Source organism: Panicum virgatum, chromosome 9K (genome assembly GCF_016808335.1).
Source record: "Panicum virgatum strain AP13 chromosome 9K, P.virgatum_v5, whole genome shotgun sequence".
Classification (NCBI taxonomy): Eukaryota; Viridiplantae; Streptophyta; class Magnoliopsida; order Poales; family Poaceae; genus Panicum; species Panicum virgatum.
In genome coordinates this window covers 4,683,379-4,819,255 of record NC_053144.1, presented here as the reverse complement: position 1 = coordinate 4,819,255, position 135,877 = coordinate 4,683,379, and the positions used below count along the sequence as shown (strand labels likewise).

Genomic DNA, 135,877 nt, shown 5'->3' with positions numbered 1-135,877 from the left:
AATCATTACAATCAGTTAAGTTAAGAGAATTGGGTAGAGGCAAGCATACCACAGCAAGCATCAATGCAGTTGAAGGCAAGACTGCAGTGCCACCTGGGACATACAGCCCAACAGAACTAATGCATCTTGTTATTCTTTTACATCTTACCCCCTTCATAAATTCATGAAATGGGCATATATAATTAACAAAGAGCATAAAGGAAAGGTGAAAAATTGTAAACAGAAACATTGATGCAACTCTTACTCTCATATTCTCAACTGTCTTCTCGGGTAATTTTTGTGAAACATGGAAGGCATATATATTGTCATATGCAACGTCGAAGGCTTCTTTAACAGCTGGATCAAGCTACAGTACTTATGTAGGTAAGACAAGCAAGCTCGTATAGCAAATAGGAGAAATAACATAAGCAGTTACGCATATTTCTAAGGATTCAAAAGTTCTTAGTGCAAGACACTAAAGCCTAGACTTGCAGCTATTGAAGAAAATGTAACTAATAAAATCATATATCACGTCATCCTAGAAATACATGTTTAACTAGACAGATTGGTATCACATCTGACCAGAAGTTCAAAGAGAGGAAAAAACATGATCCATGGAGCATAACATTGAATATTTTATATAGCACATACTTGTACTGATGAAATTGCAGAACTAAGTTGCAGATAACAGGATAACTACGATAATTACCTCTGCATCTGGAAGATCGCTAACACGTACAACAACATCATCGAGAGTGACCTTGTCAAACTTTTCTGTATAACTGGACAAACCAAACCCAGAAAATTAAGCATAATCTTTCATTCATCATTCATCAAAGAAAAAGCAAATTGTAACAGCAACACTTACTCCTTAACCGCAGCATCGCCTCTGATACGGACGTCCTCAACAATTGGATTCACCTGATTGCACAAGACAGAACCCCATGGGTCTCAGGCTATGACATAATACTGGACTTCAATACCAATTACCATGACTAATCCCCATCTCGTGCTTACCGTGCCGAATATGGACGAGAAGTCAATGCGGGGACGAGCCTTGAGGCCGCTAACCTCGGCGTCGCTGAGCTCAGACAATCTATACGACTTCATCGCGCTACTGGTAGTCAACCCTGAACATCAGGAAGCAACGCGCCGTTCAACGGAAGTTAGCCAGCAGCATTGGGAACCAGTTGCTGGTAGTAACAGCAAAAAGATGTAAGCCAGCACGCGCGCACCTCTGGGTTTGAGGACTCTAGCGGAGGCACAACGGAGCCCAGAACCAAATAAAACCCTAGCGCTCCCAACGAGCGGAGCCGGCGCCGGCGGAGCGCGCAAGCTGCCCATCAACAGAGCGCGATTCAATTCTGGAGCGTTCGCGAGTGTCAGAGGCGAGGGGAGGGAGCGCGAAAATTGAACAGGAATCGAGCTCGGCGAGGAGGAGGGATGAACCGTATCTATGCGGCGGCGCGGGCGGCAGGCTTCCTCCGGCGGCGACGGCTGAGGCGATGGGAGGGGGGAGGCGGTCGCCCCCGTCCGTGTCCCCTGGTCTGTCTGTCAGTCCCACGAACGCACGCACTCCCTCGGATATTACTGGGCCTTCAAGAAATAGGCCGAGCCGGGAACCATAGGCGGCTCCGGCCCGGATTCTATTGATCCTCTGCAATATTTTTTTTGGAAAAAATCATTTCTGTCTCACTCAATTTTGGATCAAATCCGTTTTTTCTCCCTGGACCACAAAACCAGTTATTTAGACTCTTCGAAATTCCAAAATCATTCGTGCGACCTCCTTTGAGCGGTTTTAGGGTGACGTAGCAGCGGTTTTCTCTTTTTCTTTTATATTTATTTTGACTGAATCTTTGAAAAATCATATTAAATCACAAAAAAATCATAAAATAGAAAATTCAATTTTGTTAGACTCTACATGAGTAGATCTATGCAGTGAACATATTATATAATATATTTTAGTATAATTTTTTTGTTGTAATTATATATATATATACTTTTCTATAATTAATTTATAGATACAATTTCTGTAGTCTAATTATAGTAAAAATTTTATGGTGGGCTAATCATTATATGGTGGAGCTGTAGTAAAAATGTTATAATTATGGGATCAGGTATGACTGAGATATAGATTTATCTATAAATTTAGACGAATATATAGATATATATAGATAAATTTAGATAAATCTATATCTCAGTCATACATGATCCTATAATCATAATTTTTTTACAACAGCTCCACCATATAATGATTAGCCCACCATAAAAAATTCACCATAATTAGACAAAGGAAACTGTATCTATAAATTAATTACAGAAAAGTATATATATAAAATTACAGCAAAAAATTTATACTAAATTATACTATATAATATGTTCACTGCATAGATCTGCTCATGTGGAGTCTAACAAAATTGGATTTTCTATTTTATGATTTTTTATAATTTAATATGATTTTTCAAAGATTCAATAAAAATAAATATAAAAGAAAAAGAGAAAACCGCTGCCACGTCACCCTGAAACCGCTCAAAGGAGGTCGCGCGAACGGTTTTAAAAGTTCGAGGAGTCTAAATAACCGGTTTTGTGGTCTAGGCAGGAAAAACAAATTCGGTCCAAAGTTGAGGAAGGAGGAAAGGACTTTTTCCATATTTTTTTCTTCGGAAAAAGTCCTTTCTGCCTCCCTCAACTTTGGACCGAATCCGCTTTTCCTCCCTAGACCACAAAACTGGTTATTTAGACTCCTCAAACTTCCGAAACCGTTCGTGCTACCTCCTTTCAGCGGTTTCAGGGTGACGTGGCAGCGGTTTTCTCTTTTTCATTTATATTTATTTTGACTGAATCTTTGAAAAATCATATTAAATCACAAAAAAATCATAAAATAGAAAATCTAATTTTGTTAGACTCCACATGAGTAGATCTACATAGTGAACATATTATATGGTATACTTTAGTATAAATTTTTTGCTGTAATTTTATATATATACTTTTTATGTAATAAATTTATAGATACAGTTTCCATTGTCTAATTATAGTAAAAATTTTATAGTGGACTAATCATTATATGGTGGAGCTGTAGTAAAAATGTTATAATTATGAGATCATGTATGACTGAGATATAGATTTATCTATATAAACTTAGATAAATTTAGACGAATCAATAGATAAACTTAGATAAATTTATATCTTAGTCATACATGATCCTATAATCATAAAATTTTTACTACAGCTCTACCATATAATGATTAGCCCACCATAAAATTTCACCATAATTAGACAACGAAAACTGTATCTATAAATTAATTACAGAAAATTATATATATATATAAAATTACAGCAAAAAAATATACTAAAGTATACTATATAATATGTTCACTGCATAGATCTACTCATGTGGAGTCCAACAAAATTGAGTTTTCTATTTTATGATTTTTTTATAATTTAGTATGATTTTTCAAAGATTCATTCAAAATAAATATAAAAGAAAAAGAGAAAACCGCTGCCACGTCACCTGAAACCGCTCAAAGGAGGTCGCGCGATTGGTTTTGGAAGTTCGAGGAGTCTAAATAACCGATTTTGTTGTCTAGGGAGGAAAAATAAATTCGGTCCAAAGTTAAGGGAGGCGGAAAGGACTTTTCCCTTTTTCTTCCTCACGTCCCAGAGTCCAAACATCTTACTCGCCAAAGTCAAAGTTACTAAAAAAAGTCCAGGAGTTTATTTGCAAATAAATCGGATCACGATTCAAATTAAAGGTCTACTTGCAAATGTTACGGGCTAGTTGAAAATAGTTAGGGTGTGTTTAGTTGGTGTAAAAGTTTGGATTTTGGTACTATATCATATTTTGTTGTTACTTGACAAATAATGTCTAATTATGGACTAATTAGGCTTAAAAGATTCGTCTTGTTCTAATCAGTTAGACTGTGTAATTAGTTATTTTTTTAACTCGATTTAATGCACCATGCATATATCAAAAAATTCGATGTAACAGATACTATATTAAATTTTTTGGGAACTAAGCCTTAGATTGCGACCGACATCACGTATATTCACGTTGCCGCCGGTGACCTCTGCACGTCGCACGGCATCTGTGCCGCGCGTGATCCTCCGGAGTCCGGAGAATCTACCATCGCTTTTGGTGCCTCCGATCGGATACCATCAGGCGCCGCCACCGCCGCTCACGGCCCTAGCATCCTGGTCTCCTGGAGATGCTGCAAGCAGCAGCGCCGCCGCGGGTTTCTCAGAGCGTGCGGTGCCCAGTGACACGGGGATCGCCCGGAGCAGCCACAACACTGATGATTTCTTTGGCTGGCGCTCCTGCTGGATGCTCATGAGCTGAAGCCACCAAGCGCGCAGGCTCGTCGCCTTTGCAGGTCCCGCTCGTGCTGCTCCAACGTTTCCGTCCTCTTCGATCGCCTCGGCATCGCCTTCAAGTGCGCCGAACTGCAGTGCTTCGTCAAGGCACCTCCTCCCTCTCGCTTCGTCTTCTCTTCCCCCCTCTAGATTCTACAGTATAGTCCCTGCTTCCCCCTTACATTTTTCTTGAAATTGCAATGCAATGTGTTGTAAGTGTGACTATCAGTTGAACTTATATGTCTAAGATTATAGGTGGTGTCTGGTGAGGACGAAATAGCCTCAAGCAGATCAAGCGAACCATTCTGTATTTTTCCTGTTTCTTATTGTTTTGATGAATATATATACATGAGATATGACAATCCTATCCGCTGTATTCACTCATTAGTGTTGTTTGGCAGACATCTCCGGTTATGGCTTGCTATGCCATAGCTGCAGGCAGACTTGGTGTGCAGCTATTTTACTTTGGGCTCATGATAATGGTGTTGAGTTGCTTTAGTTTCTAGGTTTTCTTTAGAATGCATTAGTTTCTGGTTCGGTGTGCCTTTTTTGGCTTGTAAAATGTGCTCTGCTAGCTGCTTACCTGTAATTGAGTGTCAATTGACGTGACCACTAGAAATTAGTGTCGTCCAAGGCTGGGAGATTATGCTGAAATGATCTTGAACAAGTTGATTCCGAGGTTGTGTTCTGTAGTTTGAAATTTAAAATTAAAATTCAACTTGTGTATGAAGAAACAAAAAAAAGATAAATTGTATTAATAGAGTAAAGTGAACTAAATGGTATATTTTAAGAGGTAAATTGAACCAAATTATAATTTAGGTGGTTATTCAGACTTTAGCTATACTTGGAGATAATAAATTAATTTTTTTCTTTTTTTTCTTCGATGGATACTTAAAGAGCCCGTTTGACAAGGCTTCTTGAGCTGCTCCAAAACCGGCTTCTTAAGGAGCCGTGCCAAACATGCTAGAAACCCGGCTCTAGCTCCGGCTCCGGCGCAGAAGCCCCGGGAAATCCGCTGACTGGAGCGGGAGGGACGGCGAGGAGCCACAAATCGTAGTTCCACGCGGCTCCGGCGGCTCCTCCGTCTCACCTGCCACATTTGGCCCCCGCGCGCGCTGAGCCCCCTCGCGGCCTCTTCGCCCGCTGTGTCTCCGCGCGACGGCCGGCCGCTGCTCCTCGGCCAGCCTCGCCGGCTGCAGGAGGCTGGGCGACGGCGGCGGGGTGGGAATCAGTGGTGCGGAGGCCACCGGCGGCGAGGAACGCGAGGTCGGGGTGGAGGCAGATGACTGCGGGAGGGAGCGGAGGCGAAGGCAGCCAACAGTGCGAGCGGGTAGCCCGAGCCTCAACTAGCTGTAGAGATACGTCTCGCAGCTGGAGGCGGCGCCGACGGCCTCACGGACAACTTGTGACAGAACCGCCAAATTAAAACTCTAATTAAGCGTAATGGCCGTCACTTGAACACATCAGGCTCATTAGCTTAACGACTTAATTTGGCGATCCTTTCGCAACCCACGTCCCGATCGAAACATCACCGAAAGACCCACACGAAGGTGGGCGCAGATGGTACAAGCACGACACATATTTGAAAATACAACAAATATGCAAGAGACTTTACCTTAAGTTTTACAAACCAAGTTCGAATCCTACATAATTTACAAACTATGCATTACTGAAATCCAGGTTCATCTAGAGGAAAGGACCTACAACTACCAAAAGCGTGCCCTAGGGAGATCCCCAACTAATCATCTGGCTCCACAACCTCCCAACACTCAGCGTCCCGGCGGATGAACTTGGCGCAGCAAGGGCATAAGTCTATGTCTGCGTGTCCTGAAATAATGTTGGCAACAAACCTTGAGTATTCTAATACTCAGCAAGGCTTACCCGACCAGTGGGTATAACTTAGCCCACATAGCTAGACATGCGAGGCTTTTGGCTGGTGGTTAATTTTTGCAGAAAAAACATCTAGGGATGAATCCTTACTTTCAATATTTTAGCCACAAGTTTTATATGGAAAGACCCTCATCTAATGTTGGCATATCTACTCAATCATGTTGGAGCAATACAATAATGGTTCAAAATAGTTCCATCATTTATCACTAACACTCCTAAATCATTTCTACAAGGTGACAAAGAGATCAAGGCCCTCATAACCGCGAGACACGGCGGATCGATCCGATTTAACCTTGCAAGCTGGACCTAACCAACACGGCACGTATAAGCCCCGTCGGACCACACACACCAACCCTTCCCCTCCCCGCCTCGAACTACAGGACCACCCCACCATCATATGGTCAGCCGAGCTCAACATGAGACCACCAAAAGTAATACATGCATCCCCATTTCTCTGCGACTACTCGACTACCCCAGGAGGTGAGATGGAGTCATGTACTTTCGAAACAAGGCAGTATTAGGCTTACCGGTTTCGACTACCTCCTACTCCCAGCATGCGGTTAGTACAATTCAATCCCCGATCAACACTGCCACAACGACCGGTCCTTAAACGACACAGACGGGGCTAAGGCACCCAGAAACCCTGTCCTGCTACCATCCCTAAACATTCTCATCATTCCCCGTCCGGTCTAAATTTTCCATATCAACATCAATAACTCATGTACTGGAATATGAATATATATATATATATATATATATATATATATATATATATATATATATATATATCTCGCGAGTAACCGGAAATTACTCGACTCCTAACATCCTACATCTCGCGAGCGCAGGAGACCACTCGTCTTCTACCGGAATCATTAAGCATAGCACTTCTATCGTCCTATACATACTAGTACAACTCAAGGAATCCTATGGATCATGCAACTAGGGTTCCAAACAATTCCTGAACTTAATGCACAAGTAGTAGAAACATACATAGGTGTCATAATTTAAAATACTAGGATGTGCACCGGGGCTTGCCTTGCGCCTGCTGCTCAACACGGGGGTCAGACGGGCCTTGGGCCGGGTGCTCACACCTCTCTTCTTGGGCTTGCGTCGTCTGCTCTTGTGGTGCCGCGATCACCTCAAAGATGGCGCCCTCAGAAGCGGATGCTACACGTATGCATATGAAATAAATGAGTGCAGCCCAAAAATGTAACTAGTTTACTTTAACTGAAATACCCTGCGGACTGTCCGCGCCCAAGTGGCGGACTGTCCGCCGTACTATCCTACCAACCCGTCAGAGGCAACAACGTCTCTGGAACTCTTTCCCATTCTACCTGCGGACTGTCCGGCCACCCCTGGCGGACCGTCCGCAGTTCAAGTACTCAACCCACCAGAGAAGAAAACGTCTCTGGACAATTTCCTAGACTCTACTGCGGACAGTCCGCGCCCAAGTGGCGGACCGTCCGCAGTTCACCCCTGCGAACCTCCAGAGACGATATCGTCTCTGGAACAAATTCAAGCCTCAACGGCGGACCGTCCGCTCCCCTATAGCGGACTGTCCGCAGTAAACCCTGCAGAAATAACCAGTGGCAACATCGTCTCTGGACAAAAACTAACCTGACCGGCGGACCATCCGCGCCTCCCAGGCGGACCGTCCGCGATACCTAACCTCTGACCCTCGCCCCAGGCGGCAGCAAGGGCGGCGTCGACGGCGGCGGCCGTGCTCCGGCGCCGGCGACACGCCATGAAGGGGGAAATAGACTGGGAAGCACAAGGAACTCACCACGAATTCATTCCCACGGTCGGTTCGAGCGGAGGACGACCGGGGAGGCGGATCGGCGGTGGAACTAAGCTTCAACACCTCCAATGGCGTCCGGCGGTGGTGGGAAGGATTCCGGCCGTGAGGAGCCGGTCTGGAGGTTTGGGAAAGTGGAGGAGGGCTAGGGAATGTACTCACGCAAGGAATCGAGTTAGGATGGCCGGAGGAGGGAGATCGAGGGGAGGGGGCGACGTCGAGGCAAGCGGTCGAGCTTCGCTCGGCTCTGGACGAAATGAGAAAGAAGAGAGAACTGACCAGCGGGTCCCACATCCGTCCAGATAAATATCTGGCGATGCCTCGCGGACTGTCCGCCAGCCTCGAGCGGACTGTCCGCGAGTCAGGTGTTACAATCCTACCCCCTAAAAGAAATCTCGCCCCGAGATTTAATGAATGGCAAAAAGGAAGGTTTAAAAACTTGCGTGTACCTCGATAGGCTTGTAGCAATTCCGGGCACTTGGATTGAACAAACTCGTCCGTTTCCCAAGTGGCTTCTCGCTCGGAGTGATTGCTCCACTGAACCTTGTAAAAATTGCTGGTTTGATTCCGAGTAACCCGGGTCTTGTGATAAAAATTTTCACCGGGTGCTCCGGATAAACAAGATCGGGTTCCAGTTGCAATTTCTCTACGCCAATCACCTTTTCTGGAACCCGGAGACATTTCCAGAGCTGGGAGACATGGAAAATATTATGAACCGCGGATAATTGAGCAGGAAGTTCCAGGCGATACGCTACCGGCCCACATTGCTCAACGATAAGAAAAGGCCCAACGTAGCGAGGTGCAAGTTTTCTCTTTACGCCGAATCGCTGAACCCCTTTCATTGGAGAGACCCGTAAGTAAACATGATCTCCCACTTGAATTAGGACAGATCGACGTTTCTTATCCGCGTAACTCTTCTGTCGGGATTTCGCAACCTTTAAATTTTCTTGGATGACCCGAACCTGTTCTTCTGCTTCATTTACCATGTCCGGTCCAAAGAAAGTCCTTTCCCCAGCTTCTGACCAATTTAATGGCATTCTACACTTCCGTCCATATAATGCCTCAAATGGAGCCATTCTGATACTCTCTTGGTAGCTATTGTTATAAGCGAACTCGGCTAAAGGTAGGCATTCATCCCATTTCTGACTGTAGGTGAGTGTACATGCTCTGAGCATATCCTCCAGAATCTGATTGATTCTCTCTGTCTGGCCATCTGTCTGGGGATGATAGGCTGAACTGCGGATCAGTTGTGTACCAAGAGCGGCATGGAAATGTTCCCAAAACCGGGCTATGAATTGAGTACCCCGGTCCGAAAGGATTGTCTTTGTAATTCCATGGAGACTCACAATACGGTCTATATACAATTGTGCATATTGTTTGGTCGTATGTGTTGTCTTTACCGGCAGAAAATGAGCCAACTTGGTAAGGCGATCCACAATAACCCATATGGAATCATATCCCTTGGAAGTTTTGGGTAAGCCTACAATGAAATCCATACTAATGTCCTCCCATTTCCAGGATGGAATACTCAGGGGCTGCAAAGGGCCGGCTGATCTCAAATGGCTCGCTTTAACCCTCTGACAAGTGTCACATTCTGACACATATCTGGCAATTTCCCGCTTCATTCTGGTCCACCAGAAACGCTGCTTCAAATCTTGGTACATTTTATTACTGCCTGGATGGATGGAATACCTAGAGAGATGGACTTCATCAAGAATCTGCTTCCGTAACTCCAAGTCTTTTGGTACCACCAGGCGACTATTAAACCATAACACACCCTCACCATCCTGATGAAAACATGCAGCCTTAGGATCATTTTCCATAAGCCTCTGCCTAATCTTCTCCATGCCAGCATTATTTTTCTGAGCCTCCACAATTCGATCCCGGAGTGTAGGTGTGAGAGTGATATTAGCAAGTGTGCCTTCAGATACAATGGCCAGATTTAATTTCTCCATTTCTTGACATAAGGTTGCATGCACCGCTGTGGCTGAGATACAACGGCAACTGGCTTTGCGACTCAACGCATCGGCCACAACATTAGCCTTGCCCGGATGATAATGAATCTCCAGGTCATAATCCTTGATGAGTTCTAACCACCGTCTCTGGCGCAAATTCAGCTCGCTCTGGGTGAAAATATACTTAAGACTCTTGTGGTCTGAGTATATGTGAACCGGATTACCCAGAAGATAGTGGCGCCAGATCTTTAATGCATGCACGACCGCTGCTAGCTCCAGATCATGTGTCGCATAATTCTCTTCGTGCCGTCTGAGGGCTCTGGACGCATAAGCAATCACTCGCTGATCCTGCATAAGGACGCAGCCTAGGCCCGTACCTAATGCATTACAACAAGTATTAATGGCCGAATAATATCCGGCGAAAACAAACAAGGATGAATACGGAGCCAAGAGTCGTACCTGATGCATCACAGTACACATCAAACGGCCGGGTAATATCTGGTTGAGCGAGGACAGGGGCAGACGTCAGAAGTCTTCTCAAAGTCTGAAAAGCCTGCTCACAATTGTTGTCCCAACTAAATCTCACTCCTTTCTTGAGTAATTCAGTCATGGGCCTAGCAATTTTTGAGAACTCCGGTACAAACCGACGATAATATCCTGCTAGCCCAAGAAAACTTCAAATCTCAGGAACAGAGGTTGGAGCCTGTCAATCCAGGACATCCTGAATCTTGCTAGGATCAACAGAAATCCCTTTGTCCGAGATGATGTGGCCCAAGAACTAGACTTCCTTGAGCCAAAAATCGCATTTGCTAAATTTGGCATACAACTTGTGCTCCCGCAGGCGCTGAAGTACAATGCGGAGATGCTCTGCGTGCTCTTCTTCATTTTTAGAAAATATAAGAATGTCGTCGATGAAAACCACGACAAATTTATCGAGCTCAGGCATAAACACTGAGTTCATGAGATACATGAAGTGAGCAGGTGCATTGGTTAGCCCGAAAGACATGACCAGATATTCAAAAAGTCCGTATCTGGTGGAAAAAGCCGTCTTGGGAATATCCTCAGCTCTAATCTTTATCTGATAATAGCCAGAGCGGAGATCAATCTTGGAAAATACTTTGGCCCCGAATAGCTGATCAAACAGAATATCAATCCGGGGAAGATGATATTTATTCTTGATTGTGACGGCATTTAGAAGTCTATAGTCCACACACAACCTGAGGCTTTCATCCTTCTTTTTCACAAAAAGTGCAGGACAGCCCCAGGGTGACTTGCTAGGACGGATGTAGCCCTTATCAAGCAATTGCTGCAATTGTTTCTTTAGCTCTGCTAGCTCATTGGGTGGAATCCGGTAAGGTCTCCTAGATATCGGTGCCGTACCCGGTTGCAATTCAATGGCAAATTCCACATCACGGTCCGGTGGCATCCCGGGTAGATCCTCTGGAAAAACATCCGGGTACTCACGCACCACTGGTATGTCAGCCAAAACCTTGCCCTCAGTGTGATTCACAGTGGAAGTCGTTGACTCAATGTTCTTTAAAGACAAGGTCATAGACTCTTGGTCAGATAATTTTATGTGCACCGAATGTGCATTAGTGTCCAAAAGAACTCCTTGTTCCTTCATCCAGTTCATGCCAAGTATAATATCCACTCTTTGAGTTGGGAGTACTATAAGATGTGCTATAAATCCTTTTCCTTGTAACTGGAGAGGTACTCTCCTGACAACTTGGTTAGTAATTAATTGACCCCCGGGCGAATGAATATTGTATGGATTTGGCATGTTCTCTATTTTCAATCCCAGCCTAATGGCGCACTCCTTGCTAATGAACGTATGAGATGCCCCAGAGTCAAACAATATAGTGACGGAATGATCGTTTACAGAAAAAGTACCCGCCATCACCGGAGCTCCCTCAGGAATACCCTCGAGGGTGGTGTAGTGCACTTGCCCAGGCTTGAAGTGGGCCACACTCTGCTTCTGACCCTGTTGACTTGATTGCTGGCCTTGCTTGGTTGGCATTGGACAGTTCTGTGCAAAATGACCCAGTTGTCCGCAGTTGTAACACAGAAACAGGTTGGGGCGCAACCCCGGCTGCTGCACCCAGACCTTCTGCTCATTCTGCTGAGGAGCAGGAGGCCTGACCGTCCCCTGTGGCTGAGTGTACTGAGGGGGCATGTATCCCCACTGTTGCTGTGGCTGGTGCTGAAAAGGGGCTCGCTGTGGGCCCGACTGCACCAAGCGAAACCTCTGAGGGGCACTGCTAGAAGATCCCGCTGCCGGCGCCTTTCTCTTTTTTTCTGCCTTGTGAGCTAGGTGGGCGTCCTCCTGTATGATAGCCCCATTGACTAGCTCACTTAAACTGTCGAACCTGACCATCGCCAAGCGATCCTGGAGCTTGGTACTGAGCCCCTGCCTGAAACAGGCCTGCTTCTTCTCATCAGTGTCCACATGGTACCCAGCATACTATGAGAGAGTGTTGAATGCTTGGGAGTACTGTAGTACACTGTTATTGCCCTGCTTCAGGGCCAAGAACTCGGTGAGCTTCCTGCGAATAACCCCTGCAGGAATATGATGCGCTCTGAAGGCTTCCTTGAACTGTACCCAAGTGAAACGGGTGTCCGCGGGGAACATTGCCACATGATTGTCCCACCATGTGCGTGCTGGGCCCTTAAGCTACTGAGCGGCAAATCCTGCCTTGTCCCCATCATTGTACTGGTGCAGGGTGAATTTGGACTCGAGAGTCTGAAGCTAGCTGTCTGGCTCCAGCGGTTCATCCGCCTTATGGAAGAGCGGTGGTTGAGTAGCCAGAAACTCTGGATATCCAGGAGCAGGCGGCTGGTGGTGATGTCCAGGCTGCAGCGCTCTGCCCTGCGCCACAAGCTCACGGAGGAGTGCTGTCTACTCATCGCGCCCAGTGAGCATGGCCGCAATGGCCTGGGCCAACTCAGGAGGGTTCAGTGGTTCTCCCATTCTGCATTCAACCATGACGAGGTTAGTTCCATCATCCAGATAAATTAAGACAAAATCGATAGCAACTAATCCTTGCTAGTCATGGCACAATGCAGAATGTAGGGCTTCAAAACAATTCTGAATGATGCTTGTAGGCGGGGCCAGGCGATCGATCGGCGCCACCAATTGGTCTGACCGAGCTGCCCTGGTCCAGCCGAAAATGGTACGGCGGACCGTCCGCAGCACATGGGCGGACCGTCCGCTTTACCAAAATCCTAGCTGACCGGACTGTCCGCGGAGAGTCTGCGGACCGTCCGCCGTGCGCACTGTCAACCAGATTCAGTTCCACCCGGCTCTGGTAAATTTTTCTCAATGTCCGGCGGACCGTCCGCGGGTCCCAACCAGACTGTCCGCTGAACATGACTTCAACTACGCGACAGTGCCTCCGGTCCGGCCGACGACACTCTCGCAGCCTTTCACGCCCCCCTACCAACCCTCTCGATCCGTACGTCATCTACGAAGGTCCTTAGGATCGTAGACTCACACCCCCATCAACTCCTACGGAAATACCCAAAAACACTACAAAAATGAGACGCATGCTCGCCCTACGCTCAAAATCCATTTTATATTTTCAGAAAAACTTGAATTTAGTCGTGCCTGTACCACCCTCGGTGCGTTTCGGCTCTGATACCAGCTGTGACAGAACCGCCAAATTAAAACTCTAATCAAGCGTAATGACCGTCACTTGAACACATCAGGCTCATTAGCTTAACGGCTTAATTTGGCGATCCTTTCGCAACCCACGTCCCGATCGAAACATCACCGAAAGACCCACACGAAGGTGGGCGCCGATGGTACAAGCACGACACATATTTGAAAATGCAACAAATATACATGAGACTTTACCTTAAGTTTTACAAACCAAGTTCGAATCCTACATAATTTATAAACTATGCATTACTGAAATCCGGGTTCATCTAGAGGAAAGAGCCTACAACTACCAAAAGTGTGCCCTAGGGAGATCCCCAACTAATCATCTGGCTCCACAACCTCCCAACCCTCAGCGTCCCGGCGGATGAACTTGGCGCAGCAAGGGCAGAAGTCTATGTCCGCGTGTCCTGAAATAATGTTGGCAACAAACCCTGAGTATTCTAATACTCAACAAGGCTTACCCGACCGGTGGGTATAACTTAGCCCACATAGCTAGACATGCAAGGCTTTTGGCTGGGGGTTAATTTTTGCAGAAAAAGCATCTAGGGATGAATCCTTACTTTCAATATTTTAGCCACAAGTTTTATATGGAAAGACCCTCATCTAATGTTGGCATATCTACTCAATCATGTTGGAGCAATACAATAATGGTTCAAAATAGTTCCATCATTTATCACTAACACTCCTAAATCATTTCTACGAGGTGACAAAGAGATCAAGGCGCTCATAACCGCGAGACACGGCGGATCGATCCGATTTAACCTTGCAAGGTGGACCTAACCAACACGACACGTATAAGCCCCGTCGGACCACACACACCAACCCTTCCCCTCCCCGCCTCGAACTACAGGACCGCCCCACCATCATATGGTCAGCCGAGCTCAACATGAGACCACCAAAAGTAATACATGCATCCTCATTTCTCTGCGACTACTCGACTACCCCAGGAGGTGAGATGGAGTCCTGTACTTTCGAAACAAGGCAATACTAGGCTTACCGGTTTCGACTACCTCCTACTCCTGGCATGCGGTTAGTACAATTCAATCCCCGATCAACACTGCCACAACGACCGGTCCTTAAACGACACAGACGGGGCTAAGGCACCCAGAAACCCTGTCCTGCTGCCATCCCTAAACATTCTCATCATTCTCCGTCCGGTCTAAATTTTCCATATCAACATCAATAACTCATGTACTGGAATATGAATATACATATATTCTACCGGAATCATTAAGCATAGAACTTATATCGTCCTATACATACTAGTACAACTCAGGGAATCCTATGGATCATGCAACTAGGGTTCCAAACAATTCCTGAACTTAATGCACAAGTAGTAGAAACATACATAGGTGTCATAATTTAAAATACTAGGATGTGCACCGGGGCTTGCCTTGCGCCTGCTGCTCAACACGGGGGTCAGACGGGCCTTGGGCCGAGTGCTCACACCTTTCTTCTTGGGCTTGCGTCGTCTGCTCTTGTGGTGTCGCGATCACCTCAAAGATGGCGCCCTCAGAAGCGGATGCTACACGTATGCATATGAAATAAATGAGTGCAACCCAAAAATATAACTAGTTTACTTTAACTGAAATACCCTGCGGACTGTCCGCGCCCAAGTGGCGGACTGTCCGCCGTACTATCCTACCAACCCGTCAGAGGCAACAACGTCTCTGGAACTCTTTCCCATTCTACCTGCGGACTGTCCGGCCACCCCTGGCGGACCGTCCGCAGTTCAAGTACTCAATCCACCAGAGACGAAAACGTCTCTGGACAATTTCCTAGACTCTACTGCGGACTGTCCGCGCCCAAGTGGCGGACCATCCGCAGTTCACCCCTGCGAACCTCCAGAGACGACATCGTCTCTGGAACAAATTCAAGCCTCAACGGCGGACCGTCCGCTCCCCTATAGCGGACTGTCCGCAGTAAACCCTGCTGAAACAACCAGAGGCAACATTGTCTCTGGACAAAAACTAACCTGACCGGCGGACCGTCCGCGCCTCCCAGGCGGACCGTCCGCGATACCTAACCTCTGACCCTCGCCCCAGGCGGCAGCAAGGGCGGCGGCGACGGCGGCGGCCGTGCTCCGGCGCCGGCGACACGCCATGAAGGGGGAAATAGACTGGGAAGCACAAGGAACTCACCACGAATTCATTCCCACGGTCGGTTCGAGCGGAGGACGACCGGGGAGGCGGATCGGCGGTGGAACTAAGCTTCAACACCTCCAATGGCGTCCGGCGGTGGTGGGAAGGATTCCGGCCGTGAGGAGCCGGTCTGGAGGTTTGGGAAAGTGGAGGAGGGCTAGGGAATATACTCACGCAAGGAATCGAGTTAGGATGGCCGGAGAAGGGAGATCGAGGGGAGGGGGCGACGTCGAGGCGAGCGGGCGAGCTTCGCTCGGCTCTGGACGAAATGAGAAAGAAGAGAGAACTGACCAGCGGGTCCCACATCCGTCCAGATAAATATCTGGCGATGCCTCGCGGACTGTCCGTCAGTCTCGGGCGGACTGTCCGCGAGTCAGGTGTTACACAACTGCAGCAGCGCTTGGCCAGCGGCAGAGGCGCGAGAGCCGCCAGCAGGAGCAGCAACGCACCTGGGTCAGCAGCGGAGGGCAGCGAAGCAGCACATGGCAGAGCAGCAGGGCAACAATGGTGCGTAACAAGGAAGAGGCTTGACCGGACAAGGAATAGGTGAAGATAAGGAAGTGAGAAGGAAATAAAAAAAGAGAAAAAAAGAAGGGGAAAGAGAAATAAAATGAAGAGAAAAAACTGAGAGAAGGGAAGAAAATTAAGAACGAAAGGGAAAAAAAGAAACTAAGGGTAGTATAGTCATTTGACCATTTCTATGTATATTAAATAACTAGGCGGAGCCGTTTTTTCAAACGATTTTCAAAACAACTTCAGCTCCACCAAAAAAGCCGCTCCACCAGAAAAAACAGAGCCGGAGCCGTTTTTGGAGGAGCCAGAGCCCTGCCAAACAGACTCGAAGTGTTAGAATCCACTCCTCTGCCCGTGTTTGTGGTTTTTACTGTAGTTTGCAGATCTCTACAATTATGAATTGACACTATTGGTCAACACCATCAAGCTAGATGGAGGGAAGATACTCATCATAGAAAGGGAATAAACTGTCTGCTTACAATTGGTTTACATCTGATCTACCTAGTGCCCTGGTTTAACAGTGAGAGCACCCTTCAATCAGGGTTTACCTAACCGTCGGTAACCGGTCCGGTTTGACCGGTTACCGGTCAAACCGGACCGGACCGGTTCCGGTTTGGTCCGGTATGAAACCGGTCCAAATTCAAAATTTAAATTTAAATTAAAAAAATGAAAAATTCTCAAAAAATTCCTAAAAATACTTCAAGGTGCGATGAATCTAATGGTGTCAAATTTTCTCAAAAATTCGTTCATTTAGTATAGTTTGCGGGGATTTGAAGTTAAACAAAAAAACATGCATACAAAAGTATACAAATATAATGTAAAAATAGTACAAAAGAGGATTGGAGGGTTCATTTAGACTAAAATATGTTATACAAACATTTATTTAGTATACTTTGCGGGCATTTGAATTTAAATAAAAAAAGAAAAAAATTTGAATTTGACTGGTTACCAGTCAACCCGACCGGTTACCGGTCAAACCGGCCGGTAAACCGGTCTAACCGGCCGGTATACCGGTCCGAACCGTTTCAACGGGGGAATTTGAATTCAAATTTCCGTTTGATCGGTTCCGACCGGTAACCGGACTAACCGGTCCGGTTAGCCGGAACCGGAGGCCGGCGGTTAGGGGCGACCGGTCGGATATTTTAACCCTGCCTTCAATACGTTCTGTGGCCTAGGCTGCTAGTGCTAACTAAACAAGTAACGCTATTCTCTACCCAACAAGAAAGCAAGCAAATGTCATCTGTACATTAGCAGGCGAGTAACCATCATTGACATTTCTTCTCGACAAGATGTGGTTTCAGATTTCTAGCAATCGATCATCTGCAGATAAAAGAAAATACTACACGCTCATGATGCCATGATGATCCTCATGAAGATTGTTTTCTGGGGTTTCTGTCCACATGTATATACTTGCACTTCACAACTTCAGCATGGTAACTGCTCAGTCAATTGCGGGTTAGATATATAGCCAGATCAGGATCTGAAAGTCTGAAACATCATATAAGGATCCTTCACTTGATCTGCAAGTGCAGGGGTGTCGCATGTCTAAGCACACGAGGAACCAGTGGGTGACCAGTGGTCGTCCATACATTCCAGTGCCCTATAAAACAATATGTTCCTGATGGCACATAAAACACTAGCCACCCAGGGACATCTCACCAAGCTGCCCTCAATCCTCATTTATATCGCGTCGGCTTCGTTCTGTTTACTTCTCAAATCTGCAACAAGTTTGCATGTCTTCAAGAAAGCATCTAGCAGCTGCATGCAAGGCAACCATGTTAAATGTGTGTGATGTTCTGTATATTAAACTGGTTATTGCAAAATATATGGAATTTCCAACTTTAATATGGATAACTCCTAGCAAGACTGGCAACAAAATTCTTACATATCATCTTGGGTTGAGAACTCAGTAAATAATTAGGTGAACAGAAGAGACAGATATTTAAGAAAAATTAGCATTTTATATGGGATTGGCACATGGTACTTACACCAGGATGATGCTGCAGCGTAGGAGAGTAGCGATCAAGAGTTAAATATATCTTTTGAAGAAGACTTAAATGTGCATTTATCTTGTCGCCCAATATGACAACCTGAAAAACAGAATGATATCAGAGATGTTGCCCAATGAACTTATAATATTATGCATCACATATTTTTTGCAAGCAAACAGAAATTTAATTCAATTACCTTGGCTTCAGCCTTTTGGAGCTCAGAACGTCTTGTTTCAAGCATTTGTTTATACCAGAGCCCTATTTTTGTTAGTACCACGGTTTGTCTGACCATGTGGCTGCAATGATCACTCAAATCCTCTGACCTGAATTGACCAATAAAATGAAAAACTTATATTGGATTCTTGTTTTTGAAAAGGAAATAAAACTACCTGGGAAGAAAGTGTAAGGAAGATTAGCAGACCTGTTTTCAGTTCTTTCTACTGACAATTTTTTCTCAATCTCCACAAATTCTTGTGATAACTTCATAATAGATACTAAAATGCACTCCAGCTGCTTTTCCTGCTCTTTCTTAGTGAGACTACTACTATGATTCACATTTTTCTTGTCAATTTCCTTGAGGACACCTGATTCAATCTCTAAGCTTGAGTTCAGTTTCACAAGTTCATCATACTTCAAATCGTGCCCATTTGATCTTCTTGGTGATGAGCGAGGCTCCACTTCAATATCACGAAGAACAATTTCTGTACTCTCTTGCTTGATGACTTCAGGATCTTCCTGGTGATTCTGGATCAAACGCCCCTTTTCTAGCTCTGCTAACTTCTCCTTTAACCTGTGATTTTCTTCATTGTATAAACACAATGCCTTATCCTTTTCAGAGATTACACATTCAAGTGAAGACACTTTTGCACTAAAATTCATTGCAGCACTATCCATGTTGTCCTTAGAATCATCAAGCAATTGTTTTGTAACAGCTTGGTACAGCCCATCTCTAACATCGCCTACAATTCGGAGGTCCTCGTACTCTTCCCTAATTTTGTCAATTTGTTTCAGGAGCTCTTCTTCTGATGACAACTGAAGAGACAGTTCTGTACTGGCTTCAGACAGATGGGATGATAATGCCTTAACATCCTTCATCTTATCTGCAAGCAATCCTCGTAGATGCTGGTTTTCATAGTACAAAGCATCTATTCTGCTTGTCAGTCTGCATCTTTCACCGAGCTCATCATGGGTCATGCAGATCGCAGGTACCTTTATATTCTTGTAAATGATCTGGTCCATTCTTGAAATGATCTCCGGAATTTTCTTTCTCAGAGGCTCAAATTCCACGTCATTCTTAAGAGAATGCGACCCCTTCTCCCTTTTGAACCTGAACAGTTCTTCTGTCTTCTCTTGCAATGCTGATTCGTGCATCCTTTTCAGTTTGCTGATCTCAGACTTAAAATAGCTTATCACTTCATCTCTAGACATACCATTGAGATGGCGAAAGTCAGATTTTTCTGAGATGACATCCTTTGCACCAAATGATTTTTGCTTTCTGAAACTCTTACTGTCCTCGGCACGTGGAGAACGATCCTCTTTTGTTTTCTTTCCAAAGAAAGTGTACTTCCACCTGTTGCTCCTACTGCCTGAACTTTCATGCTTGCTGTTAGAAATATGTGCTTCTGGTACTGAAGGCAGTAACAGCTTACAAAGAGCACCAAGGTCTTCGCGCATCGCGGCAAATTGAGAAATCGCCTCCTTCCAGTTCCTGCTCATGGTGTTTGTGATGTTAATTTGCTCATACAGCCTCCTCTCTAGCTCCTCCTGCAGGCCACTGACACACTCCCCGATCGTGGCACCAAAGACTTCCAATTGCAGCTCATGCTCCCACTGGAGATCAGACGCCGACGCGTTGACCGATCCATGCATCTCTCTCGCCTGTCGGAACACGGCACCCATGAGCTGCTTCAGGGCTTTGAACCTCTCATCTAACTCAATCAGCATGACATCAAGCGACATGCCCAGGTGCGCGCCACCGATCACACGGCCGTTGTCCGGCAAGGCATAGTTCTCGAGGCCGGTGACACCCCCCTTGAGCTTGCCGAGCTGCGCATCGATCTCCATCCTCATCAGGTCCAGGCACTCGGCGGACCTGGCCTGCGCATTCGCGTCGAAGAGGTACCGGTTGGAGCGCGCCGCCGCCGCCGCTCGGTCGAGCCATTCTGACGAAGAGTAGTTATCGGGGCTGGAGCTGGAATGGATGGAGAGCAGCCTGGGCGTCAGCGCCGGCGAGTCCTCGGATGTCACTGAGCCGCTGCTGAATCTCGTCGAGCAGGGCCCTGTGGTGTCGAGGAAGGAGTAGGCGCCGTTGTCGGCGTGGGGTTGAAGCAGCGTGACGCCGGATGGACTGGATGATCTTCTGAGCAGCGGGTTCGTTCTCTCGCTCAGGACCTGCAGCAAGTTTGGTTTCAGAATTCAGAGTTTCAGTTCAGTGCTGGAGATTCCATGGAACAAATATGCACATGCACAATCACAAGTCGGCGCAAGTGACGGGATCAGCGCAGGTATGAAAAAATATGATCGAAATGGAACCACGGGCTCGAAGGTCAAAACAAGATGGCATGCTTAAAAATCCACTGGAAATGAAACCCAGAAACAGACGTGTGCAGTTCCTGTCCTTTTGAACCGAAGTTTTTGATGGATCAAACAGGTACGACGGTTCTGATGAAACGTCGTTCTAATGAACACCAGGATTAGCGGTTGTTTGACAAATGTTTCAGAAAACAGCAGATGGTTAAATCTTCGAATCGAACAGCCAATTCGAACCAAACAACACTTACCACCAACAGCGGACCATCATGTTCAAACGCATACCAACACAGACTGAACTAATCAATCGAGTCAGGATTAACAGGCAGGAACACGCAGTAACGAGAATTGCGCGTGCGTGGTGGGAGAGAGGAGAGGCGGGATCGGGTCGGGACGGGTCGCTTACCGGCCGGGGCGCCTCCATGGCTGCTCCGTCCCCGCTCGCCGCCAGCACGGGTCTCCACTACAGCCACGGCAAGTCGGCAACAGGTAGTAACCGCCAACGAGTCGCGAGAGACAAGGCTGCAGAGGATAAGAGGCGGAGGACGAGGCACGAGTGGGAGACCGGGGCGGCGACAGCGACGGCGACGGGGACGGAAAGGAAAGGAGTGAAGCGGGGTCAGAGCAGTAGTGCGCGCGACAGGGACGCGCCAGGGGGTGTACCCCGCCCCGCGTGCGATCAGCAGCAGGACGGCAGCCGAGAGGGACGAGGCGGGCAGGGAGGGAGCAGTTGAGGGAGGCGGCGGGCCGCGGGCGGGCGTGGCGGCAGCGGAGAGGGCCGCGGCCGCTGGCCTCCGGCGTGGAGTCGCGAGCGGCCAGAGGCAGCGAGACAGCGCGCGCCGTTGCTGACGTCGGCGGCGCGGGGCCCCGGCTAGGCAGGCTGGGATCGTACGCCACCAGGGCCGTGGCGGGCGGGCGGGTGGCGGCAGCGGCAGGCGGGCCGTGCGCCGTCGGGGACCGTTGGATCGAGGGGGCTCCCAGGTTAGGCGGGGGAGATGGTGACCGGCACCGGAGCCCAGAGGGGGAGCCGTTACGGGTTGGAGAGGTGATCATCTCATACTGCGTGACATGGCTTTTGGTTTTTGTGCTGGAACTTCAGATGCAATGCAATGCAACGGGACATTATCGATGTTATTTTAGTAGGAGGTGATGGAGTTACGTGAAGACGTGTTTAACTGATTCCAGATGAGAACAAGCAATAAAAAATGAAAATTAAAAGGAATGTGACACAGGGGGATGCCATGATCTGTATAGCCGTATAGGTCGCCGCTTGTCAGTTGACGCATGGACAATACAAAAGTGGCCAGTGAATGGGCAGGGGCAAGCATTTTAAGACAATAGCAATGCAAGTATTTTGTTTTCCATAATTGAAGCTGTACTAGTTTTACAATTTGGACCCGTTCTTGGATTGGATAATCACACTTTTGCAAACCCCCCTCCCAACTCTCTGCGCCCCTCCCCTTGGATGTTGATCTAATGACCCAAATTGAAATTTCCATAGTTTGCACGGAGAGGTTGATTTGCACCTGATATATGTTCCCTTTTTTTAAATTCGGCAATGCAAGCGACTGTACGTAGATCAGACGCCGTCAGGAGAAACGCTGCCTCGCTGCCTGCTCAAACAGCCATGTTTTAAACATTTAAAGTCACCAGGATTCATATACGTACGACCTCGACAGAGACACTTCTGAAATGGAAATGTAGAAAAGCACTGCACTGCGAATCTAAACGGCTGTAGGTTACATGCTCCACGCATCATGTGATAGTGGAAGCTATAAGTTGCTTGCGTGATCTTATGATTCTCACCAAGAACACTTTTATTGCAATTTTACACCACCACAACAATCATTCATCATTCAATCCCAATAATGTATCTGTGCCTCCTCTTGGCATTAACTCGCAGCAAAACAATCATAACGCCTGCTAAATAATCAGACCCTAGTAAATTAGTAAACCTCGACATGCCATTGCTTGTTCTTCTTGAGCTGCGACAGCTTCTGCTCCCAGCTCTCCCCTCTCTGCTCCGCCACCTTCTTGAGGGTGTCCTGAATCCCAGGCATCATTCCCTTCAAACCACAGAAGTAGATGTGAGCACCACCATCCAGAAGCTTGAAAATCTCATCGCTGTACTCCTCGATCTTGTCCTGGACGTACATCTTGCCGCCGCTCCTGTTCTTCTGCTCCCTGCTGAGGGCTTTGTCATACCTACAGAATTAAAGCAAAGACTCGGTTATATTATACGAATATGTTGGGCATGAGTACTTCAGTGATGCTGCACTCTCAAATCGTAAACAGATTGTATACAATTATGCAAACTGACAAGTGCCTAAGTCAACCACAAAATAGCATCAGCAAATGAAATCAGGTGTTTAGATGGAAGAGGTTATACCTGAAATTGTCTGGGTACTGCTTAAGATAGCTTGTGAACTCTTCGTCATAGAGAAGGCTGTCTGAGTTAGCAACACCAAGGAAAAGCCAAGCCAGGCCACCGAATCTGTAGTTCGGAACATCTTCCATGAACATGCGGCGCAGATACCCACGGAACGGGGCAACACCGGTACCAGTGGCAATCATGATATGTGTTGCGTTTGGATCCTCCTCAGGTAGAAGCATTATTTTGCCAGAGGGACCTAAACACATGATGAAATCACATGAGATGCTTTGAGGCTAAAACATCCATCACCTTCCATAAATTAATATGATAGAACACAAGAATAGAAGTAGTGCCATATCTGAGAGCTAATTAGGAAAGAAAGCATTTCTTTTCTGAAAGGAAAAAAATACTCTAGTTGTTGCATACTATATGAGTAATCAGAAGTCTTTAAAAGATGCCATATAAGTCTAACGATACGTGGGACAAAACAAGACAGATATAAAGTGCAGGGTCATAGTCATTTTTACAGAGACACGTCAAAGCTTGTTGTGATGACTAGTGTTTCAGTGGCATGTTCTGCACATAGTTGTATCACAACGTTGCAAAGCGCAAAACTGTGACACCGAAAACGACCTCCTGTTTCTTATGCTTCAGAAGCAGGTTTTTTTTCCTGCTATGTACCCTTCTAAAGAATCTAAGAACTAAGAAATGGATGATCTACCATGTGAATTTCATGGAGTACAATAAGTAAAAGAACTAAATGACTACCATTGTGATTAGGGGGCTCTCATAGAACACCGTAACCACAGAACCTTTACATCCATCAGGAAGTTACCTGTCAACTGAATCTTGTCCCCAGGTTTTGCGTTGCATAGGAAGTTACTGCAGACACCATTCTTTGAGGGGTCTTCCTTGCCAGTTTCAGGATCATAATAAACTGCACGGCGGACACACAAACTTCCGGTTCGTCCATCAAAGTTATCTCCATACCTAGTCGATGCAATTGAATAAAGCCGGACATTATGTGGGGCTCCAGGCTTTTTCGGGTTTTCTCCCTACAGATAAAAGTGCAATCAAGGTTCAGAGAGTTGTGAATGTGAAGAGAAAATATGATGTAAAAGAGATGAATAAAGTATTGATACTTTACGATTAATTGAAAGCAATTTTGCTGCATGCTAAGTGATTCACAGCCTTTTTTTCCCCTAGCCTAGCCCTGCAGTGTGTTCAATGGCAGACTGAAAATAATGTCTACAGAACTAAAACGAACATCAGCATGGCTGTCTTTATGTATAGAGTATAGTATATTTTACACCATCCACAAGTAAATTTGGTTGTTTGTTAACTAATAATATGAGGGGAAACCAAGTATGAGCAAAACTAATGCATGTGTCCTCAGGCAAAGGAAATGATTTAGAGGGAGGAAAACTTACAGGAGGAATCACACCGAAACTCTGGCCCTCCCAGTAAGGCACATTGCCACCATGGTCAATGACGATATGGCAAGTCTCCCCTGGAGCCTTGGGACCTACAATCCTCTCCACCGAGAGAATGGTGGCCGTGTAGGGCTCCTTCGGCTTGTATGTGTTGAGGGGCGGCTCCTTTGTGCCCTCCAAGTTGAGTGGCGTGACAGAGACCTTGCTCTTGCTCGCCTGCTGGACCGACATGCAAAGCACCTTGTTCGCGTGCCTGGGCCGCATTGCCTTGCTCTCCCAGGCCAATGTGCCATCCACCCATGATTTGTTGCTGAAGCTAACATTGCTGTTGCCCTAGAGCACAATAAAAAGGCCAAATTTAACACACCATTATCGGCTCATCGCCTGGATGCTGTGAGTTCAGGATCATCAGCATAAATGGAGTACAAGATCGCTATCAAGTTCAGTAGCAAGTGCTCTGAATTTGTGAAGGTGCCCATGGACATGCATGGCTGATAAGCCATGAACTAATCTGCGCACTAAAACAGCACCTGCCGAGATCTTGCAGCACTACCTGGCATTTTTTTAGGAAAATACCTGGCATTTTTTAACTGCTCCCTTTTGGAATCAATCTGCCAATTTCTCTAGTCAACTAGCCCACCGAATCGCGAGGGTTCCCCCAAAAGAGCCGCGCATTAACGAATTTCAGCACAGACGGGCACTGAGGCACGCACCTTGATCCCGGAGCTCCCGACGCCGCGATCCGAGCCGAAGACCGGCGCCGAGACAGCCACCTGCAGGCCAGCAAGAGAAAGAAAGACCGAATCAGCACGACGCGCAAGCAGGAAGCGGCGGGATCGCACGGATGGGAGGGTGGCGCGCGTACCCGGGACGCAGCAGCAGCGGTCGCCATGATCGGTCGCGAGGAAGGGCTCCGGGTTTTGATCTGAGGACGGACGGGGAGGAGAGGAGGGACTAGGGAGGCGGGTTTATAGAGGGGGAAGGGGGAGCACAAGTGAGCTCTTGAGGTGACGGAAGGGGCGACTTGTCTTGCTTGCCCTGCTGGCTGCTGCTGCTCGCGATTAGACCATTTGCTCTCTGCTCCTTGGGGAGGGCTGCAGGGTTGATTAGCAGCTAATACTCCATCAGCCGCTAAACTTTATTTTATTGGATCCAGTTAGCAGCTAAACTTTTGTGCTCTTGATGGGGATGGTATCACTAATCTAATCCGGATTCGATCAGCCAGCCTTACGCAGGCGCCGAGAGTTTGCCCCGGCTTTGGGATTGGCCGCTGGAGTCGGCTAAGCGGCTGCTCGCGTGCTCCCGTTGGCTGCTGAAACTGAAACGGCCCTTTGTGGGGTGTCAAGGGACGGGGGACACCTTGGCTCGGATCACACGGGTCAAAAGACGCTCGCCACCTAGCCCAGATGATCTGCACTGCAGCGTACATGTCTAGGTGCATCATCTTTGCTTATTGGCACAACAGGAGGATCAAGAAGGCGCTCAACTCAAGCAGATTGCTGTTTACCTGTGAAGACCACAAGCTAGAAGCAGGAGTGCTGCACCTCTAGATAAAAAGCAGCTGTTGCAGGAACATTGCTGTCCATGCACCCTGTAAACGAAGCACGCGGTCTTTGCAGCGCCATAGCACACCAGTATTATTGCCAATTTCCAGCAACCTATATAAGATTAGAGTTCTCGCCAGAACATGCACCACTTGCAGGAGAGGGAGTCTCAGTCTCATGTTTGACCCTTCTCCAACTTCGAGACGCTAATCTGAGGCTGACAGATAGTTGCCTGTTTTTTTTACAACGCTAAACAGCTGCTAATCCCTAAAACTACCGAAGTGCTGTTTTTCTCCAAAGGCCAAACTACTACAGCTTCCCCTACTACTACTACAGCATGCTCTTGGCAGATGATGAGTTGACGCATCCAGGTCCATTCACCTCCCCATGATGCGATTCAGGTCAGCGTGAGGGCCGCCGTGTCCACTGCTTGCCATCGCGATGTTATGCAGCATCTGGTGGAGCCATAGCCTGGTTGACAGATCTTTCTGAGTCTGCAGCAAGATTTCAGAGTCAGTGAACAGTTGGAATATGCAGCATAGGCTACAGTGTAAAGCTTCTTCCGTGAAGCGCAAAGTGCAGAAATCACCTCAAGGAGGTCATTGAATGTCCCGTTTGTCAGCACGGTGGGGAGGCAAGTGCGTAGCGCATCGCAGGCGCTGCATGAGCATAGAAAGGTTTAGGGACGGGATAAGAACAATGTCACAGAATGGAAATTTGCACATAGCACAGCATAAACCTTGGGTGGTCTGTCAGCCTTAGGTAGCAGCGGATTATGTGCTTCAGCAACCTCCGGGAAGGCTGCTCGACAAGTGCATCAAGCATCTGAGCTAGCACATTGGATACAGAAAGGAAACGTTCACGAGTGCTACATATGTACATAAGTCCTGTGTCATCCAGCATGATCTTTTGAACAATAAAAGTGGCCACCTGCATGTATAACTTGACTGAGTTAACGAGACTGAAGCAATATATCCATACCCCAAAGATAGAATTGAATAAATTCCTGGCAGGGTAACTGTATGCGTAGTAACTGTATGCGTAATTATTAATTATCATTCAAGAGATGATTTTTTTCCTGAAAATGCACAGCCGTGAGCTTCCACAAGGCAATCTATACAGTAGACAGCCTTGTGTCGAAGAATAAAATCAAGTCTTACATTCAAAGCAAACAAAAACGAAGGTCCACAAGTATCACATTACGAAAGTAATTTGTCTGCTAAAATAATAAAATAGGTTGCAATATGATCCTAGTCACTAAAGATAGAAATAGTTTGATCTCTGAAAGAGTTAACAAGACAAACGGGTGCTAGAGTTTTATTTATTTTATTTCAGACAGAATAGTAAAACAAAGGAGCATGACAATTGTGTAGTCTACAAGGAAGCAAACCTGAAGATTATTATGTTTTGATGAGTAACGGTTAAGCTAGATAGGTAAATATCGTTTTCAAAATGTCACAGCCCATATCCATAGTATGCAGATACAGATAGGTAAATATCGTTTTCGAGATCTCACTGCCCATATCCATAGCACGCAGATACAGGGGAAATATTTGAGTACTCAACAGATACTGTTTTGAGTAATGGTTAAGATAGACAGGATACCGTTTTCGAAATCTCACTCCCAATATCCATTGTAAGCAGACACAGAGGAATTATTTGACTAGTCAGAAGATACGCAATGACTTCATCATCATCAACCTGCATACATTGCCCAAAAAAAAAGGTTGAGTTCTTTCCCCCAAATTATATTTGGAAAAAAGCAAAAAGAGTGGATTTACGCTTTTACAGTGGTATTCAGCTCTTTAAGCATTAGGTTTATATAGATCCCAAGCAAATCATTTAATCAGAATGATTGGAATATGTAAACAAAAATCCAAATTGATCACTTGCCCACCATCTTCCCTTCCCTCCCACCACTCTAAAGTCCAAACAATAATTCATAGCCATTCTTAGTTTTCTTAAATTTCTTACCTTCACAAGAGCACCAATCACACCCAAGCTGGTAAGCCTCAAGAACTCATATTCTTGTGTTTTGTAGGCAGTGTTCAGGAAAGGGTAGAGGTACAGTGGAATATGTGCTGCAAGATGAGACTGTTACTGACAAGGACAGAAGACAGATCGAAAATTTATACCAGTACAGAGGCAATGTTTTACAGGCAAAACTACTAGATGTGATAAACACTATCTGTTATTTATAGGGACAGATTCATTGAAGATACACAATCATAAGGATATTCATGCTTTGTAATAAACATTAAACACAGTAGAAGTCATTACCATTTATGAATGGCATCTTAGTGTCAGGGTGTGAAGCGACACACTGCAATGAAACAAGTAATAGGAAAAGGAAGCTCAGGGAACAGAATGGTGTACACTGTACAAAACCAACTTGAGGAGCATTAACTGATAAATAATACTTTAAAACAACTCCACACATTGCAGTATACTATAACATTGGAAGATTTTTCAATTTATCATGGCTAAGATAATGCATTCATGACATACTGAATTACTGACAGATTTTTAATTTTCATCAAATTGAACTGATATATAACACTTTAAAGCATCCCCCAGTGACATTAGTAGTTTCTTGCAACTTGCTTTCTCATGTCAAAGCATACCTGAAGGAGTGCCAGTGCATTGCAGACACGGCTTGATTGGTGCTGCGTTAATTTTGCTTGTGCAACAGGTCTGTAAATTGACAGAATTTCCTGCATATGTTTCAATTAGCTATATAAACTGAACCATAAAGATCCATGGAAGACCCAATTGATTTCTTATCAAAATGATACGATATACATGCACAACATTACTAATGTAAACAGCATTCACTATAGAGGTTCATAGGTACTATGATGCCACAAGTTTCCATGGGCTAAATCCAGACGCTGCAATTATTTAACCCACCTGGAGTAGTACAGCCATCGTGCCAAAAGAGTGCCATAGAAGTGGAGCAATATCTTGTTGAAATTTATCTCGATTCTGAAAGAAATAACAAGGACCATCATTTTAAATGGAAACTTCAGCCGCAACTTCCAATATCAATATTGAGGGATGCACGCTCAAATGTTTGAACAACAGTCTAACTAAACTTGCCACGTGACGTATGAGGTATCACAATGTAATTTTTATGGAACAAATAATCATCTACCAAAAAGGAAAGCTTGAGGAATTTATTCTCCCTAGAGCTAGTAGCATCACAAACATTAGATCATAACAAGCCTCGATTTACATGCAAACTGAACACCAAGGCAAAGCACATCATTGAACAGTCGAATTAGACCAACTGCAGTGTTTTCTATATTAAAGTGCACATAGTGCAGGTCAACTATGGGTGCGTTTGGATCACCTATCCACCTTGCTTAGCTAGGTCAAGTCAAAGGTAGCTCATATATGCATAACCTCGAAAAGTGACGTGGCTGGTTTGGTCGCAGGGAGCTGCAACAGAAGAAGCCCACAATCCTGTTCGTAACTGTTCACTTGCTGCTGAAGGAGAGCCGATTTGGCTCTCCCAGCTGAGCAAGGTGTTCCTTGCCCCTGCAGGCTAGGTAGCCTTTAAAAACAAGCTTTTTCTACCTCTACCAACTCCCGATCTTTGCTTAACAAGGCTAGGATAGCTATTGCTCAAGATCCAAACGCGCCCTACGTGTTTACTATGTACTGAAAACACTGATTTTTTTTTACCGCACATGGCCAATCACAACAATAGCTGGACCGTATTCTAAAAGGCTTACACAGAAGAACAGATACTAATAAACGAAAAACAAACTAGCATACACCAAAAACCAATTGCTTTCTTCACAAAACTAAAGCATAGGGACTAAAACAGAACCTCGCAAAATTCTCGTTGTTTTCCACATATCAACAAGCATAACTGTCCACCGCTGGCGCGTCAGCCGAGATCGAGTAACACAGAGCCAGCCAAAAGTAATATTTTACACTAGACAGGAAATCTATCAACAGAGCTGCACTCAACCTACGGTAGACCATTGCGCCCCAAGCAGGCTTTACTCTAGGCGCAGCGTTACACCATCAACACGTTCGCGACCTCCAAATCCACCATATGGCACCGACAATCAGAGAGAGGACTAAACAGGGGAAGATTTTTAATTTTTTGCCCCCGCAGCGAGGCGACAGAGGGAGGGCGAGGAGCTATTCACCCGGGCGAGGAACTCGAGGGTTTTCTCGCGGCGCTCCAGTACGCAGAGATCGAGCAGGAGCCGCTCCACGATCGTCGTGTTCTTATCCTTCGCCGGTGGCTCTGGAGCCGAGGGATCCCCGGAGGACGAACCGCCGGAGTTGGGCCGCGGCGGATTCGCCATTGTGAAGGATGTGGCGGCGGGTTCGTGCCGGGAATCTGGGAGGGAGATTGGTAATTGGCGTTGGCCGAGCCGGAGAGATTATCGAGAGCGCCACACGCGACTCGGGGGGTGCGTTGCGAGAAAGGGGAGACGTTTCCGGCAAGGCTAAAGTCTATTTTACCTCCTCCAACTATCACCAAAGTTTGGTTTTCCTCCTACAATTATAAAACCAAGTATTTCATCTCCCTCAACTTTTCAAACCGTGCATTTTACCTCCCTCGAGCGGTTTTGAATACTGTTCGCTATAGTAACCGTAGTTTTGTCTTTTTCTTTTTTTTAAAAAAAAAAATTCAGTTGAATCTTTGAAAAATCATAGTAAATCACAAAAAAATCATAAAATAGAAAATCTAATTTTGTTGGACTTAACACGAGTAGATATATGCAGTGAATATATTATATGGTATACTTTAGTATAACTTTTTTACTGTAACTTTAGATATATACTTTTCTAGAATTAATTTATAGCTACAGTTTTCGTCGTCCCATTATGGTGAAATTTTTATGGTGGGCTAATCATTATATGATTGAGCTATAGTAAAAATTTTATGATTATTAGATCATGTATGACTGAGTTATAGATTTATGTGGACGAAGACATCATAAATCATAAATCTATAGATCAGTCAAACATGATCTAATAATCATAAAATTTTTACTACAGCTTAATCATATAATGATTAGCTCACCATAAAAATTTCACCATAATGGGACGACGAAAACTGTAGCTATAAATTAATTATAGAAAAGTATATATCTAAAGTTACAGTAAAAAAGTTATACTAAAGTATACCATATAATATATTCACTGCGTATATCTACTCGTGTGGAGTCCAACAAAATTAGATTTTCTATTTTATGATTTTTTTATGATTTACTATGATTTTTCAAAGATTCAACTGAAATTTTTTTAAAAAAAGAAAAAGACAAAACTATGGTTACTGTAGCGAACAGTCTTCAAAACCGCTCGAGGGAGGTAAAATGCACGGTTTGAAAAGTTGAGGAAGGTGAAATACCCGGTTTTATAGTTGTAGGAGGAAAACCAAACTTTGGTGATAGTTGGAGGAGGTAAAATAGACTTTAGCCTTCCGGCAAATATGTTACGGACCCAAAGTTGACCCATCTTTTCGGCCCATGGAAGCAGAAGGCCGCGTCGGGCGTGGGCCCCATCAGCCGAGGGAAGGCCCATCTAGCACATCTGCGGCCCGTTTGGTTTCCTAGCACATCTGCAGCCCGTGCTAGGTGTGCTAGGGCCCTAACCAAACATGGCCTTAATTAGACATTTTTTTATAGGTTATGTATGTGTGCACATATATAGCAAAATTCTTTGGATTGTGCTAATGTCTAGCACAAATGGTACAAATTCATGTGCTAGCAGTAGTAGCATGCTAGCAAATTCTATCAATGCTAGGTGTGCTATTGTGCTAGCCCCAAACCAAACAGGACCTAATTATTACACAAGCACAACAAATTATAATATTTCAACAACACAACTTAATGATTACAACACAGAGTTATGCACACACATCCTTATTGTGGTAATAAAATAAATGTCCACATATGAACAACCATCGTTATTGCGGTATTAAAAGAAATGGCCACACACGACATACTAAACTAAACTGTGCTCACAAACATGATGTCAAGTGGCACACTGTTGCTATTTCATCACGCAGTGCATTCATGTTCACATCTTTGACTGTTGCAGTACCAGCCTCCTCTGCTTCATCATCATCTTCATCCGATACTGCCAATGTCACATCTGGCCCGTCTATTTGAAGTCTTCATATCACTATCATCATCTAAAATGAAGTTATGAAGCCCACAACAAGCCAAAATGATTTGTGTCTGTTTGCGCTCAGAATAGTGAGAGAGACCCAACAATATGCGCCACTTCATCTTTAACACACCGAAAGATTGCTCTATCACCTACCTAATGGAGAAATGAGCTTGGTTAAAAATTTCTCTTTTACCTCGTGCTCGTGGCCCCTCTCTCTAGTCATCTTGATGGTACCTCACTCCCTTGTACGGTGCCAGATACCCCGTGCGGTTCGGGTAACCCGAGTCCACCAGGTAAAACTTGCATACATAAGTTTTTCATCCGTCACCAAACATATGTAACAGTTCATTACTGGAGTGTGAACACAAGCAAAATCGTGGCCACATACCAAGGGGAGGATGAGGAAAGTTGTCATTGTACCTCTGCATCGCCTCTTGTAGGACAGTCCAATCATATGCCGATCCAGGAATCCCAGCTGTGACAAACGTGAACCTCTTGTCGAAGTCACATATTGCCAGCACATTCTGACTCTTCTCCTTGCTCCTATTGAAATATGGTCCAACCTTCTTGCCAGGCACAATCACTTTGACGTGTGTGCCATCGATTGCTCCAATTGCATTGTTGAAGAAAGGAGCATACTTGTGGTTTGCTATCTTGAGATGTACTGTACTGAAAGTAGGGTCCATTGGTCGGATGATATCTTTAGCTAGGTTGCTAACACACTCTAACACATGTTCGAATTTTTGGCTTATCGTCTCCATTGACCTGGTAAATTTGTCCTCAGCTTGCCTAACAGTTTCAGGTGGCCCAATCATCCACAGGAACATTACTAAAGCCTCTCGAGATTACATCCTAGATGTTGACTTCAACCCATAAGATTGCACCAATAAATCATGAAGCATCTCAAAGACAAGAGGATTCATCCTAAACATTTTGTACCAAGACGTTTCATTGCGCAGTGTCTTCTCTACCCACTCAATTCCACTTTCTTTTGGCTACCCGAGGTGGTTTTTTAATCCAAATACATGTAATAGTATATACACAGTAGTAACGTCCGCTTCATGATTTCCCTCTTCCTTTTCCTTTCCTCCAAGACGGCTTTCATGACCGGAATTACTACATGGTCACTTCCAAACAAGTCAGCAAGGGCCTCCTCAACTGGATCAGGAGCCCCTGATTCAGCTGCATCTGCACAAAATAAAAAATAAAGGAAAAAAAGAAAGACATAGACATGTAAAGCGCTGCTGCCATTATCAAAAATTCAAAGATTACATCTCTCATGAACAACACAAACATGGAAAGCATTGCTATACTTGACTGCCACTTATGACATTATAGCGAAAATTGTTGAATAAAAGATAAGACTAGAAACGAAGATGGAGGGTTTTATAAATAAAGTAGGGCTGACATTGGAGACTAATTTCTGGTTAACCTGAAAGGACCTTAATCGCGTGATGTCGCCTAGAGGGGGGTGAATAGGCATTTAAAAAAATTAATACTGCAGATTAAAGCACTTAACACATTTGTCAGCAACCAACCGGTCTGGCATACCGGTCAAACCGGTACTAGGCTTAGAAACAGGAATCAAACGCTCAGACCGGTCAGACCGGTACTACGCAGAACCTGCACAAAAGTGTTAATCCTCCCCTTTACGAGCTCTAGCACAAATGCAGCTTGGTGTGGTGCTTCTTTAGGTGCTTACAAATGTATTTCTTAACCCTGCACACACAGAAACAACAAAACCAAGTAGATCGAAGCGGAAGCACAAATAAAGCTAGAGTACAAAGTGTGAGGCAAACTAAATGAAGATAATGCAAGAAGACACAGAGATTTGTTTCACCGAAGTTCGGATTCACCACGTTCACCACGTGTGAATCCTAGTCTCCGTTGAGGAAGCTTATCGCGACCACAAGGTCAAGCTATCTCCTCCTTTCCACTATATGACCATGTGTACTCGTGACACACGATCGCTGCTGCAACAAACTTGCCGCTGCTCACCACAAGCTTGGGAGCTAGCCGGCGACGTCTAGCCGTCTAGGAGGCTTCACCTCCAAGAGTAACAAATGCTTCAATCAAGTTGGCGACGCAACCGCAAGTGCTCAAGCTAGGGCTTATGCTCTCACTGCTCAAATGCTCTCTTAGCAAATGTTTCACTCAACCCAACTCAAAGGATTCAACTCTAATCACTCAAATCTCACAAAGAGAGGTTGGGGAGGACTTCTCAAGTGCTCTCACGGCTCAGAGATGGCTCTCGAATGTAATGGCATCAGCACCCACGAATGGGTGATGGTGTGGGGTATAAATACCCCTCTCTCAAAAACTAGCCGTTGCTCTGTCAGACTCAGACCGGTCAGACCGGTCCCCCAGACCGGTCAGACCGGTCAGTTCAAATTAACTAGCCGTTGGACCCCGACCGGTCAGACCGGTCGGCTGGACCGGTCAGACCGGTCCAAGTAGGTTTTCTGCTTCCAAGTGTTTCTCTCTGATTTTTCTCACATGGGATAGCTATGAGCACTTTTGGTAATGTCAAACCACTGATGTTGCATCCCTCTTGATAGTACGGCATCCTATACTCAAGTTCACATATAATGACATACACAACACTTGAGCTTTTATGTCTTGATCAAGCCGAACTTCTTCAATAAATATCTTGAGGTTGTCAACATCCTTAATTTCAGTGAGCATGCCTGCTTGAGCTAGTGACTTTGAATCTTCCTTCATATAAGAATGGAATCCATCTTTGATTCACAAGTCACTCCCATTTTCCAAATAATGACACTTTTCAACATAGAGCTCTCCATGACTCTAGGATCTCCGGTATTTTGACCCGTATCGGTTTCCTTGCTCCCCCCAAGCCAACGCTTGCGTAGCCTCTAGAAACACGCCTCTCGGTCCTCTACCTTTATCCTAGCCGTCCATCTTGAACTCATATTGATTTGTGGCATGCATGAAATCTTCGTTGTCAATTTGAATTCTCAATTCAATCTTTTATACAAGTCTTCTAATTTGAGATAACATATACATATCAACTCATGTCTCATTCACTTTTCTCTTGCTTGCTTCCCTTGTACAATAATATTCATCTCATACGACAAGTCTTTCCAATTTGAGACTATGCAACAACATATTGTGTCTCATTCTCATAACCTTTACTTGTCATACGAATTCTATCATAAGTCGAATAAGTCTTTAATAGATATTTGAGCCTTCATGTCAATCATGAACACTTGCTCACATTTTCCTTTTTCTTGTTTTGCTTGTCATATACATCCGAAACAAGCCTTCGCATATTAGAGCCTTCATGTCAATCATGAATACCTTGCTCTATTTTTTTTACAACTTTTGCTTGCCACTTTGAGTCCCACATAAACTAACAAGCTTCAGCACAATATTAGAGCCTTCATACTTACACATGAATACTTTGCTCTTCCATTTTTCTTTCTCATTCTAGCTTGTCACATATAATGATTGTCAATGGAACATACACATTTGCTTGTAATACATGAGCTATATCATTCCACAAATTAAATACCTGCTCATAATCTCATGCAAACAAGTTAGTCCTTTAATCGTATTGTCAATCAATACACCAAAACCCACTAGGGGCCTAGATGCTCTTTCATAACCAATCCATTTAACTCCATTAAATCTACGAATCATGTAGCATAACTATAAATCATGATGCATATAGTAAAAAGAGTGAGTATCAATATTTGACAATATTGATTATCATTTCTGGTTGACCAATCCATTTAACTCCATTCAGTCTATGTATCTACATTATAGACAATGCAGTAACTGAAATTATCAATCTATTTGAAGATTCTCATAATGTCATCAATTCGACAATCCTTCAGAAATTCATGAAACAGACTGAGTGTAAAGAATTCAAAATACTTACTGCTTTCCGGTGCGGGCTCGTTCCACATCTCTGCTGCTGCCGCACCTTCATCCGATGCACCCACTCCGTTGAACCCTCCATTGTCCGCTGTACTTGATGCCTGCACAGTCAACAAAAAAAACTTAAGCTAGGAACAGAGCGCAATACACCAAGCACAAGGTCCAGTTCAATGGAAAAACCATCATGAAAGCAATCCACGTTCAAATAAGTGTCATACATGACAATGACTCGGTTCAATTACATCTACAAGCTTCATAACGCAGTTGACACAACCAACGTTACGCAAAAGGACATACGAATGCAGCAGGTTCATAGGCATACATGCTACCACATCAACTGTCGACATGAAACAACATAAATATTATTTACGACACCTAGGGATTCCTCTCTACGAAGGAACACATATGGAACGACAAAGTTAAATAGGATTTGCAAAACAATTTGTCAAACTACATGTTTCATAACGCACGATGACACTACCACTATGGAGAGGGAAAGCAACTGTCCCATGTTCAAAGTGAACTAAGACTATATGCTACTGTCAGACTCTATCTGGAAACTTAGTATATGAATACACATGTCTCCACAATTAGTAAACAAATTGAACACACTAACTAAGCTATAGCTTTGCTGCATATAGCAAAATTTTTATGTAATTTAGGTATTCGAAGCCACGTAGCAGCTGAGATTATGTGTTGCAACATGGAATAGGGAAACTGCGTACTACTGCAGTGTACACAAATTGAAACAAGGAAGTAGTAACATGTGGAGGATGCAAAGGTAATTACCAAGGAATCATTGTCGGACTCGTAGTCACTGTCATCGTCGTCGTCCTCGTTGTACCCATCGTCGCCATGGCCGGCGTTGGAGGAGGTCGCAATGTTGAGCGCGTTCTGAGTTTGGGAGCGCGTGCGGTATGGGCCGACACTTGGTGACGGCAGTGCAGTGCCGCTGGGAGGCACACGGCCGCGGCCGACAGGCAGGGCGCCCTCGCCGTGTCCACCGTGAACTGGCGGAATAGGAGGGGTGTACTGCTGCCACGAACTGCCCCACCCAGCTTGTGGCAGCCACGGGTACGGGTACTGCCCGTACCCCATGGCATGAGGAGGGAGCGCGTACGAAAGTGCGCCATCACCGTATCCACCGCGAACTGGCGGAAGAGGAGGGGGTTACTGCTGCCACGAACTGCCCCACCCAGCCTGTGGCGGCCACGGGTACGGGTACTGCCCGTACCCCACGTCATGAGCAGGGAGCGCATACGCCGGCGGCTGCGGAAGGTGGCCTTCGAAGCCAGGCGTCGGCGGACGGAATCCACCGAAGTGAGGCGCCGGCGCCGGCAGCCCGGTGAAGGGAGGAGGCGTAGGAGTTTGGGGTGCCCCTTCCGCGCTGGTGGCCGAGGAGGAAGCGAAGGCCCCGCCGGCGGTATGGCGGGTGTCCTCCATGGACAAGAAACCCCCCATGCCGCCCTCTTCAGATCCGGCCATGAACTCGCGCGGAAGTCGATGGAGGCACTGCTTGTGCAGATCGGGGACCAGCATCGGTAGGGAATGAAGAGCCGGCGCGCCACCTTGGCCTGACGAAGCAGGATTCGGCTGAGCGACGACGTGACGCGGCGGCTTCGTGGGGGTGCGTCGGCGTCGGCGGAACTGGACGGGGCACCCGGTAGGCGGCAGAGCTACGGCGGGGGAGGGGGTGGGGGGGGGGGCTCGATGCGGCGCAGGTCCGCGGAGCTACGCGCGGGGGAATGGGCGGCCGGGTTTTTTTTTGAACTCAATTGGCGGCCGGGTTGGCGGCGCTAGTGCGGAGGCCCTTTTTTTCATGGGAAGCGATGCGCTGTGCGGGTGCCCCCGGCTGGGCTTTGGGATCTGTCACCGAACGACGAAGCCTCCTCAGTGGCCCACCGTCAGCCTCCACCGGCACCTAAACCCACCCCAACGAGTCAGCGAGACAGCGACGCGTCTATCTCTGGGTTATATTGCGAGATTATCTTTTAACACTCTGTTCGCTGTGTTGTGGCTGGTGGATGGTGCTGATTTATTATGAGAGAAAAGTACTGCTGGTTGGCTGGTGGCTGCTGGCTGGTGTTGGTTTGGTATGAGAAAAAAATACTGTTGGCTGGATGCAGCGAACAGAGTGTAAGAGTTTGTTTATGATCCTGGGACGAAGCCGTATGTCCTGTGCAGCTGTGCTTGATGCCTTGGACATTTTCTAAGCTTCTATCCTCTATTTTTCAGGTGTACAGGCTGCTTATTACATTACACCAAAGCTGGGAGCCCTTCCTGAAGGTCTAAACATGGATTGCTTGATGGTGTAGGGAGATATGATGCTAGTGGAAGAGATGATGTCCATCTTTGACATGTTGGTTCACTTCACACTAAGCAGCACTTTGATCATTTCAATTCGATTCTGGGGGCTTCCTCGCCGCGGTCGATGGCCCTTAACTTCGACGTGCTTCAGCTGCCTTCACTCCAGCTCGATGGTATCGACCAGTGCTTCACCGAGGAGGAAATCTGGAAGGCCATCCTGGACACACCTGCAGATAAGGCGCCGGGACCGAACGGGTTCACTGGACTTTTTTACAGGACTGCTTGGCCAATAATTAAAGCTGATATAATGGCTGCCTTCAATGCTTTATGGTCGCTCGATGGCCGGAGCTTCTACCTAGTAAATCAAGCATACATGATCCTACTTAAGAAGAAAAGCATTGCGCAAGAAGTTTCTGACTATCGGCCTATTAGCTTGTTCCATAGTTTCGCAAAATTGGCGGCAAAGGTTCTTGCAACACGGCTAGCTCCTTTCCTGCAATCATTGGTCAAGCCCAATCAGAGCGCATTCATCAGGGGAAGGTTTCTTCATGACAACTTCCGTGCTGTGCAGTTAACCGCCAGGCTTTTACACAAGCAGAAACAAGCCGCTGCGCTGCTGAAGATTGACATCACAAAAGCGTTCGACACGGTCAATTGGACCTTTCTCCTAGCAGTGCTAAAACACATGGGTTTCCCAAGTCGATGACTGAATTGGTTGTGCATCATGTTTTCTACTGCTAGCACAAAAATCCTCGTCAATGGTTCGCCTGGGACAAGGATCTATCACGCCCACGGCTTGCGACAGGGGGATCCCCTTTCTCCCATGCTCTTCGTACTTGTCATGGAAACGCTGAACGCGTTGATCTCGGCTGCAGAGAGTTATAACTTGTTAAAGACCATTGATCCAAAGGTGAAATGCCGGGCTTTTCTTTATGCCGATTATGTGGTAATTTTTGTCCAGCCCGAGGAGCGGCAGCTGGTTGCATTGCGTGCCATCCTGGAGGTCTTTGCTGCGGCATCGGGTCTGCTCTCGAACGTACAAAAGTGCCAGGCAAGTCCTATCCAATGCGATTTGAACGACACCTGCACTATCCTCCAATTCTTCCCTTGTCGTCTCTCCCCGTTCCCTTGCAAATACTTGGGAATTCCTTTGTCCATTTACAAGTTATCAAGGGCTGATTTACAACCCCTGGTCGATTCCGTTGCTGCAAGACTACCTTCTTGGAAGGCTGCCCTCATGTCACGTGCTGGTCGCAAGGTGCTCACTTGCGTCACCCTCTCAGCAATTCCTGTGCACACGGCGATCGCGGTGGAGCTTTGTCCGTGGGCCATTCAGGCTATTGACAAGCTGCGGCGTGCGTTTCTCTGGAAGGGAACGGCCTCGGTGCATGGGGGGCATTGCATGGTTGCTTGGCCAAAATGCTGTCGCCCCGCCGAGCTGGGAGGCCTGGGTATTCCTGATCTCAAGTTGATGGGCCTTTCTCTACGTCTGCGCTGGGAATGGTTGCGCCGTACGGACGAAACCAGATCCTGGGCTTCCCTTCCCGCGAAGTCTGATGCCCTTTGCACTGCCCTGTTCCGGGTATCAACCACCGTCCAGGTCGGGGATGGAAAGAAGACCTTGTTTTGGACAGATAACTGGTTGAATGGATCCTCCATTGAGTTTCTGGCGCCCTGCCTCTTTGCTGCTGTCCCAGCCAAGGCCAAGCGGTCTACGACCGTTGCACAGGGGCTCCTGAATTCATCCTGGACACAAGACATCAAAGGAGCACTAACCGTTCAGGTCATCCTTGACTACCTCAACATCTGGGAGCTGGTTCGGCCTTACCAGCTCTTGGACGGTGTTAATGATGTGTTGTTGTGGCGATGGACGCCTGACCATCAGTACTCGGCTTCCTCAGCCTATGCTACATTGTTCTTCGGGCAGACCATCGTGCCAGGGGCAAAGTTGCTCCTCAAGACCAGGGCTCCTCCCAAATGCAAGTTCTTCTGCTAGCTGGTGCTACATGAACGCTGCTGGACGGGTAGCCGGCGCTTCAGACATAACTTGCAGGACCATGACAAGTGTGCTCTTTGTGATCAAGACTCGGAGACGATTGACCATCTACTGGTCTCTTGCTCTTACAGCAGGGACGTTTGGTTCCGCTTGCTACGACGAGGTGATTTACAACGGTTGGCCCCGGGCTCTAGTGCGACATCTTTTGTCAGCTGGTGGTCTACGTCTCGTAAGCGCTTGCCCAAAGACAGAAGGAAACCGTTCGACACTTTTGTCCTGCTCGTCATCTGGACAATTTGGAAGGAGCGCAATGCCCGCGTGTTTGATCGGAAGGCCTCCATGCCTTGGGTACTTTCGGATATCATTTTGGATGAAGGTGTTGTCTGGGCCACAGCCGGTTTCTTCGCTAAGGGTTTCTTATTTCCTAGTTCTCAGTCCAGGTCGCAAAACGGTGTAAATGTAATTAGTGCTGTGTGATGTGGGGTAGACGGTCTCCTTGCTGGGACCGTAGATGTAACACTTTCCTCTTCCTCTTAATGAAATACGTGCCAAGGCACGTTCTCAAAAAAAAAAACACGGCAAGCAGAGGCGAGCTCAGCGTGGAGGAACTCTGAAAGAGAGACAGATAAACTGATTCTTCATCTGAAAAGCTTTGGTTCGGTCATTGTGGAGCATGTCAGCTGCTCCATCCACTACTACTGCGAGAACACGATGGTTAACGGTCCCCCCTTTTCTTTCTTAATGCACAACAAAGCTATGCGACCAGCGACTTGCATGAAATCCAGAACATCCTGACTGATCCGATCATGCGGCAGGTAACAACAAACATATAGGTTTGATTTGAAATGTAACCTGTAGGCTGTAGGTAAATAAGTCTGAGGATCTGATTATGTGGTGCTCGTTCTGCAGGCGATTTGCAGGAGTACCCACGGGCTGCCCAGGCGCACCTCAAGAACCCCCGGACTGGGTGATGCAAAAGATCCAGAAGCTCGCTAGCGCTGGCATAGTTCAGATGAATGAAGTAGTCTGTGGCTGCAAGGTCCGGATTCGAGTTGAGACCTTTGCTGAAAATGCCATGATCGCATTTTGGCTCTGGATCGGGTTGTGTAAGCATAGCCTGGTCATGGCGGTGTTAACGTTCCATGTGATTTTCCACTAGACATGTTCCAGATTTGTGTCCCCTTTCTTTTCTTTTTTTTATGGAATGCCTGTGAAAGTGGGAAAGAGTGTTCCATCTCTCGCATTCGATGTAGCGTCCTGCTGGACTGCCGCAGCGGCAGTTCTTCAGCATCAGGAGCGTTCAAGATGCTGTTGGTCATCCCTTTCTGTTAGGCTCGGAACTTTATAGGGTACAAAACTTTCGCATACGAGGTTATCAGTTCATTATGTTTATAGGCTTTGACATCATGGACGAATCAGAGATGAAGATTTACACACTTTCTGTTCTCGCTAAAATCTGAATAATTGTGCCAAGGTCAATTATGTGTGATTCTTTCATATACAAGTTCTCCATATAATAGTATAATGCTAGCTGAAAGCTCACAAATTCGATTTGAAATCAACATGATGCTGTGAGATATTGAGACTAAGGTCTTCGAATTCCGGAAAGGTCATTCATTCAGCAAATGAAATTGGGTCAAGCACTCAAGCTCACTGTGCTATCATTCTATGTTTCCTAAGGCATATCATCTTAGGAGAGCACGCATAAGCAAGATGCAAAGATATCTAGAAAATTTTACAAAAGCAGGCCGATATGTTTCCTCATCATCGACGATCATCACATACATGAAACTTGAGTTCAAACTTGCAAAGTGTTTACTCAACTATCCATCACAAACAACTCCAGAGCAGGATTGCTTAGTAGTAGATAACCAGGATAAAGTTTGTTGAGCCCAGCTGTCACACCCTGAAATTTTTGAATTTCAGGATGTGATTAAAATTTAAAATAAAACCACAATTTCCTCAAAATTTTAAAATTTTCTCAACATTTATTTTTCTTTACAGGGAATTTAAAAAAAACAAAATAATTGGTTGTCTTCTAAAATAATTGAGGTTGTTTTGTTTGTGTTGCATTCATGCTGAACTGCATTGTTTTATTGCTTGTTGTTCAATTTGAATTTGAATTCTCAGAATTTGAATTTGAATTGAATTGTTTGAATCAATTTCAAAAAAAAATGCAAAGCCTTTCTTTTCTCTCTCTCTTTTTCTCCCTTGATTCCAGACCAGCCCAACCTCTTCTTCTTCTTTTTTTCCTTTCTCCCTCGCGGGCCAAACCTCCCCCGCCGGCCCACCTTCTCACTCCGGCCCAGCCCGTCCCGGCCTCCCCCTCCTGCAGCCCACCGACAGGCGGGGCCCGCCTGTCGGGGTCATCCCCTAGCTCGGGACGGATCAGGCCTCTCCCCGAGTCTGGCCGCGCCCCGATTCCACGCCGCGCCGTGCGCGCCTTGGCGCGCACGCCAAGGTGGCCCCGTCCCGCCCTATAAAGCGTCTCCCCGCGCCCCTTTGATCCCCTAGTCGCAGCCGTCGCCGCCTCGCGTGAAAACCCTAGCACGCCACCGCCTTTGGAGCCCGAGAGCTCTGTGCCGCCGCCAATCCGCCTCTTCGCTGCCGCTCTTCGCCGGCCAAGCCTTCCCAGACCTCTGCGTTGAGGTGAGGGAGCTCGCAGACCCGTTTCCCCCTTTCCTCTCACCTTCGCGCGTGCGCTATAGCTCGCCGGCGCCGCCCCTCCGCCTTACGTCGCCGCAAGCCTGCTCTGCTCGCCCCTACCCCGCGCAAGCTCCGCCTTCGAGTCTGTCGTGCTGCGCGCTCGCTTCCCAACCTAGCCACGCTCGAAATCGAGCCCCGGACGGCCGATTCCGATCTGCTCCGGTGACCCGCCGCCGCGCCCCTCACCGCCGGCGACCGTGCGCCGCCACCGGCTCCGCCCGGACCCGCCGAGCCGTCCAGCTCGCCTAAGTCGCGCGCTCTGAGCCGCCAGCCGTCCAAGCCGAGCCGCCGACCCAGCTGAGCCAAGTTCGAGCCGCTCTGACCTATTCCACACCGTCAGATCTAGATCCAACGGTGCAGATTAGATCTTACCCGAGTCAAACTAGCCAGGTACCGGTCAACTTTGGTATTTTTGCAAAAGAGCCCTCTACGTTTTTCGAAATCAACCCGCGGTCTCGCCCTATACAAAACTAATTAGGTTTTGGCCCAAATCTTTACAGAAAACCCCTTGATCTTTAGGAAAATCATGCCCGCAGTCCAGAGCTCGAGTTTTTGCATGTTAGCCCCTGAAGATTAGGTTTAATTATGTTTAGGTCCCTGGTTTCTTCAAATCTAGCCCCTAGAAGTTCTGTTTCTTCGCAAATAAGCCCCTAGAGCCTTGTTTTAGCCATATCTTCCACGTTTTAACTCCGTTTTCATCGATTCTCGCGCTCACGTGATCCTTGTGACGTGTGCGATAGCTTTATAACCTTTTTATCCTCTGTGAGCACACTTTGTTGTGTCTTACAAATCTTTTCCGCTAGCTCTTAACTCTATAGTTAATCGCGACTAGATCCCTGAAGCATCGTTTATCCCATAGAATCACCGTTTTAGTTCCGTTTTCTGTGTTTCTTGCGCTCTCGTAACCGTAGCAGCGGGCCCTATCCTTTAGTGCGTTCTTTTAAAGCTTTTTATCTTGTTTGGTGTATTGTTCTTAGTTGTACTTGTTGTTTGCTTGTATGTTTGCTCGATGTTTGCTCCGAGTAGAAGGATCGTTGTTCGAAGATTGAAGATCAAGAGTTTCAAGTGAGCAAAAGCTGAAGAGCAGTAAGAGTAGCTTTTCGTTGGAGAAAGGCAAGTGACCCTAACCATACTTCTATCTATGCTTTATTTACAAGAGTACTATGATGATTTAATTGGAACATGGAGAACCACCCAAGAAAACAGTACAACCACAATACTATATGGCTCTGGTCTTGGCTGATTAATTAGAGACTCTAGCTTGTGACAGTCTTACCGAAAGGGCAAGAGGGGATGCATCGACGGGGCATAGCTCGGTCCTTTTGGGGCAATTGGTATTGTTTAATGGTCCTTTGGCAAGGTACCACCTCATTAGGACAGTGTTATGACCGCTTTGACTTGAAACCTTAGCGGATTGTCATAGATTAGGGAATCTTTGTAAAGGCCTCGTAGCGTCCCTATGCAATCACACCTCGGAAGTGTGGTATTGTGCCTAGCTAGCACATTGCGTGGTTGGGTTCAAAGTTCTTCGGAACTTTTACGCGAATTGTGGTGAAAGTGTACAACCTCTGCAGAGTTAAAACTAACCGGTTAGCCGTGCTCACGGTCAAGAGCGGCTTGGACCCTCACATGATTAATAAACTTAAAGATGGATTTAAATCATTTTCTGGTTATTTCTTGTGGCCTTGCTGAGTACCAACCATAAGTGTACTCACCCTTGCTTACTGCTGCTCAGAAGAAGAAGGTGTGAGAAGTATTTTGAAGATGATGCTGAGTTCTAGGCGTACGCAACCCCCAGTCGATTGCATGTGAAGTTTGGAGCCTTCGTTTCCAGGATAAGCTGTATAACTCTGATAGTCTTTTATTTGTTTTAGTTTTCTTTTCGTGATACTGTTACTGATTATTCACTTATGACGTCTCTATATGTATGAAACTTGATCCTGGCATACATATAGCTATGCATTCGGTTTTGTCCTTGAAACCGGGTGTGACACCAGCTCGCAGATCATCTGACTAGATAAGTACATCAAAGGTATCTGCAAGTTCTCTTCACCAATCTATGCCCAAATTCCTTGAGGTGAACAGGTCTTCGACGTAGCGGATTACTGGTGCTGATGACCTGACGAAGTTTTGCACTTGAGCCTTTGCCGACTCCTCTACAAGTGAAAAGGAAATACTGTCAACATTGCCACAGGTCAAAAATAAGCTATTTCACTGTGAGAAACCTAACATATTAAAAATCTTTTCCATGCACTCATCTTCTTTTTATGATTCATGCACATCAGACAATAGGCAATACATGAATATTAGTTAGCTCTCAACTATCTTCATGCTTTCTAAGGACCTGAATAGCATTGTGTTGTAATGATTCCAGCGTAAAATTGGTTGGTTGCCACTTTGCTATGGGCTGCAGCTTCTAGAGATTTAAATTGCAAAACAAGTAAAAGCATATCAGTGTTACCCACCATCTTCATTCAGTTTCTTCAAAAGTTGGGACTTTGAGGGAAGAGCGTACATTCCAGCAGCAACTGCTTTCCTTATGGCCCATCCATGATGAGGAGCAAACACCTGAGCATAAGCTACTGATGCTGCATCCCTAAGCGAGTTGCCCCTGAAATAATAATATCAACAATGGATCAGTCAGTCGCTAAATGCACATGCAAGAAAAACAAACATGATAGTTTGCTAGATGAAGTTCTATGTAGTTCGGTGAAATGACTTTGGTCTTGTGCAACTGGTACTTACTCTGTAACCAGCATTTTCTCAAACAGAACCTTAACCATATCAATACCACGCTTCACTCTAAGCAGATTCCTTGTATGGCTCCCTACTGCCCTGACAGTGTCCTTCTGAATGTCTAACTCAACCATCGAGGGCAATGTTGAAATTGAATTGGATGCTTCCAGCAAATCATCAACCTGTAAATAGTTCATCGGAAGGGATCAGAGAGGAGCGCCAAAGAAAAGCTCAGACACATAAGATAGCTAACAAGTCAAAAATGGGCACAAATTCAGGAACCAAAAGCAGCAGAGCAAATATGAACCACCAACTTAGGTAAACTAGTTACGCACTATATCAATTGGGGTAGTGAATTGTCCACATATAAGTGCCTTATTCTGAACTGTAAGTTATCCAAGTGTATAGTCTTAACTGAAGAGATCTGTCAAATTAAACTAGAGTTAAAATAACAAGTACATCAGATCAGATTTTAGCACTTATCCACCATAATAAACACTAGCCTATGTATTAAATAATCTGATTCAGTTGCAAAAACTCAAGTTTAGTTGAACTTTTCGATTTTGCATCCTAATTTCCAAGTCAGCAGTAATTTCAAGGAATTGCCTCAGTTGCCACATTCGAGGACAAGTAAGCAGAGGATCACATAGTTCAACAATCCAAAAGGGGCGCAACTGAATTGACAAGTAACTCATCACCATTACCAAGGGCCCAAAGTAAAGTAGTAGCAACTAAGTTTGCTATGGCAGTGAGTTATCCAAGTTCCTAGTAACAATTTGGGAGATCTGCTAAATAATAGTAACTAGCAGCCAAAGTGCAGCAGATAGGATTCTAGCACCCCAAGTATTCACAAACAAACAAACAAGCACAGAACAGTGAACACGGCCTCAGAATTCCAGAATTCATAGTTTGATTCTGGTGCATCTACTTCATCTGTGAGTCCATTTCGTCCGTCCTACATCCTAGTCTTAGACGACTCTATGAGTCAATTGATCACCTTCACCTCAGTGAAACAAGTACAAGTAAGCAGCAGATCAACCTGAAATTTCGATCAAACCCCGCCAAACAACTTAATCAGGACAGCGATTCCGAGCCGAAAGCTGCTAGTGCAGTCGAAGAGCAGAAACGAGAGGGAAGGGAAGGGGAGTAGTTGGAGGTGCCTTGGCGACGTAGTCCCTCTCGGCGAACTTGAAGGCGATGCCGAGGCAGCCGAAGAGGACGGAGACGTTGGAGCAGGCGCGAGAGAACGCCGCGGCGTCCATGGCCCCTGGGGGCTGCTGCTTGGCGACGGCGGCGAGCTCCTCGAACGACGCCGCGATCCGCCGCAGCGGCTTGTCCGCCTCGCTCGACCCCATCCTCGCGCCCGGCCGCTCTCGCTCGCCGACTACCGGGTGCTGGCAAGCTGCGGGGAAGGAGACGAGCTTTTTTTTTTCCTTCCTCTTTTTTGGGATGCTATTTGGAGAGAATTTTTCTGCGCTGCCTTTCGGGTTTCCTACGCTTCCTTTTTGAGGTGGCACCTGCAGCTGGCCGGCGACGACGCCGAGGTTCATCGATGCCGTGCTGGGCCTCGATGGGCCGGACTTTGGGCTACACCTCGGCCCACGGCAAGATATACACTTAGCTGCCACACAGCTGTATAACGATGATCACTGGCTACATAGATCTCTCGAATCCTCTTTCCCTTTCTCTACAGTAGAGACCGGCGACTTCAGCGGCGATTCTGCTTCTGCCGCCGATTCAGCCGGCACCTCGCCTCCGGCGCCCTTGCTGGCGTTCGAGGGAGAGGGGCTAGGCGGGTTGGCGGTGGATCTGTAGCTATTTAGTACTGAAATAAGGTAGTTCAGTAGTTTTAGTCCTAGGTGGCTAGGGTTTGTGGCTTTCCTGGTCTTTTGTCCCTCCAGCTTATCCTCGGTGGCGGGCTTGTCTCCGGCGACCGTACCGGTGATGGCAAGTGCACTGGAGGATCAGCTGTGAGGTATGTTTCTTCCCTGCTCGAGAAATCGGGTTGGTGTTTCATCCCTGTTTGGGTCTCTTCATCGTCGGTGGCTTCGAGGTTACTAGCGCTGCTTGAGGCGTCAGATCTCGAGTCTCTTGACGATGTTATGGCCATCGGCCATTATGGTTTGCTCGAGCGTTCAGCGGTCCAAGTGTATACCGATGAATTCGGTGTGCCAGCTGTTGCAGCATCAAAAATATTTGTAGCTTTCTTGGAAGCTTCTTCGTCAAGGTTGGAATCGGCTTCAAGCTGTAAACTCGGCGTTTCTCTTTTCTTGAAGAGCGATGGCGAGCGGTGGCTCCGACTTCCGACAACGAAGATGACCAGGGTGCTTCTTGCAAGGACATGGATGTATTTTTTCTTTTATCAGGGTTGTTCTTGTAAGGAAGTTTATGTAATCTTTCATACAAATATATGATGTGACCCGGTTTCTCAAAAAAAAAAAAAAGCTGTATAACGATGATCGAAGAATTTTTAGCACAGTTGTTTGAAACACTATTATGTCCTGCCTGAGTTTTAAGGGTTTCAAAACTTACAAATAAAATTAATGGATATTTGATTTGTAAAATTTTTAAACAGGTTTTTGAATTTAGCATAGTCGAGCAGATGCAGATAGCCAAGCGGGCACACTTCAGCGACCGCCATTCAGGTGATTGTGCATCAAATATACTTTAATCGGTTCACTGTGGAATCGTTCACAAATTTACTGTTATTATGGGCAGGCCGCGAGGGTACAGGTGAAGATTGCAAACAAAGAATTAAGCTACTGACAGAAAATAACGTCCCCAAACAAACATTGACGGAAGAAAAATCAAAACTGTAAAAACGGGCACCAACAGAGAGTCGATCCCATATGCAAAGAGTCAGATTCAAAAGTGTCAATCAGCAAAGGCCCGCGATTAGCGCGGGTCCTAAGACTGGGGCGACAATTTCACATCATCATCCTCCAACGCATCTACCGAGGTCGTCAGATCAAAATAAAAGCTGGGTCAAGAGCAAAGAGGCGAGCGCGACGAGCGGAGCAGTAAGAAGAGGCGGATGAACCGGGCATGGAGTCAGAATTCGATAACAAGTCAATCAGCACAGGTCCGGAGGCCGGATCCTAAGACTGGGGCGACAAAACCATATCATCATCCTCCAAGGCATCCAACGAGGTCGCCAAATCACCAAAATTAACAGAAGGGGAAAACAACACGACGCGTTTCGAAGATTCAGTAAAACCAGAGTGAATGAACGCGCAAACGACCGAGCGCGGGTGAGGGAAGGGCGGCAACAGGGAGGAGAAAACATGGGAGCCGAGGACGATCGACAGGCGGGAGAGGAAGAACTCGACGGCTCGCCGCTCCGCTCCGCCAAGGGCGCGAGGCGGAGGGGGTAAAGGCGTAAAGCAACCGCCGGAGGGGCGGCGCGCTGCGGCAGTATTTATCGCGGGCCAGCTAGAGAATTAGGGTTTCTGGTGGGCCTCCGGATATAGCATTGTTCTGGGCCGTATTGTTGGGCCAACAAAAATGAAACCGTCGGCAATTTCTGAGTTTCTCTTTACACACAGACGTCCTCAGACAGTCAGACCTGCCTGAACTTCATGTCTTCCACTTTTAAACATTTTTTCTTCAAAAAACACGGCTATGTCTTCTGTTAAACATACCTACCCATATGTATGAACAATCTCAAAAAAAAAACATATGTATGAACGCAACGTACTATCTTTGTGAATACCTCTGAAAGATTAGCTGAGACATCTTGCTATTAACTGGCATGTCTTCTGTTAGTGAAAAAAAATGTGAACATCAATGTCGAGTCGGAAGATCGAACACACCTAACCAAAACAGTTCTGATATAATTAAAACTCGTATGCCTTTGCCTATATTACAGTTACCTTTTTCAATAAAAAAACTGTGGTAGTTTATTAAGCTCGGAATCAACCTCATGGCTCGTGAGTGAGCTTCTTCGCAAAAAAAAAAAGAAAGAAAGAAAAAAGAAGTGAGCTGCACCTGAATTCAGACATGTGACACACTGTGTTTTTAACCGTAGTTTTTGACATCACTTTGCAGCACGCGTGTTATGAGTAGAACTATACATACGATCTTACATCTGATGAACTTGAATACTTGATACATAGCATATGTACATAAGACACGACCTGCTGCTCAGTACTTACAAATTGCAGAAAGGAATGCCATCTCTCTCATAGCTACGTGCCGTGACCACCAAATAATATCAATGCATATGTACAGGCTGCTAGTTCTTCAAATCAAATGGCTACTTGGCTACCGGCATGGCCAGGACACTCGCCATGGAAACGGCGGCTGAATTCCTAGGATCATGCGCGAACCGCCGCGCCAGTAAAAGCACACGAAGCGTACCCCGTCGTGCAGGGTATGGCGGCGCGCTCAGTCTGTCGCTGCGGCCTGCTCCTGCAGCCTCCGCTCCTTCTCGAGCATCTCCGTGAACTCCTCGTCGGTGGCCTTGAGCATGTCCGGCAGCGGCATCGTGACGCCGGCCTCTTCCACTGCGCGGTGGCGCGGCGCGATCCGCTTCTCGAGGCTGAAGGCGAAGAACTGCGGGAACGCCTTGATGTCCTCCACGCCGCCGCCCATGGCCTCCACCAGGTACTCGAACTTGGGCCTGTAGTTGCGCTCGATGCTGAAGGTGAAGAGCGCCGGGCACCGCAGCACCATGGCGACGGCGTCGTCCCGGGACATGCCGAGCCCGGCCAGGAACTGGAGCTTGGGCGCCAGGGTGCGCTCCACGCTGGAGACGAGGAGGATGGGGTCCTGCAGCGCCAGCGCGCGGGTGTCCCGGAAGCCCAGGCGGCAGAGGTAGATGAGCGCGGGGCGGAGCTGGTCGCGGACGCTGCAGGCGAGCACGCGCGGGCACTTGACGACGACGCGGCGGTGCGCGGACTCCGGGACGCCGAGGTCCTCGGAGAGGAAGGCGAAGACGGGGCGGAGGTCGGCGCGGACGCTGGCGGTGAGCACGGACGGGCACATGCCGAAGACGCGGCCGAGGTCCTTGAAGTGGAGCCCGCGGGACTGGAGGAAGGACACCACCGCGTGGATGGACTCCGGCGCCGCGTCGCGGAGCGCAGGGTTCAGCTCCAGCGCGCGCCCGTAGTCCACGCCCATCAGCTCCAGGCTCAGGATCTTGTCCTTCACCTGCGACGGCAGCTCGGGGAGGTGCAGCGACAGCGCCGCCGTGGCCGTGGACACAGTCGCCGTCGCGCTGCGCGTCGGCGCGGTGGTCGCCACGGAGGCCGCGGCGGTGGAGTGAGGCTTATTAGAGGACGCGACGGACTGCTGCGGCTTGGCGACGGGGAGGGAGGTGGAGGCGTAGAAGCTGCAGAGCGGCATCGCTCCTGTGATGTGAATCGCTCCCCTTCAAGATTGATTTGGAGAAGCTCCGTCCGACGTGCAGGGCAGGGGGAAGACGAGGATGCAGCGGGAGTGAAGTGGCATCTCATCCACTTCTTTATCTGGTCGTTGCTGATGACCTGGCACTCTGGGAGGTGCTCATTGGCCGCTGGGATTTGACGAGGGTGATCGCCCCTCCAGGTAGCACCCCGCACAAACGAAAAGGCCGTCAGAAACAAGGAACCGGAAAAGATATTATCTATCTATCTATATATCTATACTATAAAAATTCATAACAATTGAAATATTCATCACCAAATTTAACTTTCATACTCACTCACAAATCATACTTTGAGACCCACGTGTAAACACAAATTGTTCGACCGGAAACATGGCAGACTGAAAACAACCCCCTCGCCAGTGCAATCGGCGCCGCGCGCCCGTCCCCCCTCCGATTTTTTTCACCGCGAGATTGTACCCACGCCACGGTTTTACCCACCCCTTCACACCGGTTTTTTCACCCGCCTCGCGGAGCCGCCGCGCTGGTCACGTGGTTTTTCCAACGGAGATCGCGGACCCCTTCGTGTACCCGCCGCCAGCGTTTGCCTGGCCCTCGTCGCCCCTCATCCATCGGCGCCCGCCGTGCCCAAATCCGCCCGTGAATTCCGCGCGAGGATCGCGGCCGGCGTGATCCCATCCCAATCCCGTCAAACTTCCCGTCTGCAGCAGCAGCGCCGCCCTCCTCCCCGTGTGCAGGCCGCAGCGCCGCCCCTCGATCCCCTCCATCGCCTTCCTCCCCGTCCGCAGGCCACAGCGCCGCCCCCATCCCCATCCATGGCGGCCGGCGGCTTGGAGAGCAGGGGCGGACGGCGGGCGGAGGCATCTCCGGAGGGGGGGGGGGGGGTGTGCACGCCGCGCTGCGCCGCGTGCTGGACGCGCTCCGGCGGGCCGGCGGACCGAGGAGATCCAGATGGAGGCGGACTCCGTCGTCGAGGAAGCCCGTGCCAAGGCCGTCTCGGCTGTCAATGACCTCTCGCGGGGCCGCCGGCCCGAGGAGATTCGGATAGAGGCGGACTCCATCGCCGAGGAGGTTCGTGCTTCGCCGTGCGCCTCGGCGACATCGCGGCGGCCGAAATGCTCGTGGCGGCCCAGCCATGGCAGCAGCAACAGTAGGCGGCGGCGATTGTGGAGGGGCCCTCGCCGCGCTGCTGGAGCGGTGCGGCGGCGCCTTGCCGTTTCTCCAGGCGACCGTCGGCGTCTCGCTTGCCGGCCAGGCCTATTCCGTGACCCGTCCGCGGTGAGCAAGGTCTGGGCGATGGCGACGACCGCTAGGGCTGATGTGGAGGCCAAGGAGAGGGCGGCCAGGGAGGCGAAGACGAAGGCGGAGGTGGAAGGCAGCGGCTGGCGCGGAGAAGGCGGCCAAGGCTGTGGCGGCGGCGGACAAGCCAGAGAGCTCGGCAGAGAAGGACAGCAGAGGTGCATAAGGAGGGCAACATGAGACGTGAGTGCTCTGTTCTAGTGCCGTCCTCTTTTCAAATTGCTATTGCTGCCGATCGAGTCCTAGAGCGTTTGATGCTAAATCTGAATGTGGTTACAGTAATCCCAATCTCGCATGTTCTGAATCCGAGGATCAGAGTTAGGAGTTAGGAGTAGGCTCAATTTCTTATTAGAATAGTTATTGGTAATAACTATTCTGGTTAGCATTGATGCTCTGATGAGCATAAGCTACTCATGGGATCTGTTACTTGCAACGGGGATGTTATCTAGAGTGAGCAGACGTACCTTGTTTCAATGATGAGTTGACCGATGGATTCCAAGTTTCAAGCTGCATGGTTTTATTTTTGTATAATTAACCAGTTTCAAGCTAGCAGTACTTTTGTCTTTAACTCATGTGCTGAGTTAACCAAGTATTGTTATTCCGTAGAGCTACTGTCTTCTTTTACTAAAATATTTGAATGTATGCATATCCTAGAGGTCTCGCTGATATAAATAGATCCAATTAAGTCTTGGACATTGAGATAAATTAGAATTCAATAGTACATCAGATTAAATTGTGAACTTCCATTTTGATCATAAAATATTTAAATAGATCCAATTATGTCTTCTGATTAGTGTTCATGTTTGATGCACAGAAGGCATTACTGAAGAAATAAGTATTTGTCTTTTTTTGACATTCAAAATGGGATCCACTATTATGTTATATTTGAAATCTTGGTTCCTGCCTTTAGGTTATAGAGGAGAAAGCTCATGACCTGATTGCAGATGCCATTACAAAACTGGTACAGTATTGTTCTTTTATATCAAAATTTAAATTAGTATCATATCAAAATATCGAATTAAATGAGTGGCTTTTTTTTGCATATTGGTGGTACCTAATTGCTCAGGAGATGGAGTACGGCGTTGCCTCTCACGCCGCCCTCCTCGCCGCTGTTCTGCAAGCAGGTCAGCGGTCCCGTCTACTCCTCGTGCCGCCATCACTGCCGTCTATTCAGGTTGGTTTAGTATCAAAATTACTATTGTGCATGACATTGCTGAAGGTAGGTCATGTACACCATTCATCACACAAACTGTTGCTGTGTTGTCTATTCAATGCGGTTATATCATCTCATGAAACTGCACTTAATCTGCCAATACCTTATTAGCCTAAATGCCTAATTCATCCACAGTAGTGGATCTTCAGCTAAGTACAACTCAGATATTCTAAAAACTCAAATCTTCAGTTAGTGACATTACCCCATCTGATGGTATAACTAAGGCTGAAAAAAGCCGCGGGAACAAGCAGCTCTAGATGAAATGTGTGAAGTTCTTGGTGGTGGTCCAATAGGTTTATGTTGTTTTTTTTGTGTTAATTGTTCATGTAGAAATTTCCAACTCAAAAAAATGATAATATTGTTGTTTTGCAGCTGATGAGATTAAGGGGCTAGCTGTGGGAAGAATATGAAAACAATTCTTCTATTGAAACCAATCTTGTAAAAGATTTCGATAAAGTAAGCAAACAATTATTTTTCTTATATTGTAGTGTCTACCTGTATACAAACTTTCAGAATTCAGATTATATGTGTTTTTATTCCTTGTGTATGATAATGTCGTTGTACTTTATTACACTATAGAGTTGATCATGTTAGTTTTGCAGTTTACTTTCACCCAGCAGAATCTCTCAGCTTGGAAGCTAGCAATGACACCTGGATGTGTAAGCTGCCTCTGATCCTGTTGAAAGATTTGGTATAGATAGTTTTATTCATGGCAACAATTGACGTCAGGATCCCTACGACGCCTCTGCCTGGTCTATGAGGTGTAGCCTGCTGATCAACGTAGCGCCGCCGCTGTCAAGAACGTCCGTGTGGCTGGGGCGACGACACCTCCGAGGGCGTCACACCTGTGCCCAACGAGTCATCATTCTGTGGTCGTGGGATCGCAAGTGAGTTCTTCGTCATCCTCTCCTTCCGTTTTGCCTGTTGGTGTCCAACTCTATAAACCGTTTCTTGGTTTTGCATACCTCCAGTGAACTAGAACCGTCGCCCTTGCATGTTGATGCCAGATGCCTTGGTCGGCCTGGTCAAGGAAACCAGCAACTGGCTGTGAGCCCGTTGATCAGGAACAAATGACTAGGGTTAGATAAAAAAATACCATCTAAAGCTGCCATTTGTCCTTTCATTGCCAAATTCAGCCGGCACACATGCATATAACTAGGGGACAGACTTGTTAGCACGTGGATGCATAATTTATGGCTTCTCAATCAAATATATTAGTCCTCGTGATCTTGTTTTTATGCTCAGTGGTATGAGTATGAGCATGATCGAGCATACCCTAAATTTGTCCTTATCATTAGTGTGGACGAAACCAAGCAGGAGATATAAGTACCAGCATGTTAGGAATATATTGTTGTTTCAAGATAACAAGTAGTGTGTTCTAACTGCTCTGTTCTAACTGCTTGGCAACGCCAGCGGCAGGAGGTGTTGGACCTTTTTTTTTCCATATTCAGTTTACAGAAGTCCAATAGCGGTTGCGGCAGCGGCTCTGGGACCTGCTTTCAGGTTATGTACCATTATGATTGCATCAACAGCTTGGCTTTCTCTCTCTGATTTTAATTCTCATATAACAATATTTCTGGTTTAATACCTTATATTACATTTGTACTCGTGAATTGATTTACTACGGAAAAAACCAGAGATAAATCTCATAGATAATTCAATCTCACTTCATTATGAGATCTCTTAGGGCTAGGCAAAGAAATGCTTTTCTGGTTCTGCCACTGAAAATTTTACCATTTATTATTGGATGGATATATCATTCGTATCTGGTATTAACAATGAAAATCTTGTCTGAATTTGAGCTATATGAATTTGATGCTTGGTGCATCAGTGGGATTTGGCCATCAGATGTAGATAACTCTTTTTGAAACAATCCATGCATCTGTAAGGAGGGAAACAGTTTTGAATGAGAAGGGAAAGGTATGTTGGGACTGCATAGATTTGCACTGACCGGTCTATTGTGATCACAAATGTTTTCTTGTAATATAGCATTGATTTGATTCTTATTCCAAGCATGAATAATTGGTGGCTTAATGTGAAGCATTTATGATAGGAATTCACTGTTTATTTCCCCTCTAGATCCTGATTCGTAGCTACAAAATGTAGCTCTGTGTCGTGCCGTGTTTGAAGTGCAATAGTGTCACCTTAGGATGGTTGAATATGCTAAAAATATTACCCTCAGTTTTGCAATCATTGTGGAACTGCTACTGTCGTTATGTGGTTGAGAATAATTTGCACTGTAACCAAATAAGCTGTAACATGTACGGCAGAGAGCTCCTAGGTGTCCATTTAAAAATGGTTTTTTTTCATTTCCAATAACAATTTTTATACATGTATGGTTTTTTTATTCTGGAACAATTCTCATGTGAAGGTAACACTGCACAGATAATTTCAGAGATATATTTTGGAACAATATAATGTATTACAATTCAGTAAGCTTTCCAGTGCAAGCTGTTCCTTTTCTATTCCATTCTTTTGAATTTGAAGGTCATCACTATATGTAGCTCCTACTTAAAAATGCTTCTCACACGCTACCTTTTTTGTTAGCTCATCTGAAATCTGAAATGTATGCTTCCTCCTTACAAATACCTCCTAATACCAGCATGATAAAAAGTCAATTTGTTTGGAATATGTCATGATATCATGCAACTTTTCTGAAAAATGGAAGTTTAATGTCTCTACAAATTGAAACTCCAGGCATTGTTGTAAGATCCAGATTTCATTTTTTTTATGTGGCTACATAATCTTTATTTTATTTTATTTTAGGACTTGTTCTTGGCTGTAAAATATTTATTTGGTTTTATGATTTATTCTTGTTTAAGAATTGATACTCTCTTTTGAGGCCCTCTATTGTAGTTTTTTCTCTTTTGCAGCACGTGTAAGATGTAAAAATATCAGTATATCTTAGTGTCGTAATTTTTCTCAGTTCCATATAAGTGGAAGATATTTTTCTTACTATCAGCTTTACTTGAAATATATGGATATGGATGAGCTCAACCACGTGCCTGGGCTTGTGATAAAGAGATGGGGTGAACCATTACTTTTAAGTCCACTTATTGTAAGACCATAAGTTAAGATGTGGTACTGAAAACCTTCTGGTCTGATCAGTTAACTGATATGTACCTAATGGTCAAATGTGTTTGAGAGGTTTGGTGTACCTTGTGCATTTCTCTCTATATGTGCATGTCGGAATGTAACAAGGACATGGTATTGATGGTTTTTTTAAAACATGTGCGTGCCGCACATACACTCTACTAGTTGGAACAAAAAAACGGGCATAAATATAGCACCAGGTAAGGACGGGGTCACGGGGATGCAATCAGAACAGTGAGAAGATGTGAATATGAAATTCGAGTTTGCCATAAAATATATAGATTGCTTGAACTTCCTGTCATGTGAATACTATATATGTTGAATCAACTATTTTGTAATAAATACATATATCGATGCGACAGCACAAGGTACTATAAGGTCACACCACGACACCAATCTTCAGAGACTATCTTAAATGGACTATTATTTGGTTTCTCCTGTTGCACCAATCTGGAACTTCTGGAATGTTATTTGTGTCTACGTAACACTTAAGGTACATGAGTTTGTGTCAGCATTTTCCATAGCTTCTGCTCACAGAAGGCCTTCTCCCTAGCCTGCGGTTATTGGTTATCTGGTCACCCTGCAACACACCATGTAGAGTTATATAAGATAATCCATTACTTGTGGCCACCCGACAATACAAATGGCAGATTCAGTGAGGATAAGCATTGCTACTGATTTTTAGACACAACTAAAAAAACTAGATGAGCCAGTTTTACCATATATAATGAAGCTGCAGAGTCAGATTGCATAATTTGATTTTGAGCTTGACCGAGTGAATGGAACGTATCAAGTGCATCTATAGTTAACTGCCAACCGGAGAGTGCTGAACTACTTGAGCTGGAGCCAAAGTTGTTACAGCAAGCAGCTGCAACAATTCCGTTCACCCAAGGACAGTAACTATTGTGATGCTTAACAGGATCAAATTCCAGCAGACCCGCTTCATAGTCATTTTCTCCATTAGTAGCTCCTGAGATGAACATAACAAATTATTCATACAAGCAGAAGGCATATAACTGAGCATAAACAGAATCAAACAAAGGTATATTAACAACAGTAACAAACCATTTCTGTCCCAAGCCAGCTGGGGTAGGCTACATATGAAACCAAACATGACCCACCAAGGAAAAAGGAAAAAAAAATAACTTCTATAAAAAAATGAAGGCCTAACGATAAAAAAACATATGGGTAGGGATGCTTATAGTATTGGATCATGTTCAATTCATTGGCAAAACACCTGTACAAAGGATTTTACTGCAAAAGATGCTTGAAAATATAGCTAAAAGCATGATCAACGAGTATCCCAAACAAATCAATGTTAACGATAAAATGCCAGCATGGAACCATGGAAAATGATGCAGTTAAGGTTGTATCTAGCAAAAGAATGTACCTAATCCATTCCCAGGATCATAATCTAGCCCCATTAATGCATCATCAGTAGTAAGTATTTTGCGGCCAGACTGTGTCACATCGTCTTTAGCTGGATCAAAACCAGCACACATCCCTGCATTGCAAGAAAGGGAAGGGCGCATGCTGCTCTCAATACCAGTTGCATGACCTATCTTTTCTCTACTTTCAACAGAATCAGCTTTGGTAGAGCCATATATTTTTGAACCACTGTCAGCTTGGCCCACTGACCGAGACACCATATCTTGGCTGTCTCCATGAGGTTCTTCTCGATTTACTTCTTCAGGTACAAATTCATCCATTAATCCAGGTCCTGGACCTGATTCACCTGTCTGCCCCATTGTCTCAGTAAGTTCAGCAATAGGTTCAGCATCACCAACAACACTCTCAACTCTATGCAGAGATGCAGCATTTCCATGAATTTCAGCCTCATGGCTAGCTCCCATGCCAACGCTTCCACCACTAATTCCGATACTAAGTTGATCCCTTCCAAAAGCAGGTGCAGTTTCAGCATTGATCACTTCCTCCCCTTCATTTATACTGCTCCCTCCTATTTCTCTTGCATCACTTCCAGCAGCAGCATGTGCATTAGCACTTTGCTGTGCATGATTGCTATAGTTAAGATCCAAGACATCATTCATTTCAATGTTCCTATGTGCACTAGAAGAAGGCATATCGGTATCATTACCATCACCTGGATAATACTCGACACTCTCCATAGAATCTTCCTCAGAAGTACGAACAGTATCCATTGCAATAACAGAAGATGCCCTCAAAGAATCTCTAGCAGCCGGACGCTCAACTGCTAGGTCAATAGTCCTAGAGGGACTGAGCATACCAGCCCCCACATCAGGGTCAAAGGACAAGTTTCTACTGGGGCCAGCTCCCGAAGATGGACGATAGGCATCAAACAAATCAAGCCCACGGGACTTCTTATTCGGGACATCTGAATCTTGTGCGGCATCATCAACTTCCTCACCATCATGATCAATGAAATTTCCTTCTATGCTGTCCGCATGCTGTAGCCTGTCTTGTGGATTGTCAGCTGTGCTCCCACCTTCCTCAAGGTTACGCTTCCTTGAACTCGGACCACAGGACTCATATGAGATCTCACAATCACCAACTTCACTGCCTGTAGGTTGTCCGATCATAAGATCCCTTCCCATTCCTCCATTATTGAACCGCTCGGATGCAGCAGGCGTGGCAGATCGAGGTGATGGTAATCCTCCAGCCATTGTTAGGTTGAGGTCTACTCCAATAATTGATGGTGATTTCCCCTCATTGGTTGCTGCTTCATCACGCCCTTCATCTTGACCTCTTTCCACCCCATCAGCAACCCACTCATTGATCCCACTAGCAGCACTAATCCCGCGTGTCAGTGTTAGCTTTCTGCCTGTTTCAGGCACATCAATGTTATTTGGACTCAAACGAGAAGGACGAAGCACAGGTTTGAAGTCCCACATCCGGACTGTAGCTCCACACAGGCTACAATCTAACAGTGGTGACCTCATGCTGCATCCAGAATCTCTAAGGGGCAATTTGCCTTTCCCCTTATCTCTCTTGGCTGATGCAGAAAACGAATTTTTGATATGGTCAACAAAATGGGGATAGAATGGTTCATCAGGTCCAACTGAGGGTGCATTTTTAGCCGAATGGGTTGAATTTTCTTCACAGTCTTGAACATTTGGAAGCCACCTAGGCTCCCATCCACACAGGCCTATAAGCTTCTGTGCCTACAAATTCATTAATAACAGGCGCCTAAATTAAAGAAGGATACACATACTGGATGCAGTGCAAAATAATAGCATGGTAGCGCTACAAATTAAAATATAGTGTGTGTACATGAAAAGAGAGAAACATACTTGAGAATAGTCACAAGAGGCATCTTGATGTATTTCAACTCCTGCTGTGCACTCTGCTTTGCAACCCAGCACACCAGATAGAAAGGTAATCGACTGGGATAATAGACGGTCAATTTGTGCGCTCCTGGCCATCCTCATATTCTCAATTGCAGATGATGCAATCACAGGAAGAGAGGTAAACTGTAAAAGCCCGTCACAGCGATCTTTAAAACCTCCAATAAGAGCTGATTGGGTAAGGGGGAGCTGAACCAAGCTGTCAGCACAGCTATTGCCTCTCCAGGGACAACTATTCTGGTGTGCTGCATCAAGCTGCTCAGCAAAGGCTTCTCCAGCACTTGCAACTAATAGAACATACAAAGAAAGGTTTCAAAGCTGAACAAAATTCAGTTTGCAAAGAGATGTACTGATCTATTTCCAGCCTAGCACAACAATAAGACAAAAGTAATAACAGTCAGACTAGTGAAAGTAGTTATGAAATTGCTGACGGTTTTTCAATTTTGGTTATATCAGATGTTACTAAACCAATAATTCAAAATTGTATATCCACACATCGTTACGTGAGAACCAAAATCTCTGCGCAAGGTTTCGATGACAAAGGTGCATGTCGATGCTACAATCAGAATCCTGATTATCTGATGCAACATGCTTGTGAAAATGGAGGGGCCAGGATCAGAGTAGTTTATGGACTTGTTTAGTTTTCTAACTTGGAATCATCTTGTTTATAGCCGCATGAGATGATTGAAATCACTGTAACATGCCTTGTATATAAACTCTACTCTCTCCCCAGATATTCACCCCTGTTCATAATTATTTTGCGCAAGCATTTTTTTCCTCATTAAATGTGTACATCAAATTCATGATTACCTTTTCTCTAGTGGTTTGCGCTTACGACAGTGAATACATATATGATCTGACTCAACTTCTAAACTATTTTAGCTGTCAAACTGAACTCATCAACGTACATTACAGGGTGAAATATTAACATTGGCAAATGCACCGATAAAAAAGCTAGCTGTCATAGTTAATTCATTGCATAATTGAATGCACAATATCATGGTTTGAAAAAAAAAATGCACAAGACATTCAAACAAACATTTTTCCCTAGCCAAACATGTAGATAGCTTATTATCGTAAAGGGAATTAAGTTGATGCTCTAGATTATAGATGGTCACTCAAAACAAAATGAACTCTCCTCTCTTACAGTTAGTAACAGTGCAAACAAACATAAAACGGGTACACATAACGACCAGCTACTTTGCATGGTAGTAAATCCATCAAAAAGTGAACCAAGAAAGAACATACCTTCAACCGGAGACCAGGACATCAATGCATTGAATATAAGATGTGCACCACATGATTCACATTCAATTTTGTCCAGATCAATGTTCACCCAACCTCTTTGAGCACAGGCCAATGAACTAGCAGCCTGGGAAAAGTAATTTTGCATGACATAACTAATATTAAGAAAATCAGGAATTGAAGGATCTCTATAAACGTTAAGCAAGCATCCAGCAATCCCTGGCCAGACTAACATGGCAACCAGACATCACATTAGAGAAAAACAAGGTTAGTAGGTTACTGAGTTGGATAGTCTAACTAGGACAGTCGCATTGCGCCACATAGTAAAACTTATCATGTTGACAATCATATTCCGAAGTGCAAATGTTTCGGGTTCTATTTCATTGAAGCGCATGTTAGAAGTCCTATTTTAGCGAAGCCACTTGTTTGGAGTCCTATAATAGCAATTTTCTCACCAAAATGTGTTAGCAAGAGTAGTAATTATGTGATCTGATTGACAGCTGCTGAAAGCAACATTCGATTGCAAGCTTAGTAAAGTATTCAAATGCCACTCGCAATGAGCAGAATGGTGAAAAAGTAACTTCATCTGAATTTCAATATATCGAAGCAAGAACTTTTATGCTATAGGCTTATAGCCGATACCAAAGAGGGGAGGTTCTGTAAGTGCATAATGATATGGATTATGATTGCTACATTTAAGAGTTATGATATGATTTTTATTATTGTCACCAGCAAATGATATAGGTGTCAAGAAATGCACGACCAAAATTATCACTGTGTTATGGGTTAGTTACAGTGGTAACTTGAGTGAAGGAGAGGAATGAACGAGTCTATTAGTTGTATACCACAGCCCATAGAAGCAATATATGGTACATGAGACACGACACAAGAGAGACCCTAAAGCATGTGAAATGACACAAGTACTTTACACTGCAACAGCTACAGCAATGGAAGATACCTTTGGCTTGGAAGCCCAAGTTGAAGGTTTAAATGTTGCCAGTCGACGAAGTAAGTCTCCACGTTCCCATGGTCTACATGATGGCGCAGAATCCATAGCAGTTCCAGCAGCATCAAAACTGTGGGAAGGATGATAGACATGTGCAGCAACTTGTGATGATGAGTCAACTCTGGAAGCTTGTCTGCCAATGTTAGCTTGCATAGCAGGTGATGAGGCACCAGCAGAACTGAAAAACAATGGGGGGCTTCAGTTCAAGCTTTAAAATAATGACAAAAATCTGTATTCTAAGGGGAAGAATTCACATTGACATTAGCTTGTCATCCAAATGAAATTACCATTTTATGGGTTTCAGCACTCCAACATAGAAAATATAGCACTTTCTTACATTTCTAACATCACATAAATGAATTGAGATTGAGCTACCTGGAGCTAAATTTCAACAAGGCTGTCGGGTACCATGATTATGGGGCACCCTAACCTTGGGCTAAAAGCGCCCTCAACACACGCAAATGGGATTTGGCACTCGGGCCGGACCTCTCCCCAAACTCGGACACAAGAAAGCTTTTTCCGGTACGGAAGGCCCAAAACACCATCGGCCCACGGCCCATTATCACGGCACGGCCCTCTCGAGGCCTCGCTGGCTGTGGAGCCTCCTCCGCCTCGCTCGAGGGCCCTCCGCCGGGAGCTCTCGAAGCGCAGGCAGTCTCCGCCTCGCTCGAGGCCCCCTCTACCGAGCCCCCCGCAGGGCCTCGGCGCGGGGGGATCTCCGCCTCGCTCGAGACCACCCTCAACGGGCGGGGACTGCGGCCCAACCACCCGATGGGACGGGGCGCATTTACTCGTCAATCACTCCACGGCATAGGGCAGGTGTCAGACGGCGTCAGCTGGCGTCGGCTATCACACCGCACAGTGGACGTGATCGGCGTCCCCTCAGCCTGCGCCGACCACTATACCGCTATTCCCGGCGCGGGGCAGGGCTACGAAGCTCTGTGCGGACTTGCCTGACACCTCCGACCACTGTGCCATCTACTCCTTGTGCTTTTCTCTCTTGCAAGACCCTCAGTGGGCAAGGACGACGACCCTCGAACAACAGTACGACCCTTGACCTAGGAAAGGCCGGTGCCTTCGGCACCATCGAACACCACCTCATTCAGCGTAGAGCGCTGCGCCCCCAGCAGTCACCGCCACGCCGTCTACTTGGGCTACAGCACGCGGACACGCCTTGGGCACGGACAGAGGACGGCGCCCACGCCCGGCGACGCTCGGCGACAAGGAAGACCAACTGTTCTCCCCCGGACCGGGGGGAGAAAGGACGACCTATAGATATCCTACACGTGTAATTCTCCCCTCCTTGATCTATAAAAGGAGGCGGCGAACACCCTACATGGGGGGACCCCGGACAGTTCTGCGCACACTCACACACCACCCGATATTGGCACTTGCCTCAATCAAACCCCAGCGCATCAAGGGACTTGGAAGCTTCCCTCCCTCTCTCGCCACAGCTTGTACCCCCTACTACGAGCACCTAGGTGCAAGTAATATAGTGCATACCCCTCTGCTGGACGTACGGCCTCGTCGGCCGGAACCAGGATAAACCCGGTGACATTGTATTTCTCTTGCATCAGGAACACGCAGCACATTCACTAGTTGGTGCTAGACCGCGAGGTCCGGACACCGACAGTTGGCGCGCTAGGTAGGGGGCTGCGTGATAACTTTCTTCTGTCTCCCAGTCGATCTCCAGATGGCGGGTAGGCCAAACCCGTTTCCGATGGGCGTGTCGGATCCGTTCCCAGCTGGGTACGTGATCTGGTTCGGGAGCCTCGAGTTTCGGGCGACTGGCAACGGTTACCTCATGGAGCGCCTCCCACCAAGAGTCAACTCCGACGTCCCTACGCAACCACCACGACGCCAGAGCCGCACGGGTCGGCGTGCACGGCAGGCGCGCATCGAGCGGCGCAGAGTGGCACCCCCTCCCCCCGCGTGGGTCGAGGCGAGCGTACCACGAACTGGCGCCACTAGGGGAAACGCCGCCCCTTCGCTGCCAACACCAGCGACGACGCTGACAGGAGGCGCGGCAAGGCCACCGCCGCTCCCTTACGGGATGCGGTCCTCTACCATGACCTACGCGACATCTGTCAGCACCAGCATGAGCACGTATGAGGATTTGACTGGGCATCATCTGCTCTTGATCCTCAACCTCATCGCGTCTACGCCTGACAGCTCATACCCTGGCTCCTCGGACGAGGAGTCAATCACCGCGCGAGGTCGCATGAACCCGGAGTGGGACTACTCCGGGGTCCGTGATCTCAATGCTTTGTCATTTCAGGCTGCGGCGGACTATTGCCTCGCCTGTTCCGACGACTCCAGCGAGGGGGACTACGATCCAACTCGGGAGTGCTTCGTCGCTCTGACAGGGGAGCCTGGCGATGACGACGACGTCGCAGCTGACGCAACCCGTGCCGCGATGACCGCGGCGGATCCAGTTGCGGCGACCGGGCCATCCACCCCGGCAAACGCAGCAGAGCAGCAAGCTCAGCTGGCGCAACTCCGAGAGCTTGAAGCCAAGTTCGAGGAAGAGCGTCAACATACGCAGAAACTGCGTCGCACCCTCGAGCAAGAACGTGCCGGTCGCGGCACGAAAGCTCGAGAGGCGGGACGTGTCGCCCAGCAGCAGATCCTGGCGGACGGCCGCGAAGGAAGTCCCCTGGCTCTGCCCAGGGCCAGCCAGAAGATCACCGCGGCGGCACTTCTAATCCGGGCGATGCCCGAGCCGTCTACGCCCGAGGGCCGCAACCTGCGCAAAGAGGCACAGGTGCTCCTCGAGGAAGCTGCAGTACAGCAGGCCGAGATTTCCGCATCTCGGCAGCGCTCAGTGGCCTCGACAAGGGCTGATGAGGCGGCGCGGCAAGACCATGAAGCCTCGGTGCATACCCCACCGGCGAACAAGGCGAAGGCACTGTCAGTACACGACCGTGTCAAGACGACTCCCGTGAAGGACCGGCTTCGGGACACACGCGGCAACGCCCACGACGGCGACGCCCGCAACGTCCTGAACCAGGACGGTGCCGCTCACGGCTACCACCCTTGACGTGGTGGGCGCTACGATCGCAAGGAGGATAGGAGTCTATCACTGGAGCCTCCGGACACCCGTGTGTTCAGCCGGGAAATCCGCGCTGCTCCATTCCCCCCACGCTTCCGGCAGCCCACCACACTCACCAAGTATTCGGGAGAGACGGATCCCAGGCTCTGGCTCAACGACTACCGCCTGGCGTGCCAACTGGGTGGCGCGGCTGATGACGCGGTCATCATCCGCAACCTTCCTCTGCACCTCGCAGACTCCGCGCGAACATGGCTTGAGCATCTTCCGACCAACCAGATCCACGACTGGTCCGACCTGGTCAAGACTTTCGTGGGAAACTTCCAGGGCACGTACGTGCGCCCTGGGAACTCCTAGGATCTCCGAGAGTGTCGTCAGCAACCTGACGAGCCTCTGCGGGATTACATCCGGCGTTTCTCCAAGTAGTGCACTGAGCTCCCCAGCGTCAAGGACTCCGAAGTCATTAGTGCCTTTCATCTGGACACCACGTGCAGGGATCTCGTGCGCGAGCTGGGACGGAACCCTCCCTCCAGCGCAAACGAGCTGTTCGACATAGCGACCAACTTCGCCTCTGGCGAAGAGGCAGTTGACGGTATCTTCGACAACGAAAGGGGCAAACGCAAGGTGGACGCGCCCGCGGAGGGCAGCAAAGCCAAGGAAACCCCGAAGAAGCCCATGCGCGGCAAGAAAGGCAAGAAGAAGGGCCCGCTTAACCAGCGCGGTCAGGGGCAAGAGGAGGACTCTGACGAAGCCCTCATCGTCACCCCCGATGGCAAAGGTGCTCGAGGCCCCCTCGAGGTGGCGGACTATTCGATGACATGCTCAAGAAATCCTACCCTTACCACAAGGGCAAGGTCAATCACACCCTCGAGGAGTGTGACATGCTCCGCAAGTACTTCGACCGTCTCGGCCGTAAGGACGAGGCCAAGAAGGAAAGGGACGAGGACGACAAGGGCGGCGACGGCTACCCTCGGTGGAGAGCGTTTTCTTCATCTTCGGCGAGCCTACGGCAAACATGACCGCTCGGCAGTGCAAGCGGGAGCGCCGAGAAGTCTTCTCCGTCACTAAAGCTACACCATCCTACCTCGACTGGTCGGAGGATACCATCTCCTTCAGCCGCGACGACCACCCCGACTACATCCCAAACCCGGGTCTATACCCACTCGTTGTCGACCCCATCATTGGCAACACCCGATTCTCCAAAGTGCTCATGGACGGAGGCAGCAGCCTCAACATTCTGTATGCCCACACCCTCGAGCTCATGGGGATCGGTCTAGACAAGCTGCGTCCCAGCGCGTCGCCATTTCATGGCGTCGCCCCGGGAAAGCGAGTTCAGCCACTCGGGCAAATCGACTTGCCAGTCTGCTTCGGCGCGCCTCAAACGAGTAGAGAAAAAACAACACGCGAATATACACGAATGCCTCAAACGGCCATGTTGTTAAGATGATGTTCTTTACATCAGAGGACAAGATCTGGACAAAATCCTAACTAATCTATTTTGGCCCCGTGGCCCAGGCTATCTATGAACCGCCTCCTTCCTCGCCGTGCTCGCCCTCATCTCCATCATCCGCGGCGTCGGGGAAGAGGTCGCCCTTGAAGAGCCCGGCCAAGGTAGTAGCAGCACCCTCAGCACCTGCGTCGGCCTGCTCCATAGCCTCTATCTTGGCGTCATCGTCGCCGTCGGGGACGATGTAGCCTGTGGCCAGGTGCTCAAAGTCGACGATGTAGTGCGTCGAGACTACGGCGAGGGCCTTCTGGACGCCGAGGCGCAGGGCGCCTTTGAGTCGCTCGGTCACCTAAAGATCTCAGGCGACTGACCAGCGAACTGCCAGACTGGCCGCCCTCACCCTCGGCACCCTGGCACGCGGCTATGGCGGCTTCCTCCAAGTCGTCGTGGTCCCTCTGCAAGGACGCGTATACGGCCTGGAGGGCCTCCTTCGCCGCGGTCTCCTCCGACACCTTCTTCCGCAGCTCTGAGCAGAAGCAAAAGATAAGCCTCGGCAAAGTCAAGCGCACTAAATTTAAGCATGGTACTTACCCGCAATGCATATTTTCCCCTCTTCTATTTCCGCGCTCGCAGCAGTGAGGGCAATCTCGGCGGTGAGGATGGCATTTTCCTGCCTCTCGATGAGGGCCTCCTTCTCCGTGAGGGAGACGGCCTGCGCGTCTCGAGCCTCCTCTAGCCGCGCGCACTGGGCCGCCTTTGCCTCGAGAGCCTCGTCTTTCTGCCGCAACGCGGCGTTGAGCAGCTCGACCTCCTGGGCCCTCTGCTCCGCTGCGGCTCTCTGGGCGTCACGCTCCTCGACGGCCCGGGCCAGCTCCTCCTGCCGCGTGCGGTCCTGCGCCCCCAAGTTGGCCACCAGGGTGTTGGCCTCACCCAGTCGCTCCATCAGAGTGGCATTCTGCCGCTCGAGCCACTGCACCTCGGAGTATTGCTGAGCCCACTTGGCGCACTTGTCGCGCGAGATTTGCCTCAGGCGCTGCGGGTGAAGGGTGGAAGCGGAAGATACGTAAACGAGATCAAAGGTGGACGAGTCCTGGAGAAGGGCACTTACACTGCTGATCACGAAATCCGTCGTTTTATGGAGCTGAAGGGCGCGTTCGAGGGCGGCCTGGATCTGGGATCCGACCTCGTACTGTGCTTTCCAGACCTCCTCCTCCTCCCGCTCGTGGCGACTAAAGCCCGAGGCGCCCCCGTGCTGGACCATCACCCGCTCGGCTCCCACGGGGGGCCCTTGCCCGGCATCAACGCCGGCAGCCCCAGGGGCGGAGCTCGGGGCGACCTGCCCTGGGGCCTCGGATTGCCCCAGCACCGGCTCATTCTCTGGCCCCAACGGCCCCGTTGCCGGTGTCTCCTCCGACACCGACGTGGCCCTCTCGTCCCCGGCCTCCTCGGGCCCCGGGACGAGGCTCTCTCCTCCCGACGGGCTGCTCCGCCGCAGCCCCGTCCCTTCCACCGGCATTCGGCTGGGCGGCCTCCTCCGTGCCACCTCGGCCGACTTCCCCTTCGGCGTCTGGCCAGGCGGAATCCTCCGTGCCGCCTCGGCCAGCCTCTCCCCCAGCATTTGGCTGGTCGCTCTCCTCCGGGGCGCGCCCACCAGCGACACCCGTGCCGGTCTGTGTCCCCCAGCATTTGGCTGACGGGCCATCGCCGCCCGGAGCTCCTCGGCCATCTCCTCCACCGACCGAGGCCCCCCGCTCGGGAGCTGTAGCGCCGTGCTCGGCGTCGCGGACCTCCCCGTCTTGAGGGCCTTGGTGGGAGCCAGCAGGGTGGTCCAGGCGGCAAGAACTCTCATGCTGAGCAAAGGAGGGGAGGCGTTAAAACTGGGGAAACCAGCTGACGAAAGGTAGGAAATAGGTGGAAGGAAACGTACCCCGACGCGGCGCCGAGCTTGCGCTTCTTCGAGCCGCTCTTCGGGCCCTCGACGACCCGTTGGTGCCCTCCGAGCGACCGCCGAATGTCGCGACAGGGCCGGTTTGGCCCCTCGGCGGTGACATTCGTTCGAGGGTCCCCACGTCCGGCTGCGCGGGTGACCCCTCGGCCGGCGACTGTGCGCGTATGTCTTCGCCCTCGGCCTGGACCCGGGGCTCGGTGCTAGCCCGGCGCTGGCCCGGCGACCGGCCCCCGGCCCTCTCTGTGTCGGATTCGGGCCACGTCGAGTAATCGATTTGGCCCGCCGCCGCCGAGGACGAAGACTCCAACTCTGGCGTGGAGTCGGGCGTCGGTATGGGCGCCTTGCCCTCCCTCTCCCGCGCCCGATTCTCCTTTTCCCTGGCCTCCTTCTCTTTGCTCTTCCGGTCGCGCCGCTGCTTCTCTGCGTCCTTCCGCTCCTTCTTCCTCTCCGCAAACTCGCGGTTCACGGCTCGGATTCCGGGGAGCGGAGGGACCGAGGGGTACCCCTTGCGGCTTACACCCTGCGAACGAGACGAGGATCAGGGAAAGATACGGCGACAATCAACGTCGAGGTTTAGAAACAAAACTTACCACTTGAATGTACCCCGCCTCGGGGCGCATCGAGACCTTCCAATAGTCCACAAGGTCGCTCGGGGGCTGGGACACCGCCCGCCCCGCTCGCTGCGCGGACACACCGTCGGACAGGAACTCCACCATCCGGGTGCCTTCGTACAGGGCGTCCCTCGTCATCTGGAAAAGAGGAAGCTTCCTCTCCATGAGGGGAAGCACCCTCCGCCGGTGGAAGTTGGCGATGACGATGGTCACGGTCAGCCCCTTGCCTGCCAGGCGCTGGAGCGCGTCGGTGTACACCTCGAGCCTCGCCTGGCGCTCGGGGGGCGACACCCCGTACGACCAAGCGTCCGGCTTCTCCAGCAGCACCTTGCCGGTGTATGACGGGAGCCTCCCGTCGTCGTTGCGAAGGTAGAACCACCCCCGGTCCCACCCGCTGTTGTTGGTCGTCATCTTGCAGGGGATGTAGAGGTCCTTCCTCGATCCCCGCACCTAGAGCGTCAGGCCTCCGGCGCGGACGGGTCTCCTCACCCCCGCCGAGACGTGCTCGGTGTAGAGCTCGCCCCGGAAGAGGTGCCTCCACAGGTCCCAGTGGACCGGGATCCCCAAGTAGCCCTCGCAGACGGCGACAAAGACCGCCGCCTGCGAGATGGCGTTGGGGGCGAAATTGTGCAGCTCCACCCCGTAGTGGTGGCAGAGCACACGGATGAACCTGCCGGCGGGGACGCCGAAGCCCCGCTCGAGCAGTCGCGCCAAACTGACGACGTAGCCGCTCGGAGGATTTGGCATCGTCTCCGACCTCGGCGCGATCCACACCGGGCACGCCGGATCGGCGTTTGGCGCAAGCAGTCCGTTGGCGACCAGCGACCCCAGATGCTGCCGATCGGCGGTGGATCGGCCCCATGGCACCGGGTCGACGAGCTGCACCCTCGCCATCACGACAATGGAGAACAGGCTAAGGAAAAAAGGGCTCGAAAAAGGGGAAGGTGCACCCGCTCTCTCTCTCTCTCCCTGCCTTCTTTTTTCTCTTTCGTCTGTTTGCACGAGTAAAGGACGGCGAGAGGAGGAAGAAGGCGATGGCAAGGTAAGCCGAACCACCCCGCCCGTGCCTCCCTATTTAACTGCCGCAGCGAGGAGGATTCCCCGCGGTGGTTCCAAATCTACCGCGTTCAATGCGGTAGATACCGCTGACATCGACAGCTGGGCCCCATGATCACGGAAGAGCGCATGCGCGCAGTAATTGCTGCGGGACGGCTCCTGAAGCGGTGCAGGTGCACTGTTGATAGCGTCCCATCACCCTGCGGCCGCCCGCGCCGTTCCGTCTGCCCGAGAGCGCCGCCTCAAAAGGCGCGCCAGCCCTGCGCGCATCGGGCCACGACGCGCATTACTCCACGACTCCGCGCGCCGCGGCAGAAAACTGCGGCGGAATACTCCCATCCAAGGGAGAGTTCTTTACTAACGAAGGAACCTTTATTCCGAGCCCTACTGATCAGGGGTTCGAAGGCCGACCCACCGAGGGTTCGAATGGCCGCCCCAGATCAACAGGGTCACGGGCAACCCGGGCATGCTCATACAAAGCCTAAGCCTCGAACGCAGAGTTCGAGATGCCCTACGTTGTGTTCGAGGCCAGACAAGGGCGGCTAGAACGAGGGATCCCACCAAGGGAGAGCACCGAGCCCTCGAACCCCATCGAACGGGTCCGAGTCCTGCCTAGCAAACCTTTGCGAGTGCTCCATGAACGTGTCTCCGGACCACGAGCCGACCCTTACCGAACGGAGCACGGACGTTCACTCGAACTACCCGCTAACAGCTCACCGAAACATCCATGTCTCGCGGCCCGGGCAAGGGTAGCATGGCTTGTTTCACCCTTCCTCCTTGCGGTAAAGACAGCCGAGGGTCGTACCAACAAGACGAGGGTCCCATTTGATCGCACAGTCTCGGCAAGAGCCGTACCCTCGAACAAGCCGGTTGCCGCCCGGCGGTGAAATCCAACGTGTCAGACGTACCCCCCCCCCTCTCGCACACTCAGAGAGCCGTTTGAATCAAACGCGGGTCGCATTTCCAGCCGAATGCCAATGCCGGCTGAAATAATGCCGAGGCCGGCTGAAATGAACGCTGAATAATCTTGCTACTCGGTCTACCACACAAACACGATGCTCATAGCCCTTGGACGAGTGCTCCCACTCCTCCAAGGCCTCGGGGGCTACACCCGCGGGTGCGCTGACGCGCCCCCGCGGAAAAAGCTTTACAAACTCTAGGGACAAAACTCCGAATAAACAAGCGAAAGGCACACCGCGCCAAAGAAATGAAGACTTCATTGCTTTTTACGAACAAAGATTACAAAGGGTTGCCGGCTCAAAGCCGTCGAAAGATACAAACACATTGCCACCCACGTGGCAACTTTGCCTGTCTTGGGGAGGAGCGAGCGCCGACGAAGAGCACCGAGTCCTTGGCCGACATTGCGACCAAGCTGCTCGGGGTTGCGAGAAGCGGCCCCTAGACCGCACGGGTCCGAAGGGATGCCCTTCTCGCAAGCTTTTTTCTAGCCTCTCCTCCACCGAAGACCTTGCAGGGGGTCAAGCTGGCGGACAGCACCCTCTACACCATCTCTTTTGAAGCCGTCTCCTCGCCGAAAGGGACGGCGCGGAGAACGGCTACCAAACCTGGCGCCGACGGCATGGTCAGGCGTCTCAACGCCCCTTCAGGCTGAGGGACATCACAGAACGCCACCTCATCCGGCGTAGAGCGCTGCGCCCCCAGCAGTCACCGCCACGCCGTCTACTGGGGCTACAGCACGCGGACACGCCTTGGGCACGGACAGAGGACGGCGCCCACGCCCGGCGACGCTAGGCGACAAGGAAGACCAAATGTTCTCCCCCGGACCGGGGGGAGAAAGGACGACCTATAGATATCCTACACGTGTAATTCTCCCCTCCTTGATCTATAAAAGGAGGCGGCGAACACCCTACATGGGGGGACCCCGGACAGTTCTGCGCACACTCACACACCACCCGATATTGGCACTTGCCTCAATCAAACCCCAGCGCATCAAGGGACTTGGAAGCTTCCCTCCCTCTCTTGCCACAGCTTGTACCCCCTACTACGAGCACCTAGGTGCAAGTAATATAGTGCATACCTCTCTGCTGGACGTACGGCCTCGTCGGCCGGCCGGAACTAGGATAAACCCGGTGTCATTGTATTTCTCTTGCATCAACCATCTGGAGGCAGGGACACGCAGTACATTCACTAGTTGGTGCTAGACCGCGAGGTCCGGACACCGACAAAGGCCAACATGAGCTCCAGGTTTACCACACCATCAAACGTGCCACAGCTCTATACTGATTTGTGCCAGCTGCGATACCTCTCAAATGCAATGATGTAACTCAACTAATATTGACTCGATAATAGCATGCAGAAGAAGCAGCACCACAATTTTATTTTTTTGAAGGAAATCACCACAAATTCAACAGAACAAATGAAGCATGGCCCTAATCATAATATTTAGTGGCGAAGGGTACATGCTCAAAGAGCTCAAAATCAGAGTTATGAGTTATTCAATGCCACTGTTCGTAATTTTTTATTGTACAGCAGCAAAAACCACTTTAGCAGCAAATACAGGAGTTTTGTAGTTGTAGCCAAAAGGAGAAGTAAACAAACCCAACTACACTAAATATTCACAGATCGGAAACCTAAAGCTGATGTGGGCCATCAAATATCTCATGCTTTCACCCGTATAGGAGTGCCCTAGAGCCTAATCAATTCCACAATCACATTTGAGCCACGGCCTTCGCATACCCTACTTCGATGTCCTACCCTAGGTCCATGTGCGCTTGTGCCCTGTAAAATCCACCTTCCTTGCGCAGAAACAACAACCTCACGACCAATCCGAGCACTCAGAGCCCGATTCTCTAACGAAGCAGCGGCTCCAAATGCTACGAATCTACAGCCAAAAGCAGAGGTCCCGAGGAGCGACAGCCACCGTACCTGGCCACCGGGGTGTGCAGCGGCGACGAGGAGCGGGCTACAGCCAGCGGCGGCTCGGCCGCCGCTCCAGACGAGCTCCTCACCTCCTCTCGCATCTCCCTCCCCCCTGTCCGTGGCGCTCGCGCCTCTGGCTCCTGGTGAAACGAAATGGGGGATCCGGGATTCTGGCGACCGCGACGCGCCCGCCGGGCGGCGAATTGATGCGGCCGTCACATCGCCCTCACATCGACCGTTAGCCCCACCTCACGCCGTCAACTTCGAGCCCCCGGGAATATGGCCCATGAAGCCCACATGAATTAGTTGGGCCGACTAGGATTCGGTGGGCCCACGGCCTCCTCTTCATCGAGCAGCGAGTGGATTATTCCGTCTGACAATCTTTCTCCACTCTTCTTCTGGTCGGATCCCGCGGCGGGTCGGGCTGCGGAGCACGGGCTCCGGCGAGCTGCTGGCGAGGGCTTGTGCGGCGAGCTCCGTCGCGGGCAAGGGAATGGACGAAGCGAGCACCTCCGCGTCCGGCGGTGCGACGAGGCGCGCCTTCCCGGCGGCGAGATCGGGAGGTGAGTCACGCTCTGACGACCAAACTCGCCTCGATTCGGTAGTCCCCTCTAGGTTTCGACCCTCATGAGCGGTGTGGTCTGCGTGAGGTGGTCTCAGATTCTAGGATTAGTAGCTCTGCGCGATCATGAGCTCGCACAAACGCTGGATTGGAGCGTGGAATTGCAGCCGCTGCTGTTTATCTGGATTACGTGTTACGGAGGTTGCTTGCTTCGTTCCTTCGGTGTGTTTGTTTGCTCTAGGCATTACAATCCATTTATCCGAGTGTGTTGGAGGTGTGGGCATGCTAATGCAAGGTTACATTGATACATTGTGTGAGTATTTCTCAAAGCACTAACTGTAGCCAGCATCATGTATGGCATAATGTTAACCAGCAGTTTAAATGAGTAGGACTCGTGATCAGTATTATTTCTCAAAATTGTGCGGAACGCATCACTGATGCAACTTTAGGCCGATTTGTTGTATTTTTTGTGATTGGCAATAACTGAATTTGGTACATGTACCGACAAAAGATTGTATGGAGGATTTCATTTACAGTACAAACTTTCAGAATTCAGATTATTTGTGTTTTCGTTCCTTGTTGTGTATTGTAACGTCGTTTTACTTTATTATTACACCATAGAGTTGATCCTGTTGGTTTTGCAGTTTACTATAGGTTCACCCAGCAGAATCTCCCAGCTTGGAAGCCAGCAATGACACCTGGATGTGTAAGTTACCTCTGATCCTATTGACAGATTTGGTACAGACAGTTTTATTCATGGCATCAATTGATGCGGTTTACACTTCCACTCATTTCAGCTGATAGCCACGTTCTTGATTATTGGAATCATTTTCGTTCCTTTTGGGCTGTTTTGCCTACAGACGTCAAATCATGTAACTGTTCTGGACCCTCTTGAAGATCTGGTGTTTCCTTTAATTTGTATATCACTAAGTATTAAATGATGCGCTCATAATTCTGGTTCTGCAGGTTGCAGAAATCATTCGCCGCTATGATGTTGGCTGTGTGCCCAATGCTTACAGAGGAAATAAGCAAGCTTATATTAAGGACAGCTCAATTTCAAAGAACTGTACTCTGGAAGTGAAGGTAGTTTGTTATATGATCACATCAGAGCTTATCTTTATCTTATCTACCTTCTGCAGACCATGTTTCTTCACCTGTGTGATTTGTATAACTAAAATTCCTGAGCTCAGCTTGGCACACTGAAACTGCACTAGGCTTGTGTATTCGTTGTTCTGCGTATGTTTTATTTTGAATTCGTATTTAACTGCCACCACATAAATGCTGAGCATGTACATTTGTAGGTTCTGGATCATATGAGAGCACCAATTTATGTTTATTATGAACTTGAGAACTTCTACCAGAATCATCGCAGGTAGTTATAATTGTTTATTTATTTTCATGATGTTTTTATCTTTCTTCTCTGAAAGAATTGTTTTCCTACCATTGCAAATTTGCACAATCCCAATTCCCAAATTTATCGATGATGAACAGGTATGTCAAGAGTAGAAGTGATAAACAGCTGCGTTTTGGGGCAAAATACACTGCTGAATCATGCAGTCCCATTCAATGGGATGATAATGGTTTTCCAATTGTTCCCTGCGGCTTGATTGCCTGGAGCTTATTCAATGATACTTATGATTTTACTTATGGGTCCAAGGAAATAAAGGTCAACAGGAAAAATATTTCATGGAAGAGCGATCGGGAGCATAAGTTTGGCAAAAATGTATTTCCTTCCAACTTTCAGAATGGGAGCTTCATTGGAGGCGGAAAACTCTATCCTATGGTCCCAGTGAGTACCGTGATAAACTAAGTATTGTTGATAGGATGCTCAATGTTCAGTTACTCATAAGATTGCACATTGTGCAGTTCCCGTTTAGTCAATATATCCTCAAATTGCTGGTTCTGTTTAAGTTTCCTGAACAATTACATCTTTTTTTTCCAGCTGAGTGAACAGGAAGATCTTATTGTGTGGATGCGTACTTCTGCTCTTCCCAAATTTCGAAAGCTCTATGGTGTGATAGAAGAGGATTTACAGGTTGATGAGACCATGACCATATTTATAAGAAATAATTACAACACCTACACTTTTGGTGGAAAGAAAAGCATAGTTCTTTCGACAACAACCTGGTTAGGTGGCAAGAATGACTTCCTTGGATATTCTTATATTGTCACCGGTTCGATGAGCATCTTCATGTCAATTCTCTTTGCTCTGATCCATGTGAAGTACCCAAGGTACACAATAAGGTCCCATTTTTTTTAGTTGTTCTTGGTCATAAGAACCTAACACGCAGGCATTCTTTATCTAAAAAAACACAGGCATTGCATTGGTGCATGTTGACAACTTTCCCTGGTTATCTTTAAGCTTGATAGCAACTTGTTTTTTATGAACTTGCAGGCCGCAAGGGGATCCTAATTGCCTATCATGGAACCGGAAAAACAGCAGTAACTAAGGAGCCAGTATTCGAGCGGAAGGCTGTAGGTACCAGCCCAGCTAACATACATTAGGTCCCTTGTTAGGCAAAACTCTTATCTGAAACAAGTCAGACAATGTGTCTGGGTTAAAGCCCCCAGATGAAAATTGACAGTATACACTACACCATGCAGTTCAGAGAAAGTTCCGACGTATCTGTTGTGCATCTAGAACAACGCCCGCAGGGTTCCTCGTGTTCCTGTCAGTATGGATGAAACAGAAATACTGGTATTATTATTATTTATCTAACACTAATCCTCTCAGTAGCCTTATTAACATTTGGAAGCCTCAGCTGTCAGAAATGGACTCTGAAGCTCGCTTTCCTGCGCCCCAACATCATTTGTACAGTGGAGTACACTTCTACTCCTCTCCATCTCAGAATTTAATTCGCTGTGCTTGCTACGCATGGAATCCACCAAGCCTTCCGACAGGATCGCTGCTGCGAGGCGATGGCATCACTCAGCACCACCAGATGTCCAGATCAGATGATGGCCCCGCGAGCGAGCCGTGAAGGTCACATCTCGCAGGTGCGTGAGCGCCCATCGGCGACTGATGCGGCGCCAACGCTCGAGCGAACCCGGCACAATCATCTGATTTGACGACGTTCGGGCTTCCGTGCCTTTGATCAAATGACCCGTGGTTGGGTGTTCGAGCAATGCGATGTATGGCGACCACATGCGATGCGAACAAACACGTTCCTCCTTGGCGGATGTGACGCTGGACTCGACTTTTGGCCTGAATCCTGATCACTAGAAATGGTCGCGGTGTTGCCGCATATGGCCAGAGTTTGGACTATATTTTCAGATTTTCAGACTGCTCTCATCATTTCTAATCTTTTATCTTTACTGATTGCATGATTTCTGATAGGGCAACTTTAGGTGTTACAACCATGCTTGGTATATTTAAGAGTATTCAAAAAACATAATTCTCCACAGTGCCATCATTTAGAGTAGACCTGATTCAGAAATCTTAACTATATGTATGGAGTAGATCAAATGATTGAAATAGAGAAATATTATATTTGTGATAGGATTCATTGCATGAAAAAAATATTAATACCATATACGAACATGGGACAGAGAAATCAAGCTTTGTAAAGTAATTTCAATTATAGAAATATCTCCTGAATGCTTGTATCTGGACAAGTATGTCCAAGATATATCTTGGTGACATATGTCCAATATAAATAAGATAAAATGGCATGATCTACATATTATCAATCTGAAACATATGATTGACCATTTTTATTTTTATGACATATTCTACTTACATCCATTACCCATCAAGTTCATTGGTGGGGTACAATTGCAAGAAGGTAGATTCTGAATAAGTCTCTGAACGTCCACTGAAAAGAGCATATCTTCATAATAGGGTCTGCAATATCTGACATTGCAGGTTAACAACCAGAAAGTCCAAACATTTTGTCAGAGCAAAGCATTTGAATTAGCAGCTTAGGAAGAAAAATACAATGATCTTCGTTGAGATATTGGAAATTAACTTCAACAGTGATGATGCACCTGTTCAAATGTGATAACACTAACAGGAATAGATATGTAAGCCGCGAAAGTACCTCCAGGAAAGTTGTTCAATAGCACTTATGGTCCATGGGAAGTTTAATTCACACACACTTTTATGTGTTACCTTCTCATGATCGCAAGTATCCCAACCTGAATGAAAATGAAACAGATAGCAATCAAAATAATACAGCTAGTTACAGTACTTGGTTATTCTGGTAGAGGTCCTGATTTCAAGTTCCACCTCACACAGCTACTGCTCCTGTCCTCCAAAGTTGACAGTAGAATTATATGAATTGTGAACTAATTTAAGAACACATTGCGAAGTGCATTTGAGCTATGTATTATGAATTTATGATTGTTGGAGGCCCAACTTGTGAAAATTGCACGAAAAGCAAAGACAATGAGGTCTGTTACCACATCAAGAGCTCTTCTCCTATATATAGAAGAACTTGAGCTTCAGCCATCGATATCATGGTATCACCTTACACAAAATTGTACAGCGGTTTGATTGCCGCCAATATATCAAATTGAACATAATCATATATTATCAATGGGAGACATGAGAAGTATGCTAATACCAGGATATGTCCAGGATATGTCTGAAACACACATTAGTTTAATCTGCGTCAAAAGTTAAATTCATGTCTGAGAATTTTTACCTTAGGCAAGGATACTAACCTTCTTTCATCAGTGAGATTTCCTTGTCAGCTGCATATATGGACAATTGCATTCTTGCTTCTCAGCATGTTCAGAATCTGTCATGTGGATTTTCAGTTGTGACTAATTTGAAGTCCGAACTGTATTTAAAAAGAAGGATGATACGTGTCAAAGCACCATGCAACAAATCTTGTGCCATTATTTAACTACGGTACAGATAGAGACAAAGCTGTTGACAACACACGCTCTTCGGCGCAACTCAGAAAAAACTTGCGCTAGGATAGTTAAATTGTAATATATAGAAAAGTGGAATAATGGTAGGCACAATGCACAAAGCTACAATAACATAACAGATAGTATCATACAATCCCTCAAGAGACCCAATTTAAATCACACCACATCTGAATCAAACATCTGCATATGAGAACTCCACCACAGACCAAACCACAAAGGTTATGGTTTCAGTATGGACACCTGCAGATGAGAGAAGCAGCTGCTGGATAACAGTGTCAAACGGCACTTCCTGTCGGTAGGTCTTGACCTAGCATTACAGAAACAAGGAAAACATATGAGCTAGCATTACAGAAACATATAACTAAAATACCATGATCTAATCTAAATAATGGTTAAGCCTGAGGAAGACCAAGCACTTGTCAAAGTAAATGATATACAATTGTAGGAATGTTAAATGGCATCTTATAAAATTGCTTACACTGGTTAAAAGAAACGGTGAAACGAGATTTCAAACAGCAATAACAAACTGAGTCATAGCATCATTTGAAAAGAATTGACAGCTTCACTCACGCCGCAGAAGCCTCAAATCAAACAAGTTACTTCAAAACAATAATACATTGGATGTGATATCTAGTTACTCAGTGGCGGCAATAGGTTTATTGGTTCGATTCTGCTAGCAAGCATCCTCAATGTCTTCAGAAGAGGGACCTTGTTTGTCCTTATCACAACAAACCCCTCCATCCAATACAAACAACATAAATCTAATCTGGCAAATAAACTGAATATAAGAGAGATTTCAGATGGCTCAGTTTAGCGGGATAATCGGCATACAGATCAATCTCAATTTTCAGAGATAGACATGTGATTTGGTCTGTTGAGCTTGAATATTTCCAAGTCATCACAGCCATCTGATTCAAATTTCCATCTAACCACAAAAGCAACAATAAAAGTACCAACAAGCAAATGTGCAGCAAAGTACATGCATGATTATTCAACCTCAGATCGTCCTAGTTCATGAAAATATCAACAGATCAGGCAAATATTTACCTATTCTGCAAGCATCAGGTCATCAAAGGCCAAGGTCCACTAAAAGATTAATAATAACATAAAGACAGGAATGAAAGACAAAACAAAACGTGTCAGATTGAAGTATTATCAGCACCATTTTGGAAGGAATCAGATAGGGATAACTGTACGTATTTTACTTGTGTTATCATCATTCACGCATCAAATTAAATCATCGAGCACATGGCGTGCATGGTTCATGAATGAGGCATGCTCGACTGCACATGGAGCTCCGCCGCGGCCGCCGCCCGCCAGGTCCGCAGTATTCACCGCCGCCGGATCCGCCTGTGCCGCGCCCGTCCCACTGCAGATCCGCCCCCTACGGCCACCGCCGCCCACGAACGGGGCTGCCGCCAACTGCACACGGAGCTCCGCCGCGCCCGCCGCCTGCGGCCGCAGCATCCGCCGCCGGCGGATCAGCCTGGGCCGCGCACGTCCCACAGCGGATCCGCCACCTGCGGCCGCCGCCGCCCGCGAATGGGGTCGCCAAGCACCGGCCACCGCCAAGTGCGTCGAGGGAGGGAGGCGCCGGGACGTCGCGGCCAGCCGAAGGCGAGAGGCGGGGCGGAGCTGGAGGCGAGAGGCGAAGGGCAGAGGCCGGCGGGCTCTCGAGGCGGCGGCGGCGATGTTGAGGAGGAGGAAGGGAAGAGGAAGAGGGAAAAGGAGAGAGGACTGCGGTATGATTTCGTAAGAGACTGAGGGCTTTTTGAAAAATGACTGGGATTTGTCCGATCTGGACCATCTGTCTGCCCTATCCGACGGCCGGGAACGGCCGGCGACGTGGCACGCTGACATCGCACCTTTTGGTGCACGAATCGTAGTATAGAGATGATAAGATAGAAAGGGAGCTCCTCCCCCATCCTGCTCAAGTGCTGTACGTACGTGAGAGAATCACAGGCCCGTTTCCATCCACGTCTCCTCTCCGTGTGACTACTGTTTCGTGTGTGTATGGCTATGGTTGATCCATCCACGTATTATTCTCTTTGTCCTGATCGTGATCATCTGATTCCAACCCCTTTTCTCTCTTCCTCTTTCCGTGATCAAGAATAGTAGTAGTAGACTAGCTGTCCCGTCGTGGTACACATCATTGTGTTTTTTTTCTGGTTTGGGTATGGATAATCATGGTCGCTACAAGAAATAGCTACATTAGTACCGGACACATGCAGCCCTTAGTACCGGTTGCCCCGACCGGTACCGGCTAGTCGGTACTAAATGGATCCATTTAGTACCGGTCGCAGTGTCCGGTACTAAATAGCTGGTCTCTTTGAAAAAATAAATGCACGTGTGCCGGGGTTCGAACTCATGACCTGTGGCCTCGCGTGTAGTATTCTCTACCATCTCACACACACAGCATATATGAGTGCATTGAAGATGTTATCCTTTTGAAGTAACCAGGATGAACCATTTAGTACCGGGCCATAACCATTTAGTACCGGGCCATAACACCACCCGGTACTAAATGTCATCATTTAGCACCGGGTGGTGTTATGGCCCGGTACTAAATAGTTGGGGGGCCCAGGGGCTATTTAGTACTGGGTCATAACACCAACCAGTACTAAATGATGATATTTAGTACCGGGTGGTGTTAAAAACCGGTGCTAAATGGCTCCGGGGGGCACTGTGGTGTAGAACCGGTACTAAATTGATATTAGTACCGGATTTAAAGCAACCGGTACTAAATGGAGGTGTACAAATGACTCTTTTTCTAGTAATGGGTGTTGGGTGTTGGCGTTGGGGGTCTTCACCGCCAAAATGATTGCATTGCCAGTTCAGTTCAGACAGGCCTCAAAAAGTGTCACCAGCCGCAGCCACACGAATAGAATGTTTATTCCATCGACGTCCCTATCAGAAGATTAATGACGCGCGTATTCATCTGACTAACGACTAACGAGGAAAGGAGATACTTTGATCCGTCAAGCTGTCAAGCAGCGTCGTGCCTGCGCCCACAGACGCGAACAAGCTAAGGCTGCTGCCACTACAGTTGCCGTGGTGGCTAGCTACTCCTCGCGTCCCCAGCTCGGTGTCGTACAGCACAACAGTGCCTTGACCCATAACGCCATGAGAGGGCCCTCCTGCCGAAACGGCGTCGTACGTACAGTTCCCAACTCTACAGATCGGCCAGGCTGCCCGCGATCCCCACCAAGGCCACATCCTCCGGCCGGCGCCCGATCGAGCTCGAGCGGCGGACGCCGGTGTCCCGCTGTCCCCGGCCGAAACGTGTCGCCTGGCGCGGCCAATGGCGGACGGACAAGCGGGCCGGGGGCGCGGCCAATCGGCGGCGGCGGCACCCTCGCGCGCATTTTCACACGGGCCGTACGGCGTATCGCGCCATGGTCGATTAATCTAATTCTTCGGCGTACTGAGGAGCGATCGCTCGTGATTAAACTAGGAGGATTTATTTAATTTAATCTGCTGCGTGATGCAAAGCGCGACCGCGCAAGCTGAACCTTTCCCGGGATTTGTTTAAGCGACGAGTTGGTTACTCATAATCCTTCTTCGTTACGGCGCAGCCGGCTTGCTTGGCCTCCTTTCCTCCGGCAGGCTGGCGGCCGCGGCACCGGCCCGCCGGAGCTCTGCTTTTCCATCCCATCATGGTCGCGCCCCTCTAGACCCGTTTCAAGACCAAGAAGCATGCTTTGTTTTTGCTCGATTATTAAAGTTAGAAACTTTCGCAAATAGTTGTTCTATAATAAAGTCTAGAAAACTAATACAGGGTGATGACGTTATTTTTGAAATATTTCTTACCTATTAATAATGCTTATAATTTAGCTAGATTTTGTTCAAAGTGTATAAGCTCAAAATAAATGTGCTTTGTATTTTAGATTAATCGTTTTAGAACGGAGGGCGTAGGGATTAGTTAACACGGGTTGGTTATCTGTAAACTTTCGTGCGGCGATATAACAGTAGCACATCGTTTCCTGAATTTTCTCCCATCATTGCGATTCACTACTAGTACCTAGCTGCTTTTGCTTCCAGAGAGTCACCGCCAGCGTTGGAGTAGTACTAGATCGATAGGGTTTGTTATCCCTGCCTGCCAAATGCAAATGCATCAAAGTTTCTTGGGAGATCGAGGCATGTGCCTTTTTACAAGGAAAGTGGTGCCATGCATGCGCCGCGCCACAGCTGAGCTGACAACCCCACAAACCTTTCCTCCCCTACTTTCCTTAACCTCCTCTCTCTCTCTCTCTCTCTCTCTCTCTCTCTCTCTCTCTCTCTCTCTCTCTCTCTCTCTCTCTCAGCAACAAACCTTGTGTTCTTCACAATAAGTTGATGAGATCGATGGTCACATCACACGCCAGCTGAGCACTGCAGCCTGCAGGCTCGGAGACGACTGTCACATCAATGCAGGGGGGCAGGGCTCTCTGCCGGTCTGAATCGACATGTGCAGCTTGCCCGTCAGGCCATCTCGTGGCTGCCGCCGTCATCCTTTCCCCGGCCGGCGCAGTTGCGGGGTCAGAGAGTGAGATCAGATGTCAGCAGCCTCCGTCCGCCCCTCGCCGGCTCGCCAGGTCGCCGTCGGCAGCCACCCACCACCCAGCGCGGCGTGGCGACAATTATTGGGAGCTCGCACCGGGGCCAACCCCGCCGTCAAGGACGCGGAACCGAAAGGGCAAAGCCGTTGAGCTCCGCTGCGAGCCTGCAGTACCAGATGTGGAATTTATTGGGCAACAGCGGACGGAAGAGGGAGGACCTGGGCATTGTACCCGCGATTCAAATGGACACTTGCAACATGCAAGGAAATGGGGTTCAGAATTTCTCGGTCCATGGTCAGGCTACAGTAGTAGTGCAAACCAAAGCTCCATCATACATGTACTAGTGAGTACACCAGCTGGGAACTGAACTTAAAAAGAGACGGACACAGTGTGGACACAGCAGAGAAGGGGGAAAAAACAAGTGTGCATCCGTTGCAGGCAACTAAAATCGTGGCTCACAGCTGCTGGGAGCAGCAGAGACCAACAGAGGAACCATCTGAGAAAGAACTCACAAGTGTCGACGCGCTGGAAAACGAATTAAACCTGACGATGAGCAGATTTGGCAGACAAAACTGAAATGGCAATCCGATGTGAGGTGGCAGGAGAAGGAGATATCTGGACGGTTCCTGCGAATTGCTGGGCATATAGGAGACGAGGATCGACCGATCTTTCTCAACACCAGCAGCAGCGCTAGAGGAAAATGTTGTCGATGGAGGACGCTGCGAGCATGTGCAGGGCATGAGGGCAAAAGGGTTGGGGCCTTTTTAAATGGCCAGTGTAGGCAGTAGCTGCTGATTGGTTGCATCGATGGCAGGCAGTGGCGCCAGTACATGATCAGGTACAAGCTCATCCGTTACCCATACGTTTGAACAAAATTGTTTTCTTATCTAGGACTTCCTTTTGACTTGGGTAGTGGTACAACTTTCCACCAGCTGTGCATATATCTTTTTTTTTTGAAAGAAAGTGCATGTATCTTTTAATTAACACGAGAGTTTTTTTTTTCTTTATACTTGGTTTGCGTAGATTGAGAATAGCATCCAAGGTTAGTGTGCATCGTCCATAGATGAACCCATGAACCTACACTTTGTTAGCGTCTTGTAGATAGAGACATACCATCACTATTCGACAGAAGTATTGCGCACGAGAGGCCACAGTTATTCTTGCTGGAAAATCTACAGCTCAAATCCTTGCATGCCTCTATAATGCATGCAGAAAAAAAAGTGTTTGGCTGGTATAGTAACGTACGGGTCAAAAGAAAAATGCATGCATGTAAGTTGTTTTATGTCTGACGCAAATCCACCTAACATCTCTGTTGTCATCACGTACATCGATCGACATGGACGACAAACAATTGTATGTCTGACGTATGACAGAATGTATAACTGCTGTGCTGTGACACACTGACACCTCATGCATGCTTAACAGCTTATTAGGAATGCTCAAATGATCTCTAAACATTGACCGCAAAAGTGGCATGCATTTCGTTTATTTTCTATTTCATCAGAACCGACCACCTGTGCTTTTCTTCCCATCCAGAAGGACCACGGCCCTCGGATCACGGATCGCCGATCATAGCTCACTAACTAGGTATGACACTAATAAGAGACAAAATATGAGGTCGCAACGCTAATCTTTACCGTTATTTGTGCATGTGTAGGCCGCCTGTTTGGCAATATATGCGATGGAATAACAGAAGCTCTCGCCAAACTGCATTTCGTAACGGCCCCCTACATACAAGACGACAAACTGCTTTTGCTGGAAAATCTACAACTCAAATCCTTTCATCCCTCTACAGTGCATGCGGGAAAAGGATAACACATCCATATTCCCGCATTCTTTTCCGCGTGTTGTGCAAGTCTGTTAGGTGTGGCGCATCCGTGTGTTTCGTTGATGAAAACCGGCGCTCCGTGGTGCACTTTCCATCCACAGGGACCACGACTCTCGTATGATTGACCGGAGGTATAGATGAGCGTACGGGCGGCCCGGCCCGACACGGCCCGGGCCCGGCATCGGCCCGGACTGGATCGCCGCCGGTCATTGCCCGCTGTCCGTAGGCACGTCACCAGCGTATCCTTGTGCATTTAGATCACTGATGCGTGAGGCCGGAACCACATCAGGGGAGTCGTTTGGCCGCCGCGCGCACCGAAAGCGCACGGCACTAAACGCCGTACGGCCGCGGCGTCGCCCCCCGAGTGGGGGAGGGGAGAGGCGACTCAGGCGAGGCCTCGGCCTGTTCGCTGACAAGTGCGCGGAGGCACCGCAGCGCAGTGCCGCAGACGGCAGATCTGACACCGGGCCGGGCCCCCTAAAGCCTGCCGCCGCCGCCGCCGCCGCCGCCTGTCTCCCGCTACCCTCTGCCCGCCTGCCCGCCCGAGCACAGCAACCAGCAGCAGCTTCTGCCGCGCCGCAGCGCCCAGCGCGAGGAGAGAGAGACAGAGAGAGTGAGGTAGCTAGGCAGATAGCGGCTCTGTGCGCCACACCAGAGTTGCCAGTGTGTGCGGGAGCTGGAGCTGGAGAGAACCGGCAAAAAAACACCGAGGCAAGGCAAGCAAAGGTGTGGCACGAGTACGGGCGATTTAGGCAGGCGTGGCAGCGGGGGGAGGCGCGGGGGGATAAGATCGCTCGCGGCGCTCGAGCAGCAGCAGCAGCAGCCGGGCCGACGCGGCCGGCGCGCACGACACGATCACGCCGGAGGAGGGGACAGCCCAGCCAGCCACAGCCGTTGCCGGCAGCCGAAACGCACCCCGGCCGCAGGCGCCAGCCCACGCGCCGCGCCAGCTCCATAAAGTCGCCGCATTCCTCCCGCGGCGAGCACGCGCGGGGCCGGCAAGCGTATGAGCAGCGGCGCTCGCGGCGGGGCGGGTTCATGGAGGCCGTGGGCGACGGAGCCGCAGCGGGGGCGGGGGACGGGGCGCCGCCCGCCCGGTCGCAGCAGGGCGCCAAGCGCGGGCGCGGCGGCGGCGTGAGGGGCAGCGACGCGGAGGCGGCGGCGGCCTGGGGCCAGCCGCCGGCGCTGCCGCCGCCGCAGGGCCCGGGGGCGGGCTCTCGGATCTACCGCGTGCGGGCCAGCGGGGGCAAGGACCGGCACAGCAAGGTGTACACGGCCAAGGGCATCCGCGACCGCCGCGTGCGCCTGTCGGTGCCCACCGCCATCCAGTTCTACGACCTGCAGGACCGCCTGGGCTTCGACCAGCCCAGCAAGGCCATCGAGTGGCTCATCAACGCCGCCTCCGACGCCATCGACAAGCTCCCGGCGCTCGACACCGCCGCCTTCGCGGCCCTCCCCGGTCCCGGCGACGCGGATGCCGCCAAGGTCAAGCAGCAGCAGCTGGGGAGCAGCTCCGGGGGCAGCAGCCCGTCGGAGACCAGCAAAGGTTCCGAGCTCTCCCTCTCGCGCTCCGACGGCCGCGGGGGCGCCGCCGCCGCCGCCGCGCGGGACAGGGAGGTCACCGTGGCCAGCACCTCGGCGCAGGCCGCGTCCTTCACCGAGCTGCTCACCGGGGTGGCGTCGGCCGGCGCCATTAGCGCCGCCGAGCACAAGCAGTCCTGGCAGCAGCAGCAGCCCAACGCCTCCGCGGCGGCCGCCGCTGACTGCGTCGGCATTGCGCACCCGGGGAAAGGTGCGCACGGGCTGTCGACGCACGCCTTCTCGGGCCCCATCAAGTTCGGCAATGCGCCTCCGTTCGGCATGGTCCCGGCGCAGCCCTTCAACTTCACCACCCACGTCGAGATGCCTCACTTCTCGCTCGGCCAGGACGCCTTGGCGGCGTCCTCGGCTCCCGCCGCCGGGGACTACAACCTCAACTTCTCCATGTCCTCGGGTTTCTTGGGTGCCAATAGGGGGACCCTTCAGTCCAATTCCCAGTCTAACTTTTCAGGCCATCACCACCAGCAGCTCCAGAGGCTGGACGGCCCGTTCTTGTTCGGTCACGCCGCGGCGGCGGCGGCGCACCCCGCATCTGAGAACCAGCTGACCGCATCCGCGGCGTTACAGCTGTGGGATGGGTTCCGGCACTCCAGCATGAAGGAGAAGAGCAAGAACTGATTACACATTGTCCAACGGTAAGATGATAATCTCTCAAAATGCGGAAGCTTTTTTGTCGTTGTCTCCCGTGATGTGTTCAAATCGTTATTTCGGCATGATCACGCTCTTCGTTGCGCTCGAGGAAGTCTTGCCCATAAATCCCGCAAAACAACTAGCTGTTCTGTTGCAGTTGACGGGTGTCAGAACTTCAGTGCGTGATACCACATTTACCTCGGGTTTGCATGATCTTGCGTCTTGCCTAACAGGTGTCATTTGCTCCTCATTGGAGAGGATTGTGCATGATCACATGGCTTCTGATTGGCATGCATTGCATTTTATTGTATTAAATTGTTGTGACCTGTAGCTACGTCGTGCTGCTGGAAAGGGATCGAACACTACCTTTGCATGTAGAAGGAAGCTGAATATGCAGTACAATCTTGACTGAAGGAAGTTTCTTTCATATCAGTTTTTTTACTTTGCCCCAATAAATGAAGTCCTGCGATTAATAATCTAGCAGTAATACAGTCACCTGATTTGAACCATAGCAGTTAAATGTAACAAGAGGTTAAGTCCTTTGGATGGCTATGGTGCAGGTGGTCTGGGGTGTTAGGTTTGTGATCGAACATGCATTTGTTTCTACTTCCTGTGGCATTGTTCGAACACTGGCATTTTGTTGGTACCAAGACTCAGTGTTCCAAAGGGTCACCTTTGATGCAAAATTTTGAGTGCGCAGATAAACTTTGGCTGTACTAGACACAAGGATTTTGAAAACAGAAACAGTCTGCATAAGCCCTAATCTTAGAATTAGAAATCATAAGCTGTTTCATTTTCATGTGACGCCGCCTTACTCCTCTTGATCCACGAACATACTTGGTGATCTGTTCATGCTAGCCATGCTTGTCTGCCTAGTTGGCGAAGTGCATATTAGGAATTTGATTGAAAATGTAGACTCAAGATTAGAACTACTGCAAACCAAAGCTCCATCATACTTGCATTATGACCTCAAGTAGTAGTTTGTAAATTTGAGGTCAAGAATATAGGGCTTGTGTACATGACTAGGGCCCTGGTATTGTTGACACTGAACTGTACTTTTGTATGGCCATTGACCAGTTAGTACTACTGCTACTTGTGCCCCAACACAAGGAAAAATTGTACTTGGTACTTGTTCCCGGCAAATCATGACTAGAGTCTTGGTACCAACAAAATGCCAGTGTCAGTGTACTCTAGAGAGAAGTCTTCTTGAATATTATTGTAGTTTGGTGACTTTGGTGATATCATTTTCAAGACATTAGCTGCCCTTTCATTTCCTGTAGACCACTCTCAGCAGCGTGGTAAGAAGGAACCCCATTTCATGTCTTCATTGTCCATGCAAGCCAATGTTCATTTCTCTATATATGTTCTGTAGTGTTGAAATCTGTTAAATTGTGCTATTATTAGGTAATGGTCGCCAAGGATCCTCCTTTTTTTTTTGTCTGATATCGGATATGCCACCAGTTATGGTGCTCTGCTCGTACTGAGCTATCTGGAGTTCCAAACTTCTAAAGTGAGCTAGACACGTCCAGCCTATTGATTGAATGTAGCTTTCCATCAGATGCTTCCTAATTGGAGATCTGGACAATCTTGAACGTTCTTTGCTACAGTATTTGTTATGCTTCCTAACCACCTAAAGTTGCTATTTTGTTTGTTATCTAGTTTAGCCGTATGCAACCTTAATTTTCTTATCTGTTAGGAGTGGATGTATGCTGGAATAGCATGGCATTAATACATTTCCTGGACTGATACTCTGGATGTTCATTAATAGGTAGAAAATATTTTTTGAGCTGAATTAATAGGTATCCAGAGAAACAAGATGCAAGTTCTACAATACTTTTAAGTTGACTAGTTGATCATATTTCATTAATAGGTCCGTTCTCTTGAACAGTACCCTAAATGCCAGACAGCATAAACAACCATATAGTGTCAGATATCCATGTCCATCATCTTGTCCGTATGCTAGAGATACATTTCTCCGCATTGGCAGTAGAGATTAGTCATTAACATATACTGTGTCAGATTCTTGATCTTCTTCGTTTGTCAACCTGCAGAAACTGAAGACATCCAGTTGCTGGGATCTATTCCAGCAACAATTCATCCTTTGGAGGTGCTGTGGTCATCATCAACCCTCAATCCTGCTGCCATTGATCAAACAATGATGTGCTCCGGGTTTTTTTCCTCTCTCTCTCTAGATGCTGTTGTACAAATTTTGTGGGAGATGAGAGTTTTTGAACAAGAGTTGTAAGTGTGCCCCGCTGTGGTCGCGGTTCTAGTCCTCTCCGCGTGTAACTTTTGCTTGAATTGATGCTCCCCTGAATTGAGTTCATTGGACAAGCATTATTCTCACGATTTTTCTCGGTTTGGTTTGAGAGATAATCCTGATTCTGTGGAACTGATTACTGAATGCTATTTTGTGTGGAAAGTACAGATCTGGAAGCAAGTACAGATTTTGCTGCAATTACCAACATGGAAATGGTGTAGACACTAGAAACTGTACTCCTGCCATCATGGTTAGTACATCAGGAAGTCGTGAAGCCTTCGTCCTGATGTTGATTATTTCGGTGTGGGAAACTGGAAAAATCAGGGTGTGTTTAGTTTCCAAAAAAAGTTTGGGTTTTGGTACCTTAACACATTTTGTTGTTATTTGACAATTAATGTCCAATCATGGATTAATTAGATTTAAAATATTCATACCGTATGAAACAGTTATAATGTGTAATTAGTTATTTTTTCAACTGCATTTAATGCTTCATGCTCCATATAATTAGTTATTTTTGAGAACTAAACATGGCCTCAATGTATCTGCATACCGTGATCATCCATTCTAACGACGGTGACCTCGACTACAGCGGCTGCCTCAAGACCCTCAACGACGGCGCCTACGAGTTCAACACCCAGCTCTGCGGCTAAGGCGGGCCGCCCTACAACTACAACGCGAACGTGAGCTGCCTCGACCTGGGCTTCCGGGTGTGCGAGGACGGCGCCAAGTTCGTCAGCTGGGACGCTCGCCGAGGCGGCCGACCTCGCCGGCCGGTGCCGGAGGCTGCCACCGGACGGGAAGCTGCGGACGCAGAGTGCCTGTGCCATCGACGCGCTCTCTGGGAAGCTGGACCTTAACCTCCCGTACTGCGTGCTGCTCGTGAGGACCAGCATGCTGTCCGAGTCCTCCGGCCCGTCGCCGCCGGCGCACGCGGATGTCCGAGAGATGCTCTCGAGGCTGCAGATCGGGCACAAGGCCGGCCAATTTGCTGCACGAACGAGACCTCTCCGCGGGAAGAAAACGCGCGACGAAGAAAGCGCTCGCGGGGAGTCGCGATGGGGAGCTACGGAGTAGCGCGCATATTTACGCACAAGCCAACCCAATTTACCAATTGTTAGGAGATGGGAAATCAAAATAGGGAACTATTGGAGAGTGTTTTTTTTTTTCCTTTTTCTAAAAAATCAAAGATGGGAAAGAGAGATAAGGAACTGTTGGAGATGCCCTTATTCAACTTATTGATGCGCCGATAGCCCGATACTCACCAAACGGGCAAACACAATTGTGCCAAAAAAAAAAGGCGAATCACCGATTCACCATCCAGTCAGACAGAGCACGGCTCATCTCACTTTCGCCCGAGCACCCACTGCTTGTACTCCTGGACGAGCTCGTACACCTTCTCCGGCGGGTACACGTTGGCGGCGACGCTCTCACGGCGCGAGCACCGCGCTGCCCACGCCGCCAGCCCCGGGCACTCCTCGGCCACGCTGAGCCCGCCGTGGCGCTCGTACGTGAGGAACCACGCCGCGAACGGCGCCGCCGCGGCGTCCACGTACCCGAACGCCTCTCCGCCGAAGAACTCCTTCCGCCCGAGCTCGGCCTCCAGCGCGCGCAGCACGGCCACCATCTCCTCCCGCGCCTCGGGCTCCGCAGCCTCCTCGCCGCCGCCGTCGCGCCGCAGCCACAGGCGCTTCCCGCAGAAGTGGAGCCGGTCCGCGTACTCCGCCCAGAACCGCGCCCGGGCGCGCGCGTAGGGGTCGGCCGGGAGGAGCGGCGTGGTGGCCGGGAAGGCCTCGTCGAGGTAGTGGAGGATGGCGAGGGACTCGCAGACGGGCCGCCCCGCGTGGAGGAGAACGGGGACCTTGCCGTGCACGGGGTTGGAGCGGCGCAGGAGGTCGCCCTTGGCGGCGAGGTCCTGCTCGGCGCGCTTGTAGGCCAGGCCCTTCTCCGCCAGCGCGATGCGCACGCGCTGCGCGAACGGGCTGCCGAACACGTCCAGCAGCACCAGGCCGCCGCTGCCGTCGCTCTCGCCGCCGGACATGTATTACGATTACGAGCGCCGCTGCTGGTCGGCGGTAGGTGGTGCGCCGGCGAGACCGCGAGCGAGGTCGAGGGGCCGCGGGGGTGTGGCTCCTTTTTGTTGCGGCCTGTGGCGACTCCCTGGTTGGGAGAACGGAGAGGGCGAGGGAGGTCGCCGGCAGCCGGCTGGTGGCGGGAAGGAAAATGACACGACGCAGCTGTAACACCAAGAAATTAAATCCACGGAAATCCTTTATTCTTTATTAAAAACAAGCAAACAACCAGTGTTGTTTAGCCTGGAGTGCAGGATGGCCACGCACGGCCCAGCCGCTGCACCTGCACGCCAGATCGGGACACGGACACACGCACACAACACACACTGACACCAACAAACACCCAACCGACAGTACTACCGACACGTAGGAAAAGGAGCTAGCATCCCTTGGTCACACCAACCAACCAACCACACCAACAACGTCTACTCGATGCCGAACCTCTTCTTCAGGACGCCGACGAACTCGTAGACCTTCTCCGGCGAGGAGAGGGTCTTGGCGACGCTCTCCCTCTCCCCGCAGCGCTTGGCCCACGCTGCCAGCCTGGGGCACTCCTTCTCCACGCTGAACTCCCCGTGGCGCTCGTAGGTGAGGAACCACGCCGTGAAGGGCGCGAGCGCGACGTCGGCGAAGCCGAAGGCCTCGCCGCCGAAGAACTTGGCGTCGCCGAGCGCGGCGTCGAGCGTGCGGAGGATGTCGAGCATCTCCTTGCGGGCCTGCTGCTGGGCCTCGCCCTTGAGCTTCCACAGCCGGGTCCCGCAGTCGTAGAGCTTCTTGTCCACGTAGTCGGCCCAGAAGCGGGCCTGCGCGCGCGCGTAGGGGTCGGCGGGGAGCAGCGCCGGCGCGTTGCCCGGGAACGCCTCGTCGATGTACTGGACGATGATGAGGGACTCGCAGACGGGGCGGCCGTCGTGGAGGAGCACGGGGATCTTCTTGTGCACCGGGTTGGAGCGCAGGAGGAGCTCGCTCTTGTTGCCCAGGTCCTGCTCCAGGTACTCGTAGGGGAGGCCCTTCTCGGCCAGCGCGATGCGGCAGCGCTGCCCGAACGGGCTCACCCACAAGTCCAGCAGCTGCAGGCCCTTCTTCTCCCCGGCCATCTCTGCTTCTTGGCCCCTGTCGTCTCTTCCTGTCGATGCGTGAGCTTGTGCGCAGTGATCAATGGCGGAATAAGCTGTGGTGTGGAGGTGTGGGGGGATAGCTCGATCAAGCTCCGCTTTATAGGAGACGGATTGGGAGGGGAGGAGAGCTCGAGGAGGTTCCAGAAGCTACAGTCTTGGTGTGTGAGCGATGAGCTCACACGTTGAGAAAATCCCGGCGGCAGGGCAGCAGCTTCCGTCTTCGAGCGACGTAAAGCTCGCGAGGAGGATAGCCAAAAAGAAAAAAGAAAAAAAACTCGCGAGGAGGAGATGCATCACCAACCGAGCACGAACGTACGGGAGGGTTCGCTCGGTGGGCCGGTGTCATTGCCTGCGTCAGAGAGTTCGCCACAGCGCCACAGCGGGAATGCACGCAGATGGTGGTGCGCCTTGCAAGTTGCAACACCGGACTGGCCACAGAAGATCGGGGTCGATGTGATACGTGATGACATCATGAGTCGTCTGAGATGTTTTTTTTTACCCCCTATCACATAAAAAATATTATCATTTAAAAGTATCAAATAAAATTTATTTATAAATATTTTTTGATAGATGAGTGCTAATTCGTGAGGCGAATCTAATGAGCTTAATTGATTCATAATTTGCATTCGTTAATTATAAATTAATATATCTCATTAAATTTATTTAACAGTTTAATCCAAGAATTCTACAATTTATTTTATAATTAGATTTTATTTAATATTTTTAATTATTAAATTTTTTTTAATGTGACATGGTCTAAAATTTAGCCCTCAACTCAAAACAAACCGTTAGTTTCCGGTCGCCCGTGCGGACCAGGCCACCGGAGCGCAGGACGACCGGCTCTGGAGATTGTTGACTCGGGGGTCCCCCGATCCGTTCCAAATCGTAATGCATGCGGTACGCGACGCAAAAGGATATCTTCCCGTTTAGAGTGATCTAGTTGTCTACCTCCAGTGTAATCTCATCTCATCATGTAGTAGTTCCGTTAGAGCAACTCGAGTAAGAAGAGCAAATGGACTTCCATATGAAGATTTAGTTGGTGAATATTAAAAATCAATCTTCAACAGGGAAGCAAATGAGCTGTCATTTTGGTAGGCCTTCCAAATCCCCCCACCCCCAATTTGGTGGCCCTCTATTTGGACCCTCTATAGAAGCCCAATTTACTTGACCTACTAGAGTGGAGGTCCATATTTGAGTGAGTAAAATTTAGAAGTGAATTTTTAAATGAGCTTCTAAATAAATATTTGCTTATCCAAATTTAGAAGATCTATTGGAGTTGCTCTTAGACGGCAGGAGCAGGAACATTCATCAGCATTTAGTTTACGTGTACCTCCGATCTTATTCAGTTCGAATATTTGTATCACTTCTTTAAAATGAGATAAAAGATCGCCAATTTTCACCTCTATCACCGCTGACGCCGACACGGTAAAACACACGATACTCAGTATTGCACTCTTCCTGAAACGGTGGTTCCCCGCCATCATTTGCTTCGTCTTGCGGCTCGCCATAAAATTCTATGGCCGGTGTTTAGTTCCTGCTTAAAGCTGCGACAGCCATAGAAAACAGCAATGCAAAAAAACTAGCCACAATTGTGGCATCCGAAATCGGCGCCCAACTTTCGGCGGCATCTCTGTTGCGGCGTGGCGCGATCGGGCAGGCCGCAGTGGGCGCTGTCAGTTCGTGCCATTGCTGCCGGAGGAGACCGCCGCGGCGCCGGCGGGGAGGGCCGTGCTGCATGTGGCCACAGAGCGGGAGTGGAAGGTTCTCGACGCCTGCATCGACGAAGACGACATGCGACTCGTCGGCGACATGCTCCATGCATGCTCATGCTCCGGGGCATCGCTCGCTTGCAGGCGAAGCGGCGAGCACCTTGCGCGCACCCGGCGGCGGCACGCCGAGATGCAAGGACACGGAACGCGAAACGGAGGTGGCACGCCCAACGAGTAGCAAATGAGCGGAGACGATGGCGGCGTTGGGGACGGGACAAGCGTACGTTGCAAGAAGAATGGGCGGCGCGGAGCTGCGAGGCGACGAAGAGCGGTGGAGCCGACCGTGCGGTGGTTCAAGCGGGACGGGAGCATGCATCTCCAGACGAGTGTGATCTTGACAGAGGCAGAGTAAGGGAATCGGCCAGCGGAGGCCGGCTTCGAGCCGGCGAGCCGCCACCTTGCCGACTTCCATGTCGCCGGCTCGAAATATCTATAAATTGCGATAGGTTATTTTTCAAATACCTTCCTTATTCACGCGCCGCCGCCTTGCCGACTTCCATGTCGCCGGCTCGAAATATCTGTAAATTGTGATAGGTTATTTTTCAAATACCTCCCTAATTTGGATCGCGATCCGAATCTTTTTATATTCCCCTACTTATATTTTCAAATAATCCCTAATTGTCGTCCTCCACGCCGGGATCGCGACTCTGCTCCGAAGTGGCCCATGAGAAGGAAATGGAGTTTCAGTTCAGAGCCTCTTCCCGCTTTTTCCAATCGATGTCCTCCTATCTGGGGGAACAAATATACGCATGTCCAACGATTTTTTTTTCATGATGATTCGTCTCCATCATCCTGTGCTTGTGACGTGTCAGCTACTCATTTAGTCAGTTTGTTAATTTCTCCGTTATGCGTCATGTGAAATGAACAAGCTTAAGCGATTACTGACCACATCAGTAGATGGGCACACGCAAAGGAGCATATGGTTTTTCCTACCATCTGACTGCAGATGACTTGGGAGTGACTGGAATCTGTGGGTGGTTCGTTCGTATAGTGGCACTGAAGAGGGACAAGGATCCGTTTATGTAAACTGCACACTGTCATTGAATGGATTATATAAAAAAAAAACTTGATCTGCGGGGGGTGAGACCGCCCCCACGGCATTGTTTGAGAGGTAGAATGATCTTCTCACAGCAGGTCAAGAAAACCCCCGAAGCCCTGCCCCACCAGTACACGGGGGCCCGTCGCCTTGTGAGTTAGGCCGGGCTCCACAATGCTTTGGACATGAGACAAGCGAGGGAGTTTTTTTTTCCTGTACGAGCCGGGGATCGAACCCCCGACCTGGTGGTTTTCGCTACCGCACTCCCACCAGCCGCGCTCGTTCGCTCATTGAATGGATTATGGATCCTAGTATTTCTGGCAGCCAAGGAAGACAAGGAGGGTCAAAGCTGCTTTGATGATGTATTGCGCTTGGAACATCAGGAAAGAGCGAAGTTGCCGAGTGTTTGACCACAGGTACACCAGCAGACGTAATGCATGAGATCAAGATGAAAGTTCACAAAGTTGGCATGCGGAGGGCCAGAGCTGCCCTAGTTTCTACATGTATCTTAGTTTCTACTTGTTTCTTTCCTTTATTTTAGTGTTAAGAGTTCTCAGCCTTTTATGTAATATTGACTATGTAAGATGCTACTTGCTTCTCCTATCTTAAACGACAGTGTAGTGCTCCTGCAATTTTTCAAAAAAAAAAAAGAAATAAGTACCCTGCTTTAGAGTAGCGATGATTTGTTAGCTGAGTATTCTAGTGTTGGTGGCCTTCTTTTTTTTAAAAAAAAAATCGAGTCAATGACCATACCTTTTGGGCCCCATATATATTAACCTGTGTGCATCACAGGCATGTGTATCAAGCCCAAATCAAGGTTATGGCCCAAATCTAGTCCGATCGCGGGACAAGAAAAATCGAGTCCTTTCCAGGGCGGCTTGACCAAACCGGAGGAAAACGTGACCGGGTCGCGGCGGCTTGACCAAACCGGTGGGAACCGGTCCGGCCCGGTTCCGATTTGGACGGTACCAAATCGGCTAAAATTCAAAATTCAAATTTAAATTCAAAAAAATGAAAAATTCTCAAAAAAAATCCTAAAAATACTTCAAGGTGCGACGAATCTAATGTTGTCTAATTTTTTCAAAAATTTGTTCATTTAGTATAGTTTGCGGGGATTTAAAGTTAAACAAAAAAACGTGCATATAAAAATATACAAATACAATGTAAAAATAGTAAAAAAAAGGTTGGGGGATTTATTTAAACTAAAATATATTATACACACATTTATTTAATATACTTTACGGGCATTTGAATTTAAACAAAAAAAATTAAATTTGACGGGTTACCAGTCAAACCGGCCGGTAAGCCGGTCAAACCGACCGGTAAGCCGTTCGGTACCGGATGAATATTTGATTTTAAATTTGATTTTGAATTTAAACCGGTCCGATAAACCGCTACCGGACCGCGCCGGTTTGACGGGACCGGTCGGTTTACTTAACCCTGAACTTGACTCGGGCCGTGTTCAGTTCCAAAGTTCCGAATTCCAAATTTTTTTTCCGGCATTTGCATGGAGACTTAAATCCAGACGAAATAAAAAACGCATTACGACTGCTGTCTGTAAATGGCGAGACGAATCTAATGAACCTAATCAGGCTGTAATTAGATGCAAAATTGCTACAGTAATGCTACAGTAAATACCCTCTAATGACGAATTAATTAGGCTCATTAGATTCATCTCGCGATTTACAGACGAGTATTGTAATTATTTTTATGATTAGTCTATATTTAGTAATTCAAATATAGAAAGATGTCTTTTCAAAAATTTTAGCTTCAACCAAACACGGCCTCGGCTCCGGTCCGCCTCGCAGAAACTCCCCCGAGGCTCGCTCGGCTGGACTCCTCTTCTCTTCCCCCGCGCCGACGGACGGAGCAATCGAGGGGCGAGAGGGAAACCGCGGCCGGCCCGGCCGCCTGATCGAGCGGAACCAGGAACCACGCGGCGCGCGCCATGGCAGCAGGTTCGTGTTCGTCTTCTACCCTCGCGCGCGCTCGGGCGTCCTCCCCGTTTCCGTCATGCGCGTCTGGTTGATCGGTTGCGCGCGTAGCGTAGCTGGCTCGATCCGGCCGGCCGTTCGGTTGGTCGGCGGGGATGGGGATGGGGGAAACGATAGAATTCGTGCCCGATTTTGATGTGATCGGTTTGGTTTTGGGCTCGTGATTGGGTTGGGAATTCCGTCGCGATTGGGTGGGTGTGCCAGGCGGTCGGGCTGCGGTGCCGCTGGGTGGAGGTACTTAGGGTTCCTTATTCCCCCTTTGGGAATTTGACTTCGTGGCGAGCGGCTCATCAGCGAAGGAAAATTGGTACGATTAAGAGAAGCACGCGCAAAAACAAAAGTGCCAAACTCGAGGATTATTTATTTAGCTTAGGATGAACTTGCTGCCTCCAAGGATGCTTGTAGCCAGGCATGAGCTTCTGCAATTTGAAACACCAGTATGCTTGTGGCCGATTGCTACCCCGCATTTATGGTAGAAACAGGATATGGCTTTAGTCTTGTGTTTGTAATGATGCCAACATTTCTCTTTTGTTTCTTCCTAGATGTATGTGAAGTCCATTTGAATCATTCTGGGGAAGGGTCACCCTTTCACGTACAAGTGTAGTTCTAATCTAAAACATATGGTGGCAAGTCTCGCAGGTGTGTTATATTGTCGAGGGTCATCAATATAGGCTTTGCAGAATGAAAGCTTGCTGGCATTTCGGGTTTCATCGAAGTGTAAAATTGACAAGCTGAACTATTGAACAAAGCTGTAATTTCTGATGCATTGATTGCTGCTCTTGTTTATTCAGTTCTTGGACATCCATAGTTTAATGTTATATGGATATTGCATCTGTGAGGTATATTACCTACATGTCGAGGAACTATATGATTGACGTCTCAGCATGGTTAATTTTTGTTTTACATGTAGGAAGTGATGATTAGGTTGAACTAGTGCCTGCTGTTTTGATTGCTCAATCTTCGTTATTCAACCCCCTGTCTGTATGTAATACCGTATAGACTTATAGGCACCACTTTCACATAACCACATTCCTTTTCAATGTACTGGTGCAATCTTTTTTTGTGGTTTGAGGCTTAGCGGAATTTTATCCATTGATGTGATTGGCAGGTGGTAATCCACCACCAAAGCCGTGGGAACGTGTGGGAGCTTCATCTAGTCCAGCACCTTTTAAGCCCCCCTCTGGAGGTACTACAAGTGATGTTGTTGAAGCTTCTGGGACAGCAAAACATGGAGAAATTGTTTCCACTACAGGGAACAATGCTGCTTCCAATGTAAACAGCAACATTTCAAGGCCTGTTCCCCCAAGGCCATGGCAGCAGCAAGGCTATGGAAATTCCTATGGGGGTAATTGATAATTTTGTGCACATTTCATCAGATATTCTTGTGTCTCAATATGTAACCTTTTTTGATTAAAAACACAGGTTGTGGTTGCATCATGTTATGTAATCTTTCGTTGAAAATGCAGGTTATGGCTCTAGTATGTATAGCTCATATGGTGGATTCAGTGGACCCTATGGAAATAACATGTATTCAGGTTATGGAGGAGGTTATGTTGGTATGTACGGAGGTTCTGGAATGTATGGTGGGTCAATGTATAATGGCGGAATGGGAGGTCCATATGGTGGTTGTGGTATGGGTGTTGGTCCTTATAATCAGGGTCCAAATTCATTTGGCCCTCCTGCACCACCCCCTGGATTTTGGGTGTCCTTCCTACGAGTGGTAATATATGTTTCTGGTTTTTACATTACTTTTCATGTTCTTCACCTGATGAGAATCTCATGATCAAGCGTTTATTCGGAACTCAGTTCGCGTCTGTCTGTACCCTGTATTTCAGGCATGCCATGATTGAAATTTTTCACGGTGAACCCGTGCCTTTTTCTATTTTCTAGTCATTCAAAATCCAAGTTGTGACTGCATATAGTTTGTTGATGCATCAGCTGATTTTAAAACACTTTCAGGAGTCCTCAGCATTCTCTTAACCAATTCTCTTGTCATACATTACACAGATGCATGATGTTGTAAATTTCTGCGGGCGGGTTAGCTTCCTTGTTAGCCAGAACACTCAGGCGTTCCACATGTTCATTACTGCACTTTTGCAGGTAACTTTTGACTAGTATTTCAATACTTTCCCTGTTTTAACTTATTCGGAGTATATTCTTGTATTTTTCCTGACCCAATATTATTATCCCCATAGCTATGTGATCGGGCTGGAATGCTTTACGGTGAGCTTGCAAGATTTGTTTTACGTTTGCTGGGGATCAAAACAAAACCAAAGAAGGGTGGTGTTAAGGGCAGTGGAACTGCATCATTGGAGGGAACAGGCCAGCAGTTTGTTGAGGCGCCAAAAGCTACCAGCAACTCATGGGACAGCGTCTGGACTGAGAATGGCAAGGGGAAGTAAACACCCCATTTCTGTACAGCGAGACAGGTTTTTTGTGAAAGGAGAATGATGACTTGATGAGTTTGCTTGATGATGACTTGATGAGTTTGCTTGTGGGAAGAGAAATCTGCTGGTATCTTTTCTGATGCATGTTGCAATTGGATTAGAAGGCAAAGCAAGTAATCCCTAATGCACTTCGCATTTGTCATGTTGTTCCCTAGTACAGACAGAGATCTATTATGGTGGCAGTTAGTCTGCAATGAGAAATGTGTGAGCTGGTAAAATATGGCTTTCCTAAAAAATGGTTTGGCAGTACGCCGTTACCCTGTACTGAAAAAAGCGGAACATAACACTACCTGTTCATGCTTACATTATGGAATTATTTCTCTTCTCACATTTGTTTTGCAGCAGGCGATCAAACTGATCTTGAGATTGTGCGATAGATGAATCTGCCAATTGAGGGAGTGCTGGGATTAGCTGTAAGATGAGGTTGAGGCTTGTACTGTTACCAGGAGGGGCATTTTCTCATTTCCCATACATAACATAATTACTAATGTGTACATATTCTCTGGTGACTTAGCCAGATTTTCCTGTGGCCTTTTCCCTGTTGAAAAGTGACTGTTGGAAAGGCTGAAACTGAATGCCTTATAAACTGTTTGCCTTATTCGTCGTTCATGCTAGAGCCTCTTCAGATTTTGGGGTTGCTCTTTTGCAATACAAGCTTCCATTTGCCTGAACGATCGTCATTGCGTTGCGCCCATTGTGGACCAGACAGCGCAAATGTCATCTACTCCCCCGACTCAAACTGCACCACCATCCCCATCGTAAGATGAGCCCACGCGAGCAACAAACTGCCCATAGAGATCGCCACACAAAAACGACCCCTCCTATGGCCTTATCCTCTAAGAAGCAACCTTGACTTTGGTGGTACAGTACCAGCTAGGAATAGGATTGCTTCAGACGTGCCTCTCGACTCGATTCTAGAAAGCAAGGTTACAGTGAGAAGAGACAAACCACTTCGATTCATCCCAAAAGGAAAAAAACAATCTTTTCATCTTTATTACTGTGCTGCTCCATGAGTGCACGGAGGGACAGGTGACGTCAAGTGGATGAGGAAGCTGTGTCGGAGGAGCCATCCTTCATCACGACCTCCAATAGCTCATCCGTAACCTCTCGGTCGGTCCCTTTCTCGCTTCTCTTCCCACGTTTCCCCCCGCGCCTTTGTCTCCATGCAGAAACCTCCGTCTGCGTCCGTCCCTCTCGCCACCACCAGCCTCCTATATGACCTGCGCGGCTGGTCACTCCCTATCGCTCTTGCTCCCTAGCTTCAACACTGAACACTCCGATCCTCCCCCTCCCCGTCCTTCTGTAAAAGGTAACAACAACTCTCCATCATCTACCATAATATCAATTCCTCATACCATGCGTGTTGCCGATTTCGCATCTTCGGACGAGTAGTGTAGTGTCTCTGTGTTAACCATGTTGTTTGCTAAGCGTTTTGAATGCTTTCGCAAGGGTTCATGCGAGAGGAAGCGAGTAGGTGTTGAATGTTCAAGGTTCAGTCTGCGCTATGCACCCTTCATCATCATTCATCATCTGTTGGTATAGAATTTGGGCATATCTCTCTCAGGATTTCTCTGAACTTGATTGATCGTGTTTTCCAGTTTGTTCGGATCGATGTGAGTGAGAACCAAGGAAAGGAATTCGTAGGTGTTTTTCATTTTGTATCGTTAGGGGGATGTTAATCCTGATAGGCTATCACCATGGATATCGGATACTGCTGCTGTCCTCAAATTTTCAGTTTCTAAGGTTGATGATACTGTTATCTGCCGGTCATTCGGTCAGGCAGATTAATATGAGAAAAATCCTATTTTTAGACCCTGCAAAATTTGTCCGTGCTAGGTGAGCAATTGCAGAACACAGAGCAATACACTACTTTCTATTTTTTGTGCAAGCATGCATAGTGCATTCTGCATTGAGCTCTCTTTGATCCAAGTGTAACCAGCATATTTGAAATTTGAAATTCAGCAGAAAGTTCAGGGTCCAATGTTTGCTTTCGTTTCGCAGAGAGTGGCGTGGGGGCTCCGGCCGGCGGCAAAGGCACCATGGGGGAGATCACCAACGTCATGGAGTACCAGGCCATCGCGAAGCAGAAGCTTCCCAAGATGGCCTACGACTACTACGCCTCCGGCGCCGAGGACGAGTGGACGCTCAAGGAGAACCGGGAGGCCTTCTCCAGGATCCTGTAAGCATCCCTCTTGTATTTTTCTCTTGCTAGGAGTAAGAGTAGTATTCGCATCTCTTGAATTTTGCAAAGAACCATAACCACGTGCAGAGAAACACTGATCCTACAATCACTCTCTGCGCTGATAAATTGTATGAGATGCATGAGTTGCCCTTTTGATGCAACTGCACCATGCAAGATGAGTGTTCAGTAATCTTTATTTGGTACTTTGAAATATAGTGATCCTTTGATATGGTCGTCCATTCCGGTCATTCCTTTGGCTTATCTTGTGGATGTCAGAGCCTGACTGCAATCTTGTGTGATCAGGTTCCGCCCTCGCATACTGATCGATGTGTCCAAGATTGACATGACCACAAGTGTTCTGGGCTTCAAGATCTCGATGCCCATTATGATTGCTCCCACTGCCTTTCAGAAAATGGCTCACCCAGATGGTATTCAGTCTAACTCTTCTGTTACCCTGCAGTCCTCACTGCATACTAGATTGTATTTACCGATGACATCAATACTCTGCTATATAAGTTTTGGCAGTACCTTCTGCATAATTGGACAGCATTAAGTTGAGTAGCATTTGCTTGTTGATTAAACTGATATCTCGTCCATCTTCAGGGGAGTATGCAACTGCACGGGCAGCATCAGCAGCAGGAACTATCATGGTATGTTTCTTCTCCTATGGCACACAATCATTGAATAAATAACCAACAAGCCAAACAAAACAGTACTGCAACTGCACGTCAAGTTGGGAAGATCCTGAATAACCTGCCTGATGCTGTCTTCTGTTTCAGACACTGTCGTCATGGGCTACTTCAAGCGTCGAGGAGGTCGCCTCGACCGGGCCAGGAATCCGTTTCTTCCAGCTATATGTAAGGATGTCGAACTATCACTATCAGCTAGCTGTAGTGTGTTGTAGTTTCTCCTAGTGTGACAGTCCTGCATGTGTGCCATGAACCCTTTGCAGGTGTACAAGGACAGGAAGGTGGTGGAGCAGCTGGTGAGAAGGGCCGAGAGGGCCGGGTTCAAGGCGATCGCGCTCACCGTGGACACCCCACGCCTCGGCCGACGCGAAGCCGACATCAAGAACAGGTCGGTTCTCCTCGGCCCTTGCCTTGTCAGATGCTCAGATCGATCCCAAAATGAGTTACAACACCATGCCTCCTGACATGACCAAGCAACAAAATGCTTGCACTACTGCAGGTTTGTTCTGCCGCCACACCTGACGCTGAAGAACTTTGAGGGCCTGGACCTCGGCAAGATGGACCAGGTTTGTGACATCTTCAGAGTTCTTTCCTGCAGACCGTTTCTGCTCACATTCTCTCACCCACTGATACTGATGACTGATGAAACCGGCCTGTTTGGCATTTGCAGGCCAACGATTCTGGGCTTGCATCGTACGTTGCCGGGCAAATTGACCGCACCCTGAGCTGGAAGGTATGATGATCTTGCTTTGGTATGACGAGATGATGCCAATGCATGGAGCAACGACAACTCTTGAAGCTGTACTCCGCTTGTGAACGTGCAGGATGTCAAGTGGCTGCAGAGCATCACCTCGCTGCCGATCCTGGTGAAGGGAGTCGTCACGGCAGAGGACGGTGAGCTTCTTCAGAGCTACTAGCCTTCTCCTCCTTCCAGACATCACTCTCGTGAAGCTTGCTGACGACGCCGCGTCGTCTGTTCGACCGCAGCGAGGCTGGCCGTCCACTCCGGCGCGGCGGGCATCATCGTGTCGAACCACGGCGCGCGCCAGCTGGACTACGTGCCAGCGACCATCAGCGCCCTCGAGGAGGTCGTGACGGCGGCGCAGGGGCGCATCCCGGTGTACCTCGACGGCGGCGTCCGCCGCGGCACCGACGTGTTCAAGGCGCTCGCCCTCGGCGCCTCCGGCATTTTCGTGAGTGCCCCCCGCGCGCGACCCAGCCTCCATGCCGCCATGCTCGGAGACTGATTCCTTTTTGTGTGTTTGATTTCCTCTTCCAGGTCGGGAGGCCGGTGGTGTTCGCGCTGGCGGCGGAGGGCGAGGCGGGCGTCCGGAACGTGCTGCGGATGCTGCAGGAGGAGTTCGAGCTGACCATGGCGCTCAGTGGCTGCACGACGCTGGCCGACATCAACCGCAGCCACATCCTGACCGAGGGCGACCGCCTCCGCCCCACGCCCAGGTTGTGAGCGGAGAGCGCCGCCGCCGCCACCTCATCACCTCGCCTATCAATCAATCGATCGATCAACGATGGTGCCCCGACGGCCGGGGAGCTCGATCGCCGCGCACCGAATAATCCCCTACCTCCATGGTAAAATAAGAATGTTAAAGATTAGCACCAGATCCCGTGCGTGTCCGGCAGGTCCACGAGACGACGACACCTTATAATTTCCGGTCGTGTTTGCATCGTCCGTGAACAATACAAACAAACGAACTTATTATTCGATCATCTATTTGATTATTCTGTATATCCGTTCAAACTGTGCTGTTAATTTGAGTATCGTCTGAAAATTTTACACTCACATGCACATGCCTGTGGAGGGAGAACTAAAGTGGAGAAATTTGAAACTCAGAGTTCAGCACTCCGTGTTGCTGAACTGATCGAGATATCTCACACTCTAGCAGTTAGCATCAGAGCTGAATATCTCACACTTCCAGGTTGCTGAACTGATCCCTCCTAGAGATATCAATAGTACAAAAGAGCACCTTGAACACTTGACAATCTTCACAACTTGAGGTCATTTGTACTGTGTGCAAAGTAATTCGTTCTGATTTGTGAGATGCATCGAAAACATCCGAGGACAAACTTATTTGTCTTCAGACGAGCAGAATGCGGCGAGGGGAACCGGCACCCTGGAAATCGGAAGGTTTGAGTTTTGAGCGGAGCACCAAATACAGACAACTGCATAGAAATGTTGAAGAAACTGAAGGCTGATGGTCTCCATTCAAATTTCAAAATGGCACGACCAATTGCGAAACAAGAGCATCTCTGCTATCCTGATCACTGGTGCCAAAAACAGAGAATACGAGGCCGGAGGGGAAAATGACACTAGTGCACTAGCGAGTTGAGGACTGTCATTGCTCAAATGTAGTAGGGGATACAGGTTTTTTTTTGGGGGGGGGGGGGGGGGTCTGTAGACAACTCCAACCACTTGCCGCTATGAATCCATAACAAAAAAAAAATTGTAGGAAGGACTTAGTCCAGCGGCGATAGGAGGAGCTAGAGCCGCTTCGCTCCATACCCACCGCTGGATCCGCCCCTGCACAAATGACATTTGCCAGTAACCCAAGGCGGACGAACAGAATAGCTGGTAAGAACCAAGGTTCTAAATAGTTGGCTAGCCACGCTTTGAAAAGATTAGGATATCCATCTCTTACCTCTAAAAGGCTAAATCCACTAATGTCCCGCTATAACTGTTAAATCAAAGATTATTTAGCTAGCTAAACCATATACATAGTCTTTATTTCGTCTTTTCACTACTAAAAGAAACTTAACATTGACCTTTTCAAAACCCCTCGGAGGCAAGCACAATTATGAACCGCCTCAGTTAATGCCTCAATCGAGACAGTTATTTTTTATTAACCGAGATAGATAAAAATAACCGCATCCTAAAATCAATTAATCGAGGTGATTATTTCATAAGACCCTCCTCCAAAAATTTAGCCCAGCCCAATACCAGAAAGAAGGCCCGTATCTTATCTACCTATCGGGCCTATATATAAATAGAACTTAGGGTTTCGCCTCTCCCTCCCTCCCTCAGCCGCCCCTCCCTCTCCCTCCATCAGCCAGGATGAGGAGCCGGCGACAGGTCAAAAATTTCCCAATTCGCCTAAGATTTTCACACAAATCAACCACGTCGTCGCCCGCTGGCATCATCAGCAGGCCGCCCCCGGCCTACACCGACACCAAGCACCGCGACGATGTCCGCAAAAGGTGCCAACCATGGTTTTTAAGGCGTCGCCTAGGCATTGCCTAGGCGGCAAGGCGCTCTGGCAGAGCTGGGCGTCCCCGACATCATGCCAAAAGGCCGTGAGAATGAGAGAAGGAGCCAGGGACAGTGGAAAAAGTAAGGAAAAGTGAGTTGGGAATAGGCCAACTGGTCCCCGCATCCCCATCCAACAGGAAAAATGAGCAGCACATGGCATGGAGCAACAGGAGAGTTGGCACATGGCAGGAGAGGGAGAGTGCTGCCATTCTGTCAGAGGTAAAGAGAGGTGCTGCATCGTGCATGTGACAAGGGTGGAACAGAGCCTGTTGACTGATTAGCTAAACTAAGACTTCTCCTTCCCTCTTTCCCTTTCTTTATTTCTCTTCCTTCCTCCTCCCTGGTACTATTCTTGTTGTTTTCCATGTTGATATGGCGTCGCCTTGCATCGCCTTATAACGCCTAGGCGTCATGTAGGGGTTGAGTCGCCACATCTCGTCTTAATGCTTTAAAAACCATGGTGCCAACATCACCGTCGAGTAGGGCATTGTCGACGCTGTGCGGACCTAGTTGGGGACTCCCACATGGCGCTCGTCCAGCCCGCCGCGCGCCGCTCGCCGAGCTTTCCCGCTCTTAGGATGTCGCCGCAGGGGACGGGACCACCACCGTCGCCGTCTTCGCCGGATCCCTCCTCCACCGTTGGTGCCCACTCCACTACCGCTGCCGACACCCTCCACCGCCTCTCCACGCACGCCGTGGTGATCCTCCACGCCATGGCCATCCCCATTGAGCTCTCCGACCGGGAATCGCTCATCAAATCCCTCATCAAATCCGTGGACTCGGCGGCGGCAAACAGTGATGGGACGAGTGGGACGCGGTGACGGAGGACGGTGGTGGGCACGCGGGACACCGGGCGGATGACGCGCCAGGTATGGGTTGGGCTCGTGATGGGTCGGACGAGCTTTTCTCTTTTTTATTTTTTTTGTTTGATTAACCGAGACAGTTGCGAAAAATGTCTCGGTTATTCGTTTTTGCTCGCCTCGGTTAATCATTTTTGTAGTAGTGTTTAAAAATTTAGTATTTCATCGATGATGTAACGAAGGAATGAAGCCCAAGATATACTTCGGTACATGAAACTTTTTTGATTTCATGTTCATATGCAAAATTACTCATAGATTTATGCATGGTGTTGAAGCATAAATGCATAATTGTGAGAAACTTTTAGAAGATTAGAGGGTATGCATCAACCATGGTTACCATGCTTCATGGTGAAACATGAACTATTCTAGAAATTAGATATTTGTATGGTTAGATAAGTATGGGAAAAATTCTACAGTTATATGTTTTGTTAAAAAGTGTGTAAAAGATGGATATATGACAAAACCATATGAGTCATCGAGTCCTATAAATAGGGGTGCTCCCCTTCTCTGTCTCAAATAGGAGATGACAAGATTGTCATGTAGTGTAATAGTATTATGGTAGGATAGCCACATAAAGAGTGTAGAAGTCTTGTATTGTACTAAATTATGATGAATCAAGATTTGAGTTTCTATATAGAGTTGGTCTCTCATATTAGTGTCTAGATGAAGGTCTTCTTGGTATAGTATGGATATATGATCCGCGGAAGTTGCGTTATTACACTACTTTGATGTAGTTTTTTTGTAAGTGTAAAGGTTAGGGGCGCCAATTTCTCAACACATGGTATTTGCAGAACCGATAAATGGGTTAGATAGGCTATAGCAGACCTCTACAAACACCAATGCTAAATATCATAACCCGCTATTTTGAACACTGTTATTTCCTTGTCTTCTGGCTTCTCTTTCCCCTTGCTTTGTCCTCTTGACTTCCTTCTCCACCTTCACTTCTCCAACAACACTATGGTGTTTTGTTTCTTTGTGTTCGGTTAACATACAATAAGATAGCATAACAGTTAGATAGGTAGCTGCGCTACCATAGGAGGAGCCTGATGTTGCTTCCAACAATAATTGTTGCAGCAGATAAGAAATTTGAACCATCAGATGAGGTGATACTACATATTAGATTTTATGGTGAATCTATAAGGAAGGTTATCTCAAAACGCACACCTTTGTGTGTTTCTATCCTTCCTGAATTGAAATTTTTTGGCATTGATATAAGCGAGTGCTCCGTGATTCGTGACCATGACCAAACCCCCCTAAGATGGGATCAATCAGTGACTAGCTCTTGGACAGTTGATATACATATGAGGCTGAAAAAAGAGTTCCTAAACTATAATGATCAATAATCATTTGAAGCATGGGCCATGTCGCTAAGATATCCAGAATTCTTCTTTGAGAGGATCTTCATACCTAGAATTTTGCGAAGATCAAGTCAGAATGATGAATCTGTTATTGGTCTTAGGCCATATGGAAGTCATTTGTTGGTTCTCGTGCTGAAGTGCATAGAGAGAATTCATAAAGAGGGAAAATCCTTATGTGGATTGATTGCTCCTTAAGATCTCCTCTACATTCAGAGTCTAACACTATGGTAATTAATCTGATGTCTACCATGCATTAAAGCAGGAAAGATAGAAGCTGGATCTTCAACTGGATGTGGATTTGATTGAAAAGTTTCTGAAGTATGAAGATATCACTGGGAAAGTGAAATACCCAATGTATATGAGAAACTTGATAACGACAATCAATGACATTAAAATTCTCCAAGAACCTACATATCCGAGCGACTAAGATCCCTTCTCACTAACCATCTAGTGGTATGGACTTCAACACATTGTGTTGTTGACAAATCTGATGATTAAATATAATCAAGGTTTCCGAAGAAATGACAAGACAAGATTTCGGAAACTGTTGTCGAGAGATCCACTAAATTGGATAGGAGAAAGATCCACCTTTGTGTTTGTGTGTGTTTCCTCTTCCAGGTCGGGAGGCCGGTGGTGTTTGGGCGAAAGTAAGGCAGGCGTCCGGAACGTGCTGCGAATGATGCGGGAGGAGTTCGAGCTGACCATGGCGCTCAACAACTGCACGACGCTGGCTGACATCAACCGCAATTACATCCTGACCGAGGGCGATCGCCTCCGCCCCACCCCAGGTTGCGAGCGGAGACCGCCGCCGCCAGCTCGTCACCTAGTGTATCGATCAACAACCAGTGAGCTCGATCGTCACTCACTCAATATTCCCTAGTCTGTGGTAAAATAAGAACGTGTGCCAGATCCTATGTGTGTCCAGCTGGTGGGTGATAGATAATTTTGCAAGTCGATGACTCCTTATAATTTGAGTAGCATCGTCTGAAAATAAAATTTACACTCTGCATCACATCCTGAATTATATCTGTTGTCTGTGATGACTGAGCGATTTGGACACCGCCTTGTACTACTCCCTCTATCCAACTATCCAAGGCCCATTTGTTCATGACTCAAAGACCAAGAAAGAGTTAACTTGAAGAAAAATGCAATTACTTTGTCCTCATTTAACGCGTACAGTTTACCCTCTCAATTATGGCATTTGGCCACTGGGATCCACTGCGCATGGTGGACATGCAATAGGTTAGAAAAAACTATGGTGCCACAATGGATCCGGGGACGGAGTTACTCCGCAGCGGTCCACGAAGCATCGCGTGCCATGACTTCGAGAAAAACCGAAATAGTCCTTGCATATCTAGATTTTTCAGATTTCCCAACGAGCCTTGGATAGTTGGATGGAGGGAGTACTACCTTCTTTGTCTCACAGGGAAGTGCTTGGCCACCGGCGATCTTTCCTAGTAAGCTGAAACCTTTGGTATCACCATTTTGGTGCCCCGTTCCGTTTATATGAATTTCCAGGTGGGGAAATCTCCCCGCCGTAGTTGCATGCAAAAGAAAACATCACATGTTCACATGCCCGTGGATGGAGAACTGAAGAGAACTTTCAAATTCATAGTTCAGCATTTCATTTGGTCAGAAAAGCTGGATCTCACATTTTAGCAGTTAGCATCAGAGCTCAATCCTTCCACTTCTCAGGTTGCTGAAATTATCCCTCCTAGAGATGCCAACAGCACACAAGAGCACAGTGTGGGCAAAGTAATTTCTTCTAATTTCTAAGATGCATCGACGTCACAGGACAAACTGGATGGGTACCCCCATCCATTCATTTCAGACTGAGATTCTCGGCAGTAGAGGTGACTAGGAATATTGGTGCGCTACGCCGCGCCCGTAGAGTATGAGCGCCTGCATTTCGTTGAGCTCTTGTAGTGGCAAAACAATAAGGAGTTGAATAAATTTGGATTCACCAACTAAGGATAATATTCGTTAGAACATATTCAATAATTAAAATGTATATGCAGAAAAGTCAGTTATATACCATATGCTCTATTGAATATATCAGTACATGTATACAACTCAGCTATATAATACGATTGACTTGAACAGAAAATATAATTAAACTTTACAACACTCAGCTAGAGAGAGAGAGAGAGAGAGAGAGAGAGAAACAACAGTAGTGTTATCTCATCTTGACGAAGATACATGTACAATCAAAGGATGCTTTGTTGGCAAAGACCTTGTTCTCATGAGGTCCCAAAATACTGCAACGAAAAAGGAATTCCCGCCCAATAAATGATACTTTGTGAGTCACACAATTAGTATAAAACAGTCAGTAATATGGAAAAATATCTATCACTATAATTATGGTATCCTTCGCAAAGCAGCTCATATTATTAGGGGGCGGCATGTGCAGCACCATAAACAATCATAGAATTGTGTGCTGCAGCATGTTAATATTAATCTGCCTATAGATTAGCTGGCATGTAACTTTGCAATACTAATAACTCAAATCGAGTTGCAGCATCAAAAGTTGGCATAAATGGTTTTTGACACTCACCATGCATTTAACTTCTCATCATCGGGAAATTACATGATTTGGTGCCTGCATCACCAAGCCATAATTGACTTATCATCATCAGGAAATGAAATGATTTGGTGCCTGCATCACCAAGTTACAATTGATGTACTTGCAAAAGAGGATTTATTAGCAAAAGGGGAGGCCATCTGCATCTATTCTAACATAATTAAAAGTGGAGACTCAAGTAAAAACATGTGCTTACTACAAAGGTCGGAGATATAGAGCAAGGCTCTTAAAAACAAAAAGGGAAAATGGTACACATCAATATCTCTGGAAATCAATAGGTTTTTACTAACAATCAAGAAATAAAGGCCAGGAAGGAATATCATGCATATTGAAGGATATCCGGACAACAAATCTCTCTAGCGGAGCATTCATCTTTGTCAAGAATAGAAGGCATAGGGAGTAATTCTTTTGCATTCATCCGTAACCTGGAAAATAGAGGAATCAAAATAAACATAGTAATAGCATAAAACAAAAGACATGAAGCGAAATAAGAATAAAATCTGTGGAACATAGTGATTGCATAATTCTTAGTTAGCTAAAATTACAAATGGGTAATCGATCATCAGCGAAGGTAATTACACATGTATTAGAATACCTTAGGAGTGCATAACATGGGTTGAGGGAAAACATGTTAGAGCTTCCATAAAAGAAATAGACACAAAGCAAGATGGATCCACTTTTTTCTTTTATGTACAATTAAAAGGTCTGAAGGACACATAATAGTAAATTTTCAAGCCAATCTTTTCACATCAACCATATCACTCTTGCTTGCCAATTCATTTTCCTCATCACTAACAGTCTAACATTATATTATTTATGTTTGATTTCTTTCATAACAAAATAAGAAAACTCTTAGGCCCACGAGTACAAAAGGAAACAGAGCCCTACAATGCCATGACCTGTAATTAAAACTTATTAGTATTAGAAATTGACTAACATGAGAGCATGCTGAATCTACATATACCTAGCTAGCTCCAATTTTAGCACATCTTCAATCTATATATATATAGTTATATCAGTATGTTTCTACCAAAAAAGGCTGATGTATCAATTTTCCATGTAACCCTATCAAGTTAGATATTCAGAATTTTCTCCTGCTATCCCACAAATACCACACACAATGACAAATTGTTCCACAACATTACCTTAAAACTTCAGACAAAGAAGACATTGTGGCAGATCGTTTCATTGTGTATTTAATTGATAAATATCCCCCCTGCAGGTATTAGACTGTTAGTAAATTTTCCCCTTCTCAAACATAGAAGAAACACTCTCAGGGTTCGTCCAACATACAACAGCTTAAAGTGAAGACATAATCAAATATATTGTAATCTGTAAGTCAAAGAGGTTAGGGTACATGATATATAAATCTAATGTGGTGGAACAAATTGGGATTAGAGCAGCACAACAGAAATATCGCAACTCCTATAATGCCAAAAATACATTTTGTTTTAGCTCTAGATTTATCAGCAAGTAACTACAAAATTAAATGGCTAGTGCTTGTCCAGCTTATCGAATACCCAAGAAAAAAACTTAGTTGCAATTAACAGAGAGTAGTATACGTGTAGGAGTAGTGGTGATATGGACCTGTCACCTTTAGCCAACAGCAATTGATGATGGCGGTGACCCATTCAAGGAAGACCAGGAGGGTGAGGTAGCGAGGTTATGCTAAATCTGCATTCAGAAGCGAAGCACCTCAATCAAAATGAATGTGAGGCCATCGTTGCAGGAGGATAAAGGGGAGAGGGGAGGACAGGTACATCGTACACGGCTGCCCAAGGTTGCATAGGAAGGATCGGGAACAGAGCCAACAAAGAGGAACGGGCTTGGGTCGGAGGAGGCCAGCAACGGCTCTGCGACTGCGAGATGGAGGAGGCGACCGACTGTGAGGTGGATGAGGCGACTGACCGCGAGATGGAGGAGGCGAACGACCGCGAGGCCAGGTACGATGAATCAGGCGGAGACAATATGGCCCGCAGTCAAGGACGATGCGTAGGTCTTCCATGTTGACCTCCCTCCTGCTACGCGTAGCGGCAGCGTTTGCCGCCGGCGACGAATCCGCCGCCGTTTTCTCCGCGCCGACGGCATGGAGCCTTCTTCACGGCCAACAGGGGAGGAGGGCCAAGGGATTGAATCGAAGGGCCGGCTCTGAGGAGGCCGACGACGGCGCTGTGGCTGCGAATGACCGCTGAGGCGTGGGGCGACGAATCAGGCACAATCGATTTGGTCTGCGGACATGGGCGCCACGCAAGTCTCACGCGTGGGCCTCCCTTCTGCCGCGTGCAGCGGCGTAGGATGGACGCGAGTGGCCGGAGGCTGTCGCCTGGGGACTCTCCGTGCAATAACTATTTACTTTGCGCGATATGTGGCACAACAGGACTGGCAAGCAGCGGAGAGGCTCTCGCAGGCCTTCTTTTGGGTCCTGTTGGTTGTTTGTAGCAGTATAAGTAGCACAAAAAATTTGACTAATAATTAGGGTTACTAAATAAAAGCAATTTACAAAACTACTCCCTCCATTCACTTTTAATAGCTATATTTCAAAAACTTAAATGTTCAAAAATGATAGCTATATTTACTATTGATATGGGTTGTGACAATAAATAGCACTAGTTACAAGGAGTTTCCAGTTAAACCATTGGAGGACCAACAAAAAAATCTGTTACATTTATTAGATTGATAAGCACACTTGTGGTGGCCTTGATCATTGTGCCATATGGAAATATATCAATCAAAACTAAATGGAGGGAGTAACTTCATAACCCTGCGCTACTTCCTGAGATGAACCTAATTAGAACTTTGGCCGCACGTTTAGAGGATGGTTACTGTAGCATCACTGTAGCCAATCATCGATTAATTACTGTCATTAGATTTGTCATGAAAAATTACACCATCCGTAAAAAGATTTTGCAAATAAACTTCGTTTAGTACTTCATGCATGTGAGATTCTTTTCTCAAAAATCGTGTGCTATGGGAAACCAAACCGGGCCTTGGTTGGGCGATATAGAGTTACATATTTCCATCACTGAAGTGTGAGCTTGGTCCCACGTGTTAGTGACCGAGACCGGTTTCATTTCGCCAGGGTTGGAAGTTGGAACAATGGAATGGCAGTTGGTGAGAATCCAGGAGTACTGGCCCAGGCATGATCTCTGACCGTTGATCTGATGCATCCGACGGCTGCCGCAACCACACAGACACGCAATTGCCCGTTGGATTCTCTCCTTTCTCAGCTGCCCCCCAATTCAGTCCCCCGTCTGCTCAATCCGCCCCTGCTTCCCTCGCCTCCCCCGCCTCTCCGCCGATCAGCCGCGCCGCCGCCTCCCTCGCCGGCGCCCATCATCTGAAGCCCCGATCGCGGGCCCCCCTTCATCCCTCGCCTGCGTTGGACCCGACGGGCCTCGGATCACCTCCCCTGCCGCGGCCGCTCCTCTGTCAACCAAATCCGCCGCCGCGGCGCGCGGCGCGGGTCCCCGCCTCCACCGATCTCCGGTGAGTGTCTCGCGCCCGCCATTTGTCTGACGCAGCCATGTTTCCGCGCGCCCCTGATGGAGCGCTTGGTTCTACCGTGAAATCGTCTGTGCTCGTGAGCGGACCCTGAATTCCCCTGCTTGCGATTTATCTGTGTTTCTATGGCATGAATAGGGATTGAAATACAGTCTAGATTTGTCGGGCGATGGTCTTTTGTGGAACGCAAATATCTCGCTGCATTCGGATAGGTAACTGCTGGTCTGTGGTCTCTACTCTGTACTCTAATCCCTCCGGCGTGAAACGTGGCGTTTGCCCTACGCCTGCTTCCACATTAATTAGGTTCAGAATAGGGAAGCAATCAAATATTGATTTATTTTGTTTATTTTGCATTTTCTGCCGCCGCAGTGGTCAGGAGGCTCTAAAATAAGTATCTGCTGTGTATTTTGTCTGTAAATGAATGATGCTGGCTTGAGATGCCAGCTATAAAAAATCACTCGACTTCACTTTTCTGCTTGTTAAGATATTCACTGCAGAATCTTCACATTCTTGTTTAAGGAGAGACAATCAAGTTAGTTAGGCCTTGCTTAGGTATCAAGTCACTACGAACTTGCTATTTTTGGACAAATTTTGGATCAGTTTTAGCTTCAGAATAGGGAAGCAGTCAATTTTTTTAGGTTGTTTATCTTGCTGTATTCTGCCAGTGCTGTGGCTTAGGTATGAAGCTAAAACTGAATGAGTGGGATCAGTTTTAAACATGAATGTTTTGAGTAAATAACCACAGTTAGCAGTCATCCCACTCATTCTTTGTGATTTACAGTGGAGAAAAAAAATCATCTGTGCATGAAGCGCTGAAGTTTGAAGAGGATTAAAATAATTTTACTGACTTTCTTATGTTTTTTTGTTCTTAGAAGCAAACAATGTCCATGGGGAGGGTGGCTACTTGGACTAGTGTTGTCATAACCTATTAATAGAGTAATAATGAAAGGAGCCCGACTTTTACAGTAGCAAGATAATTTATGACTCATTCAGAACTAGTCAATTTGGCATAATTGCTGTTAGGAACCTTGCATGGTTCATTGCTTTAAACTCAAAATAATGGACTTTTCATTTGCTTTGCTTGTTCTGGCTGATTTGCCTTTGCTTACTGTTAGCTTTATTTTCTATATTTGTGCATCCTAAAATTGCTAGAAATATTAGTTTGTTACCTGTTTCTCTCAAATTAAAGCCACTGTTGTATTATCGAAGATCCAAAAGGTGGCAACTAGATTATTTCTGGATAATTTTGTGTTATTTTGGTCCTTGATTATTTGACAAACAAGGGTAATTTTTTTTACTTCTGATTCTGTTCCATTTTAATTTGATTGTCGTTTGTAAATTTTGATGGGAACAGCATAGTAGAACCAGAATAAGTCATTGTTTCAAAGGCAAGTGCAGTGGTGGTTCTGAATTGTTCTATTTTTCATCCTTACTTTATATGCTGTTCATCTAAATGAATTACTAAGTAAAATGTACACTGGCATATGAAAATAAAAATGTGTGTAAGGACCTTATTTCTAGATATGCCTCCTAGGCTATTTTTTGGCCTTTTTAATGTAATATGTAATAGTTCAATAACATGTGGAACTAAAGTTTTAAGAAGTGGCCCATTTGGTATGCCAAACAGGTTTGGCACGAACCCTCAACTTGGTCACGCCAATGGCTTGATTTGTAACTCAAGAGCGGAAGAGCCTAGTCAGGCCAAGCCAACCGACATATCACGACAAGCCTGTTGGCATGACTAAAAGGAATACTTAAAATTTATCTTCACATTTGTTATTACTAAGATTTTAGACTAAAAACAGTCTAAAAGAAAATAAAATTGCCTTCCTTCCTACTTCTTTTGCCATTATTTCAACTCACCATTATCTTTTGTTGTCCTTGTTCATCTTATACTCTTATTAATGGAAAGCATTTTATGCATTGCAGGTTTCATTTAGATTGGTAACCATACTGTAGCAATGTATTGGAGGAGCCGTGCCATCTAGACAAGCAAGTAGCATTGTCAGCCAAAAAAAAAAGTGACAATTGATTTGCCAAAGAAAGGTGCAAACATCGTAAATATGTCTCAAGGAACTTCTCCAGTGCCAAAAGATAAAGGTCCTACAACAGAACCTGGAAAGGCTGTGGGCATCAAACGGCTGCAGACTGATACTCCCTCAAATCCTGGATATCATAATGTTTATGTTAGAAGGAAAGTAGAATCCGAGCATAGTAAAGTGAACCCTTCTCAGGAGTTGAAAGGTAATGGAAGAGACAAAGCAAAAGAGCAGGAGGCACACCAAGATGTTCAACATGAGGAGGCCAACAGGCCTCAAGTGGCATCTCCTGTTGCTGAATCTGTAGAAATAGTATCTTCCAAATCTCCTGAAAAAACAAATCCAGAAATTGTGCCAGAGAAAACTGAGCTACCAGCTGCTTCTGGCACTGCAATTCAAGAGGATGTGAAACCATTAAACATACAATACTGGAACGAGAGATTTAATCGATTGCAAACATATTTGGAGAGCTGTGATCATTCGACCCAGGAGGGGTATTTGCGAAGTAATAAGTTTGTTAACACCTTTGTAACTTCGAGATTTTCCCCTCGCATAATCCTGATTCCCTTCTGTTGATTTCAGAGCTTAGGTCCCTTTCGGCAGCTGGGCGAAGCATGCATGCGATTGAGCTGGAGAAAAGGGCAATACATCTCCTAGTGGAGGAAGGTGATATATTACTTCCATTCTTACTTTTCTTGCCATATTGAAGGTTATGGTCATTTCGTTAGACTATCTTGTCGCACAGCATATGCTCTTGCATCTCAATAGTTTTCCCCTACCCTGTGGCGTGCCCCATGCATTCCCATCCTATATATACTTTGTCCATTGTCCCCATCCTATATATACTTTGTCCATTGAAGTACATACTATGCTGCCTAACCTCCCTCCCTCCATGTTCCCAAAAAAAAAAAAAAAAACCTCCCTCCCTCCATTGGAGTACATACTAGTATGCTGCTACCTCCCGTCAATCACTTTTTACCGTTGCCTGTGCCTTCAGCAACTTTGGAGCGTCAGTGGCAGTATGTGTCTAAGCACAATGGCTTGCATTAGCTTTGTACGAGCTGCAAAGTTTTGATGCCCTGTGTATCCAAGATTTGACCAATGTGATGTATCCCTTCTAAGTCACTTTAACAAGTCATAATGCTTTCTCTCTGTACTCCATAGTATATCTAGCAACCACAGATGCTACTGGGTAATATCTGATATCCATGTTTACACTTGATCTCTCATCTAACTAAAATAAACAGACAGCCATTTTGGTTTTGGGTTGATATTTGTGTGAGATAGTGTCGATTTACTTTAACCTATTTCATGTTTTTATTTTAAAAATCTGTGTATCATTCCATCGCACAGTAACACTATGGTTTTGCAGGGAAAGAACTGCAACGGATGAAGTCTTTGAATGTTCTTGGGAAGGTTTCCCCAAATGGTCCGTCGAAGGCAACACCCTTGCAGCGACAGTCTCAGAAATGAGATGCCCATGTCATGTAACATCAAGAGAGCGGCAATGCTCAAGTACATTGCTGAAAAGACGTGCTCTACTTTGTCTAGCTCCAGTTTTTTTATGACCCACTTTTTCCGTCCATGTAATGCATCCCTTTTTCTTCTTATATTTCTTTTTTTGTATTCGTTTCACTGTCTCACCACCTTGTGACGTGGGTTTGTTGTAATGATATGTAATTAGTAGTAACTCGTATAGATAAGCTTGCCATTCTTAACGGCAACAAACTATTTTCTGTTTGTTCCTTTGTCATGTACTGGTAATTTACGTGAAACTCAATGTGATATAGTTTTTTTTGGGTAGAAGAGACAGTGTGGTGTAGTTGTAGGAAATCCGCGCGATACTAATTGCCCCATCTTGCGAACGAGCGCTAGCTCGGCTGGTGGGAGTGCGGCAGCGAAAACCACCAGGTCGGGGGTTCGATCCCCGGCTCGCACAGGAAAAAAAAACTCCCTCGCTTGTCCCATGTCCAAAGCACTGTGGAGCGCGGTCTAACTCACAAGGCGACGGGCCCCCGTGTACGGGTGGGGCAGGGGTTCGGGGGTTTTATTGGCCTGCAGTGAGAAGGTCATTCTACCTCTCAAACAATGCAGTGGCCCGTGGGGGGCGGTCTGACCCCACGCAGGTAAAGTTTTTTTTTCTAATTGCCCCATCTTTGATTTAGCTCCCCGATTCGGCCCGCTAACACGAGTCGGCCCAAACAGATTCGTGTGAACCAATTCAGCCCGGCGACCCGGCCTCCACCTCGTCGTTACCCCCTCCTCTCCCTCCAAAAACCCTAACCCAAACTCAACCCCCAAAGCGCAGCTCAGCTCTCTGGCCGGCGGCGGGGGCGATGAGGGCGATCACAGGCGCCGTCGTCTCCTCCAAGCCCTGCTGCCTCCAAGAGGCCTGCCGCATCCTCGACCACTTCTACCACTCCTCCGCCTCCAACCTCCCCTCCGCCGACTGCGCCACTTACCTCCTCACCGCTGCCGAAGCCACCAGGGAGCACGAGCTCTTCCGCAGCACGCTCCGTGCTAATCAGCAGCAGGGTGCCGCCAATCTCGAGGCCTACGACTATGAGGGCGAGGGAAAGCACCAAGACCGGGAGAGGAGAGGGGACACGGCTGTTCCAACTGGTGGTTCCCACCGCGATTCCGCTGCGGAGGTGGAGTTAGACGCCGCCGCCGGCGAGAAGAAGAGCAAGAAGAAGAAGAATAGAGAGGATCGCCAGCAGGGCAGAGCTGTTGCTTGCGTTGAATCGCACATCCCCTCTTCACCGGAAATCGGCAAGGACAAGAGGGAGGAGAAACATTCAATTAAGGAAACCATCGCCCATGTGAAGCAGGAGCCGGTGGGCGAAGAATTGTTGAGTGAGAAGAAGAACAAGAAGAAAAAGGAGAAGGGTCGTGTAAAACTAGAAGAGGAAGCGAGGGATGGGGATGAAGTGGGCACAAAAATTGTCAACGACGGTGGGTTAGAACAAAATGTTGCCGGTGGGGAGAAGAAAAGGAAGAAAAAGAAACCTGAAGAGGAAATCAGCTCCAAGGATGTGAAGCAGGAGGAGAAAATAGTCAGTGATGGTGATCTGGACAGCGAGAAGAAGTGGAGAAAGAAGAGGGGGAGAGGTGACAATGACGACAACTCGCTGCAGCAAGTAGAGCATACAAAGAAGAAGCAACGGAAGTAATCCCGAGATTAGTAGGAGAATTCTTAATGATTGGAGATGTACGGGAAATTTGTGCCTGGTGAGGTTGTTCTTGCTGTTGTATTTTTGGGCTCCATTTGGTTTAGGTTGGGCTCTTTTGGCAACTATGCTAGACTCCACAGTTTTGTTATGTAACATCCGATTCATATGCCATGGCCATGCAATTCTTGAATGATATTCTTGTTATGTAAGATCCGATTCATATGCCATGGCCATGCAATTCTAGAAATGATATTTCCATTTTTAATGTTACTTGATATGCTCTCAATTTGTGTTATAGTGTGTTATGAGAATTGTTGATGGTATAAGAAAATAGGATATGAAAATTATAGATAAAATCTAACATTGTATGATAATGTGCACACTGAAACAGTTTTTTAGGTTTTTATTGACTGTTAATTTCATATTTTGAAGCTGGAAGAAATTCTGTTGCTTTGTTTGAATTAAATTTGCTCTCTTTTCACCTCTCCATTTTGTGTTATGAATATTTCCGAGAGTTTTAGGAGCCTTGGGCAAACTCTGACTCTGATCCATTCTTCCGGTGGCTATATTATGGTTGCATATGAGGTGCTCTGTCCCTAGAGGCTTGTCAGATCTGTGTCATAGTTTCATTCACAGGATACAGAACATGCAGTTTTCTTGTGTGTGTTTTCCTTGGCAGCAATATCATGCTGAAAGTTCTTGTGTCTCAAACGATTTATTTTTCCATGATGAATAGATGTTTGGGTTATAAAATAAAATAATTTCACATTTTAGTTAACTTTAGACTTTGCACTACAATTTTGGCGCACCTTTGGTGCGCCCTTTTGTGATTGTGGCCAGTGATGCCAGATGAACTTCTATTTTTGTGTGGTAACGCTCAGAGTGTTTCAATTGAATGATTGAGAGGGTAATTAATGCAAGAATTATATTGTTCATCACTGTTGATGCACATGCACGTAAACAAGACATCGTTACCTTTTATGATGAACTTTCTGTACTTGAAGTAATCCAATTGTTGCTGATAGCTTCTGATCTCCAATTTTCATTCATAACCCCATTTTTGTGCTGGTACTTTGGACATTAGATTTGGAAGCCTAAGGGACATTGTTCAACTACAAAAATAAAATACTCCGAGGTCTGAACTACTGAAGCACGGCGGGCACCTCTCAAATTGAATCACGCAATAGCGACTGAAACCAGGAAGCCAAGAACCAGACTGGCTCTTCCTGGTGAGGCAGACTAAGATGGTCGTCATGGTTAAATGATCATATTCTCTGATGCCTACGGTTCCGGAGGCTCTAGTGCTCGGGACTCCGAATCAAATTGCAAATTGGTATGAGTTATGATATTATGTCATGTTCCTTTGTCAAAATTTTACCCATACTTGGGTTTTTGTTCCATCAGAATAGCTCAACAGAACTGTAACTTATACTGTGTTTCTGTATGAACAAAGTGATTTAGCATTTTCGATAAGTTGTATTCAGGAGGTGCAGAGGGGTGGCGTGCACTTACCTCAGGCACAGCTGCAACAAGAGGAGCGCGCATGTAAGTGGAGCTCAGAACCTGCAAACATCAAAATGAGGGCAGAACAAATGATGGATCAGCAAAGTGAAAATCATAGCGCCATGTATGTTTACTGAAAGCAAGATCATTTTTCTCATGAAGACGATCTTGCTTTTCTGTAGTTGTCGATGCAATATAGATGTTGTATCAGGAGGGATTTCAGCATACATAGTGTGATCCTGGATAATGGATATGGAATGCGAAGAATAGAACAGTATTTTGGAAAAAGTAGTTGGCTGCTATATGTAGATGTCGTATGACTAGTGAAGCACTGATGGTACTTTAAGTCGAGGACGGCACAATTTATTTTATAATGTGTATTAGGTACAGTCTCAGCATACTTATATTACTGTATATTGTACAAATCAAGTTCGATTTTTGTCTAGATAGAGTTGCCTTATTGTGCTGGAGGTGGGAAAAAATAAAAAATACATTCTAGGTGGTGTAATATTGATGTAATCTTGTTCAAAGTAACAAAGCATAGAAAAAAAAAAGTATAGATGTTTCTAAAGATAGCAATTGAGATGGTAAATTTTAGTACCGAGTCAAGAAATACAAGATCAAGGTGTTTCACTAGATCTTTTTCATTGTTTCCTATGAACTCCAACATTCCGGAAGGAATATGATATGTTTGTATCCTCCTGGTTGTAGCTAGAATAGGAAGCTGATATTTATTTGCAAAAAGAAGGAGGGGGCAATCGTTGTCCTGCCCCAATGCTGGACACACCTCGCATGGCTGGACACACCTCGCGGAGCGACGGAGAGGGACACAGCTTCAGCGATAGGAGTATGATTATGAATATGACCCAGGGGTGTATCCATATTACAGTTGGTCAGTTGCCCACACGCGCCCCTGGCCCTTTTTGGTCGCAGCTGTTTGCTGGTTGCTTCCACCTGCAGCCGCAGCCGCACAAGCCGGACAGGCGCACGGCACATCGCCATGCCGCGGTGAAGCGGCCTTGTCCATCGGCGCGGGGGCTCGGCTCGTCCGGCCAGAGCGCGCCTTGCCTCGCGTGGCCCTGTACACGACCGGCTCGGTCTCCGGGCTAGCGTTCGGGCACTCGCGGTCGTGCAGTCATGCTGGCAATGGAGAAGGCGAGGAGCGACAGGGAAGCTGAGGGCCCGGAACTCGTGGGTGACAAGAGAGCGGCGTGTCGACGACGTCGTGAGAGAAGCACGGGCTCTCCTAGGGAACCAGATCCTCTGCAGTCAGCCCTTTTGACGTCGCTCTGCAGTCACAGCAATCTGGCCGCGCAAATAGGATCCAACGATGATGGCTCACTCGCCCAGCCCTCATGCCCGATGGTGGCTCGTTTTGCGGCTGCAGCACTCCTGCGCGTCTTGGCTGGCTCGGCTGGCTCCTGCACCACGCTTGGCCTCGGCCCAACAAGAATAGGACCTTTTGGCGCGAGGACGACCGCGGGTGGCGGCGTAGCTGGAGGACGAGCCGCGGGCAGCGCCGCGGCGGCGATCAGACTGGTTGGAGCATTGATCAAGCACAGGTCCGTTAATCTCATTTTTCTTCTTCGTGACTTGATTATTTCTAGCAAACTCTGCTATGTGGTTTGATTGTCTTCCATCTCCCCTTAGTACACTGTTGGAATTCATCAAAGAAGCTTGAGCAATGGTTGGAGCGCTGATCACGCACAGGTCAGTTAATCACCTTTTCTTCTTCGTGACTTGATTATTTCCAGCAAAGTCTGCTATGTGATTTGATTGTCTTCCACCTCCCCTTAGTAGACTGTTGGAATTCATCAAAGAAGCCTGGGGCAAAGTAGAACTAGAATTCTACAATGTCTGAAATCACAACAGAAAACGTGAACAGCTAGCCAAGCAGAACTAGAATTCTACAATGTCTGAAGTCAGCTGCCCCTCCTGCTTGAAGAAGCAAATTTCAGACTGAAACTTATGCAGTCACAACTCTGGATAGTTCTGAATCTTCTGATCAAACGTAGGCAGTCAATCTGAGATGATTCAGTAAGCAGTACACAGAAACAGGAGCATTTTGGAGACTGCAAAATTCTTTCAGGCAACACCAAATAAATCTCGACTGGGAGCATGAGAAGATAATGTGGTAATTTTGGAGACTTGCTTCTGGTAGGCAGAACAGAGGCATTGCTGCAAACAGGGAAAGAGCTCGGCGTCCTGAGCTTGGCGAGCGCATCGGCCACCGCGGGCACAAGGTGCTTGAGCCTGCGCAGCTGCGCCGCCGCCTCCTCTGTCGTGGCCGTCGCGGCCGCAGCAAGCAAGCAAAGTTCGCCGGACCTCGCCGTCAGCCCCCGACTTGCTGTGCGCCGCACCGCCCTCCCTCGCTCCAGCCGCCGCCCGATTCCTGCTCGCCCGTGGCCGCCTCCACCGTCACGGCCGCAGTGAGTCCCCGCCTCCACCGTCACGGCGGCTGGGCCCGCGGCCGCCTCCGCCGTCACAGCCGCAGCGAGCAATAAGCAGGAGAGGAGGGGAAGGAGATGCGAGCCGCCAAAGGGTTCTGTTCCTGTTGGGCCGACGCCCAGCGTGGTGCAGGAGCCAGCCGAGCCAGCCAAGACGCGCAGGAGCGCTGCAGCCGCAGAACGAGCCACCATCGGGCATGAGGGCTGGGCGAGTGAGCCATCACCGTTGGATCCTGTTTGCGCGGCCAGATTGCTGTGACTGCAGAGCGACGTCGAAAGGGCCGACTGCAGAGGATCTGGTTCCCTCTCCTAGAGCCTCCGGCCGAAGCTGACACAGGCAAAGAAAAGTAGGAATGGTCTAATCCATTCTTCAGACCATCGATCGGATGGCTCCATCATACGTTGGTGGAGATCTGACGATCGATAATTGTTGGTGACGTGGTTCAATCTGCGCTCGAGTTTCCGTCCAAATTTTGTCTTAAGGAGATTTATGTTTCCATGGTGAATAGATGTTTGGGTTATAAAATAAAATAATTTCACGTTTGGGCCTCCCTAGACACCCGAATCAACATATTTCGGGTTTTGGATTATCCGTTGAGTTTCGGGTATCCACGGGTTTCAATTTTTTGGATGAATTTTCACCCGAATAGAAGTTCGGGGCGGGTTCGGGTTTTAGATTCAGTTTCAGTTTTGGGTGCCCAGACACTCCACCCGAACCAAACCCGGTTCGTTGCCATCCTTAGTGGTCGACAACCGGTGATGGCGACGGCAACGGTGAGGATGAGGGTGAGCGGTGGGGTCTAGGGCACGGAGCAGTCGCGGGCGGCACGGGAATGCGTGCGGTTTGTGGTGGGGGTCGAGATTTGTGGACAAATGACTATATATCTTTGATGGATTAAAATTATCTAAATGAATTAATTTAAGAAGGTATCTATAGATATCTCCCAGCCACCGTAAAAGGACTCCAATATTAATATTATTTTGTATAAATTAATCAAGCTTAAAATTATTTGACTTATGGGGAAGCTGATACTGCAATTTTTTTAACGGAGGAAGTAGTTGCCATATCAGCTTATCCACTGCCTTCTGCCTCGCTTGTTTGTTTGGCGTTGGCCTCCACTGCTCTGACTGCCGGGCCCAAACCTGAGCTCGCTCCGGCATCAGAACAACTCCCTGTTCCTAGCATCTGACGCTTTTGGCTCTCACGTCTGGCTGTAAGGGCCCTGTTTGGTTTGGGATGGAAAAAATTTCGCGAATTTTTTTTGTCTTTGACTACTAATTTAAAATATTAAATAAGTCTAATTACAAAACCACCTGTAGGATCCCTGATAAATTCGCGAGACCAATCTAATGAGGTATTTGACGTACAATTAGAGGACGATACTGTAGCATCACTGTAGCAAATCATGGATTAATTACCATCGCTAGATTCATCGCGAAAAGTTACACTCATCCCTGAAAAATTTTTACAAATAGACTTCATTTAGTACTTCATGCGGACATTCGTTTTTTTATGTAATTTTGATGTGACGGGTAACCAAACAAAATCAAGATGGAAAAGATTTTTATTTTTTTTATAAAAAAAGTCAGATTGAAAAGATGATGAGCGACGAGCAAAAGGAGCTGCAGCTTTCTCATCTCCAGAAAGGAAGGGCGGTGGTACTACTAAAAGGACTGGATCCGATTCCAGATCAAAGTTAGGTGACAAGTGATGGCACCAAATCTAGCTGGAGATCCGGCGCTGGCCCACCTACCGCCCGAGCAAACTAGCTTTGTCTTCGACCGCGGTGCGGCAACAGGAATGTTCTGCCTTTGTGCTGCGCAACTTGGAATTTCGAAAATGAAATGCAATCTTCAGACAGCCGGGGAGCCAAGCTGCATCGCACTCGGCATCTTTCCGTTTACCTCCTTTTTTTAGCGTAGATCTGTTTTTTTGGTCGTTTCAGTTTTTCTCTAGGTGCGAGGCATTTTTCCGCGGCCACAGGAATTATACGCAACACATGCTGAAGTTCATCAGCGGTTCTTAAATTTGTTCGGAGCTTCACAAAGGTTCCAAAACTAGCCGGGCACATGAAACTTTGAGTGGAGATGCTTTAGAAACTGAGTGAACCAATTAGTGTAATCCTACTCCTACACACTGTTTGTTGGTAAGTATCCATTTAAAGCAAGTATGCTCCACCTCCAGAGGGCCACGCGCTCGCAATCAATCAGTCATGCCGCGACGCTGTTTATTAGTTTGTTGGTAACGACAGCAACAGTCGCACATGCAGCCACGGCCGTACGCGAACTTGAACGCTCTCGACTCTCGTCGTCGCCGGTCGCGGCGCGGCAGCACGGATCGCTGTGCGCCCAGTGGGCAGTGGCGGTTCTTACCTCGTCGGCTCGCTGTGGTAGTGATCTGGCTAGCTTCGACTCACCATCAGCCCCGGTCCTGGGATTTCAGGGGCCCGGGGCGGAACTTAAACTAGGGGCCCTGTATTAATAATATCAGTAATGATAATAAATAAGTAGATAAATAATCTTGGTACCACTAAACACTCTAAGTGCATAAAAGATTATGGATATCAGGCAATCTCTCTCTATATTACCTCAATCTGTTATTAGTTTGTTTCCTCCTCTTCATTCTGCCTGTCGGCTGGATATTTTCTACACGACATGATAATCTTTATGCTGAAATTAAAGATAAAATAAGTTTGTCATGAGTGTCAATTTAGAGCAAAATGGAAACATATACACTAATGTCTAAAAGCCTCAAAAACTATAATACCTGGTAGCTCCTGATTTGCTTTTCTCTGCGCAAGGGTTTGGATTAATTGGATTGGCTGAAGCCTGATTCTACCTTTCTACTTGCTAGTTGCTGCGCCATGTGGGAATATTTTAAAAAATGAGATCATGATTCATTGATCAGTAAGTAACAAATTCATCGTCGATGCATGCGATCATGATTCATGAGAAAACGGCCGGTGATGAAACCGAAACTAACATGAATAGACGAAGTTATGTCTTGCGTGCATGCGCCCTGGCCTCTGCGGCCTGCCGTCAGGCCGGCCGTCGTTTGTTGTGCCGACGTGCCGTGCGGCGGCTTCCATCGGCTGGTGCGGAAGGCGGCGGCACTTGCGGCTTGCCGCACGCTTGGCGTTTCGCGATTGCGATTTCTCTGGTGGCGCGGGAGGAGGGTAAAGGCAAGAAGCCAAGGACTATAGAAATTCTGAAAAAATTAGCGTTTCATTTGCTCGTGCCCGGAACTGCGGAACCTGCGAGCGGACTGCCAGGCTGCCTTGGAAACTGGGGTGGGGCCCCTTGGAATCTGGGGCCCGGGCCGGCCGCCCCTCTCGCCGCCCCCCCCCCGGCGGGCCTTTTCACCATCTCGAAGAAAAAAGATGCTAAGTTGTTGTTTAGTCACACCCCGTAAATGTAAAAACGCAAAATTTTGTGAAGGAATTTTGCTAATTTGAAGTACTAAATGAAGTCTATTTATAAAACTTTTTATATAGATGGGCTGTAAATTGCGAAGGATCTCGCTCTGCCCTCTCCCGACGCCTCCCCGCGTCACCCCGCAGGCGCGCCGGCGCGCCGTCCGCCACCCCACCGCCCTTGGCCCGGCACTCCTCCACCCCGCCGCAGCCGCATTGCCCAGCGCCGGCGACTTGGCGGACCCGGCCGACGAGGACGAGGACGACGGCGTGGCCGCGGCCGGGCGCAGGCGCAGCGGCGAGACCGAGCCAAATCTGCCCCTGCTCCTCCGCGCCGCCGCCGAGCATCCGCACCTGCTCCTCCGCGCCGCTGCCGGACTAGCGCTGCCCCTGCTCCTGCGCGACGCCCGGCCGCGGGAGGAAGCGCGCCGCCGCCGCGCCAAGTTCTTGGGGTCGCCGTCGGGTTCCTAGGTTCTTGGGCAGGCACGGGTGCCGCTGCCCCTGCTCCTCCACGCCGCCACCGCGGCCCAGGCCGATAGCGCTGCCCCTGCTCCCACGTCGCTGCTTCCACGAGTGCACCGCTACTCATTGATTTGTGTTCTTGTGCCGCTGCTTCGGCGATTGCACCGCCGCTTCCGCGAGTGCGCCGCCGCTCCCGCGAGTGCCCCGCCGCTGCTCGTGCTGCCGCGCGAGCAAAGCCATGGAGGCCCCGTGGCCTCCTCCATGGAGAGCGGCCAGCTCGGCCATGGAGGCCTGCTTGCCTATCTTGATTCCCGACCACCGGCTGCACTTGGCCATGGAGCCTCGGGGGCCTTGCCTAGACATCGCGCCGAGCTGGGCGGCTGAGCTTGGCCACTGCGAGAGAGATGCATTGGGCCGAGAGGGAGAGAGACACGAGAGAGATGCTCGGGGATGCATCGACGGTAGAGAGATGCAAGAGAGGGAGCACGAGTTGTGATTCTTGCTAGAGAGGGGTCGCGAGGAAAAAAAAAGGTAAAAAAATGAAACTCTGACGATGGATCCACCTGTCAAAGGAGAGTAGGGGCTGAAATTCGAAGACTGGTGCTGAAGTTAAGAGTAAAAATTATAGCCTCTAAAAATAGAAGAAGCCCTTATTTAAAAAAAATAAGAACTATAAATGGGGTTAGTGGAGATGCTCTAAACAAGGGCGGGGCTAGAAATGGCTTTCATCTAAGGGCTGGACCTATGGCGATGTGCTGGGTTAGCTGAATTTACGCCGAATTCTATTAGTTTAGTAAGTAAATTACATAAGGTAAATTGGGTTGGACCAGTGCTACCCAACACGGTCCTGGATCCGCGGCAGTGGGCACTACGCTCCAAAGATGTCTTTTCTGAGCCGCTCCTTTCTTCCTCTTTATTAGGTTACGAATTTCCCTAAAAAAACGTAAAATTGTTGTAGCTTGCTAAATTACAAAATCCTTAGGTTTATGCGCACATATTTTGGTGGAATTCCAATTGGCACTCGAGTTATAGTCTAGGAAGAATTGTGCAGGAAGAAGTTTCAAAAAAAAAATTGTGCAGGAAGGATTGTTAATTGCGAAAGGCCTCAGATCACCTAATTTATTTTATTCAATATAAATTTCTATGCAGCACGAAAGAGAAGCACCAGAGTGGCTATTCCTAGTACATAAATTTTTCCTCGATGTGGCCATGATAACCCAAATATAATGAGCTTGGTACTTGTGTTGGGAAACTTTATGTCAGAACGATGGGCATGCTGCACCTATTGATTGCTGATGGTTAGTCACTACTCAGTTTTCACCAGAAAAGCTTCACGGAGGCCCACCGAGGATGCGTGCCTCGTCGTCTCCATTAGTCCATTTCCACCTGCTGAAAACATTGCCTGCTATATTGATATTCCAAACGGAAAGTAACGAATATGACCACCTTTTATCATGTATATTGTACGATGTATTTAGGTAAGAAAAGTTTTCGAAGAATATTTTGATCTTTAATAGCATTTCCTTTTCTAAAAGAATATGTATTGTAAACTGATATAAAATTAATATGATTAGAAAGTATTCGGATCACTTGCATGTATATTGAATAGTTTTATTATACACTAAACATAGCTACAACTAACTAATTATTTATCAAATGCTTCGTGTGCTTTTTTTTTCCTTTTGGCGCGTACCGGATCCGGCGCATATCCGATTAAGCAACCGAACTGGCCGGTAAACTCAAGTTCTGGTCCAGAATAGTTCCTCGAGTTTATCCAGAAATGGTCCTGGCAGCTGCTGCCCGGTTGCACTCACGCAAGGGGCCAAAACACCAACAACGACACATCAACTCGAACAACTGTTTATTCCTTGCCTTCCCGAGAGAGAGAGAGAGAGATTAAAAAAAGAGCCTCTCCCAACTCCAAACACATCCCATCTCCTATTCAGCACTGGTGCCTGCAAGTAGCTCTGGTTCCTTGCTTATTTTCAAAGGCAAACCCGTATGAAAAGAAAGAAAGAGCGAGCGGGCGAGATCTCTCACAATCCCAGTCACTCAGTCAGCCCTGCCGCCCGCTACGCGACACGACAAACGCCGAGCGAGCATCGCGTCGCTCACCCGCTCGTGCCGCAAACGATCACGCACGCGCGTACTAGTAGCAGGCGTAGCTGCGCAACAAGACAGCCGCTGCCCGAACACACGCCCAAGGACGACGCTGCAGTGCCGCCGGGACCAAGCGCGGGCGAGCGAGGCCCATCCGGTTCGTCAGGATGCGCGCGGCGCGGCACTACTGTCTACTGCAGCAAGGCTGCAACAGCGCAACAGCTCGGCCAGGGACAGGGTCACAGGGAGGGCGACGGAAACGGCGTCGCGTCGCCCGCCGCCGGTGGCCCCGCCCCGCGCTCGCCCCGCCCGCTCACATGGCCGTGTCCGTTCCCCGTCGCCACGGCCACCACCCTGCCCCCGCCCGTACCGCGCCTGCCAAGAGGGCCAGGAGCCGACGACGACGATGCTGCCGCCCGGCCCGGCGCGCGCCAGGGGGACGGTGGCGACACCGCGGCCGGCCCGGACCAGTACGTCGCCGTCCGCCCGCGAGCACGTCGCTCGCGGCGTGCGGCACGCCGGGGCGGGTGAGCCGCGCCGTCACCATGTCGACATTGCCCAGCGGCCGGAGGAGCAACAGCGCGGGCATCTCATCTCTCCCCTTTTACAATTACACCCCGGGGTCCCCGGCCGCCATGGTCCGGCTGCGTGCGCCGTCGATGCCCGACAGCGACTGAACCGGCCCTGGATTGGAACGGCAGCCGTCGAGCGTCCTCCCGCGGTCGCTCTCCGCCTCACCGTCCGCGGCTGCCCGCCAAGGCCGGCGGTTCGGCCCTCCCAAGAGCGGCTGCTCCTGTTTCCTGTTGCGCTCGTTCGCGCCGTCGCGGCAGGAACCATCAATGCCGGGGCACGCGGGCACGGCCGTGCCGTTGCCATCCACCACCGCACCGGAGATCTGGCGCCCAGGCCACTGCCCATGCCCACGTCGCTCGCAGACTCCGGCCCTGTTTGGTTGTCTCGCTAGTATAGGTAGACGAATAATAGGTGCTAAATAAAGTTAATTTATAAAACTAATTCCACAGCTTTTTGCTATTTCGCGAGACGAATCTCGAAAATTTATTATCATCTGTGAAAATATTTTGCAAATAAATTTCATTTAGTACTCCATATAAAAATTCTCTCTAGTTGCGCTACAAGAAACCAAACGGGCCTCGTACAACTATCGGACCATGTCCCCTGGGCCCCGGCGCACAGATGGCAACCCTCCCTCCCCGCTACGGACGCTGCGGCGCCATTTGACGGCACCGGGTTTTGTCCCATGGGCGCGGCTGAACCTCAGCAGCTGGCGCAGTTGGGGCCGCGCCCTCTGCTCGCGGCGGATAGCAACGCATCCTAGAACGTTGCCACTTCTGCCACCACCAGCAAGCTGGAAGAATCTACCTTTTTACCGTTCTCAGATTATCCACCTGGTAATCTTAGTTTTAAGTTAAGAAACTGCCCACCTGGTAAATCTACAGCCCCAGACAATGATATTCGGATCCAGTGCTGAACTTTAGCACCAATTAACACTTGTGCTAAAATTTTTAAATCTTGAATAAAATTTAACCTACACCATTAGCACTGCCGTTTCGATGAGATAGTGTTAGCTATTAGTACTTGGATCCAAACGGAACTCGAACTTGAAACCACGATAAGAAATGCTCGTTCCGGTAAAAATTATGTGGCGAGGTTACACTGCGCATCCAGTTCCTAGACACGGTTGAGCAAGATGGGACGCGGACCTAACAAATAATATCCACGACACGCATATATATATATATATATATATATATATATATATATATATATATATATATATATATATATATATATATATATATATCCTCACACCACCCAGATAACCAATAGCATCAGTAAATTGATTGGGCGTGCTCCCCACCCGGCCAGCATGCAACAGCGGGTGAACCTCGCCCACTCCCCGCTGCGCCGCCCGTGCCGGCAGCCGGACGGCATTTCGACGGCGACCCAGGGCTCCTGTCCGGCGGCAGGGGATCGATCGATCCTCAGATGAAAATAATGCACCAGCACGAACTGCACCAGCACGAAACGTGTTGTGACGTTGGCCAAGCAGTAGCAACCAGGACCGGATGAACAGTGAGGCAGCGGCGAGGACATTGTGCTGCCACATGCTCGGCACTGGTGATTGATTGATGCCGCGGCGCCGGCAGCCAGCAGCACGCGAGGCAATGGCGAACCCCCAACAGGCCAACGAACAACCGGAGGACCCAGCGAGGATCAACAGCCAAACAGAGGCCTCAAGAAGGGAAGAGAAAGAAAAGAAGACGATGAACAATTCAGGACATGGCAAAAAGGACAGGAGATGACGAGGCGTCCTAACATAAGTACAGGGGAGAGGCGAGAGAGTAGAGAGAGAGAGAGAGAGATTAACGTGCCTAGGAGCTAATTAAGTTGACACGCGTAGCGTACGGATAGGCCAGTACACGATTAACCTTGTGGGGCGAGCTAGCTGGAGAAGTTGAGACTGCTAGAGGCTGAGGTTGAGGTCGAGCTCCCCGCCGCCGTCGTGGTTGTTGCTGGTGCTGCCGTCGGCGGCGCCGGCGCCGGAGGTGGTGAGGGTGGTGGTGGTGCTGGCCGGCGAGGCGGTGGGGCCGTGGGAGCCCCTCCTCCAGTTGAGCATGTCGATCAGGTCGTCGCGCCCGGCGCCGGGCGGGTCGGCGGCCGCCGCCGGGACCGCTGGCTGGTCTGTGGCGAAGCGCGCGCGCGGGGCCAGCACGCCAACCTCGCCCGCCAACACCGAGGCCGCGGCGCCGTCGTGCGGCGCGTAGTACTGCAGCCCGCCGGCGGCGCTGGAGCTGTGCGAGGCGATGGGGAACGGCGCCGGCACGGGGGCAGCGTAGTACCCGTGCCCCGCCGCGGCGTACGCGTGCGGCGCGGGGAGGCCGCCCACGCCCGCGACCCCGTCCCCCGCCGTTCCGACGCCGGCGTACCCGGCGTACCCCGTGGGGCTCGGCGGCGCGGCATTGGGCGGCTGCGGCGCCATGTAGAAGTAGGGGTTCCAGCCGATGCTCCGCTCCTTCTTGTGCGCGTTCTGGTGGCCCCCCAGCGCCTGCGACTTGAGGAACTTCTTGTTGCAGAAGAGGCAGGGGAAGAGGCGCACGTCCTTGCCGTCGACGCACGCTGTCGCTCCACCGCCGCCGCCCCCTCCCCCCACCGCGCCCGCGCTCCCCGGCGCCGGCGCCAGCGTCAGCGACAGGTCGGCCGCCGCCTGAGACGGCGAGTCGTCCATCCCGCCCGCGCCCGGCCCGGTATTTGTAGAGACGCCTGGCCGTGACACGGTGACGCGATATGATATTTGCGATAAGCTATGTGATGATACCAGTAGACCTGAGCTGAGAAGTTGGTGTGTGTGTGTGGTCTGCCGGGTGGTCTAGGGAGAAAGACGAAGGGTGGTTTTGCTATGGCGCTGTTTAGTTCCAAAATTTTTTCAAGATTTCCTGTCACATTAAATTTTTGAACATATACATAAAACATTAAATATAATTTAAAAAAAATAATTACACAGTTTATCTGGAAATGATGAGATGAATCTTTTAAGCTTCATGATTGGACATTAATTATCAAATAAAAACAAAAATACCACAGTAATCAAATCAAAAAAATTCGCGACCTAAACACGCCCTATGGAAACGCAAACTATGTCAGGCGAAGGCCAACAGCGCAGCAACAATAATTTTTGGGGCTTCAGGTACTCCACTGGTGTATTCACAATTATTTTGGCCATATTTAGATCTTTACCCGTAAATCCGTAGACAAAAAAACCGTCACATTGAATGTTTCGACACATGCATGAGTACTAGATGAAGTCTATTTACCAAACTTTTTGCATAAATGGGCTGTATATCGCGAGACGAATCTAATGAGCCTACTTAATCCATGATTTTGCAATAGTGATGCTACAGTAACTATCCACTAATTATTGATTAATCATGAATTAATTAGCATCATTTGATTCGTCTCGCAATTTACAACCCATCTGTGCAAAAAATTTTGTAAATAGACTTCATTTAGTACTTCAAATTAGCAAGATTCTAACAAAAAAAAATTTTGCGCTCGAAATAAACACGGCCGTTTTAGATAGAACAATTTTTTTTTGCGATGGAATCTTACTAATTTGAAGTACTAAATGAAGTCTATTTACAAAACTTTTTACACAGATGGGTTGTAAATCGCGAGACGAATCTAATGATGCTAATTAATTCATAATTAGCGTATGGTACTGTAGCATCACTGCTGCAAATCATGGATTAAGTAGGCTCATTAGATTCGTCTCGCGATTTACAACTCATCCATGCAAAAAATTTTATAAATAGACTTTATTTAGTACTCTATGCATGTGTTAAAATATTCGATGTGACTTTTTTTTTCGTTTACGACGTTTACTGTTAAAGATGTAAACAGGGCCAAAGAAATCTGAGGATTCACACGCACGAGTGGAGGAGGAAAATGGTGGCGCAGAAAAAGAAATCAAAATAAAAAGGGAATCGATCGACAAGCCAGCCCACTCACTCATCCAATCCAAGTCGTAGTACCACCAGCCATGGCGATGGTGGCGACGGGAATATGTGCTGCGCGAGTGGAGGTCAGCGTCCGCAGGCAGGTGGGGTCGCGAGGGCGCGGGGCCCAGGGGTCAGTGAGACAGGGGAGGGCAGGCCACAGCCACAAACCCACAGGGGCACAGGGGCGCGGGGCAGGAGGGTGGCAGCGCGGCCGATTGGGCGGAGAGGGGTGGCGGGGCGCCCACATGGTGGCGCGCCATAGGGAGGAGGAGGAGCTCGGGTCAGATCGATCGCCTCCGTACCGGGCAGGCAATAATTTCGTGCTCCACGGCGGCGGGGGGCCTCGCCGGAAAACGAGGCCGGAGGCCCCTCCTCCGGCCACCATCAGCAACAGGAGCCGCGGAGCAGCCCGTAACGTTCACGCTTGCTCTACGCCAACTCGTTGATGTAGAGTAGACCATTTCCTTTCAAAAAAAAAAAGTGGCGTTGAGCTTTGTTGTATTCTCATTTCTTTATTAAGGTAAAAAAAAGTACTCTAGAAATTAAAGAATGGGATCGTTTTTTCTAATGGGTGCGGTCAGGCGGTCAGCTGCTGAGCTGAGTTGAGCAGTTTGTGTCGCTGCAACTAGCTGTGGGACTACATGGGAGCAGCTGCGGCGACCAGATCAATCCTGCGCTGTGCAGGAGTGCAGCAATAATTTGATGATAATGCACATGAGTATACAAATAGGAAGAAACGTACAGTACGGGGGATACAGATAAACTACTCCCTGGAAACGTGATCTAAGCTAGGCTGGGTAGGTAAGGTCTTGTTCATGTGGTGGTTTCCTGAAAACGGAAGCTCACTTGGACCAAAGATTCCCGAGCTGAGAGAGTAAACCATATCAGTAGCCTGTTCCTGCTCCCAGACCAAGTTGGGAGTAATCTAAACCCCAGAACATGTGCCGCTTACCCCATCTGGAAAAGCAGAGAGAGACAGAGACCCCATGGTCATGGTCTAGTCCACGAATTATAATACTGCCTGTTTTTTTTTTATTATCTGGCGGGGGGTTTTGCTGGATAAAGTACCTTCCAGGATTAGACGCTGATGAATGATGGTCTGGATGTGAAATACTCTAGTAGTATTTTATACGCTGCCTCCTCAACGGCCGCCGGCGGATAGCAAAAAGGAAATATGCTCGACCGGTAAACGGAGCTCTTGGCCTGGAGTAGCTCTCTTTCTCTCTTGTCTCGCCGCGGCAGATCTGGATGGATGCGTCGCGCTGTCACGTCTAAGGATGGATCTAGACATCCGAATTCTTAGAACAAATTTGATATTTTAAAATAGATATATACTTAAAATTTTATGCTAATCTTTTTTTATATTATCAAGCATATTATTACACATAAGAATAAAATTTTGTATAGATTTTTTTATGTATTATTTGCTCCCTACAATTAAAAAGGTGAAAAAAAAATTTGAATCTGTATCTGATCCGTATTCGAATTTTTATATCTATTATTTGAGAATATATATGATAAATTTGAGGTTTAGTTTTTATGAATCTTTACAAGATTAATGTTAAATACAAGACTATGAATTTACATAA

General features: G+C 48.2%; 15 protein-coding genes, 3 long non-coding RNA genes, 6 other non-coding genes and 1 pseudogene across 38 annotated transcripts in view; 6 read left to right on the top strand and 19 right to left on the bottom strand.

Annotated features, from left to right (window-relative positions):
• The window catches only part of LOC120649545 (histidinol dehydrogenase, chloroplastic), a 4,540-nt gene extending 2,964 nt beyond the window's left edge, over window positions 1-1,576 (bottom strand). Inside the window, exons 1-7 of one of the 4 annotated variants that reach the window (XM_039926363.1) lie at window positions 1,429-1,576; window positions 1,215-1,343; window positions 997-1,109; window positions 848-900; window positions 689-761; window positions 245-346; window positions 50-151 (exon numbers count right to left, since the gene is read on the bottom strand). In XM_039926363.1, coding sequence (XP_039782297.1) covers window positions 50-151; window positions 245-346; window positions 689-761; window positions 848-900; window positions 997-1,109; window positions 1,215-1,323 — 552 coding nt within the window. In that variant the 5' untranslated portion in view covers window positions 1,324-1,343; window positions 1,429-1,576. The remainder of the gene's footprint in view (window positions 1-49; window positions 152-244; window positions 347-688; window positions 762-847; window positions 901-996; window positions 1,110-1,214; window positions 1,344-1,428) is intronic. The other 3 variants (XM_039926364.1, XM_039926366.1, XM_039926367.1) reach the window with 3 other exon arrangements.
• Window positions 1,577-16,709: 15,133 nt separating this feature from the next.
• Window positions 16,710-21,582, bottom strand: LOC120649544 (WPP domain-associated protein-like). The gene is made up of 6 exons (XM_039926362.1): window positions 21,208-21,582; window positions 18,694-20,663; window positions 18,469-18,595; window positions 18,270-18,371; window positions 17,434-18,039; window positions 16,710-16,812 (listed from the first exon to the last, which is right to left on the bottom strand). Exons 1-5 carry the CDS (start codon window positions 21,223-21,225, stop codon window positions 17,962-17,964), a joined length of 2,295 nt encoding a protein of 764 aa, XP_039782296.1. The 5' UTR covers window positions 21,226-21,582; the 3' UTR covers window positions 16,710-16,812; window positions 17,434-17,961.
• Window positions 21,583-22,580: 998 nt separating this feature from the next.
• Window positions 22,581-25,690, bottom strand: LOC120649541 (ferredoxin--NADP reductase, root isozyme, chloroplastic). The gene is made up of 6 exons (XM_039926360.1): window positions 25,474-25,690; window positions 25,322-25,381; window positions 24,606-24,941; window positions 24,011-24,230; window positions 23,191-23,431; window positions 22,581-23,006 (listed from the first exon to the last, which is right to left on the bottom strand). Exons 1-6 carry the CDS (start codon window positions 25,498-25,500, stop codon window positions 22,748-22,750), a joined length of 1,143 nt encoding a protein of 380 aa, XP_039782294.1. The 5' UTR covers window positions 25,501-25,690; the 3' UTR covers window positions 22,581-22,747.
• Window positions 25,691-26,245: 555 nt separating this feature from the next.
• On the bottom strand, window positions 26,246-30,606 carry LOC120649542 (CCR4-NOT transcription complex subunit 9-like). The gene is made up of 9 exons (XM_039926361.1): window positions 30,316-30,606; window positions 29,063-29,137; window positions 28,777-28,866; window positions 28,433-28,475; window positions 28,127-28,233; window positions 27,758-27,853; window positions 26,892-27,082; window positions 26,742-26,811; window positions 26,246-26,646 (listed from the first exon to the last, which is right to left on the bottom strand). The coding sequence occupies exons 1-9, from the start codon at window positions 30,475-30,477 to the stop codon at window positions 26,530-26,532; spliced, it is 951 nt and encodes a 316-aa protein (XP_039782295.1). The 5' UTR covers window positions 30,478-30,606; the 3' UTR covers window positions 26,246-26,529.
• An 11,481-nt stretch (window positions 30,607-42,087) lies between these two features.
• On the bottom strand, window positions 42,088-47,449 carry LOC120649540 (accelerated cell death 11-like). 2 transcript variants are annotated; one of them, XR_005665292.1, is made up of 5 exons: window positions 47,099-47,449; window positions 45,948-46,120; window positions 45,668-45,813; window positions 45,197-45,358; window positions 42,088-42,389 (listed from the first exon to the last, which is right to left on the bottom strand). XR_005665292.1 is itself a non-coding variant. In XM_039926359.1 (4 exons), the coding sequence occupies exons 1-4, from the start codon at window positions 47,291-47,293 to the stop codon at window positions 45,252-45,254; spliced, it is 621 nt and encodes a 206-aa protein (XP_039782293.1). In that variant the 5' UTR covers window positions 47,294-47,449; the 3' UTR covers window positions 45,196-45,251. The 2 variants fall into 2 exon arrangements, 1 of the variants encoding a protein (XP_039782293.1); XM_039926359.1 differs by lacking the exon at window positions 42,088-42,389 and having other exon boundaries at window positions 45,196-45,358.
• Window positions 47,450-48,794: 1,345 nt separating this feature from the next.
• Window positions 48,795-48,881, bottom strand: LOC120653102. Its single transcript, XR_005666786.1, has one exon. It is a non-coding gene; the product is annotated as a small nucleolar RNA U31b (small nucleolar RNA).
• Window positions 48,882-48,986: 105 nt separating this feature from the next.
• Window positions 48,987-49,072, bottom strand: LOC120653103. Its single transcript, XR_005666787.1, has one exon. It is a non-coding gene; the product is annotated as a small nucleolar RNA U31b (small nucleolar RNA).
• Window positions 49,073-49,930: 858 nt separating this feature from the next.
• On the bottom strand, window positions 49,931-51,389 carry LOC120649539 (transcription termination factor MTEF1, chloroplastic-like). Its single transcript, XM_039926358.1, has one exon. It carries the CDS (start codon window positions 51,282-51,284, stop codon window positions 50,325-50,327), a length of 960 nt encoding a protein of 319 aa, XP_039782292.1. The 5' UTR covers window positions 51,285-51,389; the 3' UTR covers window positions 49,931-50,324.
• A 437-nt stretch (window positions 51,390-51,826) lies between these two features.
• LOC120649538 lies at window positions 51,827-56,770 on the top strand. 3 transcript variants are annotated; one of them, XR_005665291.1, is made up of 7 exons: window positions 51,830-52,785; window positions 53,513-53,563; window positions 53,669-53,776; window positions 54,188-54,271; window positions 54,418-54,474; window positions 54,545-54,702; window positions 55,229-56,770. It is a non-coding gene; the product is annotated as an uncharacterized LOC120649538 (long non-coding RNA). The 3 variants fall into 3 exon arrangements; XR_005665290.1 differs by having other exon boundaries at window positions 51,827-52,785; window positions 54,410-54,474; window positions 54,545-56,770; XR_005665289.1 differs by having other exon boundaries at window positions 51,829-52,785; window positions 54,545-56,770.
• Window positions 56,771-57,159: 389 nt separating this feature from the next.
• Window positions 57,160-73,664, bottom strand: LOC120649536. The gene is made up of 7 exons (XM_039926356.1): window positions 73,480-73,664; window positions 62,435-62,660; window positions 61,480-61,603; window positions 60,178-60,518; window positions 58,299-60,048; window positions 57,628-57,878; window positions 57,160-57,488 (listed from the first exon to the last, which is right to left on the bottom strand). Exons 1-7 carry the CDS (start codon window positions 73,572-73,574, stop codon window positions 57,417-57,419), a joined length of 2,859 nt encoding a protein of 952 aa, XP_039782290.1. The 5' UTR covers window positions 73,575-73,664; the 3' UTR covers window positions 57,160-57,416.
• Window positions 73,665-73,852: 188 nt separating this feature from the next.
• Window positions 73,853-76,783, top strand: LOC120649537 (putative ALA-interacting subunit 2). The gene is made up of 8 exons (XM_039926357.1): window positions 73,853-74,036; window positions 74,680-74,741; window positions 74,833-74,907; window positions 75,002-75,118; window positions 75,337-75,407; window positions 75,527-75,824; window positions 75,978-76,267; window positions 76,431-76,783. Exons 1-8 carry the CDS (start codon window positions 73,967-73,969, stop codon window positions 76,483-76,485), a joined length of 1,038 nt encoding a protein of 345 aa, XP_039782291.1. The 5' UTR covers window positions 73,853-73,966; the 3' UTR covers window positions 76,486-76,783.
• A 2,262-nt stretch (window positions 76,784-79,045) lies between these two features.
• LOC120653086 lies at window positions 79,046-79,236 on the bottom strand. The gene has a single exon (XR_005666772.1). It is a non-coding gene; the product is annotated as a small nucleolar RNA Z112 (small nucleolar RNA).
• Window positions 79,237-79,547: 311 nt separating this feature from the next.
• LOC120653111 lies at window positions 79,548-79,646 on the bottom strand. The gene has a single exon (XR_005666794.1). It is a non-coding gene; the product is annotated as a small nucleolar RNA R30/Z108 (small nucleolar RNA).
• Window positions 79,647-79,712: 66 nt separating this feature from the next.
• Window positions 79,713-79,822, bottom strand: LOC120653088. Its single transcript, XR_005666774.1, has one exon. It is a non-coding gene; the product is annotated as a small nucleolar RNA Z107/R87 (small nucleolar RNA).
• An 85-nt stretch (window positions 79,823-79,907) lies between these two features.
• Window positions 79,908-79,990, bottom strand: LOC120653091. Its single transcript, XR_005666777.1, has one exon. It is a non-coding gene; the product is annotated as a small nucleolar RNA snoR20a (small nucleolar RNA).
• Window positions 79,991-80,045: 55 nt separating this feature from the next.
• Window positions 80,046-80,141, bottom strand: LOC120653051 (annotated as a pseudogene).
• A 5,441-nt stretch (window positions 80,142-85,582) lies between these two features.
• Window positions 85,583-89,948, top strand: LOC120649535 (transcription factor PCF6-like). Its single transcript, XM_039926354.1, has 2 exons — window positions 85,583-87,513; window positions 89,560-89,948. Exon 1 carries the CDS (start codon window positions 86,318-86,320, stop codon window positions 87,494-87,496), a length of 1,179 nt encoding a protein of 392 aa, XP_039782288.1. The 5' UTR covers window positions 85,583-86,317; the 3' UTR covers window positions 87,497-87,513; window positions 89,560-89,948.
• A 308-nt stretch (window positions 89,949-90,256) lies between these two features.
• On the bottom strand, window positions 90,257-91,879 carry LOC120649533 (probable glutathione S-transferase GSTU1). The gene has a single exon (XM_039926352.1). The coding sequence runs from the start codon at window positions 91,804-91,806 to the stop codon at window positions 91,111-91,113; it is 696 nt and encodes a 231-aa protein (XP_039782286.1). The 5' UTR covers window positions 91,807-91,879; the 3' UTR covers window positions 90,257-91,110.
• Window positions 91,880-92,018: 139 nt separating this feature from the next.
• LOC120649534 (probable glutathione S-transferase GSTU1) lies at window positions 92,019-93,262 on the bottom strand. The gene has a single exon (XM_039926353.1). It carries the CDS (start codon window positions 92,932-92,934, stop codon window positions 92,263-92,265), a length of 672 nt encoding a protein of 223 aa, XP_039782287.1. The 5' UTR covers window positions 92,935-93,262; the 3' UTR covers window positions 92,019-92,262.
• Window positions 93,263-97,545: 4,283 nt separating this feature from the next.
• Window positions 97,546-100,808, top strand: LOC120649531 (peroxisomal membrane protein 13-like). Its single transcript, XM_039926351.1, has 5 exons — window positions 97,546-97,718; window positions 98,863-99,099; window positions 99,221-99,474; window positions 99,762-99,854; window positions 99,950-100,808. Exons 1-5 carry the CDS (start codon window positions 97,709-97,711, stop codon window positions 100,154-100,156), a joined length of 801 nt encoding a protein of 266 aa, XP_039782285.1. The 5' UTR covers window positions 97,546-97,708; the 3' UTR covers window positions 100,157-100,808.
• Window positions 100,809-101,589: 781 nt separating this feature from the next.
• LOC120649530 (peroxisomal (S)-2-hydroxy-acid oxidase GLO1) lies at window positions 101,590-104,840 on the top strand. The gene is made up of 11 exons (XM_039926350.1): window positions 101,590-101,737; window positions 102,203-102,380; window positions 102,687-102,811; window positions 102,987-103,033; window positions 103,163-103,240; window positions 103,336-103,460; window positions 103,572-103,638; window positions 103,743-103,805; window positions 103,897-103,966; window positions 104,060-104,265; window positions 104,352-104,840. Exons 1-11 carry the CDS (start codon window positions 101,683-101,685, stop codon window positions 104,535-104,537), a joined length of 1,200 nt encoding a protein of 399 aa, XP_039782284.1. The 5' UTR covers window positions 101,590-101,682; the 3' UTR covers window positions 104,538-104,840.
• A 5,691-nt stretch (window positions 104,841-110,531) lies between these two features.
• On the bottom strand, window positions 110,532-113,431 carry LOC120649529. 8 transcript variants are annotated; one of them, XR_005665287.1, is made up of 5 exons: window positions 112,901-113,431; window positions 112,696-112,807; window positions 112,279-112,349; window positions 111,107-111,558; window positions 110,532-110,810 (listed from the first exon to the last, which is right to left on the bottom strand). It is a non-coding gene; the product is annotated as an uncharacterized LOC120649529 (long non-coding RNA). The 8 variants fall into 8 exon arrangements; XR_005665285.1 differs by having other exon boundaries at window positions 112,894-113,430; XR_005665286.1 differs by having other exon boundaries at window positions 112,721-112,807; window positions 112,901-113,427.
• A 926-nt stretch (window positions 113,432-114,357) lies between these two features.
• Window positions 114,358-118,458, top strand: LOC120649527. 2 transcript variants are annotated; one of them, XM_039926349.1, is made up of 5 exons: window positions 114,358-114,619; window positions 114,773-114,846; window positions 116,564-117,178; window positions 117,256-117,339; window positions 118,046-118,458. In XM_039926349.1, exons 3-5 carry the CDS (start codon window positions 116,698-116,700, stop codon window positions 118,144-118,146), a joined length of 666 nt encoding a protein of 221 aa, XP_039782283.1. In that variant the 5' UTR covers window positions 114,358-114,619; window positions 114,773-114,846; window positions 116,564-116,697; the 3' UTR covers window positions 118,147-118,458. The 2 variants fall into 2 exon arrangements, with proteins under 2 accessions (XP_039782283.1, XP_039782281.1); XM_039926347.1 differs by lacking the exon at window positions 114,773-114,846.
• Window positions 117,033-118,048, bottom strand: LOC120649528. Its single transcript, XR_005665280.1, has 2 exons — window positions 117,592-118,048; window positions 117,033-117,553 (listed from the first exon to the last, which is right to left on the bottom strand). It is a non-coding gene; the product is annotated as an uncharacterized LOC120649528 (long non-coding RNA).
• A 13,577-nt stretch (window positions 118,459-132,035) lies between the features above and the next one.
• On the bottom strand, window positions 132,036-133,161 carry LOC120649526. Its single transcript, XM_039926346.1, has one exon. The coding sequence runs from the start codon at window positions 133,016-133,018 to the stop codon at window positions 132,257-132,259; it is 762 nt and encodes a 253-aa protein (XP_039782280.1). The 5' UTR covers window positions 133,019-133,161; the 3' UTR covers window positions 132,036-132,256.
• Between the last annotated feature and the right edge of the window lie 2,716 nt (window positions 133,162-135,877).

What these genes read in the sequence shown, in the direction of transcription:
- LOC120649544 (XM_039926362.1), bottom strand. An exon ending in GTAGAAAGAACTGAAAACAG is followed by an intron (nt 18,596 to 18,693) that starts GTCTGCTAATCT and finishes TGGTCAATTCAG; the next exon opens with GTCAGAGGATTTGAGTGATC. An exon ending in CGCTGCAGCATCATCCTGGT is followed by an intron (nt 18,040 to 18,269) that starts GTAAGTACCATG and finishes CCTTGCATGCAG; the next exon opens with CTGCTAGATGCTTTCTTGAA.
- LOC120649541 (XM_039926360.1), bottom strand. Translation starts at nt 25,500, where the DNA reads ATGGCGACCGCTGCTGCTGCGTCCCGG. An exon ending in TCGGGAGCTCCGGGATCAAG is followed by an intron (nt 24,942 to 25,321) that starts GTGCGTGCCTCA and finishes ATTGTGCTCTAG; the next exon opens with GGCAACAGCAATGTTAGCTT. An exon ending in GTTTCGGTGTGATTCCTCCT is followed by an intron (nt 24,231 to 24,605) that starts GTAAGTTTTCCT and finishes TTTTATCTGTAG; the next exon opens with GGAGAAAACCCGAAAAAGCC.
- LOC120649542 (XM_039926361.1), bottom strand. Translation starts at nt 30,477, where the DNA reads ATGGCGAATCCGCCGCGGCCCAACTCCGGCGGTTCGTCCTCCGGGGAT. An exon ending in CCCTCGAGTTCCTCGCCCGG is followed by an intron (nt 29,138 to 30,315) that starts GTGAATAGCTCC and finishes TATTTCTTTCAG; the next exon opens with AATCGAGATAAATTTCAACA. An exon ending in GGAGTGAGATTTCGAAAACG is followed by an intron (nt 27,083 to 27,757) that starts GTATCCTGTCTA and finishes TTATACATGCAG; the next exon opens with GTGGCCACTTTTATTGTTCA.
- LOC120649540 (XM_039926359.1), bottom strand. Translation starts at nt 47,293, where the DNA reads ATGGGGTCGAGCGAGGCGGACAAGCCGCTGCGGCGGATCGCGGCGTCG. An exon ending in AGAGGGACTACGTCGCCAAG is followed by an intron (nt 46,121 to 47,098) that starts GCACCTCCAACT and finishes AACTATTTACAG; the next exon opens with GTTGATGATTTGCTGGAAGC. An exon ending in GAGAAAATGCTGGTTACAGA is followed by an intron (nt 45,814 to 45,947) that starts GTAAGTACCAGT and finishes TTATTATTTCAG; the next exon opens with GGGCAACTCGCTTAGGGATG.
- LOC120649539 (XM_039926358.1), bottom strand. Translation starts at nt 51,284, where the DNA reads ATGCCGCTCTGCAGCTTCTACGCCTCCACCTCCCTCCCCGTCGCCAAG.
- LOC120649536 (XM_039926356.1), bottom strand. Translation starts at nt 73,574, where the DNA reads ATGCGAGAGGAGGTGAGGAGCTCGTCTGGAGCGGCGGCCGAGCCGCCG. An exon ending in CTGCACACCCCGGTGGCCAG is followed by an intron (nt 62,661 to 73,479) that starts GTACGGTGGCTG and finishes ATTGTTTTTCAG; the next exon opens with TTCTGCTGGTGCCTCATCAC. An exon ending in CTGCAGCTTCATTATATATG is followed by an intron (nt 57,489 to 57,627) that starts GTAAAACTGGCT and finishes GGTGTGTTGCAG; the next exon opens with GGTGACCAGATAACCAATAA.
- LOC120649537 (XM_039926357.1), top strand. Translation starts at nt 73,967, where the DNA reads ATGGACGAAGCGAGCACCTCCGCGTCCGGCGGTGCGACGAGGCGCGCC. An exon ending in ACTGTACTCTGGAAGTGAAG is followed by an intron (nt 75,119 to 75,336) that starts GTAGTTTGTTAT and finishes GTACATTTGTAG; the next exon opens with GTTCTGGATCATATGAGAGC. An exon ending in ATCCATGTGAAGTACCCAAG is followed by an intron (nt 76,268 to 76,430) that starts GTACACAATAAG and finishes ATGAACTTGCAG; the next exon opens with GCCGCAAGGGGATCCTAATT.
- LOC120649535 (XM_039926354.1), top strand. Translation starts at nt 86,318, where the DNA reads ATGGAGGCCGTGGGCGACGGAGCCGCAGCGGGGGCGGGGGACGGGGCG.
- LOC120649533 (XM_039926352.1), bottom strand. Translation starts at nt 91,806, where the DNA reads ATGTCCGGCGGCGAGAGCGACGGCAGCGGCGGCCTGGTGCTGCTGGAC.
- LOC120649534 (XM_039926353.1), bottom strand. Translation starts at nt 92,934, where the DNA reads ATGGCCGGGGAGAAGAAGGGCCTGCAGCTGCTGGACTTGTGGGTGAGC.
- LOC120649531 (XM_039926351.1), top strand. An exon ending in CTATGGAAATTCCTATGGGG is followed by an intron (nt 99,100 to 99,220) that starts GTAATTGATAAT and finishes TTGAAAATGCAG; the next exon opens with GTTATGGCTCTAGTATGTAT. An exon ending in GGGTGTCCTTCCTACGAGTG is followed by an intron (nt 99,475 to 99,761) that starts GTAATATATGTT and finishes TACATTACACAG; the next exon opens with ATGCATGATGTTGTAAATTT.
- LOC120649530 (XM_039926350.1), top strand. Translation starts at nt 101,683, where the DNA reads ATGTTCAAGGTTCAGTCTGCGCTATGCACCCTTCATCATCATTCATCA. An exon ending in TCATCATTCATCATCTGTTG is followed by an intron (nt 101,738 to 102,202) that starts GTATAGAATTTG and finishes TTCGTTTCGCAG; the next exon opens with AGAGTGGCGTGGGGGCTCCG. An exon ending in GAAGCCGACATCAAGAACAG is followed by an intron (nt 103,461 to 103,571) that starts GTCGGTTCTCCT and finishes GCACTACTGCAG; the next exon opens with GTTTGTTCTGCCGCCACACC.
- LOC120649527 (XM_039926347.1), top strand. Translation starts at nt 116,698, where the DNA reads ATGTCTCAAGGAACTTCTCCAGTGCCAAAAGATAAAGGTCCTACAACA. An exon ending in CCAGGAGGGGTATTTGCGAA is followed by an intron (nt 117,179 to 117,255) that starts GTAATAAGTTTG and finishes TGTTGATTTCAG; the next exon opens with AGCTTAGGTCCCTTTCGGCA. An exon ending in ACATCTCCTAGTGGAGGAAG is followed by an intron (nt 117,340 to 118,045) that starts GTGATATATTAC and finishes ATGGTTTTGCAG; the next exon opens with GGAAAGAACTGCAACGGATG.
- LOC120649526 (XM_039926346.1), bottom strand. Translation starts at nt 133,018, where the DNA reads ATGGACGACTCGCCGTCTCAGGCGGCGGCCGACCTGTCGCTGACGCTG.